Genomic DNA, 144179 nt, shown 5'->3' on the forward strand with positions numbered 1-144179 from the left:
CCTCAGTTTGGGGCGTGATGTAAAGTCACGTTTAGAAGAGAAAGTCAAGTAAGTGAAAATGAAATATCTGCGTGCATCCGTCAATGGCCCACGACGTGGGAGCTTTGAATGAACAGAAAAAGTGCGTATCAGTTATCTTTGTACCTGCATCTCCCAAATGACTGAGAATGGAGATACTAAAAGCAGTAAGTTACAAGGAGGAAATATTATATTTGTGTGAATTCGACTGGATCTTCTAAGGATCGACACTATATATCTCTCTGTAATGAAATAGAATTTGGAGAGGATCTCAGGGAAAATCAGTTCCCTTATCTTATGATCCATCAATGGGTGCACTATTCCAAGATTCGTAGGAGAATCAGCGACCACAAATAATCTCACGTGATGGAATCAGAAATGCAGAAGAAATGCAGGTACGCAGCGAGGACAGTTGACAACACAGCATTTTTAATCTGTATCTATAGAAAACATTTATAGAAGCTCTCTAATAGAGGGATTATAGAAATACATTTCATATATAATAGTGTACTTTAGTGTACTTACTGTGAAAATAGCACATTTATTTAGAAGTGGACTTTTTTGCCCAAAGTTCTTGTCGATGTTTGGAAATATGTCCATTTCCTTCTCCTGCAGTTGTTGTGACCAAGAAAAGAAAAAGTACCAACAGTTTTCCACAATTCCTCATCAAAAGTCTGCTCCTTCCGGTCGATATTTCCCAGAGGCATCCAGAACGTTCAGGTAGATCGGGAAAGGATCCTAGAGAACATCTGTGGTCCGTGCGGCCAGCCCTACATCTGCCGGCACTCGTGCCTGGTGCACATGGCCTGCCTCTCAATCCTCCAGGTGCCCTCCTCGTAGGTGCAGTGGCAGACGGTGCACTCGTCCGTCTTCACTTCCCTCCCAGCGGGGATGACAGCGGTCTCGGCAAAGCAGTTTGGGCCTGGAAAGAAGAAACAGGTTGCACTTAATTAGGAGAGTTAGCTTTACCCTGCATGTTTTATCCACTCCTTTCAGGAAGGACAGTGAAAAAGTTACCATTTCAGGACTATGAAGTGTTCCCAGTTTTTTCCTGAAATGAAAGCCATGTTATTTAAAATGATACAAATGAACTTATTTACAAATCAGAAACAGACTCACAGACTTAGAGAATGAACTTAGGTTAGCAGAGGGGGAAGGGATATTCAGGGGGTTTGGAATCAGTGGACATGTACACACTGCTCTATTTAAAATGGATAACCAACAAGGACCTACTGTATAGCACAGGGAACTCTGCTCAATGTTATGTGGCAGCCTGGATGGGAGGGGAGTTTGGAGAATGGATACATGCATATGTATGGCTGAGTCACTTTGCTGTGCACCTGAAACTATCACAACATTGATTTTTATTTGTTTTATTTTTTTTAATCACAACATTGTTAACTGGCTATACTCAAACATAAAATTAAAAGTTTAAAAAAATTTTTAAAATAAGATTTTTATGAATGACAATCCTGTGTTTTCCACCGACTGTGATTTTCAATTTGGGGGCCTTCTACATGGGCTGGATCTGCAATCGTTTGATTCAATTAATTCCAAGTAATCATAGAAAAACGATTAACGGGGACTTTCACAGAACCAGGCTTATCAGGAGAGAGAGCGGAAACAAGCAAATTGCTTGAAGTGACATAAATCCAGTGTTACCACCACACCTTTTAGAGCAGGTTTCAAAGGTCAGCTTACAGAACAACCACCTGGACGGCTCTAGAAACACCAGTTAGTGGTCCCACCTCCTAGCACTTCTGACTCAGGTTTGGGCTGTGAGCAGGGAATCTGCTTGGATAACAAGTGTCCCGGTGATGCTGGTGCTGGCCTGGGGCCACGCTTTGAGAGGCACTGTCTCAGCATGAACCAGGGGTACATGGTCCACAGTCTTCCTTGAGAACTGAAGACCCCTCGATTCTTGATCAACATCACCTACCAGCTTCTCCACCAACAAAGGTGCCATGTGTGCATCTTACTCCATGTAAAATCCAGGACACGAAGCAATGGTTATCAGGGAGATTTCCAGTGTGAGTTGTTTCGGTTGAAACAAATGGTTTCTGTGCTACAGTTCATACCACTCAGTCATATGGGAACAACTGCTCAGCCTCCAAACCTTTCTCTGAAACGGAGACATCGGTCCTTACCTCAGCCTTGAACACAGGCTCTCAGGCTCATCCTCCCTTCCTGTGCTTCTGCAGCCTTTGATAATGTGCTCACACCAAAGCACGCCCAATGACACTGTGTCAAGTCATCAAAGACATGAAAAATGTTCATCTGCAGAATTTTAAAAAATGAATGAATCCGCCAAAACTCTAGGATAACAACTGGCTTTTTTGTAATTCTAGTCAGAATAACTCTAAGCAGAGTAACTCATGCTTCAGTGGCTTTGTCTTCCGTCAGCCAAGCGGCAAGGATCAGGGCTCCAGAAGGTGGCCCTGGAGACCTCACCCCCGGGCACCGCCCCTTCTCCCGCCAGGAGCTCCGCTTTCCTTGGGCCCCTCCACTCAGACCCGCCCTAGGTTCCCCTCCTGACCCCGCTTGTCTCCCCAAGACCTCGAAGCATTAACAGTCACCCAGCTGAGGAGGAGCCCAAACACACATCAACCCGGTTTTCTCCGTTGAGCACTGCTCCTGGTTTTCCAGAGGGCAGCGGTCTCTGCAGTTGCTGATACTTCACGCTCGCACGCCTGGAACCACTGCCTCTTCGGTCCCAAAGTCACTCCTGCATCAGCTTTGGTGAATCAGGATACTTGAACTCCAGACCCTCCCCACCTGTAGGCCAACAGGAGGTCCCTGATCTCCAAACCCCCCACCCAGCCCACCTCCCGTTCCTCGGCCTTGGACTGTGTCCTCGGCTCTGTGAGGTCAGAGGCCAAAGGGCCACAGCAGCAGCTCCAGGTGGGACCCACCCTGTGAGCACTGGTCCCACTCGGCTCCTGGGATGCCCTGACTTTGACATTTGACACCAGGTCTCTTTGGTGTGCTTTTTTCTTTTTGTCTCTTTTTCAGAGTTTGATTTGCGGGTCCAATCGCCTTCTAATTTGCCCTAATATCTGTCAGTGTGCTTTGCACATAGAGGGTACTCCATAATTGCCCAGAAAACCTGTACCTTTAGATACAGATATTCACGCAGAGTTACCTGTCTCCTCTTCAGAAAACTCTGGATTCAAAGTCTGGTACCACTACTTACTAGTTATGAGATCTTGGACTAAGGGATTTCGTTGTTCTGAGCCTTCATGGCCTCATCTGCAGAATGGGAATGCCATACATCACTGGGGTCCTGAGGATTAAACTAGAATAGATAGTACACTTCTGCCCTCAGGTTATTCAACAGTTCCTATCCCTCTTGCCTGAATTAATCTATGTCATTGTCGCAGTCACTTCTAATGAGTTTTTATTAGTATTAACTTATGTCTATTTTCTATATCACTGTAGGACTTTGGATCTTTCTTTTTCAATGATGTGCAACCACTGCAGTCTTTGTTCTTTTTTATATTCAAATTGTCCCAATTCGGCTTTGAGTGGCCCCAGCTTTAGGCCACTCCCGTGTCCTTCAGACGCACTCCCTCAGCTGCTACCAGCCTCCGCCCCATCTGTGCCAGCAACGCATTTTCAGCTCACTTTGCCCATATCTGAAAGCAGCCTTTTCTCCGAGGGGCCCAGATTCCTTTGGTGGAGAGCAATACTGAGGATCCAAGGCCTGACTATTGCAAGTGCTCATTATTACTGGGGAGTCCCTGCATCCAGCCCCTCTCAGTGGGCACAGGTGGGGACACACACACACACACAGGTTTTAAATTGTGAGTTGACATTATTAGGATTCATAACTCTTTCTTCTTAGATTTTATATGTGTACCTCTTTTCTCTTACAATGAAACTCTTCAAATTGAACATATTTATTTATGTAATTGATCCTATTAACTTTGCTTAACTTTACTTAGATTTTAAATTATGTCCCTCGTCTTCCACTGAGACTCTTGTTTATTCAAATCACTAGCATACTCACCTATTTTCTCTCTCTCAGTTATGTAAAAGAGTTTAAAATGACACCGTAAGTGCTATTCCTAACTAACAGTAAGATGTTCTTAGTTCTCAGAGCCGGTGCCCTTTGTTCAGAAGTCACCCAGCCCTTCTCTCCACGTGGCCACGAACAGCGGTGTACAGCGTGAGCCTCGTTTGCGTCACTGCGCTCTCCCACCCAGCCACTGCGACGACCAGCTTCACTAGCTCTACTGTATCCCCTAGCGTAACTTTCTTTAAAAGAAGAAGCAAATTATATTGATTCGTCTTTCTTTCATAAAAGGTAGCATACTCCTAACTCTACGTACTTGGCTGTTTTCACTTAAAAATATGTCCCAGGGGGTCACTCCACATCCGTACACAGGGCTCGTGTGAGGCAGCGCCCCTGTGTCCCCGTCACAAGCAAGGTCAGTGGGCATTTGGAAACCGGCCTCCCAAACCCCCCCCCCCCACCGTGTATACGAAATGCTTAAATGCTGAGAGCATTTACTATCATTTGCTTCAGGCTAGGAAGAGATATGGTAAAGTGAGGCTCACAAGAAAGTGCTGGTAGTGTATTAGTAAAATGTGTATTCACGAAGAAGAGCAAAATCCAACAAAAACACCAAGTGTTCAAAAAGGTAATTTAAACACCTAATCCTAGAGGTAGAAAGCGACAATGTACACTTCGTCTCATATGAGAAAGTGTGTGTTTCATAAGCTTTCAAAATACTTATATATAAAGTCATCTCCTTATTACTGCTTAATGAATAGTGAGAAGAAACCCTGATTCTGGATCTTCACTGAGTCTCAACTTTGGATTAAACTCAGGTCGAAGGTTCTACAAGCATCTGGACTGTCAGGTATTTGTCTCCCAGGCCTGTGATTTAAAAAGAGCAATTATTCCTGGTAAAAGATTTTACTATGACATAATTTGTAAATTCTTGACCATTGTTGCATCTGGATTATGTTATAACCCCTTTCCTAACCCCTCATAGGTTTGGACACCACGTGGGGACACTTTTGTCTGACGTGGCAAGACTGACAGGAGGGGAGAGGGAACTGTGTTCCAAATTCGTGCGTTTTGTTCAAAAGTCACTTAACTCTTTTCTCTGTGTGGTCGTATCAGTAACACAGAGTTAGGTGGTACAAGTGTCGACCCTTGAAGAATTTATAAAATAAGCTTTCTTCATAGGTATATAACTGAATCACTGTGCTGTACACCTGAAACTAACACAACACTGTAAATCAACTATACTGCAATTTAAAAAAAGAAAAATAAGCTTTCTTCATGTAAAATGATTTTAGTCTGAGTACAGGGTTATTCACATGACTTTTAGAATTATATGCACTGTTGCTGTTTCTTCCTGCTTCAAATATTTACTTATGATATAGTTCAACAGAGTTACTGCTCCTGTACTTTGTAAATTCTTTTTGAATCAAAACTACATAAAAGTGTTTGGTAAATTATGAACATTTCACTAAAATATAATTTCTACAACCTATTGATATTTCTATAACAGATTCCAATTACTGAAAATTTCTAAATCTTCCATCTTAAAAGCAATGTTCCTATAAATTAACCAAATTATGAGACTCTTGTACCCAACTCCCTCTGACTATGTGTGTGTACACACACACACACACATTATTTTCCTATGAACCATATTACTTTAAAAATTTTTTATTTTGAAGTTATAGATTCCAGTCAAACCAGGAAGTTGGTACTACAGGGAGAACCCATGTGCTTTTCACTCAGTTTTCCCAAGTTACATCTTACATCTTATAACTATAGCACAAAACCAGTGGGAGGAGCTGACAGGTACAGTGGGTACAGTGGGTGTGTGCACACCTGTGTCATTTTATCATATGTGTAGTTTTGTGTGACCATCAACAGACCAAGATCCAGAACCGCTCCCTCACCACCAAGATCACCCTCATGCCTCCGTTTAGAGTCACTGTTATCACCCTCCCCACCCGCTCAACCTTAACTCTGGAAATCACTATCCTTTTCATATCTATAGCTTTGTCATTAAAAGAATGTTATAAATGTGGAATGGAACAGTAAGTGACTTCTGAGGTTGGCTTTTTAAACTCAGCATAATACCCTTGAGACCTTGCCACGTTGTCGAAAGTACCAACGGCTCATTCCTTTTACCGAGAAGATGTTTCCATGCTATGGATGGACCCCACTTTATCCATGCAGCTACTGATGAACATTTTGGATTTTCTCCCAGTTTTTTGGCTATCAAGGATAAAGCTGCTATAAAAATTCATGTATGTGTTTTGTGTGAACATAATCTTCATTCTTCTGAGATGAGAGCCCAGGAGTGCAATCGTTGGAGCCTACGGCAGTTGTAGGTTCAGTTTTATGAGAAACTACCAAACTGTTTACCAGAGTAACTATGAAATTTACATTCCAATCAGCAATCAGTTTATTTGCATTCTCAATCATAATTATTTTAAAATTCTGGTTTGATAATTCCAACATGTCCTATCTGACTCTGGTTCTGGTCTCTTCAAACTGTTTGTTTGTTTGTTTTTTGCCTCCTAGTGTACCTCGTTAATTTTGTTTTGAATGGTCACCCATGATGCACTGGGGAAGAGGAACTACTCTAAAAAGAACTTTAGTAACCCTGACAGCAAGGTGGAGGGAGGGTTCTCAGTCCCATAATTAGGTCTTAACCTTTTCGTATTTGTGGGATCTGTAATGACATCTCCTGTTTTATTCTTAATATTATTAATTTGCATCTTCTCTATTTTTTTTTCCTGTGTTGTATTAAGGGTTTATCAGTTTTGTTGATCTTAAAAAAAAAACAGCTTTTTATTTCATTAATTTTCACAACTGACTTTCTGTTTGCAGTTTTATTGACTTGTTTTGTTTTTATCATTACTATTTTATTCTATTACTTTCAGTTTGTTTGCTTTTCTTTTTCTTTTTTTAATAAATTTATTTATTTATTTATTTAATTTTGGCTGCCTTGGTCTTTGTTGCTGCGCACGGGCTTTCTCTAGTTGCGGCGAGCGGGGGCTACTCTTGGTTGCAGTTCACGTGCTTCTCATTGCAGTGGTTTCTCTTGTTGTGGAGCACGGGCTCTAGGTGCGTGGGCTTCAGTAGCTGCAGCGTGTGGTCTCAGTAGTTGTGGCATGCGTGCTCTAGAGCACAGGCTCGGTAGCTGTGGCACACAGGCTTAGTTGCTCCGCGGCATGTGGGATCTTCCCGGACCAGGGCTTGAACCCCTGTCCCCTGCACTGGTAGGCGGATTCTTAACCACTGTGCCACCAGGGAAGTCCCTGATGTTCTTTTTCTAGTTTCTTGAGTTGGTGATATACATTATTGATTTGAGAATTTTCCTCTTTTCTAATGTAAGCATTTAGTTCCATAAATTGCTCTTTCAGTTCTACTTTAGCTGTGGTCTCATAAGTTTTGATGTGTGGTAGTTGTATTTTCATTTTCATGGAACACTTACTTTAAATTTATAGACCTGGGGGCTTCCCTGGTGGTGCAGTGGTTGAGAATCTGCTTGCTAATGCAGGGGACACGGGTTCGAGCCCTGGTCTGGAAGGATCCCACATGCCACAGAGCAACTAGGACTGTGAAGCACAACTACTGAGCCTGCGCATCTGGAGCCTGTGCTCCGCAACAAGAGAGGCCACGATAGTGAGAGGCCCGTACACTGCGATGAAGAGTGGCCCCCGCTTGCCACAACTAGAGAAAGCCCTCGCACAGAAACGAAGACCCAACACAGCAAAAATAAATTCATTAATTAATAAAACTCCTACCCCCAACATCTTAAAAAAAAAATTATAGACTTGAAGTCCAAGAACCACTAAGAAACTTGAAAAAAAAACACATATGATAACTTGATGAGCTAAAATATAAATTACTGAAGAGAATCCTGATGTACAAAAGCAGTCTGGTCACTATAATTATTCAGTGGCAAATAAAGCAATATTTATATATATGACTTCATTAGTAAGTAGGGGAACAGAGAGAAGCAGTTTTTAATCTTAATTAATCTAATTATAATATCTGATATTTATATGGTACTTTAAAAAATATGATGCATGCAGAAGAATTTTATAAATGGAAATGAGATTTAGAAGGAATAAACATTAGTCCAAGTCACACGGCTCATAACTAATTATTGATACCTTAAATTCTATTGCTGGCCTGGCTGTTACTCAAGGACGCTCAGGCTAAAAATGGCTAATTTCAAAACGAACACAGCATAGAATGCCTTTTGGCCTGAGGAACAGTTGTTCAAGCAGGCAGTGGATGGGCGTTGGCTACCCTGAACTTTTCTGTGCTGCTCTGACTTCAGAGCAAGGAGTCCCTACCTGTCGTTCACATCACCTGCACAGTGACTGACTCGCAGTGTCAGAATAGCTTGTATCAGGCCCAGCCCAGGACCCGAGGTGCTGGCGGGGGACTAAACACCAAGGAGGTCTCTCATCCCCTTAGAAGCCCCACATCCAGTCTCCCGAAATGCAGAGTCTGTGTCAAGCCCCCAGTTTTGTCCTAGTTACCAGTGTGAGTGAAGAAATGTCGCTGCCGTATCAGTACACAAAGGATATTGCAGCCATCAAGCCATCACGTTACAGCGGCCCTGACGGTGAGCCCTGAGGGAACTCAGGATGGAAACAGGATGCCCTCAATCCAGCCGTCAGCCACTGCAGCCCACCCCAGCGGTGCACCCTGAGGGGACTCAGGATGAGAAAACACAGGACACTGGCCCCAGATGGCTGAGGTGCAGAACAAAGGGATGATGTCAGTGAGCCCAGACTCTTGCATCTTCCCATGCATAGAAAATTTCTAAATTCCTTAACTTGAGATGCCTGGTTTTCTTTAATTAACAGTAATCTTTTGATGTTCCCACTACCCGGTCTTTGTTGCAAAAACCCCTATATATCCTGACTCCCCCTTACCTCTTTGGAGCAGTCCCTCAGAGCAACCCGAGAGGCTGCGTCCCGGGCTTCAGTTCTCAGTGCTGTCCTCCAAATAAAACATAACTCTCAACTTTTAGGTTGTGCTTTTCTTCAGTTGACACCAGCACAATCCAGCCCATGATGTCATGTGTCCACTGACCTGACAATAACTTGGGCTGAGGCGCACAAATTCCAAACCAAGCCTGAACCTGCGGGGAGGTCTGTAATTAAGTGTCCCTCCTGGGTGCTCCTGTGTCTCCGGCAGAGCTGCCTGTCACAGTGCCACCCTCAGGGGCCCTCAGGGTCTCCCCGCCAGGGAGGAGGGAGGCTCATCACAGCGTCTAGCGCTGCACGCAGCACAGAGCTGGAACTCAGGGCATGTGCCACTGAGTTACAGTTTTAGAATTAAATAATGAATTGACACAATGAAAATAAAACTGCCACGGCTACACAGAAGGGTAAATTGCCAACACGCTTTAGATTTTTACACGGAATGGTGAGCCACAAGAAGACAGGGCATTAATGAAGAAAGGCCTAAGTGGGTGCCTGGGGGCACCTCCTCCTCCCCCATCAGGGGCTAAGCACTGAGGAAGAGCCCAGCACAGCAGGACGGCAGGGCAGCGAGGGAGACCCAGGCAGCCAGGAGCCCAGCATTCGTCTTCTAGATCAGTGATACCCACTTCTGCTCTGCCTCGTCTTTTTAGCAAACCGTCTACTGAATTCTTAATTTGTTATTGCATTTTTCAGTTTCAACTTTTTTGGTATAACCCAGTTCTCAGTGACATTCTCCAACTTTTCTTCTGTCTTCTTGTGCATGTTAATCTGTTACTTTAAAAACCTTCTGAAATAGTCACCATATCTTGATAACCTGTGAGCCTCTCATTTCCTAGTTTGCTTTTCTCTTGGTTTGGGGTCATTTGGTATTTCTTGGCTTGCCTGGAAATTTTGAATTAAACAACAGATACTGTGAAAGCGACATCGTACAGGCCCTGGATAGAGCCTTTTGGCTGACAGAGTACAGGAGGGCTACAGTGATCTGGCCGCGAATGGATTTGAGGCTTTGTTCGGGTTGGTCTTTTCCAGCCCCCCCTCACTCCTAGGGCACAGCCTTTCTTGAAGTCTTGGTTGCAAACTCCTGCTGTTTGCTGGGGCCCCTCCACACGCTCTCTTGAGCACTGTGGTCCTGGCAGGTCTCTGCAAGCTCCAGCCACCCAGCTGCTGCCTTCTGCTCGGGTTCTGCTTCTCTTACCTGGCACATTGCAGCTTTGCAGTCTGCAAATGCCTTGAAGGAAAATTACATGAAGAATTTTGGCCTCACTTCTTTGTGGTTCCCTCCTCTTCTCAAATGCAGCCTCCCTCTCAGTTCCCAGCCTCCCTGGCGGCCCAAACACCACCTTCCACCTCCCAGCTCAGCCAGAAGCTGCCACCTGGGCTACGGCTTTCCGCAGGACATCTGTCTCTGCTCTAGATCCTGCAAATGCCCTGAGCAAACACTGAGGAGCTGAGTATGGAGCTTAGCTCAGTGAGCCTGCCTTTCCTCTGACAGCTAGACCTCCAAGTCCTTTGCACTCTGATATCTTCAAACCATTTTTTTAAAAAAAAACTGCATGTATATTTTATCCAAACCTTAGAGTTGATCTCACTGGGAGAGTTTTTCCACACACTCTATCATGGTGTGAATGAAAAATGTCACTGTGACATCAGTACACAAAGGATGTTGCAGCCATCAAGCCATCACGTTACAGCGGCCCTGACGGTGAGCCCTGAGGGAACTCAGGATGGAAGCAGGATGCCCTCAATCCAGCCGTCAGCCACTGCAGCCCACCCCAGCAGTGCACCCTGAGGGGACTCAGGATGAGAAAGCACAGGACACTGGCCCCAGATGGCTGAGGTGCAGAACAAAGGGATGATGTCAGTGAGCCCAGACTCTTGCATCTTCCCATACATAGAAAAGCGCTAAATTCCTTAACTTGAGATGTCTGGTTTTCTTTAACTAACTAACAGTAATCTTTCGATGTTCCCACTACCTGGTCTTTGTTGCAAAAACTCCTCTATATCCTGGCCCACCCTTACCTCTTCACAGCAGTCCCTCAGAGCTATCTGAGAGCCTGTCTGGGCTTAAGTCCTCAGGTTTTTTTGCCAAATAAAGCAGAATTCTCAATTTTTAGGCTGTGCATTATTTTTTCAGTTGACACTAACAGTTCCCAAGTGAGAAAGGAGAAGATGCTAAGTAGCCCTGTAAGATAGGATGTTAACCTGTAAAAACCGATCCGACGTTTTCACTGCTTAGGCAAGTGGGGATGGTGACTCGAAGATGCTATGGATTTATTGATCTGTAAAAAGTCAGACAGCAGGTTATGGAATTTAGCATCTCCTAGATGCATTCCTTTCCTGGGTGATTCTGTGCCTCCCTGTATTTGAACAGGCTCTTTTGTCTTCCTGCTGGTTCTATCCTCAGCAAATTAAACACAATTTTGCATGTGTTGTCTATCCATTTATGTAAAAATATGATTTATATCAGGATTCAGTTTCACAGTTTATAGCAAGTACATCTGACTAACAATTATTAGGATAATTATACGTACAGCGTAAATGTATGTGGTTCCTTATTGCTAGGAACTCAGAGTCTTGCTTTACTTTGCTTACCCTCCCTTTGTTCCTACAGGAGATGCGGGGTGGGAACATTGAGGTGGAGAATATTCGCACCACAGATTTTAGACCTTGGAGATCTTTTATTCAGACTCCCTCAACACAGAGATGGGAAAGCTGAAACCTAGAAATATCAAGAGATTAGAATTGAGATTGTACATTAGACTTCCTTTTGCAAAGCATGGATTTGTCTCTCAAGCGTTTCTGGTACAATCTAACAGGCCAGCTGGCCCACCTGTTTCAAAATTGCAAGTGTGAATGACGACCACAGGGCACCCATTTGCTGTTGCCAACGGCCTACTAAGCCTTCTTGAATTCAAATGGAATATTTTTAAAACATGTAAATCAAGTTTTTCATTTATTTCCAATTTAGACCATTTCTCCCAATACAGTTTTAGTGGTCACTGTGGAAAGCCGGTGTGGGAGCCTTGGAGCTCCTGGGACACACTGTTCGTTCTCAGGGTACAAGCAGTGTCCACAGGGATGCCCGTGTGTGTCCCCATATTCCATCCAGGCTACCACCCTGCAGCTGCCTCCTGGTTTCCTCCCCTTTGATGGCTCTAGGTCTCAGCTCCTGGGACCTCCTCCTTCAAGGGTCAGTGTAATGCCCGAGCTCCCAGATCCTGCCAGCATCTTCCACCTTCTTCTGCAGTCTGTGCTTCCCTCTGATCCCCGCACACAAGGCACAAACAGTCACCTATGGGGGGAAACACTGGTGCTGTTGCCAGACTGTTTAAATGATTCATCACCTTACTCTGGTAGTTAGACCTAGCTTTATTCAATACCACAGCACGTCATCAAATTTAACCTTCAAAATAGAAGCCTAGGACTTCCCTGGTGGCGCACTGGTTGAGAGTCCGCCTGCCGATGCAGGGGGCGCGGGTTCGTGTCCCGGTCCGGGAGGATCCCACGTGCCGCGGAGCGGCTCGGCCCGTAAGCCATGGCCGCTGGGCCTGCATGTCCGGAGCCTGTGCTCCACAACGGGAGAGGCCGCAGCAGTGAGAGACCCGCATACCACAAAAAAAAAATAGAAGCCTAAGTGCATCCTGAAAAAATGGAAGAAATGGCAGCTCCAGGAAATAGTCTTTTTCCAAATGCCATTAATATATCTGTGGACCAAAAAATGTCACCTGCCCTTCCAGTAAACAATGAATGTTGGGGCCACCAAGCCATCAGCCGATGTGGCCACCCCAGACTATGGGCCCTGAGGGGAATTCAGGATGGAGAAAAACAGGATACTGGCCCTAGGTAGTCAAGGTGTGTATCAAAGGAATGATTTCAGTGAGCCCAGACTCTTGCATCTTCCCATACATAGAAAAACACTAAATTCCTTAACCTGAGACAGCTGGTTTTCTTTACGTAGTCGTCTTTTGATGTTCCAACCGCCTGGCCTTTGTTGCAAAGATCCCTATTTTTGGCGGCCCCCTTACCTCTCCAGAGCCATCCTTCAGAGCTATCTGAGATGCTACTACCTTCCAGGCTTGAAGTCCTGGGAAAGTCTGCCAAATAAAGCATAATTTGAACTTTTAGGTTGTGCATTTTTCTCAGTTGACATATCTAAAAAGTCACCTGAAACATACACAGGGTCAGCAGTGAATGTGAAGTGAACGTTGTGAGATCAGAAGTGAGGGAACAGCCCACCACAATGCAGCAGCAGCAACAAAAGGTACATGGGCCGTGGACATCTGGTCTCCCTTGCAATTCCGTGTGTGGACAGTGACATAGCCGGCCTGTCCGCACATCCCGGCCATCCAGGCACTAGGATGAGCTTCTGAGTCACCCCCGAGACAGCTCCTGGATTGGTTGGACCCCCCTCATATCGGGCTTGTACAAAGGCCGAGAGGGTCTCATCAATTCTGAATGGTAAGCTTTGCCATCAGTAATAATGTTATGAATTAGAACAGACTCTATACTCATAATAGAATAAAATGTATTGAAACCACAGTTTTCCTAGCCTTCTTCAACACATAAATTGATATCTGAACAAGAGCTGGATTTGGAAAATCAGTGAGTGTCTAGACCACAGCTGCAGAGCTGACAGCATGGATCAACCCTAAGTTATTGTGAACAAATAAGGAAAAGTAAACCAAGCATGGCCTGTTATGTCACATGAGCCAGGATTCAACCTAAGGAGGAAAGAGGGGAAAGGAGATCTAGTGGTGGTCTGGAAGGCATTTAACAGCTGGCTCTCGGATAGAAAAAGGAAAAGGAAAGAAGACCCAGGAAGAAGAACTGCCAGTTATACTTTCATCAAGTCCACCCTGGAGCTGCAACACGTGACTTTGGAAGGAGCCGCAGACTTGGGAACAGAAGTGACCTCCTGGGCATGAAACCCAGGCTGCTCAAGTAAGAGAAACTTGCCCTTAGCAGGAAGGTTGTTCGATGATTTTATCTAATTCGATTCTATGGGAAGACAAAACCTACGGCACACAGGACAGAAAATTATGAGACATTTTCAGTAGACCCAGAAATAGTCTGCTTCGTTGAGAGTTTCCTCTTTTATTAATAAAAGTTCCAATTGCACAAAGTGTTCTCCTATACCTTTAAATCCAGCTCCACAGCTAGTATCTTCTCTTTATTTTCCCTAGTTTTATAAAATCAGTGCTTTTCATCTTTTTCTTTATTTGACTTGTTAACAGTCATAATTTTATTGATTTGGTCGAAGATAGTTTTTGGTTTTATCAATTATTTTTTAAAATTTTCTAACTCATTATTTTTCTATGTTTTACTAGCTACTAACTTCTGTATTATTTGTGGACTGTTTGTTTTTCTCTCCTTTGGAATCTTTGCTTGATTTATGTTTACCCTTGTTTAGAAATGGAAATATTTAAGACAATGATTTTCTTGAAGGATAGTACACATTCACAGCTGACTAGGTCGGTGGTTTGTTGTGTAGAATCCCTTCCTTCATTCTGCTCTCTGTGTCCCTTTAGTTCGAACTGGCCATGTTCCTGCTGGTATAACCCCGTCTCCATTCCCGGCTTCTGCTGAGACAGCTGATTAAGTCCACAGCTCACCAGGATCACTTTATCAAACAGTTTTTCAGCCGCAACCCTAGTTTTCTCTTTAGAACAAGCTTTCTAATTTTCTGAAACAGTGGATAGGCTGAGAATGTTCCAAACCTCCCAGTTCTGATTCCCTTTTGCTTAACAATTCTGTCTGCAGTTCACCTCTCTCCTGAGAGCTGGCTGTCCTAACCCCTACAGCATCAAAGTGCTTTTCTCACCATCAGCCTCCGGGGGATTGCTGGCCACTGCTCTCTCCTCTGCACAGGACAGATCCAAGGCCAGTAAGACTTCTCTTCTTTGTTGGACTCTTTCTTTCTTTCCTCCAGAAATTCAAACATGAACTACTTTATGTCTACATACTGGACTCTTTTCACTGATGCTTGGTGAGGCATTTCTATTAACAGACTCAAAAGTCTCTAAGAACATTCTTGTTGTTGTTAATTTGTGTTCAATCTGTTCACTGTTCTGACGTCTCGTTTAGGAAGTGAGATTTCATGCTCTTCCCGACTTCTCTGTCAACGTTTTCCTTTCCATCTTTACACCATTTGCCATGTCCACACCTCTGAGTTAACTCACTTCACTTCTCCACTGCAATTTTTAAACACGGGAAAATAAAATTTTAGTTTTCTCATTAGCTTTCCTAATCTCCCTGAATTACTTTAAATCTAATTTCACAGATAGGTCATTCTTTCCAACGTTTATTTTGAGAACCTAAATTACCTTTTATTCCAAATTTGTTTCCCCTTTCTTCTAGTATATTTCTTTCAGTACATTTATTTTTGCACACGAGTTTCTCTTTTTGGGTCCCTAGGGCACTGGTCACGCATCCATCAGCCTGATCTGCTTCTCCACGGCAGGGCCTTGCTTTGATGTCCGGCCTCTGATCTGGGAGGAGTCTCCCTGGACCAGGTTTCTGCTTGAGGGTACGGATCACCTGACTTACCATTCTTCCCTCTCTCCTCAAGGTCAGACACCTCCCTGGCCTCCCTCTTCATTTCCTCAAAGATGTTTCTTTTTGAAAATCTCTTGCCTGTCTAATCCTGTCTCGGCATCTCTGACTCAGAGGGCCCAGACTAGCACAATGAGGGAGACAAAGTCCAGGTTGCAAGGTCAGTGGGGGCAGGGAGGGGGTGACATAAAACACTTGAAGGTGTGTTGAGAGGACTGAGCCTTGGGATGGCTTGCTGTTTCTGATCAGGTGAGGGGGAGGAAAACTCAGACAGGAAGGAGATGTAGATGAAGCTTATAAATTGCCTTAATTCCCTTTTAGGAATGAAAGTAGAGAATCAGATTCCTTTTAATAATTTTTTGCCTGTGCTTCTGGAATGAGACAATTCTGATCTCATGGCTTTAGGGTTCCACATTAATCTCTTCAACTGCAGGCTGGGGGTGCGGAAGCTACAAGCATGCCAGGAGTCGACACAATGCTGTGTTCCAACACCTGTTCCGTCTCTCCCTCCCTCCCTCCCTCCCCTGTCCCTCTCCACTCCTTTCCCTGCACAGCTTGCAGAGTTGTATCCAAACTATTATAATGACACTCTAAATTGCAGGATGTATGGGGAAAGAGACTAGAAGAGAACACAAAAATGAAGACAGTGGATGGTTTATTGATAGGAAATAGTAGCATGTTGTTCTCTTGTTTTCTAATTTATTTTTTATTGCCGTAATATACGTGTAAATGTTTTAAGGCAGGGCGGCAGGGGGTGGGGAATGAAGCCAGGCTCTACAGAACAAATGGAACATTCCAGAAATCTACCCTACTTCTATTTGCCAACTTTGGACAACTTCCCTGTAAGGGTGGGTCACTTCCCTTAGTTTTGTTTTCTGTTCAATCAATCAAAGAATAGAACAAATATTGACTGCATCACCAGTTTGTTCTCCAGTTTTATGGCATATGTAAATCCACTCTTAAATATTTATATACACTCATTCTCCATGTTAAATAATTTCTAAAACAGAAGAATAATCTGTGAGTAGCAGTTAAGCAGGCAGATGGTGCTGGGATGCTTACCTAGGGGCTGTTTTCCTTTTCTCTCAGGCACATAAAATGATGCAAAAATACAATTTAGTTTTAAGACAAGTTTCAACAAAGAACAGAAAAACTTAATCAGTTGCAGATTATACCAAATAATAAAAACTTTTTAGTATTTGTTCATCCTTTCTAAATATATCTGTAAATTCAACTCCAGATATATATCTCTTTAATAATACAAAAATAAATTACTAATTATTTCAGTTAACATTATTATTATATAAAAACAATTTCAGTCATTATTAAAAAAGGAGAAATTTCCCTTCAAAAGCTTAATTCGGCTATGCAAATAGAAATCTAACCAAAGACATTTAGGGAAACTTGATACGTCCTAGAACAATATCATGGTGGTATGTTTCAAGGACACAGGCAAAGCATGATAGATGCAGAATGTCTCAAAGAAACTGTAGAGCAGAACAATCTGCACAGGCACCACCCCCAAATATGTCTCTTTGGCATGAGGATTCATTTAGGCTGATTATTTTGAAGACACAGAACGTCTTACATTTTTTCTTATTAGTTAATTAATTAATTAATTTAATTTTGACTGCGTTGGTCTTTTTTGCTGCACGTGGGCTTTCTCTAGTTGCAGCGAACGGGGGCTACTCTTTCTTGTGGTGCGCGGGCTTCTCATTGTCATGGCTTCTCTTGTTGTGGAGCATAGGCTCTAGGCACGTGGGCTTCAGTAGTTGTGGCTCGTGGGCTCTAGAGTGCAGGCTCAGTAGTTGTGGCACACAGGCTCAGTAGTTGTGGCACACGAGCTTAGTTGTTCCGCGGCATGTGGGATCTTCCCAGACTAGGGCTCGAACCCATGTCCCCTGCATTGGCAGGCAGATTCTCAACCACTGTGCCACCAGGGAAGCCCAGAAGGTCTTTCTTTTTACCTCCCCCTTAGCTGCCTAAAGATCTGAGATAAAGGGACTGTCCTTGGAACAGAGTTATCAGCAGGGAGGGATGTCTGCAAAGAATTGGGGTGAGGGGTGGGGGTGGGGGGGAGCTGGCACAGCCCAGAGGCCAAAGCCCACTCTGTGTCCCACTGTCCCAGCAAATATTTGTTTACCAACATTTGCTTTTCTGTCTCCATGTGAATTGCCTTCACCCCCTTTGAATTTCCAAGCCACTACTCCCAACAACCTCTTTCATCTTTAGCTGAAGACGGTATTTAAGATGAAGGCTTTGACCATTTTAGCAAGTTACTCAGTTTTCCTGGGTCTCTCCCATGTATACATATTATTAAATTTTGTTTATTTTCTCCTGTTAATCTGTCTCATGTCCATTTTACTCTTAGACCAGCCAGAAGAACTTAAGAGGACATTTTCTTCCTCCCCAATAGAACTATGGGACACATTTTGTGGGTCTCATCACACATATCTTGTAATTATATAACTAATTAGTTTCCTAATTATTTCCCAGGACAACCCACACAACTAAAGCCATAACAGAAGAAGACAAAGAGGTACGATAGGGGTGGGGACAAATGAGCTCTTTATTTTTTAAACATTCTAATAATTCACTGTTATTCCAGATTTCCTGTTACCCCAAACATAATTCCTGCCCTGGTCTTGTGAATGTCTCAAGCAGGACAAGCTGTATTGTCGGATGGGAGTTGCTATGTAGGCAGGCAACACTCCAAAGATGTGAACTAGTAAAAACAAAAAGAGAAAAAGACTTGGAGAGCTGGGGCCAAACTGGACTCTCCTCTCCTCGAGCTCATGTACCTTCACCTCCTGGGCCAGTTGCTCCTAAGGCCCCAGGACAACTGCACTCATGTGAAACACAAAACTGGGTCCCGGGGCCCAAAAGAACCAGAACCAGGAATGGGTACTTCCGAGCAAGGCCTCAGCCCGCAAGGAATGGAAAAGGAGCCAAGAAAGGGTGAGACATTTGAATGGATCAATTCCCATAGGAAAGCTGGATAAAAAGTCCACTATTCACAAAAGATGCCAATGCCAGGTAAACTGACGGTTGATTTTAATGTAACCTTTAACCCTAGAGCTATTTAAACTATTCTGTCATAGGATAAAATAAAGCCAGAAAAACTTAAATTCCAAAGTCTAATAAAGATGGTAATGATGCACTGAGAAATGCAAGTATGGTTCAACATTAGAAAACATCAACATGCTTTATACTAATGCCTATAACAGCAAATCCTTTATCATATGAAGTCATTTTATAACATATAGCAGATACTCTTAGTAAAACACTGCAAAGGCAGAAAACTCTTAAGAGGAAAGCTGTTCAACAAAATCTAATGAGAGTTGTCCTCTTAAATGATGAGGCACTAGAATCATTTCAGTTAAAATCAAGGACTAGGGGGGCGGAGTCAAGATTGCGTATGAAGAGGATGTGGAATTCGCGTCTCTGCACAACTAGGGCACCTACCAGGCACCCGTGGGGGACCATGGACACCTAAGGGGAAGGAAGGAACCCCAAGAGACCGGGTAGGATGTGGAGCGTGGGGGGAGTGAAGGGGAAGGAGAAGTGGAGGTGGGACAACACTGGCACCCCTGAGGGGCAGCTGGGGGAGGGGAAGGGATCCCACCCCCGAAGGGGGAAACTGGGGGACCATTGGGAGGGCGGAGGATCAAAAGGGAGCGTGGCCAGGTTTCCCCTGCCCAGGTGGACCCCCAGGAACCTGCTGAGATCCCAGGCTTGATCCTCTGCCCACCGAGGGCCCCTCCAGCCACGCGGGTCCTGAAGGAGAGGGAGGGAGGGAAGGGGGAGCAAAAGTAAAAGCCGGACCTCTGGGACCGGCACCCCTGAAGGGTGGCTGGGGGAGGGGATGAGTTCATACACCCAGCGGGGCCCACCCACGGTTAGGGGTCCAGCAGTGATGGGGGAGACCCTGGGGGAGACGGTGGGGGAGGGGAGCGAAGGAATGGAAGGGAACGGGGCTAGCGCTTTCCCTGTCCACTTAGGCACCGGGGAACCTATTGGGCTCCCGGGCTTAATCTTCTGCCCTAGGAGCTTCCCTCCTGCCAGGCAGAGCCCAAGCCCCGCCCCTACCCCCCCACCCAGGGCCCCACCTCTACACTCGGAGACCCCCTCTGAGACCCCCTCCAACACGCTGGGCCTAAACCCCACCCACACGCCCTCACTCAGGGCCCCACCTGCACACTCCACACTCCAGAGGCCCTCCTTCCATGTCCCGCCGCTCCCCTTCCACACAGGTCCTAAGTAGAGGCCCCGCCCCACACTTGAAGGATGCCCCGCTTAGGCCCCGCTCCCAGGGCCTTTTCCGGCTGCAGCTGCATGGGTTCTGAGACTAGGCCTCACCCCATGCTCAAATGTCGCACCACCACCCGCCTAGGTCCTGCCCCACCCAAAACCCCAACCCCTGCCTAAGTTCCACCCCCGCCTAAACTCTGCCCCCAAAGCCAAGGCTTTATTATATTTTTTCCTCTTTTAGATTGGGCTTCTGTTTTACCTAGTGGATTCATTGTTGTTGATTCATTTACATTTTTATTTTTTCTAATCTTTTATTTTTCTAATTTTATTTTATTCTTTATACTTTGTTATTGCTCTCTCCTTTTGGCTTGTTCCCCCCCCCGCCCCGGTTTTTTTTTTTCCCTCTGGTGTGGTGTTATTTTACCATGTTGCTGTCGGGAGCCACATAGGAAGTGCCTTTGAGTTACAGCACAGACGAGACCCGTAGTGTCAAGCAAAGTTGATGCTATCGGGTACAAATATGGAGAGGCAAAGTTCTCCTCTGCAAAGCTGATGCTGTCAGACATATATATGGAAAAGCAAAGCTTCCTGAACATAGGGTTTTTTACACTCCCCCTACCCTGTTGAGGCCTCCTGGTGGCTGGTGCCTTGCAATCGGTCTCTCTTGCCCAGTGTTGTAAGCTGGGCCCTCCCTGGAGGAGAAACCTGGGTTCCCGAAGACATGTGACCAGAGCCGGGGCCCCGCCAGTTGGCGAGGGAATCCCAGGGCAGGTGCTGGGCGTGGAGGCCACGGGGGCATAGGCTACCAAGGTGACAGAGAACTGACCTTCTCTGGGGGCACTGCACCTCGCACACCTCACATCTCCCTGCTTGGCCCCGGAGGATGGCTGGTTAGCCAGAGACGGGTAAGATTCCTCAGGGAAGGAACAACCTAAGACAGGCACAGTCGCAGAGGGGCCATCAGGAGAGAACTTGGGGGCCAACAGAGGTGGGGCATAGACCCTCACCCCCCAACTTTGCAGGAGCCTGAACCCTGTCCCCATGGCTGCTTCGCTTCCCACGCCCAGCTCAGATGGGAACCCAGGTAGCAGACAAGAGACCTGGCCAATGGCAACTGCTCTCCCGCCGCAGCAGGGCTTTGTTTCCCATTTCCTCCGTGGACCACAGCTTTCCTCTGTGTGGTAGCAAGGCTTTGCTCTGTGTGGTTCCCCTTGTCTCCCCCTGCCTTTGCCTAAAGTGATTTTGTAGGATTGCTATTGGGGTTGGGAAATATTCCCAGTTCCGATGGAGGGTTTAAGGAAAGATCCCAACTAAGGAAAAAACCAAAAAAGATTGTAATCACTCCGGCTCCCTTAATGACTACACCTGAGATCCCCACTCCCAGGCCAGGGCATTGGGCTCGGGGAAATACGACAGGAATGTTTTTGTGGCAAGAACCTACTTTACAAAGTAAATTGGATGAGTTATGGCCTCCCTGGGGAGTTAAAGATATACTAGGAAATTCTTGGGTTTGGTGGCGGGGAAGGTTTTTATTACAATGGGTATATGCGAAATTAGATAGGGTAAGCTTTAAGGCAAATATATATAAGCTTTACTGCTCTTTTTATAAGAATAGATATAAGGGACAAATTATATTTTGTAAATATTTTGCAAAGGACCTTGGTGACAGATTTAAGGTACAATGCCCTCCACAAAGACCCCCTAGGGTTAGTACGTTTATAGCACCTTGTTTTGATGTTAAAGGTAAAATGTTACGGCCTGAATGCATTTATAGATTGTAAAAGAGTAATGTGTTTGAGTTTGTGTTTTGTGTAACCAGCTAACTAAACAGAACATACAGGTATAAGAACATTTACTTCTGGGAAGAATAATGGAACCGCAGATAAAGTTCCTGACCTAGATGTGACCAAGATGTACCTAACCACAGGGGATGAAAGAGACTATAGAGATCAGAAGACTACTTGACCATAAAAACCTGTTTAACCTGTTGATGTAATCTGCTGACGAAAACGACCTTTGTTTTATGGCTTTGTACCTTTGTTTTTGATCTTTGTTTTATGGCTTGTAAGGGGTTTTTGGCGAGGGAACTAAATTGTTAAGATTGAAAATGAGATTGCCTCACAGTATAAAAGCTTCGGAATTATAAAAATAAATTTGGCAGATCCTTGCATCCTCTGAGGTGTCTTGTGTTCTGTCCACGCCGACTCCGTCTCCCCTTTCGGTGAAACCTGTTCAGCTGGGGCTGGTCCCCGGCATGTTGCAGTTGTTTCAATTGTATTTTTATTTTTCCTAATATATTTTTTATCTTTCTAATTTTATTTTGTGTATTATTCTTTGTTATTGTACCACTCCTTTTTTCTTTTTCTTTCTCTTTTTTTTCTTTTTTTTTTTCCACACCACACAGCTTGTGGCATCTTGGTTCCCAGGCCAGAGGTCTGGCCCGAGCTCATGTGGTGGGAGCTCCAAGTCCAAACCGCTAGATTAACAGAGAACTTCAAACCCCAGGGAATATTAATCGGAGTGAGGCCTCCTGGAGGTCCTCATCTCAGCACCAAGACCTGGCTCTCTCCAACTGCCTGCAAACTCCAGTGCTGGACACCTCAGGCCAAACAACCAGTAAGAGAGGAATAGAGCCCCACCCATCAAAAAAAAAATGAAACGATAAAAAAATACATTACAGATAAAGGAGCAAGGTAAAAGCAAGACCATATAAATGAAGACACAATAGGCAACCTACCTGAAAAAGAATTCAGAGTAATGATAATAAAGATGATCCAAAATCTCAGAAACAGAATGGAGAAAATACAAAAAACATGTAACAAGGAACTAGAAGAACTAAAGAGCAAACAAACAGTGATGAACAACACAATAACTGAAATTTAAAACACTCTAGAAAGAATCAATAGCAGAATAACTGAGGCAGAAGAATGGATAAGTGACCTGGAAGATAGAATGGTGGAAGTAACCGCTGGAAATGGTAGAAGTAAATGCTGGAGCGCAGAATAAAGAAAAAAGAATGAAAACAATTGAGGAGAGTCTCAGAGACTTCTGGGGCAACATTAAATGCACCAACATTCGAATTATAGGGGTCCCAGAAGAAGAGCAAAAGAAAGGGACTGAGAAAGTATTTGAAGAGATTATAGTCGAAAACTTCCCTAACATGGGAAAGGAAATAGTCAATCAAGTCTACAAAGCCAGAGAGTCCCATACAGGATAAATCCAAAGAGAAACATGCCAAGACACATATAAATCAAACTATCAAACATTAAATACGAAGAAAAAATATTAAAAGCAGCAAGGGGAAAGCAACAAATAACACACAAGGGAATTCCCATAAGGTTAACAGCTGATCTTTCAGCAGAAACTCTGCAAGCCAGGAGGGACTGGCAGGGCATATTTAAAGTGATGAAAGGAAAAAACCTACAAGGAAGAGTACTCTACCTAGCAAGGATCTCATTCAGATTCGATGGAAAAATCAAAAGCTTTACAGACAAGCAAAAGCTACGGGAACTCAGCACCACCAAACCAGCTCCACAACAAATGCTAAAGGAACTTCTCTAAGCAAGAAACACAAAAGGAGAAGAAAAAGACCCACAAAAACAAACCCAAATCAATTAATAAAATGGTAATAGGAACATATATATTGATAATCACCTTGAATGTAAGTAAATGGATTAAGTGCTCCAACAAAAAGACAGAGACTGGCTGAATGGATACAAAAACAAGACCCTTATATACGCTGTCTACAAGAAACCCATTTCAGACCTAGGGACACATACAGACTGAAAGTGAGGGGATGGAAAAAGATATTCCATGCAAATGGAAATCACAAGGAAGATGGAGTAGCAATACTCATATCAGATAAAATAGACTTTAAAATAAAGACTGTTATAAGAGATAGGAAAGGACAGAACATAATGATCAAGGGATCAATCCAAGAAGAAAACATAACAATTATAAATATTTATGCACCCAATATAGGAGCACCTCAATACATAAGGCAAATGCTAACAGCCATAAAAGGAGAAATTGACAGTAACACAATAATAGTGGGGGACTTTAACACGCCACTTACACCAATAGACAGATCATTCAGACAGAAAGTAAATAAGGAAACACAAGCTTTTTTAAATGACCCAATAGACCAGATAGAGTTAATTGGTACTTTTAGGACATTCCACCCAAAAGCAGAAGAATATACTTTCTTCTCAAGTGCACATGGAATGTTCTCCAGAGTAGATCACATTTTGGGTCACAAATCAAACCTTGGAAGATTTAAGAAAATTGAAATCATATCAAGCACCTTTGCCACCCACAACGCTATGAGGTTAGAAATCACTTTACAGGAGAGAAACAGTACAAAATATAAATACATGGAGGCTAAACAGTGCACTGCTAGATAACAAAGAGATCACTGAAGAAATCAAAGAGGAAATCAAAAATTACCTAGAAACAAATGACAATGAAAACATGATGAGCCAAAACCTATGGGATGCAGCAAAAGCAGTTCTAAGAGGGAAGCTCATAACAATTCAAGCTCACCTCAAGAAACAAGAAAAATCTCAAATAAATAATCTAATCTTACATCTAAAGCAACTAGGAAAATAAGAACAAAGAAAAGCCAAAATTAGTAGAAGGAAAGAAATCATAAAGATCAGAGCAGAAATGAATGAAATAAAAACAAAGAAAACAAAGATCAATAAAACTAAAAGCTGGTTCTTTGAGAAGGTAAAGAAAATTGATAAACCTTTATCCAGACCCATCAAGGAACAAAGGGAGAGGACTCAAAACAATTATACTGGAAATGAAAAAGGAGAGATTATAACTGACACCGCAGAAATACAAAAGATCATAAGATATCATACAAGCAATGATATGCTAATAAAATGGACAACCTGGAAGAAAAGGACAAATTCTTGGAAAAGTACAACCTTCCAAGATTGAACCAGGAAGAATTAGAAAATATAAACAGACTAACTACAGGTAATGAAATTGAAAATGTAATTTAAAATCTTCCAGCAAACAAAAGTCCAGGACCAGATGGCTTCATGGGCGAATTCTATCAAACATTTAGAGAAGAGTTAACACATACCCTTCTCAAACTCTTCCAAAAAATTGTAGGGGGAGAAACATCCCCAAACTCGTTCTACAAGGCCACAATCACCCTGATACCAAAACCAGACAAAGATATTGCAAAAAAAGAAAACTATACACCAATATCACTGAAGAACATAGATATAAAAAGCCTTAACAAAATACTAGCAAAGAGCATCCAACAACACATTAAAAGGATCAAGTGGGATTTATCCCAGGGATGCAAGGTTTCTTCAATATATGCAAGACAACCAATGTGATACACCATATTAACAAATTAAAACCAAATGATCATCTCAATAGATGCAGAAAAAGCTTTTGGCAAAATTCAGCACCCAGTTGTGATAAAAAGCTCCGCAGAAAGCGTGCACAGAGGGAACCTACCTCAACATAATAAAAGCCGTGTATGACAAACCTACAGCAAATATTCTCAATGGTGAAAAACTGAAAGTGTTTCCTCTAAGGTCAGGAAAAAGACAAGGATGTGCACTCTTGCCACTATTATTCAACATAGTATTGTAAGTCCTAGCCCAGCAATCAGAGAAGAAAAAGAAATAAAAGCAATACAAATTGGAAAAGAAGTAAAACTGTCACTGTTTGCAGACGACATGATACTATACATAGAAAATCTTAAAGATGCCACTAGAAAACTACTAGAACTAATCAATGAATTTGGTAAGGTTGCAGGATACAAAATTAATGCACAGAAATCCCATGCATTCCTATACACTAACAACAGAAGATCAGAAAGAGAAATTAAGGAAACAATCCCATATACCATCACAACAAAAAGAATAAAATACCTAGGAATAAACCTACCTAAGGAGGCAAAAGACCTGTACTCAGAAAACCATAAAACACTGATGTAAGGAATCAAAGAAAACAAAAACAGATGGAGAGATATACCATGCCCCTGGATTGGAAGAATCAATATTGTGAAAATGACTATAAAACCCAAAGCAATCTATAGGTTCAATGCAATCTCTATCAAATTTCCAGTGGCATTTTTCACAGAACTAGAAAAAGAAATTTTACAATTTGTGTGGAAACACAAAGGACCCCGAATAGCCAAAGCAATCTTGAGAAAGAAAAACAGAGCTGGAGGAATCAGGCTCCCTGACTTCAGACTATACTACAAAGCTACAGAAATCAAGACACTATGGTACTGGCACAAAAACAGAAATACAGGTCAATGGAACAGGATAGAAAGACCAGAGATAAATCCATGCACATATGGTCACCTTATCGTTGACAAAGGATGCAAGAATATACAATGGAGAAAAGACAGCCTCTTCAATAAGTGGTGCTGCGAAAATGGACAGCTACATGTAAAAGAATGAAATTAGAACACACCCTAACACTACACACAAAAATAAACTCAAAATGGATTAAAGACCTAAATGTAAGGCCAGACACTATAAAACTCTTAAAGGAAAACACAGGCAGAACACTGTATGACATAAATCACAGCCAGATCCTTTCAGATCCACCTCCTAGAGAAATGGAAATAAAAACAAAAATGGGACCTAATGAAACTTAAAAGTTTTCACAGCAAAGGAATCCATAAAGAAGATGAAAAAACAGCTCTCAGAATGGGAGAAAATATTTGCAAATGAAGCAACTGACAAAGGATTAACCTCCAAAATATACAAGCAGCTCATGCAGCTCAATATCAAAAAAACAAACAACCAAATCAAAAAGTGGGCAGAAGACCTAAATAGACATTTCTCCAAAGAAGACATACAGATGGCCAACAAATGCATGAAAAGATGCTCAACATCACTAATCATTAGAGAAATGCAAATCAAAACCACAATGAGGTATCACCTCACAGTGGTCAGAATGGCCATTATGAAAAAATCTATAAAAAATAAATGCTGGAGAGGGTGTGGAGAAAAGGGAAGCCTCTTGCACTATTGGTGAGAATGTAAATTGATACAGCCACCATGTAGAACAGTATAGAGCTTCCTTAAAAAACTAAAAATAGAACTACCATATGACCCAGCAATCCCACTACTTGGCATATACCCCGAGAAATCCATAATTCAAAAAGATACACGTACCACAATGTTCATTGCTGCACTATTTACAATAGCCAAGACATGGAAGCAACCTAAGTGTCCATCAACAGATGATTGGATAAAGAAGATGTGGCACATATATACAATGGAATATTACTCAGCCATAAAAAGGAACAAGATTGAGGTGATTTCACTACTATTTGTAGTGAGGTGGATGGATCTAGAATCTTTCATACCGAGTGAAGTAAGTCGGAAACAGAAAAACAAATACTGTATGCTAACGCATATATATGGAATTTTAAAAAGGAATACTGATGAACCTAGTGGCAGGGCAGTAATAAAGACACAAACGTAGAGAATGGACTTGAGGGCACAGGGGGAAAGGGGAAGCTGGGTTGAAGTGAGAGAGTAGCACTGATGTATATACACTACCAAATGTAAAATGGATGTCTAGTGGGAAACTACTGCATAGCACAGGGAGATCAGCTCTGTGCTTTGTGATGACCTAGAGGGATGGGATAGGGAGTGTGGAAGGGAGGCTCAAGAGGGAGGAGAAATGGGGATATATGTACACATATAGTTGATTCATTTTGTTGTACAGCAGAAACTAACAAAACATTGTAAAGCATTTATACTCCAATAAAGATGTGATAAAAAAAAAGTCAAGGACTAGAAGAGAAAGCCCCCTCTCATCATTGTTTTATTTACACTTGAACACTGTAGAAAATGAAAAGGGACAAAGAATGAAATCACTCAGTAAACACTGGGAAACTACTGAGGAGTCTATCCATCCTGCTGCTGGTTAAGTGGAGACACACAGAAAACCAAATAACTGTCCTTTCTGAAAAGGAAATTAGATAAGAATTCCATTTTCAATAGTGAGCACACCTAAAAATTCTAAGAATAAAATTAACAAAGTTAGCAAAGGGCTAACTTAAAAATTTAACTATGTTAAGAAATGACACAAGAACTAAAGAGAAGGATGTACTATATACCAGGAAGGGGACATTATACATCACAAATACTGTGTCTCAGGGCCTTCCCATTGGGATGGGGCAGAGCAGTTTGTGAAGGCCACCAGCTTTGGGTCAGGACCCTACATTGCTACCCCTGGAAGTCAGAATGAAATATGAGCAGACAGGCCCTCATGGGACAGAAGCTCTCCTTGGTCAGCTCCATTGCAGTATATACAAGCTGGAATGTGCAAAGAGAAACCCTCCATGGGTAAGATAACATCATCTTTAGTCTCAAATCATTCCTACAAAGTTTTGCCAAGAGAGTATCCAGCAAATAATAAAAATGAATAAACACATTAGGAGACCAGTCAACAGGAATAAAATCTATGGATTAGAAACATAATTGCTCCAGATATTGGAATTATCTGACATGAAATTTTTTTTGATCTTTTTTTATACTCTGTTACAAGATGATATCAAGTAAAAATAAGGTTATTACCATTAGATTTTATACAAGACTGAAGTTTGGATCTATATGGAGACAGCAAATTCCCCTCTACTTTTCTATCTCTAGTCCTAGACCGTGTTAGGGTGTTTATGGAACATAATCGGCTATAGTTAGGTAACTGTACGTCCATCTCTCCATGTCTTGAGATAGAAATTCTCCAAGACCAGAAAGAAATGAATGTAAACTCAATACATTAGTATAGCCCAAGAAAAAAAATGTCAGTCATAAACGGGACTGATCAGCCATATCAGCACAGAAACAAAACAGTCACAAAGATAAATATCCAAGGGTGTCACAGTAATTTGAATTTTATAGATAATTCCCCTGTTCTAAGTCCATGCTCACCATGCAGACTTTTTTGCTTAATGATAAACTATTCAATTGTTTATGCATCATAAAAGTGTCACAGAATTTAAATGAAATTTGCTCACTATATTAAAGAATGTAAAAGATAGAAATTGAGAATTTTGGCAGAGAACTAGAAACTATAAAGAAAGAATCAAGTGGAAGTCCTAAAACTGGAGATAGTAATACTCAATATTAAGGTGTCAATGGGGGGAAAAAAGAAGGCAATGGGAAGAAGTAACACAGAGTAGACACATCTGAAGATGGAGTGAATGAGCTGAAGACAGTTCAGAAGAAAATACGCAGAATGAATCACAAAGAGACAAAACATTAAAAACTATGGAGAGTATATGACAGACGCAAAGGAGCTCACAAGAAGATTAAACCAGGGGTCTACAGACTCTGCAAAGTGCCAAAGAGTGGACGTTCTGGGCTTTCTGAACTAGACCATCTCCAGCAAACTCACCTCTGCCACTGTAGCATGAAAACAGCCATGCACAACACATGAATAAGTGTGGCTGTCTTCCAATACAACTTTATTTATAGAAACAGGCAGAGGGTCGAATTTGGCCAGTCAGCCACATAGTTGAGTCCTGATCTAACATATAAGAAATTAAAATGCCAGCAGTCAAGGAGAAAATAATTCATGAGCAGTTTTTAAAAAGGTTATGGCACAGAACTTTCAAAACTTATGAAAGACATCGTGCCACAGATAAAAGAAGCCCTTTAAAAACAAAAGAGGAAAGAAACTCTCCAGAAAGTAGGCATAGAGGGAACTTACCTCAACATAATAAAGGCTATATATGACAAACCCACAGCCAACATCGTTCTCAATGGTGAAAAACTGAAACCATTTCCACTAAGATCAGGAACAAGATAAAGTTGCCCACTCTCACCACTATTATTCAACATAGTTTTGGAAGTTTTAGCCACAGCAATCAGAGAAGAAAAAGAAATAAAAGGAATCCAAATCGGAAAAGAAGAAGTAAAACTGCCACTGTTTGCAGATGACATGATACGATACATAGAGCATCCTAAAGGTACTACCAGAAAACTACTAGAGCTAATCAATGAATTTGGTAAAGTAGCAGGATACAAAATTAATGCACAGAAATCTCTTGAATTCCTATACACTAATGATGAAAAATATGAAAGAGAGATTAAGGAAACACTCCCAATTACCACTGCAACAAAAAAAATAAAATACCTAGGAATAAACCTACCTAAGGGGACAAAAGACCTGTATGCAGAAAACTATAAGACACTGATGAAAGAAATTAAAGATGATACAAACAGATGGAGAGATATATCATGTTCTTGGATTGGAATAATCAACATTGTGAAAATGACTATCATACCCAAAGAAATCTACAGATTTAATGCAATCCCTATCAAACTACCAATGACATTTTTCACAGAACTAGAACAAAAAGTTTCACAGTTGTATGGAAACACAGAAGACCCTGAATAGCCAAAGCAATCTTGAGAAAGAAAAATGGAGCTGAAGGAATCAGGCTCCCTGAATTCAGACTATACTACAAACCTACAGTAATCAAGACAGTATGGTACTGGCACAAAAACAGAAATATAGATTAATGGAACAGGACAGAAAGCCCAGAGATAAACCCATGCACATATGGTCACCTTATATTTGATAAAGGAGGCAAGAATATACAATGGAGAAAAGACAGCCTCTTCAATAAGTGGTGCTGGTGAAACTGGACAGTTACACATAAAAGAATGAAATTAGAATACTCCCTAACATCATACACAAAAATAAACTCAAGATGGATAAAAGACCTAAATGTATGGCCAGTCACTATAAAACTCATAGAGGAAAACATAGGCAGAACACTCTATGACATAAATCACAGCAATATCCTTTTTGACCCACCTCCTAGAGAAATGGAAATAAAAACAAAAATAAACAAATGGGACCTAATGAAACTTAAAAGCTTTTGCGCAGCAAAGGAAACCATAAACAAGATGAAAAGACAACCCATAGAATGGGAGAAAATATTTGCAAATGAAGCAACTGACAAAGGATTAATCTCCAAAATATACAAGCAGCTCATGCAGCTCAATATCAAAACAACAAACAACCCAATCCAAAAATGGGCACAAGACCTAAATAGACATTTCTCCAAAGAAGACATACAGATTGCCAACAAACGCATGAAAGGATGCTCAACATCACTAATCATTAGAGAAATGCAAATCAAAACTACAATGAGGTATCATCTCACAGAGGTCAGAATGGCCATCATCAAAAAATCTACAAACAATAAATGCTGGAGAGGGTGTGGAGAAAAGGGAACCTTCTTGCACTGTTGGTGGGAATGTAAATTGGTACAGTGACTGTGGAGAACAGTATGGAGGTTCCTTAAAAAATGAAAAATAGAACTACCATACCACCCAGCAATCCCACTACTGGGCATATACCCTGAAAATAGCATAATTCAAAAAGAATCATGTACCACAATGTTCACTGCAGCACTATTTACAATAGCCAGGACATGGAAGCAACCTAAGTGTCCATCAACAGAGGAATGAATAAAGAAGATGTGGCACATATATACAATGGAATATTACTCAGCCATAAAAAGAAATGAAATTGAGTTTTTTGTAGTGAGGTGGACGGACATAGAGTCTGTCATACAGAGTGAAGTAAGTCAGAAAGAGAAAAACAAATACCGTATGCTAACACATATATATGGCATCTAAAATAAAAAAAAAGTTCTGAAGAACCTAGGGGCAGGACAGGAATAAAGACGCAGACATAGAGGATGGACTTGAGGACACGGGGAGGGGGAAGGGGAAGCTGGGACCAAGGGAGAGAGTGGCATGGACATATATACACTACCAAATGTAAAATAGATAGCTAGTGGGAAGCAGCTGCATAGCATAGGGAGATCAGCTTGGTGCTTTGTGACCACCTAGAGGGGTGGGATAGGGAGGGTGGAAGGGAGACGCAAGAGGGAGGGGATATGGGGATATAGGTATATGTATAGCTGATTCACTTTGTTATACAGCAGAAACTAACACAACAATGTAAATCAATTATACTCCAATAAAGATGGTAAAAACATTAGTAAACAGCTTGGAATATCATTATAAAACCGCCGAGAAACAAACAAACAAATGAAAAAATAATGAAATACAAAATCTTTATATAAAGCAGAGAAAAATAGAGCAAAAAGCAGCCTGAGTGTAAAGTTGAACACTGGAAATCAAAAACAATGAAAAAAAATCTTCAGAGTTTTGAAAGAAAATGACAGTTAAAATAGAGGATACACTGAGGAACCATGATTTTAAAATTCTTTACGTAAATTCAAGAAGACTTTTTGAGGTTTCACATATATGTGAGATCATGCAGTATTTGTGAAAGACCATTTCAAATGAGCATGTAGTGTGGAAATTCATTACCACCAGGCCCTTACTTACAGGCAATCTTCAAGCAGAAAAATTAGTTTCCCAGAAGGAGCTCAGATTGGCAGACATTCAAAAGAACAGGAAAATCATAAATATGTGAGTTAATGTAAATGATCATTGTCTGAAGAAAATGACAATATTAATGTATTGCTGTACATGCAACAAAGTTGGAGGCATCATGTTTCCTGATTTCAAACTTTATTACAAAGTTATAGTAATCAAAACATACTGGTATTGGCATAAAGAGTGACATATGTACCAATGGAACAGATTGAAGAGCCCAGAAATAAACCCACACACATATGCTTAACTTATCTTCCACAAAGGCATGAGAATATGCAATGAAGAAAGGATAATCTCTCCAATAAATGGTGTTGGAAAAACTGGAATTACACATGCAAATGGATAAAACTTGACCAATGCCTTAAGGTAAAACCTGACTTGAAGGTAAAACCTGAAACCGTAAAACTCCTATAAGAAAACTTAGGTAAAAAGTTCCTTGACAGTGATCTTGGCAATGAGTTGTTGGATGTAACACCAAAAGCACCGGGGGAAAAAAAGCAAGAATAAACACTGAGACTATATCAAATTGAAAAACTTCTACACAATAAAGGAAACAACAAAATGAAAACACAACCTACAGGATGGAAGAAAATGCTTGCAAACCATATTTCCAATAGGGGCTTAATATCTAAAATATGTAAGGAACTTATAGAACTCTGCAGCAAAAACAGATGACCCAATTTTAAAAACTGGCAGGGGACCTGAACACTTTATTAAAGAAGGAATACAAATGGCCAAGAAGTACATGAAAAGATGCTCAACATCACTAATCATCATCAAATCCATGATGAGATATCATGTCACATCTGATAGGATAGCTATTCTTAAAAAAAAAAAAAAAGTTAAGTGTTGACAAAGGTGTGGAAAAATAAAGGGAACCCTTGTGCACTGTTGGTGGGAATGTAAATTGATACAGCTGCTAGGGAGAACAGTATAGAGGTTCCTCAAAAAATTTAAAATAGTACTGTCATATAATCCAGTAATCCCACTTCTGGGTACATATCCAAAGGAAATAAAATCACTATCTCAAGAAATACCTGCACTCTCATGTTCACTGTATCATTATTCACAATATCCAACATAAGTATCAACCTAAGTGGTTACTGATGGATGAGTGGATAAAGAAAATGTGGTATATATACAATGGAATACTACTTAGCCTTAAAATTAAATAAAAGGAAATCCTGCCATTTACAACAGCATGGGTATAAGTAGATGATACTATGCTAAGTCAAATAAGCCAGACACAGACAAATACAGCACCATCTCATATGTGAAATTTCAATAAGTAGAACTCGTCGAAGCAAAGAGCAGAACTTTGGTTCTGCTGGAGGGGATGGGAAATGGGGAAGTGTTGGTCAAAGGGTACAAACTCCCAGTTATAAGATATATAAGTTCTGGAGATCTAATGTAGAGCATGATGACTATAGTTAAAGCACTGCATATTTGTGATGTATCTTAAGTGTTCTCACACACACGCAAAAAACAACAAGGTGACCGTGTGAGGTGATGGAAAACTTGAGCTAATGGAGGGGGAAGACAATAAAAGACCCTCAGACAGCCAAAAGAAATCAAGAAAGGAGAAGAAAATCTACTCCAAATGATATAGGATACAGGATGCTGACCCCCGTGACATAGGAATACACATTCTTTAACCACACCCACAAAACTCAGAGCACATTCCAGGGGAGGGGAAGCAGATGGGGCAGGCACAAGTGCCCACCAGTGGTGGCGGGAAATGTTGGAGGCGCCTTTGGAGACCAGCACCTGTTTCAAAATAATACTAATAAAGGCTTCCATAAAAGCAGCCGATACCTGAAAGTGACGGTGACTCTCCAGGGTATAAGTTAGGACCAGATATGAGGTTCTCTCTGTTCTCCCTCCCTGATGGATAAGTCACAGCAACTACAGACCAGAATTGGTCCATCCATGAGTCTGGATTTTGTTCATGGTAAGGCCTAACAGAGGAAGGCAAAGGATGAGTGGATGAACACGTGACTCGGGGAATATCTCTTAGCACCAACTGTGTGCCAGGAAAGCGCCATGTCCTTCTTCCCAATGTATTTTCTCATTGGATTTTCACACCACAGTGAGGGATGCTGGCAGCAACATCTTTCCTCCCGCTTCCTTCTGGCATCATCTCTCATTCTGGCAGTCTGACATTCAAATAGAAAGTTCTTCAACTCCAGGGTGTCCTAAGGAATAAATGTGGTTAAATGCATTTGAACCCGCCAAACCTGTCAGAAGGAATTGGGCAAAACCACCGTGAAATGGGCACATCAAAAGCATCTCACTGATAAATTCAGACTTTGTGTTTTAAGTTGACTTGGCAGGTTGTGTCATATTCCTTAGACATGAAGGCTGAGCAAATAACGGAACTCTACCACTGTAATTAAGAGAATCGTTTTCAAGATGATTAAGCCATATTTACGCATACCAATGAAGCCGTGTTGACAGGTAATGATTGAATACAGAAACACGCTGTGAGAAAGGGAGGAAGAAGGGGGATCTGAAAGTGGGATAAAATGTCAAGGCTTCTGAAAAGGAAATTCTTATCCTGACCCCGCCCTGAAGCTGCTCTTTGTTAATGCTCATATACTTTCTCCAAATAGGTTATTTAGTTGAAGTTCTAAGTTAAATATGAATTAGGTAAAAAGCACATCCCTGAATACACCTTGAGAATTACTTTATATATAGATATGTTTGTGGTCTTAGAAGAGCTTTTACACACGTTTGATTATTTTTAGAACTCTGTGAAGCAGGTGCCATGGTCCCATTTTACAGATGTGGAAACTGAGGCTCATGGCTCTTAAGTGACTCGTCAGGTGTCAACCACAGGTGGCAAGGAGAAAAATCAAAATCTGCACTTTTAAGTGAAAATCATATGTAATTTCCATTGCATCAACCATAACTGCTCCCCATATGGAAAAGTGCTTCTCCCCCCATATTTTCTAATTTTCTTGGACAGTGCCTCTTAGTGTCCTTCCACATAGACACGACTTAGTCAACCACTGACCCTGGAGTCCAGGTCCTCACCGATTACTCACACTCCTGAGACAGCTTCCATGTAAATCGTGGCCTACAAAGTGGATTACTTCCTTAGAATGAACTTCTAGAAGTAGAATCCAGATCACACATTCTAAACGTATCTAATGCTTTACGTACATTGTCAAGTGGTGCATGATTTCACATTCTCGGTGCAGAGGATGAGGCCTGAGCTCACACAACGCTGGTGCCTCTGCTCCTTCTTGCAGCTGTTTGTTAGCTGTTGTAGAAAATGCCAAGCTGAAAACTCTGGGCGTGGTTCCTGTCCTGGTGGGTTAGGGTTAGGGTTAGGGTGACACACACTATGGACACCGACGAAAGCAAGAACTACAGTCTGGGTGTTCTGACCTGGGCCGGGCAGGGGTCCAGGCACTAAATACATATAAGTGATGCCACCCTCATCCTGTCCCGTCAGATGCACACGACTCCCTCACTGTGCAGAAGAGGAGGTGGGTACAGGGGTAACGTGGTGACCCTGGGCCCCAGAGCTAAGAAGGAAGGGGGCGTGTTCCCTGCATTCGGAGTCTCCTTCGATTAATGGAATAATCGCTCAGACGGATGTCCCACCCCAGGGCACTCCCCAGGGACACGGCTTTCCTAGACTGTCTCTAGCTCAGCGCAGGGGCCCCACGTGGTGAGTGGGTTGGATCCAAACACTTGTATTGTACCTTTCCCTGTTATTTAAGTTCATCAAAAACTTTCCTTGTGCTTCCCTGGTATCGCAGTGGTTGAGAATCTGCCTGCTAATGCAGGGGACACGGGTTCGAGCCCTGGTCTGGGAGGATCCCACATGCCGCAGAGCAACTAGGCTCGTGAGCCACAACTACTGAGCCTGCGTGTCTGGAGCCTGCGCTCCGCAACGGGAAAGGCTGCGATAGTGAGAGGCCCGCGCACCGCGCTGAAGAGTGTCCCCTGCTTACCACAACTAGAGAAAGCCCTCACACAGAAACGAAGACCCAATACAGCAAAAATTAATTAATTAATTAATAAACTTCTACCCCCAACATCTTCTTTAAAAAAAAAAAAAAACCCTTCTCTTTTCATAGAAACAATATCATAGTTTCTAGCCTTGTCTCCAAAACTTCTTTTACCCATCTGAAATGACATTAGAATAATAAAACCATTTCAACCACATCTTTGCACAATTTAAAGCTCATTTCCATAGGAAATGGGAATTCCAGGAATCTGACTCCCTCCTACAAAGAGGGGCGGGTGCAGGGCAGGAATCCTCAGCAGAGGTCAGGCTGGAAAAGGATGGCTCGGTCTCATCATCCCATGTCGCTTAGAAGGAAGGCGGCCTGGCCCAGGGCTGTCAGTGGGGTCGCTGCATGTGTACAGTGAATTTATAAATCCCAGAAAAGAGACAGAAGACCATAAATGCCCTCAATCCTCCCACCCAGACCTAGCAACTCTATCAGCTTCTGATTGTTTTACGTGTATGTGTGGCTGTGTGCAGTTATTTGATTTTGCTCTTTCCAAACTTCGGCTACAACACCCAGGGTGAGGGTCTCTTCTGCCCATGAACTCCAATCCCATTCATTGCCCTTCCCCAGAGAAAACCTGTATCAAGCTATGCTGTGTGCTCTGGCTCTATCAACAAAACTACACACACACACACACACACACACACTCCAATCACAATAGTGCATTGATTTTAATCTGTTGGATTTTTACATTTAAACAAGCATATTGTAATATATACTACTATCAGAACTTGCTTTTTAAATTTTTACATGGTTATATGTTTGACATTTCTCCATGTTGACATCAATTCGAATTCTGTAACGTGGTACATTATATGAAAGAATGGACCATAATGAACTTATCCATTCCTCTACTGATGGCCACTATGTAGACTGTTTCCATTTTCTGTGTTGTTCAAAACAATGATGTAACAAATATGCTTGTTCATGTCTCCTTGTAAAAAATCCATGAGGGCCTCTCTCCATGTACCCAGAATCAGAAACGCAGGATCATTGCACATTGCCTTGCTATACACATTTACAATTTTAAAATATTCTGCCAAACGTTTTCCCAAAGCAGCTCTTCCGCTGCACGCTCGCCCCAGCTGTCTGCAGCATCATTCCCCCACCCTGAGCCAAGTGGTTACTCTCATTCTTCGAAATAATGGGTGAGAATTAGCTTTCATCTGTATTGTTTTGCAGTTCCCAAAAAACTACTCAGGTTGAACACTGTTCCATATAATTCCGGTCTCAATATCTCCTTTCTGCTCCTGCCCTTTTCCCAAATATTTCTTCTTACTAATTTAGGGTTTAATTCATTTTGGGTACCAAATCCTTATCTTCATGGAATTTTTGTATTTTATTACAGAAAAATATTACATATATTTTTTATCTTGATTAAATTCCACCACCCCTTATGCTACAGATTCTCATAGACTGAATGACTATTTTTCACATGTGGAGTCCTAAACCACCTGGGATTGGTGTTTTCATACAGGATGAGACTCTCTGAGCACCAGGGATCAGATCGCTGCCGGCAGCAGCCCTTATGGGCCTTTCTTTCTCTGGGTTCCAGCGGGGACCCCGGGTTGAGATGGGCTGAGCTAGGAAGTCTCTATACTGCAATATCCCCACTCCTGGCTCTTAAAAATCACCATTTTGTAAATCTTTTTCTTTTGGGATGTTCCTGCGAATCTTTCCTTCCTGCAGATGCTTTTCTGGCTGAGGTACCTCTTCTCTACATCTTTCAGCCGTAATCTGAGGGGATCACACGGTCTTGGTTCTTTTAAATGTAAAAATGCCTTCACTTCGGCCTTATTCTCAAAAGAGAGTTTTAATCACTAACGAATTTTAGTTCACAATTCTTTCCTCACCGCACTTTCAAAAATTTAAAATATGTGTTGCCTGTTCACGTCCATTATTGTTGAGGGCAAGATGATGTCACTCGGTTGTTGGTGTTTTATAGGGACCTGCACTTTCTCTCTGGGGCTTTTCAGGAATTTCTTCTGCTGCAGCATCGCTGGGATGCAGCTGGGTGTCCTAACCGGACACGTGGTGGACCCTGTGAAGTGAAGACCTCGCATCTGTAAGCACTTCTCAAAACTCCTTCATCAGTTGCCCCTCTGCCTCAACCCACCCCTCCCCCTTCACTAAGGGAGGCACTTGTCACTAGGCAATTGGAGTTTTACTTTCAATGACCATATATTTCACTTGTAGCCTTTTTTTTTTTTACTTCTTTCTATATCTTAACTACCTTTTCTGTTTCATAGTCTGCTGTTCTTTAGACATGTGTTATTCTTTCATTAGTTTTAGTTTTGTTTAATTAATTTCTCCTACACATTGTCTTATTCTTTGTCTCCTTCTTTCCTCCCTCCTTTTCCCCCTCTCTCTCTGTCTCTGTCTATGTATATATGTACATATATGTGTGTTTGGGGGTGTAATTTCCCTTAAGCCTGATTATAAAATGGATTCTACTTTCTGTGGTCTGTACTTTTTTTGAAGAAACCATTGATTTGTTTCCATTTTTCCCCCTTACCTAATCTAAATCCCCTGCCTCGCATTTGCAGAAACCAACTTATCACCCTAATGTGTTTCCTTCCATAACCGTCCATTCTCACATCATATAGGAACAAAATGAATAAAAACATATAGAGGGTTATTTTTGGTGTGGTTTGGTTTTGTCCATGCCGCACGGCATGGAGGACCTCATTTCTCCTACCAGAGATCAAACCTGTGCCCCCTGCAGTGGAAGCACTAACCACTGGAACACCAGGGAAGTCCCTAGAGGTTTCAGTTTTGTTTTGTGCAATGCCTCTCTTAGGAAAAACAACTTTTCTCTCTCTCATTTATCTACCTAAAATCACATCATGGAAACTCCACCAAGTAACTCATCTATCACTGTCATCTCTTTCAATCACTCTATGTTAGCTCATGAAGGTATGCACCATATTTCTTTCCGTCTTTCCATTACAGGTGAGCATTCACCATAATTCCTTATTTTCTCTGATTACAAGCAATGCCATAATAATAATAAACCCATGGCAAAGACCTCCACATGCTGGAGTTTTCACTGCATGGTGGTCCCAGGGGTTGAACTGTTGGGTTGAAAGGTACGAAGTTTCAGTCCTAGGCAACCACACTCTCCTATTTACCCTGAAGGCAGTAAGAAGTCTCATTAAAGTACCAGCAATAGATACCACCACTCACTTTTATTTTTACTACTCTTTTATTTATGTATTTGGTTGTGCCAGGCCTTAGTTGCAGCAGGCGGGCTCCTTAGTTGCGGCATGTGAACTCTTGGTTGCAACATGCATGCGGGATCTAGTTCCCTGACCAGGAATCAAACCCAGGCCCCCTGCATTGGGAGTGCAGAGCCTTAACCATTGCGCCACCAGAGAAGTCCTACTACTCAAATCTTGCTATAAATCAATATTGTATTTCTTGATCACTTTATTTTAAAAATACTTTTTTCATGTCCATTTTGGAATGTTCCATTCTCTCGACATCCTTAGGGGCAAATCTCCAATTTGTTGGTTCTGTAGTTTATTTTTCACAGCTTTGTATTTTTTTAGTAGGTTTTATCATTTTTGATAAAAATTCATATTAAAAAGGAGTTTTCTTCTAAAAAAGCCCAACTTATATCTTGGAGCAGTTTCATGGTCACTTTGCCCTCACACTAGGGAGTTCACCTGTTATTAATCAGTTTTTTGATAGTTTCTTGATTAAGTTTCCCCCATAAAGGTCATTATGAAAAGAAGTTGTTCTAACTTCCTGCCTTAAGGGTGACTCTTACCCAATCATGACTTACTATGCATAATGCATTTTCACCAGTCTACATTGATGGGGGGAAATCTGTTATTTACTCATAGTACTGTCATGGTTTCCCAGCTCTTGTTTTGAAAGGGGAAGCTACTCTGACCTTCTAGATGCACATGGGAGCTGCAGCCTCAGCTCACCTGTGCAGGTGTGAAAATCTCAACCCTTAAGACACGCCCTATCCTTTAGTACTTAAGTAACTGTCACCACTATCATTTACTCATCTTTTACAATTTTTAGTTTTCTATATAGTAGAATATACAAATGTTACAGGTTCATGAATATTTGCACATGTACATACTTGTGAAGCTACCACCCTGGTCATCATATGCAAGGTTTTCTATGTCCCCCTAAAGTTCCCTAATGCCCCTCACTGCTATGGCACTATCCTCTATTCTCTCACCATCCATTAGTTATCTTGTTCTTGAACTTCAAATAAATAGAATCATAGATTATGTACTCTTTTGTTAAGGCTCCTTTTATTCAGCATACTATTTTTGAGACTCAACCCCTGTCTTGCGTATAAGAAGTAGTTGATTCCTTTCGATAGCTGAGTGGTTCTCTACTGTGTGAATGTGCCAGTGTTTAACCCATTCTCCTCTTGATGGGCGCTGAGGCTCTTTCCAGTTGGGGGCTATTCTGACTAAAGCAGACGCGTACACTTTTATAAACATTTTTGGTGACACGTGCACTGTTTCTCTTGGGTGTGTATCTAGGAGGAGAACTGTGTGCATGGGGAGGCATGGGGTTAAGTTTGCCACGTCAGGTTAGGAGAGCGCCAGCTGCTTTTCTACAGTAATCAAAACAGTACGGTATTGGCACAAAAATGGACACATGGATCAGTGGAACAGAACAGAGAGCCCAGATATAAACCCACATACCTACGGTCAACTAATCTTTGACAAAGGAGGCAAGAATATACAGTAGAGAAAAGACAGTCTCTACAGCAAGTGGTGTTGGGAAAAATGGACAGCTACATGTAAATCAATGAAATTAGAACATTTCCTCACACCATACACAAAAATAAACTCAAAATACATTAAAAACTTAAACAGGAGACATGACACCATAAAACTCCTAGAAAAGAACATAGGCCAAACATTCTCTGACATAAATCATACCATTGTTTTCTTAGTCAGTCTCCAAAGGCAATAGAAATAAAAGCAAAAATAAACAAATGGGACCTAGGCAAACTTACAAGCTTTTGCACAGCAAAGGAAACCATAAACAAAACGAAAACACGACCTACCGACTGGGAGAAAATATTTGCAAATGATACAACTGACAAGGTCTTAATCTCCAATAAATACAAACAGCTCATACAGCTTATCAACAGCAACAAAAAAGAACCCAATCAAAATATGTGTCTAAATAGACATTTCTCGAAAGTAGACGTACATATGGCCAACAGGCACATGAAAAGATGCTCAAATCACTAATTACTAGAGAAATGCAATCCAAAACGTCAATGAAGTACCACATCACACCAGTCAGAATGGCCATCATTGAAGAGTCTACAAATAAATGCTGGAGAGGGTGTGCAGAAAAGGCAACCCTCCCACATTCTTTGTGGGAATGTAAACTGGTGCAGCCACTACAGAAAACAGTACGGAGGTTCCTCAAAAAGCTAAAATAAAGCTTCCATATGATCCAGCAATCCCACTCCTGGGCATATATCCAGACGAAACTCTAATCCAAAAAGATACACGCACCCCAATGTTCACTGCAGTACTATTTACAATAGCCGAGACGTGGAAGCAACCTAAATGTCCATTGACAGATGAATGGATAAAGAAGTGGTATGTATATATACAATGGAATATTACTCAGCCATTAAAAAGAATAAAATGCCATTTGCAGCAACATGGATGGACCTAGAGATTATCTTGCTAAGTGAAGTAAGTCAGACAGAAAGAGAAATATCATATGATATCACTCATATGTGGAATCTAAAATATGACACAAATGAACCGGAAACAGACTCACAGACACAGAGATCAAACTCGTGGTTGCCAAAGGGGAGGGGACGGGAGGAAGGGAAGGATTGGGAGTTTGGGATTAGCAGATGCAAACTATTATATAGAGAATGGATAAAAACAAGGTCCTACTGTATAGCATAGGGACCTATATTCAATATCCTATGATAAACCATTATGGAAAAGAATATGAAAAAGAATAGATATACATATGTATAACTGAATCACTTTGCTATACAGTAGAAATTAACATAACAATGTAAATCAACTATATTTAAATTTAAAAAATTTTTAAAAAGTAGAGAGAGAGCACTCCAGCCGCTTTACATCCTTGCTATCACTTTCTATCAGCAGGCTTCTTAATTTTAACCATTGTGGGGAAGAACATATCCTTTTTAAAGACTATCTTTTATTTTAACTCCTTTGACCAAAAGATATCAAAATAAGGATTTAAAATTTTGCAAAAGGATCGATATAAAAATCTAAGCTATTTAAAACTTAGAAATAACCACAACACAGAGATTGTAGCACCTAATTTATAGTATCTGAGACCATTCTCTTTTCCTATCTGGAATTTTCCTACCCTAGTGTAGGCCTTAATTTTCAAAATCTTTCACCTATCTGGAATACTTTCTCCCGCCTTCTCTACGTGGACAGGTGAACATAGCCTTTCAGACCCCTCGACCATGCCTCCCTGAGGCCCTTGGTGGCATAAGTCCTCCATCCACTGTGTTATTCACAAATGCTTAATTTACAGCGATTATAACGTGGAATTATGGTCAATGTCGCCTCTTTTCCTAAACTTCTAGATTACACCCACAACTTACTGCAGCATTTCAGCACCTAGCATTCCATGAATATTCACAGAAAAAATATGAATGAAAGAGTAAAGGATCCCTCACTTGTAGGGTTTTCAAAAATTCCTTGTCATTCAGAAAGATAAACAACTGACATTTTCCTAATTTGTAGCTTATTCTTCTGGAAATTATATTCCTGAAAACCCTACATAAATTCGAGACAAGAAAACTTCCTTCCATATAACGCCTTTCTCTACCTCCCTACGTGAGATTATTTAAATGATGCATGTAAACGCTTAGAAAAATTGCTCATAGGTGTACGGTCATCCACGTGTGGCAACGTGTGTAGGCATTTTCTCTACTAGGTGATTCTGATGTTTTATAAAATATAAACATAAGCTACTTATAAACACAAGTAGACACAGTGGCCCTGAATTAGAGGCACGTCATCTCACAAACACTAAGAAAGTGTTGGCATCAGCTGATTTGTGATCAAGGAAATAAACCACCAACGGACATTTTGAAATGTATACAAAATTAATTTGGCAAAAGAGGATCAAACCTGGTGTTCGCTTTAAAACAGAGAGTACATGTCTCCTACTAATTAAACCTAATCGTTCCCTAAGCTCTAGAGAATCCACGAACGTTACCTCAGAAGATAAGGACACAGTTATTGTAAGGGAAATGGATTATTACCTGAGTCCTTCTCCCCTTTGATGGAATTTTCCTGAAATAAAATCCATGCTGGTGTAGGCAGTAGGCATGTGAATCCACTTGGGCAGGTCTTCTGATCTTCCTGTTTCTGTACACGGGGCTTGGGAGCATGCCCATGGCCTCAAGTTCATGGTTGATTGATAGGTGTACCTTAGGACCAGTCTCCTATGTCCTCAGCCCAGAGCTCAGAGGAGCCAGAGCTCAGAGCAGCGAGTGCCTCAGGCTATCTGTCCCTCGGGCACAGCCCAGGCCTCTGTGAGCCTTTAGCTGTCCATCCATTCATTTATTTTTTTTAAATTTAGTTTATTGAAGTAGAGTGGATTTTCAATGTTGTGTTACTCTCTGCTGTACAGCAAAGTGATTCAGTTATACATATATGTATGTTCTTTTTCATATTCTTTTCCATGATGGTTTATCACAGAACATTGAATAGAGTTCCCCATGCTTTACATTCATTTATTTTTAACAAACGAATAGTAAGTGTCAGTGCGTGGGGCGTGCTTTATTTAGTGTGGTGCATCTTTTCCTGACACTTTTCTTAAACCAGGCTGTGCTCCCCCAACCCCTCCTGTCTGTGCTGAGCAGCAAATTTTGACAGAAAAAAAGTTAATGAGAACTCAGCCTGTCTCATTTTCTCCTAATTCTTCCTTCCCAGCGATCTCCAGGAGTGAAAATTCTTTAAATATGTATTTCAGTGATATCTTGGTCAATATAATTTCCCTGTGGAATTGTTAAAGGATGTGGGACAAATAAGGCTCAATCTCTTCACAGGAAGTTGCTAAAATGAAAAAGCTTTCTTCCCACGCTCTTCTGTATCCATTGGACCCTAGAGAGATGGCTCCAGGATATTTGCGGGACCACTGCGTATTGCCATTTAAATTTCATGAGCTATCTGTCTCCCCTGTGTTATAAGGATAATGACGTCTCCGTTCTGGATGATCCTTGCTCTGGGCTAAAGGCTCACTCGGGGTCTCTTACCAAGAGGAGGATTTCTGGATTTCTCTGTCCTCAGGGGGAAGGGGCTATGCCTCCCTGGCCCCTGTCCACTGGAACCACCCAAGGCTTGTTCCTGCCTCAGGATGTCCAAGTTGAAAGGAAGCAAATGCAGATCCAATCCAGCAACAGAGGGGCCAGCAGGTCCTAAGGCAGAGCTGCACTTGGCACAGAACCCCAGCTGCCAAGGTGGTGTTTACGACCAGCCCGTGAAGTAGCCACTCATATTTTATCCCCTCCTGCTAACGAATGAGGAAATACTAGCACCCCTGACATTGGCAGTGCCTCGGAGAAAAAATGCACCTCTTCCTCCTTGGTCCCCCTGACAGGAAAGAGGTGAGCCAAAGAAGGAACTATTTGGCTTACAAGAAGAATTTAGAGCAAAAATGGGGAAGCCAGAACCTTCTGGACTTGAAAAATAAAAGTTTCACGTGTCTAATACCCCCAACTGGTAGAAAAGTCTCAAAGGAAGAAATGGCCTTGGAAAAAAAAAAAAAAAAATCAAGGAATGACTGTAAGGTCTTTTTTTTTTTTTTTTTTTTGTGGTATGCGGGCCTCTCACTGTTGTGGCCTCTCCCGTTGCGGAGCACAGGCTCCGGACGCGCAGGCTCAGTGGCCATGGCTCACGGGCCCAGCCACTCCGCGGCATGTGGGATCTTTCTGGACCGGGGCACGAACCCGTGTTCCCTGCATTGACAGGCGGACTCTCAACCACTGCGCCACCAGGGAAGCCCTGTAAGGTCTTTTATGAAGACCTAAGAAGGACTTCAGGCAGTGCCTCGTAGGGTCTCTGCTGGACAGAAGGCACTGACGGTCACAAGGACATTGTGTCCCAGCACACAATGAGATGCTGCCCACAGTAGGGGATTCCTGGGCACTGAGACCAGTGTGGTCCTGGATGAGAATTGCGAGGAGCTGGGAGGAGCTTGTTGCTTGAGTGTTGGAGGAGGGTGAGTCACTGGTGCTGAGGCTGGACGGGGCTGGACCACTGCCGGGACTGCCTGCTCTGCCGACGTCTCAGGGTCTCCACCAATCTGGTTCTCAGCTCACCCTGTGCCTTGCTTTGGACAATGAGACAGTAGGAAGTGACGCACAGGCAGGTTGAAGGCTGTCTTCTCCTGCTGCTTTGCAGAGCCCGGAGCCCCTCATGTGAAGAAGCCTGGGCTACCTGCCTCCCCGATGGGGAGGGGCCAACATTCTTTTGTTTTGGCCACACCACGGGGCTTGCGTGATCCACTGGGATCTTAGTTTTGAGACCAGGGATTGAACCCGGACCCTCCGCAGTGAAAGCGCAGAATCCTAACCACTGGACCACCAGGGAATTCCCGAGAGACCACCATTCTTAGAGGTCCTGTTTTTTGTTTTAAACAATTGTTAAAGGTACATGCTTTCGGTCATGTTTTCTAACTGAAACTTCTTTGTGTGTAGAAATATAATTGATGTTGTACACTGATTTTGTAAGAATATGAAGTTCAGGAAGAGGGGACTATTTCTACTGTGGACCACGAGGTAAGGAGAGACCTTTAAGAACACGCGGAGAGAAGCCCCACTGCCATCGCCACCCACAGAGTCATGAGCTACAGAAAAGAAGTCTTACCTGAGCCACTGAACTTGGTGGTGGTCGGTTACGCAGCAAAAGCTAATTGCTCAGTACTCAAGTTATTCCCATTTTTCAGCGGAGAAAACTGTGGGCTGAAAATTTTAAGTAACTTATCAAAGATTACAAAATGGATGGGAGAGAATCCATGATCTAATCCAAGGTAATCTGATTTCAGAGTCCAGCTCTTGAATCACCACCCATGGTCCCCTCTTCCTGAACTTCACAGTCTTACAAAATCAATTACATTTCTACACACAAAAGATATTCAGGTAGAAAACATCACATAAAACATGTCCCACTTATAATAGTTTAAAACAAAAAATAAGACCTTTAAGAATAAATAGAGAGTGGTGTCAGCAAGATGGCAGACCGGGCAGCTCCACACTCCGTTCCTCCACAGAAACACTGGAAAACAAGCAGGAACCGTCAAAACCAATTTTGCTGGAACTGTGGACAACTTTCAAAGGTTTACAGCAACCAATGAATACTGAAGCCAGAAAGAGGCAATGTACAAATGGAAGAAAAGCCCTGTGGCGTTTTAACTTGCCCTCCCCACCTCAGCTGCAGTGCGGAAGACTGCAGCTCAGCTTCCCTGGGTGGGAACTCAGCCCCTGGTTCCCGGGGCAGCAGAGCTGACTGTATTTGCACGTTACTGTGTGTGTCTGTTTGAAGTTGCCTGGGCCTACCTGAAGGAGACACACAAGGTCCCTGCTTCTGCTAGCTCAGAACCCACGAGGGCAGAAAAGCAGCAGACACCATAAAGGACAATCAACCTGCAGCCACCGGGGTCAACAGATGACCCCTTTGCTGGATCAAAACATGACAGGCAACAGGCCACTTAGATCAAGGGAGTAGGAACCTGGGAAGAGTTTATGTGGCATGTTAAGGTAATCAAAAGTGTGCATGCTCAAGGGGGTTCTAGAAAACCACACACATGCCCAGGGCAAGATACATGCTCAGAAAATTCCTGAAAGGACCCTAAGCTTTCATTGCAGGCTGACCCCTATGCTCAGCAGAAGCCCAGCTATGGACTGAAGTAGGGCCCCAGCACAGACTGAGCCAGTCTGCAGAGACTGGGTTTTTTTTTTTTTTTTTTTTTTCCTATCTCTGTTCTCAGATAACATAGGAAATCCTGAAGAATCCACAAGAACGCTACTAGAGCTAATAATTGAACTCAGCAAAGTTGCAAGTTACGAGATCAGCACAAAATTCAGTTGTATTTCTAAACACCAGCAAACAATCTGAACAAGAAAAAAATGTAAGTTAGCAATTCCATTTATCTAAAAGGATAAAATATCTAGGAATAAATTTAACCAAGGATATGAAAAACTTGTTCACTGAAAACTATAAAACATTGCTGAAAGAAATTCAAGAGAATACAAATCAATAGAGAAAAATCCCATGTTCATGGCTTAGAAGACTTAATATTGCTAAGATGGCAACATTCTCCAAAAGAACCTACAACCTACAGATTCAACACAATCTCTATGAAAATTCCAACAGCTTTAAAAAAAAAAAAAAGAAATAGAGAGACAAACCTTAAATTACTATGGAATTGCAAGGGGCCCCAGCTTGCCTAAATAATCTTCAAAAACAAAAAAAAGTCAGAAACACACACTTCCCAATTTCAGAACTTAATACAAAGCTATAGTAGTCAAAACAGTGTGGACTACAAAAAACAATGGAACAGAATTGAGAGTCCAAAAATAAACCCATGGACTTCCCTGGTGGCACAGTGGTTAAGTATCTGCCTGCCAATGCAGGGGACATGGGTTTGAGCCCTGGTCCAAGAAGATCCCACATGCCGTGAAGCAACAAAGCCAGTGCACCACAACTACTGAGCCTGTGCTCTAGAGCCCGCAAGCCACAACTGCTGAACCCATGTGCCACAACTACTGAAGCCTGCGCAACTAGAGTCCATGCTCCACAACAAGAGAAGCCACCACAATGAGAAGCCTGCACACTGCAACAAAGAGTAGCACCCACTTGCCGCAACTAGAGAAAGCCTGTGTGCAGCAATGAAAACCCAATGCAGCCAAAAAAACAAAAACAAACCCAGACATCTATGGCTAATTGATTTTTTTTTTTTTTTTTTTGGCCGTACGCAGGCCTCTCACTGTTGTGGCCTCTCCCGTTGTGGAGCACAGGCTCCGGACGCGCAGGCTCAGTGGCCATGGCTCACGGGCCTAGTCGCTCCGTGGCATGTGGGATCTTCCCAGACCGGGGCACGGATCCGTGTCCCCTGCATCGGCAGGCGGACTCTCAACCACTGCGCCACCAGGGAAGCCCTGGCTAACTGATTTTTGACAAGGATGTCAAATCCATTCAATAGCAAAGAATAGTCTCTTCAACAAATGGCATTGGAACAAGTAGACAACCACATGCAAAACAATGAAGTTGGACCCTTACCTCACACAGTATACATAAATTTGTCAGTGGACTCTTAGATATAACACAAAAACATAAGCAACGGAAGAAAGAACCAGAGAAGCTGGATTTCGTCAAAATTAAAAACTTTTGTGCATCAAAGGACATTTTATCAAGACAGCGAAAAGACAGCTCACAGAATGGGAGAAAATATTTGCAAATCGTCTATCAGATAATGGCTTAATATCCAGAATCTATAGTACTCCTATAATTCAACTATAAAAGACAAACAACCTGATTTTTTAAAATGGGCAAAGGACTTGAATAATTTCATTGTTACTTAGTTACTTGTTTATTAATCTCCCATCTCCTTTCTGCCTTTCCCATACTGGTAAATACCCTTCTCTGAATATAAGATCCAGGAGAGCAGCGAACTCATCTGCATCCTATATCCATCTATCCCCTGTGTCTAGAGTGGGAGGCTTGCAATAAATATTTGTTGAATGAACTGCATGAATGAATGAATAAACTCTCCTTTTGTTCCTAAAAAGAACAAGAACAACAACAACAACAAAAACTGCAACTCAAAAAAACTGCAAGTCACAGTATGCGGGCCAGATAGCGTTACTGCTGGGCCGGGGCGGGCTGGTGGGAGATGTCTGTTCATAATCAGTTTGTCTCTCACCAAAGAAATCAAGACCATGGACAGCAGCCGTGCCAGGCGGGGACCGACCTGAGATGACAGGGGTGCTCCCCCCCCACCCCAGCGGCCTCGGGAGGAAGATCTAGAAGGTTCTGAGAAGGGGCGTTTGTGGGCACAGAAGGGGCACCAGCCCCAAAAGGCAGCCTTATACATCTGCACACATCAGAGGCCAGGTTAAACCTCAGGGCTTAGTTCCTCCACTGACTTGAGAAAACCATCAGCCTCCTCTTGCCGCAGGTCTGGCACTTTCACCAGATCCCTGGGCACCAGCCGGGAGCCGGCCTGCCCGGAGGCCAAGGACTGAGCTGGCCCCAGGGGACTAGTTTTGGCTGACTCACTGCTCACCATCTGCTACCACAAGGCCCCCAGAAATGGTTTGGGAGAACTGCCCTTTTCTCCTCCAGCTCCGAGCGTGAATCCTGTCCTGATGTAAAGGAACAGGATCTCCCCAAAGCCCACAGGCCCCCTTCTCTCCCCTCCTGACTGGCCTTCCATCCTCACCTCCCCCCCTGGACTCCCATCATTTTTCACTCCTGGACCAGTCAAGCCGGCATCCTCCCTCGGAACCCATCCTGGGAAAGGTGAACTCTTGTTCAGAAACACTGGCCGGGTCCCTGTCAAGTCAATGTACCCAACCACTGGCGATGCAGCATCTAATTAATCTAAGCTGTCAGGGGTGATGAGAAGGATCCTGAAATATCACTAAGAAAGAAACTGGACTGTCAGGAAACTGTGACCCAAGGTCTTCTTCAACCACCGACTGTGAAACGTCCCAATTTCAAAGACAATAACATGCAAAAGAGAAAGCGGTGTCTTTTAGGGACCATGAGGGATGCTCATTGCTCTAGTAAGAACTTGATGCGAGCAAGCTCTTCACAACACAATCTCACAGCTTTACTGAGGTATACAGACATTTCTATTTTAAAATGCAGAAGCTGAGAATTCCTCCTCTCTCCCAAACAGACACGACACGGTACCTGGCCTCGCATCTCTTAGGAAAATAACTAATACTTCCTCCCTCGACCCTGGGCCAGGCAGTCACTAGTGCCACTCGCTGGACAAATAACCTAACCTTTCTGAGCTTCAGCTTTCTCACCTGCACTCAAGTGTGGACGACAACAGCTCTCTCACTCAGTGCTGTGACAAATGTGACCTACTTAGAGCATTTAGCACAATGCTTGTCGCATGTTAGAAATATAAGTGATAAGTAGAAAAAAATAAATGTACATGAAAGTCCTGTAGAGGGACGTCCCCGGCAGTTCAGTGGTTAAGACTCCGCACTTCCACTGCAGGGGGTGCGGGTGCGATCCCTGGTCAGGGAAGTAAGATCCTGCATGCTGCACACGTGGCAACCCCCGTCCCCCAGAAAAACATCCCCCAAAACCCTGCATATAAATTCTCTCATTTAGCCTCATTATAGGGTTCAGGTGCTACCGTGATCAGGAAATGTTAGCACCTGGTTTACCCACTGCATCCTTGCAACCGCGGACACCGGAGGGATAACTGAGTTCTGGTGCCGCAATGTTCTCCCAACAGGCAGAGCGCAGACCAGCCCCGGGCATCTACCCAGGCCAAACAAGGTCGGTTCAAGCGCATCCCCACGGGCCCTGGGGAGGACGAGGTGGGCGTCCCCACGCGGGTGCTGGCGACCAGCCGCCCACCCAGCCGTCACCTCCTGGCGGGAGGTGTGCTCCACCGCCTCGCCCCCCGGCAGAGGGGTCCCGCCTCCCTGGGCTTGCTCCCTGATTCTGCAGGGATCCAGGGCACAAGCACGGCCTTCCCGGTGACTGTCCCCACTCAGAGACGCCACGCCTGCCCCTCCGCCTTGTGACCCCGTGGGGGCTGCAGCGCCGTTTGGGCCACGCTGCGTTCCTGTGGCTTTTGCTTCTGTCCTTTGTTACTGCTGTTGTTTTCAATGTGGGTTGGAAGTGGGAAGGGTGTTGGATCAGAAGAGATGTGTAGTAATACGGGATTTTATGGAAGCCGAATGACGCCCCAGCGCCCACCTTCTTCATCACTGTCTCGGGAGTCACCGGCGGGTCACCCTCAGCAGGCTGTTGTCTGCGCTTGTAGTTCAAGGATTCCGCCACCAGATGGCGCCGCCGTCCAGGTCGCCCCCAAACACGCGTTCCATTTGGGGGTTTGCCGGACAAAGGAGGGTCCTTCAGGGCAAGTGGGATACAAGCCCAGGTCCCCAAGGCCTGTGCCGGCCCAGGCTCTGCAGGAAGTTAATTAAGACAGAGACACCCCCGCACTCTAGACGTAGGTCTAGAGGAACAAGGCCCAAACCCGCAGTGACTTCAGGTGACCAGGCTCTTCGCCCTCAAACACCCGCATCATCTCCAAAATTAGATGAAAAGCAAAAAGCCACAGAAACAGGAACAACCACTAAATACCGTTCTCCCCGGGGATGGACTTGAGCCCTTCCGCCCCCAAGTTTAAAATAAAAACAAATGTTTGGTTTAACATGGAATGAAATCATCTCCCTGACGTGCTGGGCAGAGCCAAGCCCTTCAAGTCCATCAGCAGCACGTGACCCACAGCCACTGGGTACCGGAGGTCCGCAGAGGGGGCGACCTGCGATGGCCAACCCGTCCCGGGACCCGTCCGGGTCCTACAGAGCACACCCAGGTGCGGGATCCCTGGACCAGGGATGCAGGGGCGGTGCCGGGAGAAGGGGGCCTGCGGGGAGTGGGGAGGGCCCGAGGGGGGCGCGGCCTCCGGTGACTCTTAAGGGCGGGTCCCGGTCGTGGATGGGAGGCTAGTTGGTGCCAGCCGCATCCCCAGGACGCTCGCGCCGCAGGTCTGATGAGTACGTAAGATGCACAACTGCAGGCCCGGTCCCACTTTCCAGCCCCTCCAGCCCCCACGTGTGAGGCAGGGCATCCAGCACACCAAACGGACGCCTGTGGGATTTCTCCCCAGGGGCTGGTCCAGGCTGGTACCCAGGTCCCGGAAGAGGCCCATAGGAGGGACCGGCTCCACCCGCCTGTCTTTATCTCCTGTGTTCTGAGGTTTGACCCCGGAGGGACAGCCCCTCCCAGGCTTGGCTAATTCCTAAACATAGTAAACAACTCCCCTGAGAGTGCTCTCCATATATAAACTAACCAATCCAGAGATCACCCCGCTACCCCCATCTCCTCTGTGGGGCCACTGTCCCCCTGCCCTAATCCCCCCGGCGCCAGGTTCCAGACAACTAGGGGCAGCCCTGTGCCCCCAGCCCTGAAATGATTCAAAGTGCCAGTCCCACGCCTGTTCCTCCCCGGGGAGCCGGAATCAAGCCTGTTGCCCACAGCTCCTCATTCCTCGGCCCCCTGACTGACCCTGGTGCCTCCGCCCATGGCGTGAGTGCCCCCTTCCTGGGAATGATGTTTCCAGCTCTCTTGTGAACGGCAGTCGTCTGCTGATCTGTTGGCCTCATCATGACTAATAATCATGAAACCGGCATTGTGAAGCGTGTGCTCTTCACGCAGGTCACAGGGAGAGCACAGGGCCGGCGTTCACGGACCACCGCCCAGGTCTGTGCTCAGACGTGCACTCACCGTGCGAGCCTCACAACAACACAGGTAACATCATGATGCCAAGTTCAGTAGGAAGAACCGGGGCTGACAGATAATACACAACCTGTCAGAGCTCACGTAGCTGATAACTAATCAGAAATGGAACTTAGAGCCTCCTCAGTCATTAGGTTAGAAAATGCTCTAACTTTTAGTTTCTTAATATTGTGTCCCACAGAAGATTCTTATCCCCTGGCAGTGACCCTTCTAAAATTCATCTATTCTTATAGAAAGGCCATCTCTACGGCTTGTTGTTCTTTTGAAACACTTGGCAAATAATAAGCCAACATTTTCAAAGACATCCAAGATTTGTAACACAGACCTTCTGCTCCCTGCAAGCTAGAGAGTTAAATTCTGCGTGTAGGAAATTCACAGCCTCACGCTGAATTATTCACATATGCAATCTGTCAAAATGCTAATTATTCCTTCGGAGAAAAACAATCAGATATTTGTTTCATAATATTTTTACCTCATCCAGGCAAAACTGCCAAGGTGTCAGCGTGATTAAGAAACCTACTTTTCCGCCTGTCAAATGCTGCTTGGGAAATTTACATATGCATCCATACACAAGACGGGGAAATGTGCACCTTCCTATGTTGTGAAATTATGAGTTAATTCGACAGAGATGCAGTGGGGGGGACTTCTGTGTCAGCACCTCTGGGCACCCTGGATACAAGACAAAAGTCTGTCTGGAGCTCACAGCTCAGTGCAGGAAGTAAGTCAGTAATAGTAACACAGCGTGATTAGGGGCCAAGGATCGAGTCGCCTGTCCCAGACTCCCAGGCTTTCTAGGAGACAGTGCTTCATCTGCATTCTGCAGGGCCACGGCCACATGAGGAAGGCAGGGAGAGGCACTCCAAGCCCAGGGAAGGGCAGGTGCAAAGACAGAGGTGAGGGAGAACCCAGCTGCTCTGCAGGCGTCAGAATGCCCCCTGGGGAAGAACAAGGTGGAGGCCAGAGCACAGAAGGGCGTTAGCGAGAAGCCCCCACGTGAGACCATCCATCCGAGATTTCCCGGCATGCACTGGGCAGGGATGTGGTCATGTCTCATCTTAGGTGATGGCTCAGCAGTCCTGTGGCTGGTGAATGGCAAAAGGAGATGGAGGACAAAGTAATAAGGGCCTGACAGGTGGAGAAGAAAGGGGAGAGCAGAGACATGGAGCAGACAGAAAAGGCGAGGCGTGGGACTAACTGGACGGAGGGAAAAGTCCATGAAGATTTCTGGGTTTGGGCCAGAGGAAGAGATGCCTCCTGGGGCTCAGAGTGGAGGGTGCAGGGCGTCCTGGCACTCAGGCTGGGAGTGCAAGGCGTCTCTACATCACTGTGGATGATGAAGTAAGGGCCCTCTGAGGGCGGTCATTCTAACCTCTCCACCTTTCAAGCAATTCAGAACCCTGCAGTGTTACATCTGGGAAGTCTTGCTAAATTACTAGGGCGCCGTTCTCACCGCTCCAGGTAAGAAGCCCATGGGCATGGTGGGCTTTGCTCCGGTGGAGTCAGCTGACTCCAGATGTGCTTCTAAAACCTTCCTGTAAATTGTTCCCTGGGCCACCTCTCTTCCACGTTACTCAATCAGTTGTACGTCCATTAAGGAATATAAATCTATACTTGTTAATAGCCCATGAAATAGCAGCAAATACAAGTCCCTGAATGGAGAGAGAGAGTGGAAGAGGGGAGAGAAGTCTGGCCTTGTCAGTTTGGGGTCAAAGAACCTGGAGTCCAGAGGCCACCTCACCTGGCAAGTCCATCCTCTCCCATGTCTGTGCCTTGGTTTCCTCCTTTACAAAAGTTGGTGATGCAGAGCGTGAATTCTAGCCCTCTACCCAGCTTTTAGAGTCTATAGTTTCTATGTAGACTTTTACATCTCCATATACCATCAATAACTTCCATAATAAGACTTGTGATTATAACCATCAATACACTAGTAAGATAACAGACCCCTGACATTTAATGGTCTACCTACAAAGGAATGAGGTGTAGAATGGTGAGTGCATACATCTGAGAGAGGTGACCGCTGCATCTGTGTGAAACTGGTCAGATGCTAACGCAACACAGGATCTTTGGGGCCAAGAGGAATTCCCATGAAACACAAGTCAGTCTTCAAAAACAGAAATTCCAAACCTCAAGACACCAACCTTCCAAGATACTTTAGAGCCAAATTACAATTCCTGATAAAAGGTCTTGACATTTAAACAAAACGAAACCCAAGAGCACCTCCCAGTACAAAAGTGACATCAAAATGACAGGGTCCATTTCCTCCTTTGCTATGGAAGAATTTTTGGGGCCACAGATGCAGAACCTTGTCACTAGGAGAGGTACAGGGCAGCATCCAGGCAGGAAGGAGAGGGAGATAGTGTGTGCGTGTGTGTGTGTGTGTACACATGTACACAATTTCTCTCGGGCATGGATCAATGAAGATATTTCACTCATGAGTCCCTGAAATGAGCCCAGGGTGTATTTGGATCTCCAGGCATCCTTGACACAGTCCTGAAAGACGGATGCACCCCAGGGAGTTTACCTGCCATTGCTCTTCCCCAAAATACTTGAGGCGGCTTCTAAAATAAGCACTCCTTTGTTTGCTAACATCATGTTGCTCCTTAGCGATACCCGTCCTGAGGATCTAGGCGAGCCCCGGAGCTCACCAGGAGACCGTCCCGGGGACACAGCTGCCACGTTTCCAAGACCTTTCCTCCTCTGAGCATTGCACAAGCCTCACCCACCACTCAGGCTCAGGACCCCCTGCTGCTTCTCTGGGGGTTGTGGAACAAATGATGGCAACCAAAGCAGCTGAAGTGCAAGCATCATGGATAAAAACCTTTCCTGCACTTGTTGAAATAATTCATTGAAGGCTGATCCTTAGATTTTTGGGTTTTTGGTGGTTGGTGGGTTTTTTTTTAGTAAAATAGGAAAACTCTTCTGGGTTAGGGGTTTGTGCTGGGCCACTGCCGACTAAGCTCCTTCATCACAGGCCCCTTTATCTCCTGAATAAGAACTGGCTCCGGAATGGAACCTTCACAAATGTGTGCTCAATAATTGCAAGACCTGTGTCTCTCCTTCACTCAGTGGAGCCTGGGGTCTGATGTTTCTGATCTGCAGCCTGATGGCTTCCTGTGCCCGGAGTTATGAGGCCCTAAGAAACGCAGCTCATCCATAAGAGAGAGAGGTTTAGGCCATAATCTGAATCTGGATTTACATGACTAGGCATGTTATTGGAATTCCCATATTCGCCACTTCTTATGGTTATAGTAAGAAAATTTAAAGGAAGAGGCAATGGATAGCCTTATGGGATATCTATTAGTAAGTTGTGGAAGAAGGGGAAACATGACTCTTTTCTGTGAGGTCACACTGGCCTTCATGTTAGCCAAGCTCTAGGGAAACAGTCTTAAGGCTACATGGACAAATTCACACTCCAACATTTTCCTTTATTTCAACATCTCTATGGGAATCACTGACAGTGGATTTGCACAATTTATTACATCATGCCCCATATTTATCCCCCATAACATTAATGACAATTAGATACAAGTGTACAGACTCTTCCTGACAAGAACCTTCTAACACCCACTATTGAAACCAAGCAGGACCGTGTGGGGCTCCTGGGCATGCAACCCTTTCTGTGTCCTCTGTTTCTCATTTGTAGGGAATAGACCATAGCCTCCATGACCTTCCCTGAGTTCCAACGGGCAGGTTCAAACAGTTGCTAATCAGGGAAGGGAGGGGATGCAGAGACAAGGGAGGAGCAGTCAGGAAACAATAGTGCAGCCTGGGGGCAGGGTCCTGGTTCCGCCTCAAGGGACACACATACCAATATCTTTAAGCTCTTCTGCAGAACTAAAACCCCCATAAATGGAAGATGTTAGCATTCTTCATTCCAGAGAAGATCACAGTTTGATAACACCCCCCCCCCAGAATCTCAACAGGATATCTCCTGAGTCCAGACGAAAGGAATGCAGGCCCTGCACACACTCTGATCCTTGTCAGCAGCCCTGCCCTTGAACCATTGCTATAAAACTCCTCACCAAATCCCCTCAGGCTGGGACACACAGTTTGTGAGGCATTAGACCACAGTGTCCCCTTTTGCCTGGCAAAGCAATAAAGGTATTCTTTTCTAATTCACCCAAAACTGTCTTTGAGGTTTGATTCAGCATGAGTGCACAGAGGCCGAGTTTTACGCATCAGTACCACGTGATTACAGGGTGATCTATTTCAGGAAGGATCCTACAAAGGAGATTCGCTGTCACTGGGGGACAGGATCACTGGGTGGCCCTCCCCAGCATTAATATCCTAATCCCTATTTTGTTCTCACATGATCTCTAAGTTTTTAGAGTTTTTAGGGTTTTCCCTATTGTGTTTATAGTTTAAATGGTCACGCCTAGCAGGCATGCACTTAAAAATACAGTTATAGCAAATTTATTTTATTTTTTATTCTAAGTGAGTTAAAGTGGATGGGTCATATATTTTTAGATTTCTTTCTATTTTCTGAATGATCTATTCTCATATAAACTATGATGTTGCCACATTTTTTTTTGCTCATGCCTGTTACACTAAAATTTAGCATATATTTACTGAGTATGAATATAATGCTAAGGACATCACTTAAAAGAGTTTAAAGGTTCTCCTCATGAGAGTTGCACATTTTCTATGAAGCATGTGAAATAAAAGTCATGTTTTATGGCAAGACAAGAAAAATTTAAACATAAAATTTTTTTCTGTCCTTTGACCTCCTCTCTCCCCCCACCGTGCACTGTGTATCTGCATTATGTGTGGACCAAATCTCCCCCATCGGCAGAAATACCTGCTCAACCATAAAGATCAACATTCTCCCAGCATCAGTGAGACAACTCCTTCTTGATAAGATAACATTCCTTCCTGATAAGGGGTCACATGACCTTTAGACCTGGATTGTGTAAACTGACAATAATACGTCATTTAACGAATAGCCCTCTGTCTTAAGAAAACTTATATAATTGTGCCTTGCCTTCTAATGGGCAGAACAGTTCTCGGAGTTTCTGAGATGTTGTTCCCAGGTTATAATCCTAAAATTTGGCTTGAACACAGTTTTCCATGTCTTAGGTTGACTGATTAATTTTTTTTTGTTAACAAGCAGAATGTTTAATTTGTTTGGTCATCACTGAGGAATGTGAGAAAAGAGCCCTCACAGACAGGCTCTCCACACTCAGAACCTTCGAGAAGCGAACACTGATTTCTCACAAAAACAGGCTATACGAAATATGTCTCCATAAACGGACACATCTTCAGACTTGTGGGCAAGGACATCATATAGGATGAAGGATTCGAAGAAAAGCAGGCCTTTCTCAAACGGTCTCCACCACAACCCCAGCTGCACCCCACAACCCATCTCTCCTACTAGAAGGTCTGAGGGAAAGAGCTCCACATCCAAACCATTTCTGGAAGTTTGTGACCCGTTCTAAGATCTGCAATCACGCTGCCACACTAGAGCTTGGGTGTGAGCTTCCAAGGAAAACACACCCTGCCGCTGTGTTCAAGGGAGGACTTTACATCCACATTTACACAGAGAACCCTTCCTGAAATTCACCAACGTGTTTAATTTCTTCTCCCCACTCTGGAATCTTTTATTCTTGCTCTCCTACAGTACTTTGAGCTCACAGTTCTGCTTATTACTTTTGGCTGATCCTCTTACTCAAAAAAAGAAAATTGATGTAGGGAATTCCCTGGAGGTCCAGTGATTACTACTCAGTGCTTTCACTGCTGGGGGCCAGGGTTTGATCCCTGGTTGCGGGACTAAGGTCCCGCAAGCCATGAGGCACGGCCAATAAAAAAAAAAAAATGATGTGTAAACATCTTAGGCTATTTCAGCAAATGCTAGTTTTCACAACAAGGCCACACTGCATTCTCAGTTGTGTTCACATGTGCCTGAAACAGGAGGGAAGGGGGCAGGGCACAACCTTTAAGAGAATGACATAGCCATTGAGGACACAACATAAACTGGTTAGAACCAACTAGGTCCAAGGTGGCAGAAGATTCGACTTCCACTAGACTTTAAGCCTCATTATATGCTCACTATAATACATCAGCATCTAAATGACACACCCACAGGTGCCATGACAGTTCCAGGGCCAACCAGAAAAGGTTAAAAAGGGGGCAGTGGCCCAATTCCTGGAAATCTCTGCCCCTTCTCCAAGATAGTTGGAATAATCCTCCCACTCATGGGGCTATGAAACTACCTAGCCCATAAAAACTAATCACTCCATATTTTGGGGCCTCTCACCTTCTGAGATGGCCCACACTCTGTCTGTGAAGTGTGTTTCTCTCTAAATAAATCTACTTCTTACCTATCACTTTGTCTCTCACTAAATTCTTTTTGCAATGAGACATCAAGAACCTGAGCTTCATTAAGTCCTGAGACCAGGTGTGTGATCTCAGTTAAAAGATGGTGGGTTCAGGTCCCACCCTGGACTGTGCGGTTTCAATCTCAGGATGTTTCCGGCTACTACAGGGGCTCCAAGCTGCACTGTTGGACTCCCAGTGCCCAACATACGGAGTCCTGGACCTTCCAGGCCCAGGCACCGCACAGGGACTTTGGCCTCAGGAACGGAAACCAGGCCGAGTTTCCACATCCCAGCCCTGCGCTTACTGAAAGCAGCCATCCTTCCCAGGTCTCCTCCGGGGTAAGTCCCAGGCTTCTCTCCACCCCAGTCACAAGAATGTGAAACACAACTCAGTGCAAACAAGAAGTTGGGTGGGGACTCCAGACGTTTAGGAAGAAGAAAAGCCTGTATGCCCCTCAGTGCCAATGGCATGAGAGCATGGGGGACAGAGCCCTGCAGGTGACAGGATGTTGCCAATGGTAAGTTAGCAGCATCACCCAGAGGGATCCTGGCAGGAATGAAAGACCTCAGGGGACACACAGACCGAATCCACATTCGGCCTTTGCATCTTGTCTCACTCAGCTCAAGCTGCCGTAACAATACATCACAGACTGGGTGGTTTAAACAAAAGAAATTTATTCCTCAGAGTTCTGAGAGATAGGAAGTCAAGGTGCTGGTGATTCCATTACTGAGGGAGCCCTAGGCTGCAGATGCCACCTCCTCCCCGTGTCCATACATGGTGCAAAGAGGGTGCTGGTGTCTCTTCGTTTTCTGATAAGGACCCCTATTGGATTAGGGCCCCCGTACGACCTATTTAAGCCTTATCTCCAAACGCAGTTATACCAAGGGTTAGGGCTTCAACATAAGCATTTCAAAGGGAAGTATTCAGTCCATAGCAACCCGTACTAGTGTGCGACACTGGGCACCTCATATACTACCTCTAAGCCTTGTTTTTTGATTTGTGAAATGTACATTATATTTATTTCATAGAGTCACTAAAAGGTTTAAAGGCTATAATATAGGTTAAAAGCTCACAGAAAATCCTGGAAACTTTTGGGTCTTGAAAGATGCATGATAGTTAATATCATGACCATCCTAACGTTACGAGGATGTTGATTATGTTGGCTAATCTCTCCCTCAGGACTCTGCTCACACACACCCTGCTGCCCCCTGCTCCAAGAGGGGCAATTTCCAGGAGGAGGGCCTGGAACCCATGCTCCCCACTCCAATGGTGAGGGTCCCTCCTCTCTCAGCCCCTGGAAGGATGCCAGCTGTGAACATCTGCTTCCCGACGGACAAGACCTGGAGAGACAGGAATCTGCTCAAATCCTGCCCTGGCTCCCCCACTTCTGCTAAGGGCCAGACCCCCTGAAAAGTCCAACCAGTTCCTAGGAAGTGAAACCAAGGACTCACCTGCCAAAAATACATTATTTAAAGAAGAGACTATAGGTAAATCTGATTATAAGTCTTTGACACAAGATCCTTCAGGAGTCCTGCATGGAAGAGCACCTTTAGGACATCCAGCTCATCCCACAGATGCTGTAAAGTAATGCCTGGACTAACCCAGCCATCTGAGACTTGCTTATCCACCCTGGGGAGCCCGCTTCTCTGGGAACTGCTTTCACTGAGCTGCGCCTGGCACTATCCCATCATGGACGTGGAAGGTGATAAGCAGATATTCAAACCTTTTGGTTGCATTTCCTGTAAGGATTTCAAAGATGTTTTTTATTATGATATATCATAAAAACTCATAGGAAAATTGCTCTCGGGACTCAAAAGAAGAAATAAATATGCTCCTCTTCCAGCAATGTTTTATTTGTATTATTAACACCACGGATCATGGAAGGGGGTAGATTTCTCCCCCTTGGCTACTAGAAATGCAAAGCAAAATGTGTATTCTATCTCCAGTAAGTGTATATCACCTTCAGAAAGCATTTGGGGTGCTGACTTTGCTATTAGAGTTATGTTTTTTCTTCCTTTTCAAATTGCATCATTTTAGATGATCAAGATGGAAAACAAAGGGCAAAATTCATTCCTGAGCATGTCTTTATTGTCCCTTTTCTCACCTTGACAGAATCATCTGAATAATGATAATCACCCCAGGATTTTTTTTTTCTTGTATTGCTATTCCTGTGTAATTATTAGGGCTGCTGATAACCATTCGGTGACAATGAATAATATCAAACATTCCCCATACATTTGTGTATAGGTAACAGCTTACAATGTCAAGGTTAAATGAAAGGAGACGTGCCAGTATCCATCTTAAGAGCTGATATTATAGTGTTTCACAGCTCCAGTCAACATGACACAAGTGCACTCCGAGAGCCTTTTCAGGGACTGCACAAGGGAAATAAGACCAAGTAATGTGGGAAAAAAAAATTGCATCCGTTTATAATTTTTAAACCTCTTCATATTCTGTATCTTGCATAAGCCTTGCCAAGAACATTTTCAAATGAAGTGCAGTGTAGCAGATAAAACTCCTTCTTCACGTAAGCTTCCCAACTTTGACCAAAGAACAGACACAAAGCCAATGATTCCCCCAAGGTTGGGCCAGGCCAGGTACCCTATTCTGAGGGTGGCCTGGATCCACACCCAGAACTCTCTCCACTCCCGCACCCAGCCTTCAGGATTCCAAGGCAACACCTCAAGTGAAGGATCACTCTGCATTTTTAGCCAGTAAGAGGGGACCCTAAAGGTCCTTCCTGTGTCCTGGGGACACCCATGCTCCCACACGGCAAGCTCATATCTGAGGTTAGTTGTCGTTACTGGTGTCCTTGCATTTAACACCGGTTTCTTTGTAGCTATCTTTTTGATAGAGACAATTTTCAGCAATTACTCTAAGAATGTGTATATTTAATTAAGTTTGATTACACAAGGCAGTATGAGAAATACTTGCATGGTCCATTGAGTTTCACAGAGTTCTGGTTATTTAAATATTCCCTCACTGAATATCAGAGTTGCAATTCTTAATTTAAAGTCCTCACATCTCTATGGAATACATTTAAAAAATATTTGCAAAGAACTTGATCATTTTTGTTAAGGTTCTCAACTCACTTCAGTAGCTGCCACATATTTTCATCTGTAAAGCCAATTTTTAATGTCACACACCAAACAACTGAGACTTCAAAGACTAAAGTTTCAAGTCATTAGTGACTATATTCTTTAGCAATTGATTGCCCACTCATTCTTACGTCTTTTGAAATTTTGTTCACAGGCAGAACAAAGGTAGTGTGAACTTCTGACCTGGCTTCTCTCTGAGAAGGGTATACAGTATACGTATATCTGTAACTAAACAGTGGTTTGGTTTCTTTTTCAGAATATATATACATCTATAAATATAATTTTTATTTTCTTGGCATATCGAGATTCTGAAACATTTTGCCTGACCCCAAGAAAAAATTTCATAAATTCTGGGCATGCCTAAGTATAGATTTTAAATATAGTTGGAAATAAAGCCATAGACAAGACATTACTTTAAGTGTAAAAATTTTCATGAATGCCAACAACCTACACATGTATCTCTTAATTTATTTTAATTCAAAAATTTTTACCAGTTTGTTTTTCAGATATAAATATACTCCTTGAGTTACCTGGCTAAAATATTCTATCTAAATTAAATCTGATGGCTTAATGCCATATTGGATTAATCTGGGAACAGCATCCCAGACTTTGGTTAAACCCAGAATGAAAACAAAATGCCTACCAAGTCCCTTCCTCTGGCTTCTGTTCATGATCATATTCAAGTTATCCTTGAATGTCTGGGAATGGATAACCAAAGAGCTGCATTTTCTCCCAAAGCAATTTAATTTACCTTCAATTGTCTTGTATAAGGAACTTAGTCATGATGTTATTTTAGAGGCTTTTTTTTGTAAAAAATTAATAAACAGAAACCCCAATTAAATAGAGCTGGGAGGCCAGCAGGAGGAGCTCTTATACCCAGAGACCACAGCCCAGCCCGACAGGAAGAAGACAGACCCCTCCTCTTTCCAGGCAGGGACTCAGCCAATGAGAGGCTGGGACTCTGTTTACTAAGCCCACCCACCTTCCTTTTCTTCTGTAAAAGCATCCTTCTCCCCATGGGAGAACTTGCACTTGGCTCACCAGGGTTGCAGACCCTGACTTGCAATTCTCTACTGATCCCAAATAAACCCAAGTCTATTTATTTCAGGTTAATAATTTCTTCTGATTCAAAAAATGGTCATTATAACACACTGGAAGAAATATGTTAATAAAAAAAAGTATTAATAACTTTCTAAGACAGATAGCCAATACCATTAACTAATGTCTTTCAGTGATAATCAACCAATCAATAGCCTATTTTATTACATTTTCTGATTAGTTGTTCCAGGTGTATAGGAATATAATGATTTTTTGTATCAACAATTTAGTGAACTCCTTTATTATCTGTAATGGCTTATCGATAGATTCTTTGGAGTTTCTACATTCTGTGTTCTGCGAATAAAACCTTCTTCCTTACCCTTGAAATTCTTACTCCCTTTATGATTACTACTTGTCTCATTATATTTATTAGAATCCTCAGTAAGGTGTTGAATTTTTTTTTTAATGGTGAGAATGGGGCTTCCCTGGTGGTGCAGTGGTTGAGAGTCCGCCTGCCGATGCAGGGGACACGGGTTCGTGCCCCGGTCCGGGAAGATCCCACATGCCGCGGAGCGGCTAGGCCCGTGAGCCATGGCCGCTGAGCCTGCGCGTCCGCAGCCTGTGCTCTGCAACGGGAGAGGCCACGGCAGTGAGAGGCCCGCGTACCGGAAAAAAAAAAAATGGTGAGAATGGTTATTCTCTTCTTTTTCTTGAAGAGAATACTTATGTTTCAGCATTAATTACAGGTGTTTTTTTTCATACTACATTCAGGTCTTTAAACTTTGCTTTTGTTCTTATTTAACATGATTTTTATTTTTTAGTCATGAGTGGGGGCAGAATTTTGTCATTTTTTCTATTGAATCTTTAGAAACAATCACATTTTCTCATCTAATGCGTTAATGTGATCGATACCTCATTGATTTTCTTATTTTGACCATTTCTAGACCAGGGAATAAAAGCTACCTGATCATAATGTGGTTATTGTTTCATATTGATGGATTTGGTAGGATAGTATTTTATGTAGTATTTGTTTTATTTATGTTTTTAAGTGAGATTGAGTTACAGATACTGTCTTTTTTTAAGGGTTTTTGGCCTCATAAAGAATTGGGAGAATTTCCTATCCTTTATTCAAAGAAATGCAAGGTCCACCTCTTTGTGCAAAGTTCGATGAAACCTACCTGTAAAACAAATGGGACCTGTTTTTTGTGAACAGATTTTTAAAAACTAAATCACCAATTCTATTTCTTTAATGTTTACATTGCTATTTAGGGCTTTCCCCCCGCCCCACCCCTTGGGTCAATTTTGGAAATATATATTTCTCAAAAAATGCTTATTTTACATAAGTTTTCCATATTTTTGCATAAATTATTTACTGTATTCTTTTTCTAAATTTTTATAACTTCAATTATAGTTGTAACCAGGTCTCAGATCTTTTCTCCTTCTAAATATTGCTTGTCTTTTCTCTGTTTTATGCTCAATCTTGTAAGTTTATTATTATTTTAAATCGCGATCCCAACCTCAGTGCAGTTTTATAGTTTCTGGGATTCCTTTATTCTGACTTGTGAAAATGCCATCGCGGGGTCTGAGCTTCCTTCTGCCAGAATTCCACACATCTAAGTGTTCGTCTGTGATCTGAGAACCCCCCAGGCAGCACACGGGACCACCCGCCGCAGTGCTGAGACCTGACCCTCGGTAGCCTGGCTGCCACCTGCACCGCTGTCCCTAAGGCCACCCCAGGCCCTTAGCCTTTGCTGAGTCTTTTGCTCAGGAAAGTGCAAAGCTGCTAAATGGCCCTGTCCGGCTCCAGAGCCGAGCCACAGGCAGTAACTCTCCCCCACCCCTTTTCTGTCAAATTCCATTTCTCCAGAACCCCCATCCCCTTTCTGCTCTCCTGTCAGCGGGAGCTGAGTTCATCTACACTGGTCTCTCCCCCACTGCTGTGGTCTGAAAAGGATTAGTCTTGCTGCTTTTAATCAGTGCCTAGTATCCTGCTCCAGGACAGTCTCCAACCCTGTTTTATCCACTCCGCGCCCCTTGCACACAGGAACATTTGCACCCCTGGCCGACGTGTGTGAAGGGGAGCAGAATAGGCCTCTTGGGAATAGGATTATTGGGGGCTGATTATTTTGAGTGGCTGCCAACACCGGAGAATCTCAGAAAACAGAAGTTGCCCCTTTGTGAAGGAAATTTACATTTATAAGGGAAATCTCTATTTGGGAGGGTGTCTCCTTCTCCGTACCAGGAAAAGAAGGATGACTAAGAAACTCTCCTCCAAGGAGAAGGCTCCCAACTTAAATCTGCATGTCAGCCTTACCCCTATTTACTGTGCTTTTCCTTTCACCTCATAACCGGCCCCTCCCAACATCATGGGTCTTTTTAGTTAATAAACTTCTGTTTGTGTTTCTCTTGCTAATCTGTCTGTTGTTATAGGGGGTCTCAGGCAAGAACTACGGAAGATAGAGGAAAAATTATTTTTCCTTCCTTACATGTGTCATCTGTTTAAATATCTCTGCCCTCACCCAACATCACACACAGTCTAGTTAGAAAACTTTAATCAAAGGGTATGTTCTCGGCCTCCTGACTCACAGTGGCTACAGCCAAATTTCCTGTTGGGATCAGAAGTCAATCCCTAGGGCGGCCAGCCAGTCTCAAACTCCCAGGGTCACTGTGGCATTGACTGTCTGATATTCCTCTGGTTTTTTACATCTCTCTTCATTTCTAGCACCTGATGATTTTACTTACTTTTTCTTCTTTTAAACAGAGTTATATTTTTCAAAAACAACAACAACAAAAATAAATAAATATATATTTGCCCAGCATTTTGTATTTCCAGTAGGAGGGGTTTCATGAACCTCAGTTCCATCTGCCATGTTGTCAGAAACCTTTGTATTTTCTATTGATTCTTCAGGATATTTTATAGACACTTAGTAGGACTAACAAATCTGCTGAATCATCAACTTACTCATTAACTTGTTACAGGCGTATGTATTTACGTAATTGGAATCCGACTCTGATAAGCTTTGATTCTTGTTTCCTGCCTGGGCTTCTTAAGGTGTGAAGAAAGCTCTGTGCCCAGATTCATCCTCCATATAATTGAACTATTTGATTCCCACAGAGTCCCTCATGGAAATGAATTCGCCTCTGGGGATAATGAATAGAGGACAGAAGAACAGACAAATGAACTACATCAAGTCAACCCTGAAGTTTGCCCCAAGGCCTACGTAACCCATAAAATGTTATTCAGCAGCTCAGAACAGCCCTGCTCAAGGAGGAGAGAAGATTGTTTGGGAAAATGCAAGCCAACCTCACTCCCAAATCCTACCCATCAACATAGGACTACTGCTGGTCTCACTCCACCAATAAACCAGCCCCCCATACAGGCCAGCCTTTTAGACCCCTGGATGTGATGATCCAAAGGCCATGTGCACAGCCACCTCTCTGGCCTAAAGCCCCCCTCTGAGTTCCAGAATCTAACTCCCTCCTTGATAAAACCACTTGGATTTCTAATAGGCTTATCCAACTTAACTCATCCAAAACTGAACTCCAAACCAACCCCACCCACCACCTTGTTGTGCCCACAGCCCTCTTAGAATCAGCAAATATCAATCCCATTCATCTCACTGATCAGGATGAACTACCTGCAGTTCACCTCCGTTGACCCCTCTCTGCCTTGAATGCCCCAGTCCAACCCGTCAGCAGACACTCCTGGTCTTATCTTCTTTGATCTCCAGCCCTCTCTGCTCAGCCTGGCCTCCTGGATTTTTTTGCACATCTCCAACTCAAGACATACATGGTCTGTAGTTGCAATTCGGGAGAAGTCCTTCCTGGGACACTTGTAGAGCATGATCTCCTCGGCGTCTGCAATTTTAACCCTGGGGCCTGGTGGAGTGCCTGGCAGGCAGTTGCAAATCACTGGAGAGAAGTGAAATGACCCCTGGGAACATCTCGTTGTCGAGAAGCAATGGAACTTGACAAGGTTGAGTTTCATCTGAAGGTCAAGAAATCTTCCCACCCTCCTGTGTTCTAGTAAACAGCAGATTGCAAAGCAGCTCTTCCCCATGTGACTTCCCCATGAGTTTCATCTGTGAGATGAACCTCACAGATGCCTGCTTGTTTACCCAGGAAAAGGCCAGACCCAGACCCTCCCATTCATGCCTCATAAACGATTAGCTGAACCGTTTTATCCCCAGGGATCAAGCAGAACAAAATGCATGTTAACCTCTCTCCCAGCCCCTGACATCATATTACATCTTCTAATTTGATTTTCAGATGGTGAGAAAATGACCCAGAAATAAATAATATATAAAATGATAATTTTTGTATTAACTAAAAATTCTAAGAATAGAGCCACAGAGAATCTAGGTGCATACGCTGAACTAACCATTTATATTTTATTGTGAGGACACCATGATCAATTAAAAATCATGGTTATGTGATCTTTGGTCAAATTATTAAAACACACACATTCATACAAATGAAGGATAATAAAATCCAAAAAGAAGCCTTTCCATGAAATCTCTTGAAAATATTTTCTTACTCCCGAACCATCTCTCAATTCCTGATGGAAGAGCTGAATATCAACGATTGATAATTTTTTACCTTTCAGCCTGAGCAGCAGATAGCCCACCCTGCCACCCCTAGGAGAGGCTGGCCTCAGGTAGAATGTTCTCTGACCTTCTATCCATCATCCCCCTTTCACCTCCCCCCCCCACCCCGACACACACACACACTCAGCTCTCTCCACCTTGATCTCTCCTCTCTATCACAGCAAACCTACTTGGCCAGGCTGGAGACACATGCAGGTGTTATGGGCACAGTGTTCTTGCCTGTGGCAATGGTTCCTTTCCCCCCTTGCAATAATCCTTCAGAGTAAACGTCTCTCCTTACTAAGTTGGGAATTTTTTGATAGTCTGTTGCCTTGTTGAAGAATAGGATGGTATTTGTCCTTGCCCTACTCAGGACTTCCTCACTGTCACAAAGGCATAGCCACCCAGTTATCACCCGCCCCCCTCCAGTGCGCGAGGTCACAGCCTCTGCGGCATCCCCCTCAGTGGGGAGCAGCCCCCATTATGAGAAGCTTCTCTTTACACTGAGACAAAATCTGCCACCTGTTTATTCTGCACACGCAGGCCCTCAGAAGCTAAGCAAAATAAATCTGGTCCCTTTCCCAGGAAATAAGTACTCAGTTATTACATTTCTCCCATGAAACCTCAACATCTTCTTTTCTCCAGGTTAAATAATTACACTAAAGACATACAACGTTTGTCGTATTGGCCCTAAATCCTGCTGTCTACAGCATGGAATGATCGTCTTCATGGCTGCCACTGAAAAAAAAAAATTAAAAATTAAGCTATCAACAATCTAAAGCACAGGATGTGATTTCACAAAAAGAACATCCACATCAAAATAAATGAGAATGACCCCAAAGACCGACAAGAAATTAAAAAATCAAAACCACCCACGACAAACAGGTCTGATGGGACAACAGAAGAAGAGAGGGCAGCAGGGGACAGGGACCCTCCACTCAGGAGCCAGAGCAGCTTCTCGAAGCAAAAGAATGGTGAGTCCCTGGAAAAAGCAGACAAGCATATGCTATTGCACCGGGCCTGCTAAAGCAGTGAATTCCAGGGGACTCGGGGATTAATAAACTTTCTATGAGGTGAAAAATACTGAAGAGGGAGAAATAATGAAAGCGTGATGTCAGATAAACACCAGCTCAGGAAAACTATCAACAGACATGAATCACAGTAATAACGAGGTGAACTCACACTTTTGAAATCGCATCCAGGAAACCCCACCTGGGATGAAATCAAGACACCAGAGAAATCAGAGCATCCTCACAGCACAGAGCCCCCGGCACCCCGTGGAGGAGAGACTCGGAAGGAAACTGCTTCTCTTCTGTTCCAGGACTCCTACTTGCGAGGATATTTTTTAAACTTTAAAGAAAAAAATGAAGATCCTACAACGTGCCAGGACGAAAAGGAGGAGAAAGCCTCAGGTTTCTTCCTCGAGACCTTGAAAAAGGGGAAAGCTTCAGAAGAAAGGGGGGCCCCCCGAAAATATGCATCCCATGATGCTGACTGTTCCTTTGAAGGAAGGAGAAAAATGTCTCAGTCGCTGGAGGACACGAGAATAATCTGTAAACACACTCCCAAGATTGTAAAAAAATCATTACAAGCAGCAACAGAGACCTGAGAGCAGCTTAACTAGAGAGAATAACACTAACCCAATGGACAGTGGGTGAGATTCACAGGAGCCACTAGGGCGCTCTGCTTTCAGTTCGGGTATACAAAGTCTCAAGACGTGACCGTCTCCACCCTAGGGAGAAGCAGCTGGGGAAACTATGAAACCTAGTTTGCTGTGGTTGTCGTTTGTCTAACATGCTAATCCTTAGAGAGCTGAGGACCCAGAAGGACCCAAGTGGACCAAATCCAGAAAGGGGTGAGCCTGCTTCTAGACAAGAGGTGCCTTATGGCAGCAGAACGACTGGCGAGGAGAAGGCAGTGAACATGGTCACCAACTTGAATGACTGTGAGTGGACCGGCTGATGCTTAGACCCCAGGAGAACACCGGCCTTGGAGGCCAGCAGAGCAGAGAAACTCCCAAAGCCAGGGAGCCAGGACCACAGCTGGGAGCAACCCCCAGAGCGACTCAACATTTCAGAAAGCTGGCCACTGAAGTTTAAGACTCAACAAAAAGGGCTTCCCTGGTGGCGCAGTGGTTGAGAGTCCGCCTGCCGATGCAGGGGACACGGGTTCGTGCCCCAGTCCGGGAGGATCCCACATGCTGTGGAGCAGCTGGGCCTGTGAGCCATGGCTGCTGAGCCTGAGCGTCCGGAGCCTGTGCTCCGCAACGGCAGAGGCCACAACAGTGAGAGGCCCGCGTACCACAAAAAAAAAAAAAAAAAAAAAAGGACTCAACAAAAAAATATCAAGTCAAACTGTGTTCAAATCCCAAGCCCTGCTAGCGGGAAAGTCCGTATCCCACTCTGAAAAATTCCGAAGCCGGTTGGGAACTCAACCCACCTGGGTGACAGCAGGGTCAGGACACACTAGGAGGGACCACCACCTGCCCACCAGATGGGCTACATTTAGAAAGTCACAAGATCAAGTACTGGTGTAGGGGTTAGCCCCCGAGGCTCTCTTAAATTGTTGAGAGAAGTGAAAAATGGCACAATCTCTTCTTATAACTTTAAACACAAACCTAACCCATGACCCTCTTGTTATTTACCTAAGAGTCATGTTGGAGGTGCATGTCCATGACAAGACTGGCATGGAAATATCCATGGCACTGTGCTCAGTACAGCCCAAATGGGAGGAACCCAGATGTCCATCAGATTGTAGGATATTTGTACAACAGATACTACTCTGCAAGAAAAGGGAGTCGAAATACAAATAAGCACAGCACCATGAATGAATCTAAAAATATTATGTTGAGTGGAAGAAACTAGACACAAAATTTCTCTTCACTTATGTGAAGTCTAGAAACACACAGAAATCATCTATAGAGATAGAAACCAGAAAATATATTTCTCTGGTGTGTGGATGGGGGGAAATAAAAGGTAATAGACATGAAGGAATTTTCCAGGCTGATGGTTAGGTGGATGGACATAATTATCAAAACTTAGACTGGATGATTAAGATCTGTGCATTGCATTGTACCTAAATTATGCCTCACTAAAAGAACATAGAAGCAAACAAAGTTCATTCTGGACACATATTCGCAGAAAATTCTGGGGAAAGTGTTGCATTTCTTGATGGAAAACTGAAGGACTAAGATGTGGGGAGCTGCCCAGAGGGCCTGTCCCCACCACAGAAGTCTCCTGGGAGGATGGTGGGGTACCTGGGCCGTTACGTGCAGAGACCACGGATAGTTCCTTGTACAAAGCGGACCTCCTAAATGTGGTTAGTCTTAAAAATAGGATGTGATGGTAACAATGGCAGAAAATAACGAATGCAACTTCTTTGAACACCATAAATCTTAGCAAATACATTTAGTCACATACAATTGCCTCTTGTCTCATACAAAGAAAAGAGGGTACTGTTCCAATGAGTAATAAATACAGAAACAAAAAGAGACTACAAAGGCCAGCAACAATGCTGAACATATGGGAAAATGGGTTCAGTATTAATAAAACACTCAAATGGGCTAGACTACTCCACAAAAAAGAAGATACTCCTGCATTTAAGGTGAACAAAACAAATTAAAGCTGGTTAAAACAACTTAGCTGAGTATATAAAAAAAACAAAATCAAAATACATATTTTAAGGTTCTAGAATGGACAAAGCTTCATTCTATTTGCATAAGTATAAAAGCTTCGGCGTTGACTACCAAAACCCAAGAATATTAAAAGCGCCATAAAATCTAAACAAAGAAAAATGCAAGCCCTCCTCAAAAATACAATTGCAAGCCGAGATATCTGATTGTGTTATCAGAGTGTGAAAACACCAGGCTAAGCAAAAAATAATAAGAATATCTGAAAATTTAATAAACATATGAAAACCTGTGAAGGTAATAAGGACAAGATGCCACTGATGTGTAAGTAAATACAAGACAAACACAAAATAATTGTGGATAAACTAGTTTTTTCTGAGTGGCTGAAGACGAAGATTTTACCTAAGAAAATATACTGAATTCACGTAATAACAGACTTACTGTAAGGCCAATAGTACATAGTACTTGCTGAAGAAAACCACACATGTATATTTATAGAACTGCCAGACTCCGTTAAAGAACCTAAGCCAGCTTTTGTGATAATGTTTTTCAAACTTTCAATTAAATACTTCAGTCTGTCGATCCAGATGCCTAAGAAATCTACTAAAGACCTTTTAAGTGTAACTACTGAAAATTTCCCACCAGTCTCACAGTGTATAAAAACTTTAATAATAAAAAATATCACGGGTTTTGACATGTAATATTTATTTCCACTCATCTCTAAACAGTGTATAATTTCAGTATGATTTCTTCTTCAAGCTAAAAATAACTGAAAGGAGGATTTTTCTCTGTTTCATTGGAATTTCCTAGGCCATACGTGCGTGTACTCCCAGACACAGACTGCGGCTTGTTGATCCGCATATCCTACCCTTAGAAGCACACCTGGTTTAGTCCTCAACTGAAAATCACTGACTATAAATTTTACCTTTTTAAGTCCATCAATAATTCATTTGGGGCCTAGTATATGATCAATTTTTTAAATGTTCTAAGATGTTTAGCAATTTATTTTCATTTTTGACTCTCAGATTTTGTGAGAATACAGAGTAGAGCTTGTTAAAGAATTCTCATACCTTCATCCTGAAAACTAAAAGCAGAAGATTTTGGTCATGGTGGTGGTACAGTTGAAAAATCCTCTACAGATGAAAATGATGAAAACTAGAAGAAAAGAATAACAATTAGAAGGCACTGGAAAGTCACCAAGAGCAGACAAAAGCCTGAGAGACTTTGCTCTGAACAGACACTGAGAACAAAGGGTAAGAATCATGAGTTTGTGTCTTTTTGCCGATGGTGATCCCAACACCCACTTGCTACTCCAGTCACAGAAAAATCAGTGTTACTGCCTCCAGGACAGAGTCAGGGAGAGCTGGAAATTGAGGGGGGAAGTCCTTGCAGTGAAAGAGCCTCACAAAGGTGAGATGCAAAAGCTGAGCACAAAGTCTCCTTGTCTCCTGGCCGACCAGTAAGCGAGCATCTGCGGCGGAGAGTCCGACAGGCCGGCCAGAAGGAGGTGTGTGAGAGGGGAGTGCATCCCAAAGGACAGAGCCCTGCGCAATGTCTGTGAATACGCTGCACGCATCTCCCAACACGCGTGCGGCTTGTGCAGAAGTAGGCTGAAGCCTTCCTGGCTGGAGGCGTCCGAAGACACAGGTGTGATGGGCAGAGAAGTGGGGAGTGGGGAGAGAAACCTGAAGCAGGGAACAGACAGGCTGGGCCTGAGCACCAGCAGGGACAGAACAAGTGCGGGGCCTCCAGATGGCACAGGGAGACCCCAGGACATCAGGCTTGGGGACGAGCAGCCAAGGCACGAAGGCCTGGGGCAGAGCCCCTGCCCTGGCAGGAGAGATCCACAGGTACAGTGTGAGTCCAGGAAAGCCAGTGCCCACGGGGGCAGGGCACCAGTGATCCTCAGACAAACAACAGGTCCAGAGGAGCCGCAGCATCCTATCTACACCATACAGTTGTTTTTTTTTTGTTTTTTTTTTGTTTTTTTTTGCGGTACGCGGGCCTCTCACTGCCGTGGCTTCTCCCGTTGCGGAGCACAGGCTCCGGACGCGCGGGCTCAGCGGCCATGGTTCACGGGCCCAGGCGGTCCATGGCATGTGGGATCTTCCCGGACCGGGGCACAAACCTGTGTCCCCTGCACCGGCAGGTGGACTCTCAACCACTGCGCCACTGGGGAAGCCCCAGTTCTTTTTTTTTTAATTTAAGTATAGTTGATTTACAATGTGTTAATTTCTGCTGTACAGCAAAGTGACTCAGTTATACATATATATACATTCTTTTTCATATTCTTTTCCATTATGGTTTATCACATGATATTGAATGTAGTTCTCCTTGCTCTCCAGTGGGACCTTGTTGTTTATCCATTCTCTCTCTATATATAGTTTTTAAACCAAAATGAGAAGCTATAAAAAGAAACAACCGCAAATATGTCTACCCCAAGTTGAAGGAAAAAGGCTGCAGAAACTGACTCTGACAGGGTCTAGATGCCGGATTTGCAGACAAAGACATCAAAGCAGGTATTAAAATATGCAGAAAGAATTTTTTTAAATGTGGTCTTGAGTCAATGGGTGAACATATAGAGTCAAAACTGAGCAATGAGAACTGTAAAAGTACTTCTGTAACATTTCTGGAGCTGAAAGCACAATAACTGAAATGAAAAAAAAAAACTCGCCAGATGAGCTCAACAGCAAATTGGAGAAGGCAGAAGAAAGAGTCGGTGAACCTGCAGGTGTATCAATAGGAATTATCTAAGTGAAAAACAGAAAGGAAAAAGGTGAAGGAAAAATGAACAGACCCTCAAAGCCTGTGGGACAATTTAAGAAGTTTTCACTTGTGTACTTGGAGTCCAGGAAGGATAGAAGAGAGAAAAAGAAGCACAAAAAATAACTGAAGAAATAAAGGTTGAAAATCTCACAAAGTTGCTGAATTTAGCAAGGTGGTAAGACAATGATTAATAAACAAAAATAAAATGTATTTATATATGGAAGCAGCAAGCAACTGGAAAATAAACTGTAATAACATTGCTATTTAATATTAGGAAAAACAATATGAAGAATTGAATTAACAAAAGTAGTACAAGACCTATACAATAAAAACTATAAAACATCACTGAGAGAAATTAAAGAAGACCTAACAAAATGGAGAGAGATGCTATGTTCATGGACTGGAAGACTTAATCTAGTTAAGATGTCTATTCTCCAATGTTGATCTATAAACTCAATGCAATCCCAATCGAAATCCAGTCTTTTTGTAGAAACTGAAAGCTGATTTAAAATTTTTATGACAATGCAAAGTCCAAAGCAATCTATAAAAAAAGATTTAAATAATTCTACAGTAATCCAGAGTCCGACACTGGCATAAGGATAAGTGTGCAGATCAATGGAACAAAATAGATGGTCCAGAAATAGGCCAAACTTATATATATATAAGTATATATCTTTTTGACAAAAATGTCACAATAATTCAATGGAGAAAAGATAATCTTTTCAACAAATGGTGCCGGGACAACTTGATATCAATTTTTTTTGCCTCTCACCATCTACCCAACGTATGTATTACAGACAATGAGTCTGAGACCTGAAATCACAAAACTTCTTAAAAGCAATACAAGAGAAACTTTTGTAACCTGAGTTAGTCAAATGTGCCATTGATAGAATACAAAAAAATATAACCCACAAAAGGAAGATTGATAGAGTAGCCGCCACTAAAACGAAATACTCTGCTGTTTGAAAGATGCCATTAAGAGAATGAAATTGTAATCCACAGACTGAGGGAAAATAGTCACTATATATCAAAAAATTTGTATTAACCTCTTCAAGTCAATAATAAGGATCAAATAACTCAACAAAAATTGAGCCAAAGATTTGAAAAGGCACTTCACGAAATAAGCTGTGCAAATGGTCATCGGCCACATGCAAAGATGTTCAGTGGTCATAAGGTAAAAGCAAATTTACGTCTACTAGAACTAGCAGAATTTCTAAAAGTAAACACTGTCAAACCAAGTGTCTTCAAGGATATGGAGTAACTGTGTCACCAGTGCTGTGCTGATCCTGTTTTGAAATCAGGGCTGAAATCTCTCAAGTCCACTCCATGGGCAGTTACTAAGCTCCCATCCCAACTTCTTCCTTTCTCAGGCTCTGACACTCCTGAGTTAGAAAACACACACCCCACCTACAGAGGTCCCGACACCTCCCACGTAGGAATGGCCTCCTTTTACTAGAGACCATGGACTTATTCAAAATACCCCAAATCCCCAGAAAGCTCAAGTAGCCCCACCTGCCAACTGCAGGCCACCCCCACGTACAAGGTGCCCTGGAGGGTTCCAGGTTGCTGTCATCCTGACCCTGGAGGTATCCCCTTTGGAGCTGGAAGTAACAGAGTTCTGCCTTTCATCACCCAAATGCCTTCTGTTCAAAGAACTCAGTATCATTTAATTATGAGACAAACTGGAGCACCCATCCTAAAGAGAATGCAAAATGGAACAGTCACTTTGGGAAACGGCTGGGCAGTTTCTGGCAAAGTTAAACATACACACACGCTCACACTTAGCAGTTTCCATTCCTAGGAATCTACCCAAGATATCTCATTTCTGCACAAGAGCTTATATGTGAATGCTCAGAGCAGTGCTATCGATATTTGTCAGAAACTAAAAACAACTCAGATGTCCATCAAGCAGTAAACGGATTACTTGTGGTATACTCATAAATGGAATGCAATAAAAATGTGGTTTATCCATACAATGGAATAGAATAAGATGTGATGTATCCCTACAAAGGAATATAATAAGATGTGGTGAAACCCTCCAATGGGATATAGTACGATGTGGCATATCCATACAATGGAATATAATAGAATGTGGTGTGTCCACACAATGGAATGCTACCCAACAAGGAAAGGATGTGACTGATACATGCAACAACAGTGTTGAATCTCAAAAACACAGCAGATGGAAGAAGCCAGACGCAGGCTCATCTCTCTGATTCCAGGTGTATGAAATTCCATACAAAGCAAGTTACAAACACTATCATGACAGAAAACATGTCAGCAGTTGCTTGGGAACAGGGTGTATGGGTTGGGGATTTGGGGAGGGATAACTGAGAATTGTACCACACAGTCAAAAGGGGGCTTTTTGTTATATGTAACTTAAAAATGCTAAAAAAAAACCTAAAAAACACTAAAACTAAAGTAAAAACACTACATAATTTATACATGATAAAACAAAACTGATTGAACGATGAAGAAAAATCTGTACAAACAAACTTGTTAAACTCGCCCTTATCTTCCTAGTCACTCCATCATTTACCTATCCTTCGTCCCAAACTCCTTGTCAACGCTTCACTAATTTATGGTTTATTTGCCTAAAGGTAGAAACGACTCCTGCTCTGATCGATTCTTCAGATCTTCATTCTCTTGTGAAGGCTCCCACATACATGTAAAATTTTAATAAAGTCTGTATGCTTTTCTCCTGTTAATCTATCTTTGTCAGTTTTCTTTTCAGACCCAGCCACGGACCCTAAGAGGGTCAAGAAAACTTTTTCCTTTTGGTATATTTCATAAAATCCATTCCGTTTCTTAACTATATAATCGCATTTTTGAGAGCTATTTTATTTTCCCCAATAGTCTTGTCCTTTTAAATGTTTCATTAAATCATCTGCATTTTTTTCAGGTCACACTTTATGGTTTTATACATCTGGAATTATTGGCACATTAAACTGACTCCTCTGAAGAGTATATTTTTAATGAAGAAAATGCTCTCTCTCTACAGATGCTGAGATGCTGGGTAAACTTAGCGAAAATCTGTTAAATGGAAAACATCCTCCTTTTTAATCACTTACTTTCACGGATATGCCAAATATTTTCACAGGTACTATCTTTATAGCACCGTATAGGAACTTTCCTTAATAAATAGGTTTGAAGACAAAAGCACCAAATAATTCATCTCTGATTTTTTTGAGTGGTCACTGAGTTCAAATGTTGGAAAAATCAAGGGCCTTCTCAGCACAAAATATCTAGAGATCCAATTAAACATATAAGCTCAATCAAAACATTCTACCTACAAGCTGATACAGCCCAAAACACAGTAAGAAAATTTGAAAATTAAACCTTAAATACACATGGAGGTCCCACTGTGTCATCCCCTCAGGTGTTCTGGAGATACCTCCGCACTGTCTGGTTCACGGGTTTTGTTGCAACAGTGGTAACCTTCTCAAACTTCAAAAGCAGAAGATTTTTTTATCTATTTGTTGAATACTGATTAAGGATCTCCAGTTGATTTTGAAAGAAACATGCAGCCAAAATACAGAGAATTCATCTACAGAAATAAGTCAAAAAATGTTGCAAAGCACTTAGACTGACTTCACTGTAGTTCTTCCAAGGTTCAACCATTTCTAAAGAAAAAATCTAACTGGCAAAAGAGGCACTAGCCAAGCTGAGATTTTTTTTTTTTTTTTTACTCACAAAAAGACATGCTTAGAAAACTATTTAATACTTTTGAAAATTATAGCTTCTACAGTTATTTCTAGGCTATCAATTTGTTTGGACACAATTATGAATAATATGTGTACCCCAGTCAACTTCAAATGCATTTCTACCCTACTGGCTCCTTAAGTTAGGTAGGTCATGTTTTTATAATGACGCTTTGCTCTGCTAAAAATGTATTCACAGTAGCAGTCAAAAATAATTTTACTTTCAACATCGAATTTTGAAAATGCACCTAAAACAGAATTAGCAATAGCATTAGATGTTTTGCATTTGATTTTAATTGATTTCAATTTCCAAAGGCTTTGCTTTGATTCCAGAAACTGAATTTAAAAACAAAGACAACTGACTTTGTTTGTGAAAGTAGCTGAATTGATTTTCTATCTAAAGCACACGGAAAACTGATGCAATACTGACATTAAGTTTTTACTATGTTTTTCTACTGCTATTGGAGCCAACATATTAACAGCTATGTTTTACTTTCTGTACAAATACAAAAAACCCACAGATACAAAAAACCCTGCAACTGAAAAGGAGCAAAGTTAATCTAGAGTAAGTGGCTCTCAGTGAGACTCCATGGCTCAGATGGTGACAGGTAAGTCACGCTTTCTGCTGTCGTGCCTGTTAAATCATTGTCTTTATTTTTTTTTTTAACTAAATTTATTTATTTATGGCTGCGTTTGGGTCTTCGTTGCTGTGCGCGGGCTTTCTCTAGTTGTGGCAAGTGGGGCTACTCTTCTCTGCAGTGCGCAGGCTTCTCATTGCGGTGGCTTCTCTTGTTGCGGAGCACGGGCTGTAGGTGTGTGGGCTTCAACCGTTGTGGCTCGCAGGCTCTAGAGCGCAGGCTCAGTAGTCGTGGTGCATGGGCTTAGTTGCTCCGCGGCATGTGGGATCTTCCCGAACCAGGGCTCAAACCTGTGTCCCCTGCATAGGCAGGCGGACTCTTAACCCATTGCAGCAGCAGGGAAGTCCCTAAATCATTGTCTTTAGACTGTCTTCTTAAAATGACTACCAACTTATGAACTACGAGCTGATACTTCTTAAACAGATGGATGTTTTCTAGTTTATTCCTAACTGCTTAGTGAATTCACTACAGCTCTCTAAAATGACTAGACAAAGTTTGTGCAAATTACTGGCTCATCTTCAATAGCTTTGAGAAACAGAAAATCAATATTAAAGGTCTGTTAAATGTTCACTTTCTTCCTAATTTCATTCCTTTAAAAAAAATTTTTTTTTGAGCTCGTTGCTAGGGAAATCATTATTTGCCAAACAGTAAAGCATTATTCAGACTTCCATGTGGGGTGGGGGAATGGGGGGCACACAGCTCAGCTTCTCATCCCTGTCCAATCACCTTTTCAGGGACTCCTGTCCCGCCTGAGTGCTGCTTCCTTGGGGTAGGATTGTCCATTTTCACCTTTTTGGTAATTTCACAAAGGATTTTGACATTTTGGGGTTTTGCCTGTTGAGTGAGGTGCTGTAAATCACTGTAAGTTTAATGACAGGGAAGAACAGCCAGTTTCAGCTTTCCTCTGGATTCCCGGTATAGGCACTTAAACAGATTAACATGCCATCAGAACACAGAACAAAAATCAGATTCTTGTCTGTTTGATTCGAATTTGTGAACAAAACGTTACTAGTGAAGCATCTTACCGGCAGGTGAAAGACTTTTTGCAGGCGCTGGATTTCATTTTTATTGTTTTTTAAAAATAAATTTACATTCTCTCCAAATGTCCTCTAAAATAAGACCAGACTGGATGAAAATAGCTTTCTTTAAAACAAATATCCTTTTATTCCCCCCCTGCTTATAAAATCTTAATGAATGAGCCCTTCCTGGAGGCTTTTCATTACTCACAGGGCCAGAGGGAACAGTCTCACATCTTCATTATTCCGATGCTGTATTTTACATAATGAACAGCAGGCTGCCTTGGTGATCATTGTTTCTTGAAGCCTGGGGTTTGAAGTGGTTGATGTGAGATGTTCCTGGCACTCAGAAATGGGTCAGAGCCCGAAGAGGCAGTGGGGTCAAGGGTCAGGAAGGTATTTACAAGAGCTGAAACGACAAAATTTGCTTCCAGGGTTTGGGGGGAGCTTGGTATGGTCAGTCTCTCAAAGTAAAGGCAGGAAGCCCGGTCTTTTTAGAAGGGATTAAGACCTTGGAAACATGTAAAGAAACAATATAGTTGACAGTTTATTCTAAACAGCCAAGAATGGAGGATGAAATGAGCAAGTCCCGTGCCCTGGCCTTGGGGGCCGTCCACGGCTGCACAGGAAAAAGCTGGCCAACACGGAATCACTCCCGGGGGTGGCGAACACAAAGGTCCGGGGGCCGCAGTGTTTCCTGTGATAGGAAGGTGAGGAACACGTGTAACGTGGGACACAGACATCAGCACTGGCCCTTGGAAACAGGTAGAGTTGTTGGTTCCAGAGGCTTCTGATGCCTTCCAGGTGGAGGGAGCAACTGCAGAGAAGCAGGTTAAGTGTGGCCACAGCTCTGGGCAGGTTCAGCCCAGGAAGGCTCGTGGCGGGGAGGCGGGGGCCCTGTGGGCAAGCTGGGCGGCTATGTGTGTGTTGGGCCTGTCCAAGGGGCGGCAAGGGGGGCTTCAAAAATCTAATTATTAGGAGATAAATGAATTTGGGGCTTTTAGGGGGGAATGTTTGGGGCTTTTCGTAAATATTAATCACATGTATTTTGTTCGCTAAGGCATATCCCTCCTTCAAATGACAGATATATAACTGGTTTTAATTTGCAAAGGCAAGTTCATATATATTCTCCCCTATCTATTCCCTTTTACAGATAAGGAAAGTGAGGTCCAGATGTGGCAGCAGCAGAGGGTGGGTGGAACCAGAGCCAGCAACCCTGTCGCCAGCTCCAGGCCCCTTGGGGAGGCTCAGATCGCCCTGCCCGGTTTTTATGTTTCTCTCCATGTGCTTTAGAGGAAGGTGATACGGGGTCTTCTCTCTTTTGTTCTTCAAAGAATAAGTGTTTATCTTGTTTTAACTGTTTATCTTGTTAATTTACAGAATGACTTAGTGACATAACAGAAGATGAGAAAAAAAAGAAGATAACGTCCGAATGAACCAAAGAAAGGAACCTTGTTCTTTCTGTGCCACCAGAGTGGATTGCTGAGTCAGGATGCCTGGGACATCCTGACTAATGTATGCATTAGTGTCAAAGAATAATCAATTTTAGCACTGAAGTGCTCTTTCAGTCATCTGGTCCAAGTTGGAAAGTACTTATCTCTGAACTGGGCTCCCCAGCCTCTGAACACTGCTGACGAAGAGTTCTAATGGTCAGAAAAGTCTGCCTTGTTTCAAAGTCCACCCATTTTTAGCCTGTCTCTCCAGAGGTGACCTAGATTCAGATGTACCAGCATCTGGTGCTCTCAGGAGGTAAAGTTTAAAGTGTACCTTGGTACCCACCATGACCTCACCGCCTCAGGTGACCAAAGGTTGCCCAAACAACCGCATTTTTATCCAGGGTTATGAGAGTCAGGTTATAACACAGGTTAAAACACAGACACTCTATTCAGAGGCCTATCATTCTTATTATCTAATGTGAGCGCTCTTAAGTAAAGAGTGGTGATGTTTTTCTCTCCTATAATAATGCTTTACTCAGTGACGGCTGACGTGCTTTCCATAGACACTCAGGGACTGTGTGATTAAAGATAAACTCAGTTCACAGCTGTCAGGATTACCAAATTGTAACTACTCTTAAGCGAAGGCATTTGTTTGAGAAAAGATGAGATGCAATTTTCAGAACCGGTGGTTTAGGGGGACCTCCTGGGGTAATGGGCTCTTTTATACCTGGAGCTTATCTTCCCGAAATACAAATAAGAGGTTGGGTTTTGCTGTTAGTGTAAGAGCAGAATGCATCTTCTGATCAACAAAGAAGGTATTTTACATCCGGCTGAGAATATTCATCGCCTTGTTCTCCTGGAGATTGGGCGAGCTGTCCACAGGGCCATGTGTCTCATGCTGTCAGCCACTGACAGCTCATTTCTACCAGAACGCATCCCATGGAAGGGTTCTGGATGCAATTCCAAGTTACCTCTGGTAACGGCACCATTGATCAAGCGGTGGATGGGGTACAGGTATCTGCCTGCCTTGGATGAATGGCTTTATTGTATCTCGTGAAAACTGATTTCCCTTTTGCTGAGGACACAGTCTGGAGGTATCTGAGACCACTGGATTAATGACCAAGTGGCTTTTAACAGACGAATGATGGCGAAGGAGTATGAATGGATAATCTTCTAGAGGACAAAGGGCCTTGCCTGTGAAATACAGCTGGAAATGTATCCTTGTGCCCCTGCCTGGCAGGCCCCAGCTCTGCTTCCGCCTCCAGGCCTGCAGGGCTATCCCAGCCCACAAACAGGGGGACCTTCACCCCTCCACTGCCCAGCCACCTCTGGGGCCACAATCCTCCCTGGCCCCCTCAGAGCCTCCTCCCCACTGGGGAAATCACCCCTTCCCCTCCCATGGTCTTTCCCACTGCCATCTTATCTCCTGGCATACAGCAGATATCTGCTGATTGAATGAATGAAACTCTTCTAAATCCATCATGTTAGTTAATTGTCACAAAACATCCACAGATGTAGCTACACTTAATATGTCCATTTTCCAGAAAGGATACAGAGAAATCAGGTTACTTGATCAGATTCTTACTCTGAAGCCCTCATTGTATAATGGGGCAGTCCAATCACTGGTTTTCACATCAGTGACTTTCAGTAATCAAGAACCATGAAAGTTCTCTTTAAAGTTATTTTGTTAAGAAGGTAGAGAAGTAGAACACATTGTAGGAAAGATAGCATCGAAATACTGTAGAGTTTTCAGTCTTAATATTCAAACAATGGGCACAATGTTCTATAAATTAAATTAATGAAAGGTTAGCAATTTTATCATAGAACCAGAGATTTTACCCTGTGCACGACCTCCTGTAAAACAACATGGCAATATGTACCAGGGTGATAAAAATGTTCCAAGCCTTTGACCTAATCATCTCACTCCCGTGACATTATTCTAATGAAATAATTCAAAAGCAAACGGAGGCCACACACATGGTGACGTTTTACTGCAGTATTACTCAGTTTTTTTCCTCTGCTTCCCTCACCACTTTCCTCATCATTCAACAAAAGCAGCAGACAGGTTATTTACAGACCACTTCCCCATCTAGATGGTGAGCTCATAAGGGCAGGAACCAGAACCTGACTCATCTTTGTATTTGATGTAAAATATATAATAAGTGCCTCTAACTTTCATAAAAGCAATACATAAGCACACACCCACACACATGCATACACACAGACTCCTCTAAATCTAAGAAAAGAACCCAGCATTCAACAAAAGAGCCAAAAGTTCAACAAAAGAACATGCTTAATTACATCAGAAGACATGTGATTTGGGTTCTGGGTTGTGAGAAGGACACACAGGGGAATTAACCTCCTGTAGGAAACAGGACGGAGAAGGTTTTCCAGGTGAGGACATTTGAGTGCCAGTCTTTATAAAAAGGGGGAGACTGGGAAGGGACTCCAGGCGGGTCCTCAGCAAGTTCAAAGGGCACAATGCAGACTGGAAGTGGCCAAGCCTCGTGGAGGCTGGTCTGTGGCCTGAGCCCCAGACTGGTCTAAAATCCACAGCCAAATGCACCCAGACTCTAGGAAACATGCAGATAAAGCCACGGCCATACACTTTCTGCCTAGGTTCATGTGAGCACCTAACTCACGAAAGCACTTCATCGTGATAACTGGGTAGCAACGACTTCAGGGCAGTCTGTGTCTAACTTGATTTATTTATCTTAAAAATTAAGGTTTTGCCCCAATGTTTGCAAACAAAAGTGTCATTTTACGCTATTCACAAATTTGCAAAGAGGAGCTGCTAATTCAAAGGTCTCCGGAGGAAATGAAAACAAATTAAGTTCCTGAAATCAAGAGATCAGCCCCGACCCAACCCTTCTCTGTGTCTAACTTGTCAGAAGTGAGCAGACCTGAGAGCCGTCTGCACTCAGGACACCCAGCATCTTCACCTGGCTTAGACCTCTGCAAACCCAGAGCTGATCTTAGTTCACAGTTCACGAAGGAGGAGGAACACCATGGGGCACGCAAGTGCTTCTCTAAATCATAAGTATCGATGCTTACTGGGCTCTGTGAGGATTCATGGAATACGATCTGAATCTTTACTCCCACTAAACCAAAATGTAAGTAAACACACGGATAAGAAATCCGCTAGCACTTCGGAGTTAAGTTCTTGGTCTACATTGGGAAACACTAACAAGAAGGTGAATAAAGCTTTGACATTAAAAACATCTATTTAGCATGCCATTTGCATCAACATGGATGGACCTAGAGATTATTATACTAAGTGAACTAAGTCAGAAAGAGAAAGACAGCATATGATATCACTTACATGTGGAATCTAAACTACGATACAAATCAACATATCTATGAAACAAAAACAGACTCAGAGACATAAAGAACAGACATGTGGTTGCCAAGGGGGAGGGGGGAGGGAGAAGGAAGGAGTGAGAGCTTTGGATTAGCAGATGTAATCTATATACAGGATGGATAAACAACAAGGTCCTACTGTACAGCACAGGGAACTATATTCAATATCCTGTAACAAACAATAATGGAAAAGAATATAAAAAAGAATATATATATAAAACTGAGTTACTTTGGTGTACAGAAGAAATTAACACAACAGTGTAAATCAACTGTACTTCAATAAAATTGAAAAAAAGATAAGCACACTGAACCAGGAAAAAATATACCATATGGCTTATATCAGCAAGTTACAAAATCACTGTGATCAGATTTAAATTCTCTTCATTTTAGTGTTTTTTTAACATAAAAAATAAGGCCAATAATAAACACTTCTATACCTCCAGAGACTGTAAATTGGAATGAGAAAAAAACTTTATTTAGGTATTATTTTTTAGGAAAATTGCTTATTAGGAAGTCATTTCCTCTGGGGTGTTTCTCTGTGTAGGTGATATTTATTAAGTTTCTCTTTTCTGCTTCGGCTGCTAGAAAACTTATTGTCAACTCTGCAGACCGTCTTTAACAACGAGTTGTTATGAAACACAGGGTGATGGGGAGCATGTGTCTATACTAACTTTTTCTCACTTGCCATTCAACAGTCATTTTTTCTCTGTCCTGAGATTTCAATTTTTAAAATATTACATACTACATATTTCTATAAACTCTAAAATCTCTAGAAAAACAACAAAAATGCATCAAAATCTCAAAAAGATCTCATTCATGCCTAAAGCTGCACAGCTCCACTGTGTACTTCTCTTATTAAACTTGACTGGGAGGAAAAATTTTTAAAAAGTGAGAAAATGAGCACCTCAAAGCAGTGGTTCTCCAAGGTGGTCCCAAGACCAGCAGCACCAAAAATACCAAGGGAGGCACATATTAAAAATGCAAATTCTCAGGCTCCAGGCCAGACCAGCTGGATCAGGAACTCTGGGGAGGGGGTGCGTCAGTGAATCTGTGTTATAACAAGTCCTGGAGGTGATGCTCACCAGGGTTGAGCTGGGTGAACCCTGCCTCCTGGGCTCTGGGATCCCAGAAGAGCACAATACCTGCATGAGATCTGGATGTACCCAGCGACCTCCATTCTCCCTGCATTTGCAGCCCCGTGTCCTGGGAAGTTGGGTCATTGTGAGGGAGAGTCTAGAATGACACGGGGGAGTGCAGCACTGAAGGGGGCAGAAAGGTGTCCACACCGCGAGTGAAGAATACAGAAGAGGGGTTTGTGTGGGCTGTACGTCTGTGTCATGCACGGGGCTCCAGAGCACAGGAAGTCTAGAAAACCCCATGGGCCTCTATGGGTTTGTGTGTCTGCAACCCTTTATGGCCTCCTAGCTCTTCAAGCTACATAACGGTATATACTTAGAAGGGCCTCAGCTTCTACAGGCTTAATGAAAAGATTTCATAGTTATCAAAGGCACCAGTACAGGGTTTGAAAAGGCACTTTCTCAGGGAAGATGAAAAGATGTGTAATCAAGGCTGGCCTTAGAATTCAATCAAAGGAAATTACAAAAATTTCACCTGTCTATCTTTTAAAGAGACTATCCATATTTTTAGCAGCTTTATCGAGGTATATTTTAAACACCATAAAACTCACCCCTTCTAAGTGTACAATTTAATGATCTTAGTAATCAACCCAGTTAATAAACATTCTCTCACCTCAGTAAATTCCCTCCTGCCCATCTGTGATTAATTCCCCTCTTTGATCCTAGATCTAGGCCACCACTGAGGGGCCTTCTCCCTGTGTAAATTTGCCTTCTCTAGACATTCCAAATAAGTAGAATCATACAATATGTGGTCTTTGCAACTAGCTTCTTTCATTTAGGATGTTTTTGAGGTTCATGCATTTTGTAGCATATACTTATCATTTGCTGATCTCTTTTTATTGGTGGATCTCCATTGCATGGATATAATCACGTTGTTTATCCATTCACCAGCTGATGGACATTTGGGTTATTTCTATTTTGGGGGAGCTACAAAGGATAATATTGCTATGAATATTTACCTACACACCTTTGCATAGACATGTGTTCAGTTTCCTGGGATTGAATTCCAGGATGCAATTGCTAGGATAGATAAAAGTTTTTGTTTCACTTTTTAAGAAAATGCCAAACTGTTTTCCAAAGCACATGGACCATTCCCACCAGAAATGCTTGAGGGTTCCAGTTTCTCCACATCTGTGCCAACACCTGATGTTGTCTATCTTTTTTATTAGAACCATTCTAGAGGTGGTATACTGGTATCCCACTGTGCCTTTAATTTTTATTTCCCTGAGGACCAAGGAGGTTGAGCATATTTTTATGTGCTTATTTACCATTTGTTTACCTTCTTCACTGAATTGTCTGTTCAAATCCTCTGTCCATTTTTTATTGGGTTGTTCATCTTCTTATTGAGTTGTATGAGTTCTTTATATACACTGGATACAAGACTTTTATCAGGTATATAATTTGTAAACATTTTCTCACTGTCTGTAGCTTATATTTTCATTTTTGTAATGAGGTGTTTGAAATGTGAAAGCTTTTAATTTATATGGTATTCAATTTATCAGTTTTTTTCCCTTTCATGAGTTGTGATTTTGGTGTTGAATCTAAGAACTCTTTGCCCAACCTAAGGTCATGAAGATATTCTATTTTTAATAATATAAAAATTATATAGTTTAAACTCTTACATTTAGGTCTGTGATTCATTTTGAGTTAGTGTTTGTATATGGGGTGATCTAAGTAAGGATGTAAGTTAATTTTTTTCTTTTTTTCACAAGGGTGTCTAATAACCCCAGCACCATTTGTTGAAAAGGATGTTCTTTCATTCTTTCCCTGTTGAAATGCCTTAGTATCTTGGTGAAAAATAAATAGGTAAGGATTTACATTCTGGGTTTCTTTCTAGACTTTCAATTCTGTTCCATTATTGCATGTCTATCCTTACACCAATACCACCGTATATTGATTATTAAGACTTTATAATGTGTTATGAAATTGGATAGTGCAAATTCTCCAGTTTTGTTCATTTTCAAATTGCTTTGTCTATCCTTTATGACCCATAGGAATTTGAAGATCAGCTTGTCAATTTCTACCCAAAAAGTGTGTTGGGATTTGTATAGAATTTCATTGAATTTATAGATCAATTTGGCGACAACTGCAATCTTGATGATATTAAGACTTCTACTCATAAAATGTCTCTCCATTTATTTATATCTCTTTTCAGTAATAATGTGTAGCTTTCAGTGTATAAATCTTGCACATCTGTTGGTAATTTATTCCTTAGTATTCTATTCTTTTTGATGCTATTACAAGTGGAGCTATTTTCTCAATTTCTTTTTTATTGTCCATTGCTAGTGGTTCACTGCTTGCTACAAAAAATGACTTTGTATACATTAATCTGGTGTTATTCTTCATTAGTTCTAATAGTTGCGTGTGTGTGTGTGTGTGTGTGTGTGTGTGTGTGTGTAATCCTTGGAATTTTTCAAATATTTTTCATGACATCTCTGAGTAAAGGCAATTTTACCTCTTAATTTGCTTTATTGTATTTTTTTTCTTTCTTTCTTCCTCTTTTTAACCCCACCATGTAGAACCTCCACTATAGTAGTGGATAAAAGTGGCAAAAGTGGATATTCTTGCCTTCTCTCTGATCTTATTGGTGAAACATCCAGTCTTTCACCATTAAGTATGATGTTAGCTATAGATATAGATTATTCATAGTTGCCCTTTATCAGGATAGAAATTTCACTTTTGCTATTTTGTTGAGAGCTTTAATCATGAATGAGTGTTGAACACTGTCAAATACCTCTTCTCCATTTTTGAGGTAATTTTTCTTATTCTTTATCTTTTTGATAATATGCATATTACACTAATTGATTTTTCAGATCATAAACCAACCTTGCATTCCCAGGATAAATTTCACTTGGTTACAGTGTATTATCCCTTTTATGGTGCTGGATTCAGATTGTTAATATTTTGTTAAGGAGTTTTCCATATATAATCATGAAAGAAATTGATCTGTAGTTGTATTTTTGTGTGTGATACCTTTGCTTTGCTTTAGTACCAGGACCATAAAAAACACACATAATAAATTGAGAAATGTTCCTTCATCTTTATTTCCTGAATGAGTTTGTGAAGGATTGGTGTTATTCTTTTCTTTAAATATTTGACAATATATTTAAAGTGAATCCATGTAGGTTTAGACTTTTATTTGTGGGAAGCTTTTGATTACAAATTTGAATTTTTATTTCTTTTAGGGCAATTCAGAAATGAACTGAGTTAGTCTTAGTAATTTGTGTTCTCTTAGAAATTTGTCCATTTCTTCCAACTCGTCCAATTTGTTGGTATAAAGTTGTTAATAATAGCGCCTTATATTCCTTTTCATTTTCGTAGTGTCGGTAATAATGTCCCCTCTTTCCATCTTGATTTGTCTCCCTGATTTTTTCTTAGTTTAGTAAAAGTTTTGTCAATTTTACTGATGTTTTCAAAGTCCCAAGTTTCAAAGAGCTAACTTAACTGAACTAACTTTCTCCTAAGCTTTTCCTATTTTCTATCCTATTTATTTCTGCTCACGTTTTTGTTACCTTCTCTCTTTCACTGTGTGCTATGTTTTTAGAATACTTTGCTCTTCTTCCACTCATTCCTTAAGGTGGAAGCTTATATATTTATTGGAGAGCTTTCTTCTTTTCTGATACAGGTGCTTAAAGCTGTAAATTTCCCTCTAATCACTGCCTTAGCGTCATCCCATACATTTTAGTATGGTCTGTTGCCATTTGTACTAGTTCAAAATATTTTCTAATTTCTCTGTGATTTCTTCATTGACACATGGGTTATTCAGAAGTGTGCTATATAATTTGTAAATATTTGCAAATTTCCCAGATTTCTTCTGTTATCGATTCTGCTGAACTCGGTTATGTTCAAAGAATAAAGTTTGTATGAGTAAGTTCTTTACATTTATTAAGATTTGTTTTATGTCCCGACATATGGTCTACCCTGGAGAATGTCCACCAACTTGAAAAGCATTCTTCAGTGGCTGGGTGCCATGTTCCACATATATGTCAGTTAGGTCAAGTTAGTTGACAGTGTCATTCAAGTCTTCCATATCCTTGCTAATTTTCTGTATAGATTTTCTGTGAATTATTGAATAGCTTGTTGAAATTTCCAACTATGATTAAGTTTCTATTTCTCCTTTCAATTCTATCAATTTTTATTTTCTGTATTTTGAGGTTCTATTATTAAGTGCATATACATTTTTTATTTGTTGTCTACAAGTTTTCTGGCTTTATATTCCTCTGATCCTCCCTGACTGCCTTTTTTAAGTTAAATAAATATTTTTTAGTGTGCTATGTTTAATTCCTTTGTTCATTTTCTTAGTGATTGCTCTAAGAATTAAAATATGCATCTTAATTTATCACAATCTACTTCAGATTAATACTAGATTATTTTCACTAAAATAGGAAATCCAATTTATTGTTCTCTCGTGACTCTACCCCAAGAGCAGGTCCTATCACAGAACTACAATGTTACAAAAGCAGTGGTGAGTGGCAGCATCCCAGTACATACAACTCAGTGAGAAAACTTGTGTGTATGATTAGCGGAACTAGAAGAAAGACACAGAGGTCCACAGACAGTTGGAATCCCTTTACATTTTTCTTTCTACTTTTCATCTCTACTTTTTCATCTCTCTAGTTTGTTTTTCTGTGTTAGAATGGTTTATTCATTTGTCAGATATATGCATTGCATATATTTTTCCCAACATGTGAGCTGCTTTGCATTGGTTTAGTAATGTTGTTTGATGAACAGAGGGTTTTAGTTTTAATAAAGTCCAATGTATCAATTCTTTCCATATGGTTAGTGCTTTTAGTATCTTTTAAAATTAACCTTTGCCTAATCAAAATCATAAAGGTGTTCTATGTTTTCCTCTGAAAGCATTATTTTAACTCTCATATTTAAATCTGTAATCTATTTGGAACTGTTTTTTTTTTGTACAGTGTGAGGAAGAAATCAACATTTATCTTCATATTGCTCCCAACTGACCTAGTAACATTTATTGGAAAGATCACCCCCTCCCCACTATACTGCAGGATCAGCTCCATAGTGTATCTAGAGGTCTTTCATTCCTAAGTCTTTTCTGACTCTATTCTGCTCTGGTTTGTCAGTCTTTTGATCTTTGAGACAGTACCACAGTGTGTTAATCACTTTTACAGTATACATTTTACAGCTTTGTTGTTCTTCTTCTGTATTTCACTGGCCAGTTTTTAACTTGTCTTTCCATGTAGATTTTAAAATCAATTTGGTAATTTGCACAAAAAGTCATTGTATTTTTTTTTTACTGGAATTATGCTGAATACATAGATTTTATTTCTTTAATAGAGTAATTTGAGGCTGCTGACATCTTTACATTAGTGAGTTTTCCAATCATGAATATTGTCTATCCTTCCATTTACTGAGGATTTCTTTAATTTCTCTCAATAAAGCTTTAAGATTTTTAAGTGTGGCACTCTTGTCCAATTTTGTTACATTTACTTCTAATTATTTGGTATGTATGATGTTATTTGAAAGAGTAGTTTTTAATTCATTTCTATTTGTTTGTTGCTGGTATCTAGACATACAGCTGACTTTTACATATTGATTTTGTAAAACAAACTTGGTATAATCAAGTATTAATTCTGATATTTGTAGTTTCCTTTATTTTTTTTTATGGTTAAGATCATGTCATCTTAAATAATGATCAAGTGTTTCCACAAGATTGGTATTATCACTTTGGTAAAAATTTTGGAAAAATGTAATGTTGAAGCCATACGACGGGAGTAGGCTTTTCCTTGTGAGAAGGATCTTGATATAAATCACACTCACACATATCATTCAGTTCTGTCCAACTCACTACATGTGGTTTAATTATGATCTTATCTTACTGTCTGAAATACACAAGAGAAACACAAAAACAACCATGTCCAATTCTTAGCGCTTCTCACATGTTTTCCATGAAAGTGCTTCTAATAATTTGAAGTCTCCATATTTATCTTAAAAATTTCATAAAAGTTTTCATTTTCCTCCAAAAATAGCCATATTCATTTTCTGGTGGAAATAAAGTTCTAAACAACTATCGTCAAGTAGTACTGAATACTTCAGGGAGATATACAATCTATACTCAGTGCCTTTGTGCTTTTGGTGTACATATTCCCTCTTGGGTATAATATTCCACGTTGGAGAATCAGCGCTAATCCCAACAAGGTCCTCGTATGTCAACATCAATGTCTTACATCCGTCAGTTTCCTTCCTTTGAATGTTTAAAGTAAGGTAAGGTGCACACAAGCAGGACGGAAGTCTTCTGATCTCCGGCTTGAAGGGAATGTGTGCTGTGAACGTAAGCCTCATCTGAGGTACACCAGCACCAGAGAAAACCTGAAATCCCGAAAGTCAATAGAACACTCACTGTTTGTATCAGTAGGAAAAATCCAAAAACCAGTCCCAAAGAAAAGAAAATCCTTGGGAGATTGATCTATACAAATCAACAAAGTGATTATTTTAAGTTGTATGTTACTTGTGATCATTTATTTATATTCCAGGCATTCTTGATTTCAAACTTTTGTTCCTTTGATGCAAGTGACTTTGGCAGCTTGCAACTGAATCGTGATTTTCCTTTCCATCCAAGCTAAGTCTATCCAAACATTTAATTTTACAAGGCATCACTTTTGATGTCCTGTAATCTGTGATCTATCAGATGTATAACTTTTTCTTACTGAAAACATTGATTTTTTTGCACAGCAGTAGGGATGGACTACTGTCACTTATTCACTAATCTCAACCAATTATTACAGGACGTTCATTTCTGATAGAAACTGTTCTCACTTTTCAAGCAAATTTTTCAGTAAGAATTCCGAACACCATCTGCCCTGTCAAGGTCAGAATACCCTACAGCTAGAGACAGATGAAAGACAGATTATATCTAGTGAATACGTTATAACAAAATTTAAGAGTACTTACATGATTAGACATTTACATTTATTTCTGGGTGTATTCCTGAAAATAAAAAGTTGTTGCTGTTTCGATATAATTGGATCAAACCTTTGAATACAAATCCTTTTGTATCCTGTAATCTTTCTTAATCTAGTTTTACAAAACATATTCATCCTCCTTCTAAGAATCTTTAATACAATACCCCCAATCCTGCCTTATTTCATTCTATGCTGTCTCTCAAAGTGTAAAGGCAATGGCAGAGCATTTAGAAGTTTGCTATCAGGGCAACAACCATCTCTCTCCCCAAACCATCAGTGCAACATTAAAACATTCTGTGAATCTCTGACTATACCGTATTTATACAGGTTTTACTTTTGAACATTGTTTGCTTATTCAAACAATAAAATTATATCTTAACGTTAAAAATTGAATCATCCAGAAATAAGTGACTTTAAATCTTTATAAAATTTTAACATATCCACACATGATAAAGAATTAATTCAAATAATTTCTAAGTTCTCCAACTCTATACCCTAAGTGGGATATATCTTAAGGGCAAAAAGAACTGCAAAAAAATCTTGAACTTTAACCAGTAGGTTTCATGCTGGTTGTGGTATAAATAGAAGGTATCCTGTGTGTATTATGAAAAAGAACAAATAAGCAAATGTATTGACAGTGTTGGGTGATATACAGAGATAGGGAGAGACGGGGACAGAGACAGAGCTCAAAAGAGATAAAGCAAATAAAACGGCAAAATATGAATAATAGGTAAATACAGTGAAGGGTATACCTCTGTTCTTTGTGCTATTTATCAACTTTTCTGTAGGTCTGAAACCTTTCTAAAGTTTCGGGGATTGAAAATATCCTCAAGGATGGAAATCATGTCTTTCCATCTTTTGTAAACATCGAAATGAGGATTCCCTGTCTAAGGCCAAAACTTTGTGTTTATTTTTTTGTCATAACTGACAAGAGCGACACAATATCTTACATGCTTAAGATGCCAACTATTTGAGCCACTTATATTCAAGCCATTCACTAAGTATCACTGACTCGGGAAGGCTCAGTCATGCCGCCTCGTGCAGTGTGCTGCAGCCTGGACCTCAGTCGTTGTGGTCTCCTCACCAACCCCAGGCACCAGCGCCCCCTCCCCACGCTTACTTCACTCCACACCGCCGGTGGAGAGGCTGCCACCGTCCTGCTTCCACAGAAGCTTCACATCCTCTTCTATTGATTCCTTTCAAGAGTTTTAAAATTTCTCGTGGTGAAATCTGGGTATCTGTGTGCACTTGGTGAAAGGCATCCGTGGAACCTCACAGCCCACACAGTGGGCATGACTGCAGAATCTCAGAATTGCCGCAGACACTGATAGCAGCCCCATGTAACCGTCAGCCGCTGACAAAGCCCACAGCACACGGCCTGATGTCCAGCAACCCCACAGATGATGAGCTGACAACATCACAGGTGAGCCCCTCCCGTCTCTGAAATGCTCAGGCCATGGAGTTGCCTTCTTTTTGAGACACTCTGCCCTGGCTTCGTCCTAGCACTGTGGCCTTGGGGCCACAGAGAGACGGCCCAACCCTCTCCCAAGGCAGTACCCGCATGTACTTGAAGATGTGGTCTTATGTCCAGAGGCTGCTCTCTTCCAAGCTGCGCTCAACTGCTTCATCCAACCACCATCCTGAGCCACGGGTCTTCATCCCATCCTCCCTGGGAACCCACTCTTCTCAACACCCTCTTAAAGTGAAGCCTGGATGCACGCCGCATCTCAGGTACAAAGTACTTATCCTTTAGGATGAGGAAACACTCTCCCTTGCTAACCAAAGCCATGCTGCCATTTTTCTTTCATAAAGCAGACAAGGCTTTTGATCTCCCCCAGGCTCTCACTGGGAGTAAGAGGCGGTTCTCTTCCTGCCAATGTTGCTTATGAAAAATAGTCAACGATGTTTCACGTTTAATCCACTTAGTAATGAAAAGTAAATAAGCCCAACTGGCATGTTTGATTTGTCTCAGAAAGAGAGAAACTGCTTTGCAAGAACAAACAAAGTTAAATTAAAATAAGCAACTCTCCTCAAGAGTGGAAATTGAATTTTCCCCCAAAGAACTAAACGTGTATAAAACACTGTGCTGACACCGATAAGAGAGAGCAGGCCTTACTGGAGCCCAGCTCCCGCGGGTCCCCGGTGCATCCCGTCGTTCATCGGCGGGAAGCGCGCAGGGACCCCTGCGTGGTCGCGGGCCGGACGCGCATCCACCTACCGTTTTTGCAGATTGGGCAGCACTGGTCGGGCTCGTACACGGGGTCCACGCACTCGGTCTGTGGACACGCGGACACCGCGCACAGCACTTCCCCGCTGGCCTCGCAGCGACACCGCTCGCACGGCGACACCTGCAACACAGGCCACGGTCAGGGCAGTGTCTCCATCCTCGGCCCTGAACGTCACGCACTCACCAGCCCCGGGGTCCCAGAGCGTGAGGACGGGGCTGGGGCTGAGCAGGCTCCCCTGGGGGGAAGGAGGGGCACGCTGGTGGGGCCTGGGATGCTCGATCCCTCCCAGCTCCACACCGGAGCCTCTGTATTTTTATCAACCCACATAGTGAGCTTCTTTATGAGCTTTCTGTTGAAGAAAGGGTTTTGTTTCTTAAAAAATTAAATAACACGTCATATTGAATTCTTGCCCAGCCACACATCCTGCAGGTGAACCGTTTTCCCACAGCTCTGCCCAGGGCCACCCAGCCAGCCCGGCCCGCCCCCAGCATCTCAGCTGTGAGAAGACAGCAGAGCAGAGCAGGAAGGGCGGGGTAAAGGAAGGAGAAACGGGGGGCTTCTCAGGGCCAGGGACCCGGCGGGGAGCCGTCCCAACGTGATCTCATGTCAGTCTCATGGCAATACTAAACACCCCTACTAACATGATCGCCCTAGTTTCTGGCGAGGAAACTGAGACCCAGAGGCATCAGGCCACCGGCTGTGGGCAGACCTTTCATCTGAGACAGGGCTCCGGCTCGAGTCCAAGGCCTCTCAGGGGTCATCACCCAGCGTCACCATGGCCTTCATCTCCAGGCTCCAACTGGCCTTGCTGCACTTTCCAGCCACTGGCCCCAATTCTACCTTTCTGGGTGGCTCCAATCAAGCGTAATGGCCATTCCTGGCAACGCTGGACACTGCCAACAAATCCTCCTGTAGTGACTCAGGCTGGCCGTGATGGGGATGATTCCTTTTTTCCTGGAAACCACCCACAGAGTGATTTTTCATCTGGGGTGACCCATGCCAAAGCAGAAACAGCACATGTGGACCCAGCAATCGGGAGTTGTGATGTGGAAATACGTGCTTTAAAGGACAGTGCGGATGGGACGGGGGGTACCAAACAGTTTTCTGGGCAGGGAGGCCCCACTTGACTTTTGCGTACAACACGAGTGGCACGACCAGCACTGCACAAACAGCACTCGCGGGTGCTCCCTTGGTCTATACCGTGCAAAACCCCCAAACTGCAAACTCCACCAAGTGGCCTGGTTACTGCACGAAGCAAAAGCTCAATTTGTACTTAAAGGCACTAGACCACTGTCTGGCTGGGAGTCACGACTTAGGGGTGTGTGTGTATGTGTGTGTTCACGCTTAGAAAGTAACAAAAGAAAGAAAACACTGAGAAGAAAACTTTAGAGTGGCCCGGGACAAAATCTTGACCCGGTCTGCATTATAGCCTTAGAAGTTAAAAATCAATCTTACAACAACGTAAAGGCACGTTTCTGAGAAGCGGTGCTGGCACAAGAAGGCTCTCTCGCTACCATAACAAGCATCTCTCTGCCTCCGCTCTCCTCCTGTCCTTGTCTCCTACCAGTTCTCTTTTCAGCCTGTAGCATCCTTGTGTCCAGGGTGGGTTTACTCAGCAAGCAGGATAAGAAAAGGATTCGGAGTTTTAAAAGCAGAGACCCTGAGTTGCACAGGATGTAACCGAGCAGGACCCTATGGGTCCTTCCCAGAATAGACCCTCACCCATGTCCTCAGCCTGTCTTTTGTCTGTAGAAAAACTTTAGCCAAAGAGTAAATTTAATCAGAGAAGTGAGAAAATGCAGAAAGAAAGGGAAACAGTCAAGCAAGACAAAATAATACTTTAGCCATTAAACAAAGTCAAGGACCTTTAACTTAGTTCCTCCTCAAGCCCTGTAGACAATATTCTGAGCCGTGTCCTTTGACCTGTTTTGCAGATACTGACATCCCCACCGGGCGGGAGAAGTTAGCTGCAAGCTGCTCACCAGCACGGAGACCCCAGACCAGCTGGAGCCAGCAGGTTGCTGATGCCGACTCCCGATGACCTCACCAGCAGCCAATCAGAAGAATGTCCAGGAGCTGACCACGCCCTCTGCTTCTGGAACACTGTAAGACTCCTCACTGCCCCCTCCAGGGCGGGACACACAGTCTGGAGGGCACTCGCCGGCTGGGTCAGACGGTGGGGAGGCAGCCCCTGCCCCGGGTGAGGTGAGGACGGTTCCATCTGGAGGGCTGGATAGTCAGGAAGGAGCAAAGAGGGCCGGGGATGACTGGGGTCTGTCCTCAAGAAAGGGGCACGGCCCTTCCTGTTCTGGAAGGCTGTGGGCAGACCTTTCATCAGAGACAGGGCTCCGGCTCGAGTTCAAGGCCCTTCCCACCCCCTTCTTGTTCTGCAGGGAGCAGGAAAAAGCCCCATTTCGGTTTGGAATTTGAAAGGAGAGAAGGGCCCTTCTGTCCTGTCCCCAGGACAGGGCTTCAGGAGAACAACAAAGGTGCAACTTCAAATCAGAAAGGCATCATCACAGGCCCCGAGGAGCCCCTCCTGGCCGCTTCCTGGACAGGCCTGCAAACTAAACCCTCCTTCCTGCTCTGGGCCTGAAACATCGCCCTCTCCCACCACAGAGCCATGCTCAAACCACACACGCAGCCGGGACTGCTAAATTCTGAAAGGTCTGCAACGTGATCAAAAATTGAACTGTGGGTTTTACTATCGCTACACATTTGGAAATCCTGGTTCAACTATGTGGAGATTTGCTTACTTCTCAGAAATCACAGTTGAGGCTTACAGTGAGGGTCACGAGTGTGTGTGTGTCCCTCCCCGGCCTCAGCTCCCAGCCCTGCTCTGTCTGCCCCAGCCCACTCGTGTGGCTGGGATCCACCCCACACCCCATGGTAGCAGGTGGGGCAGCCAGCTCCGGTGTCTGGGACCCTGGTGGGACGTCAGCCTGCCCAGACCGTGACTGGATTCCACATGCTGCTCTGATTCCAGGCACCAGGTCTGAGCGTCACCCCAGCCGAAGAGCCCTCAGATACCAGCTCAAGCACCAGAAGGCCTCCTGTCGACCCATGTTCTCTGTCCTTCTGTGCAAACGGAAGGTAAGAATGCCCAGTGCATTGCTGGATCTGCGAGCAGGAACATGAGCTTCTAGGGTGTGTTTCTGCAATCCCGCCGGCTAGCAATAGCCACCTACACCTTGTATAACACGCCTAATGACAGAAATGCCATCCTCTGCAATCTTCCGGTTACAAATCAAGTTTTGTACAGAACTTAGATGGAGCACCTAGAGGAACACCCGGGCATTTGGGGAAGAGGAGCCATTCTCAAGGTACCCACTATGGGCTGGAGTAGTCAACCGCTGTGCTGGAGGAAAAGAGCACAGTCTTGCAGAATTGGGAGTGAGAGTAAAGAGAAGCTCTGTGCTCTTCATTCATTCATCCCAATCCTGAGCCCAGACCGATGAGACCCACTTGTGCTAGTTCCAGGAAGGTGGGAACATGGGTGATGGCTGGGGGGGGGGGGGGGGGTTAGGAAGGCTGGCAAAGGGCCAGCGCCTGGACCAGCCTCGGATCGAGGTACTGATGCTGAGGGCTCTGCTGAGGGCTCTCACTGGCCCCCTCTGCTCTCAGAGTCACCCCAGTGACTGTGGCTTAGGAACGACAGTGCTGCAACGTGGGTCTAACCTGAAGCAAAACCATGCAGAACAGACACGTCTGAGCATGCTTTCCACGAAGCAGCCGTGAATACAAAGTGCACAGCAGAGGCGAAAGAAAGATCTTAACTTGATGGCAGCTAAAGTATTTTCACAATGAGTTAGACCCTCAGAATGCGCAGTAATGATATACATGTCTGTATCACATGTACATAGGCAGTTAAGGCCTGTAAAATACATACCGAGCCTGTTTCTAGACAGCTAAGTAGGAACAAGCAATCTAATTTACGTGGGAAACACTTCTCAGATGTAGAATGAGGCCTTCCTAATGGAAACTGCTTACATTCAGGGCCTCGTACCTAAAAGGATCTACACGAAGTAAGTGGTCGTTTGGGAGGAGCGTCTATGCTAGTTGCTTGTTAGCAGCTGTATTTTATCTCATATATTTCACATTTATGGACTCTGGTGCAGTTAGATAGCTATCTACAAGGAGCTTTGCCTTGTGTCATTTCATAACCATGAGAAGGACCAGGCTCTGAAATACAGCAGAAGGCAGGTTGAATTTGAATCTCACTCTTGTCTGTGTCCCAAATGTCTTTGCATTCTGGAAGGCAGAAACTTATTTCATACATGTACTCTTTCTTGCCTGGTTTCTTTCACTCAGCATAGTTATTTTGAGATGTGTCTGTGCTGCTTCCTGTCATTCCTTTTTGACAATATTCCATTGTATAGACATGCTACAGTTTGTTTATCCATTTACTTGTTTATGGACATTTGGGTTGTTTCTAGTTTGGGGCTGTTACCCATCAAGCTGCTATGAAAATTCATGCACAAAAAAAAGAAACTAATTTCCAGACACTTCCTCCTGCTCTATCCTGCCTACACAGCTGCACCTTCCACACCCAGCAGAATGCCCACCTACTTGGAAAGGCCAACATACTTTTCTTAAATCCAGCTTCAACACATCTTTCTGTCCTGTGCTGCCAGAAAAGGCCAGTGGCCTGGGTGAGAACTCGAAGATGCCTTGTGTCACCAGAATCCTGCTCTCTGACGAGCAACCACCATTATATTTCCTATCTGGAACTTCGCCCTGTGGTTGCTGGCGTGGGTGCCACGAAACCCCACTAATTCCAGGCTGAATGCAGATGCCTCCTCAGGAACAGACAAATGAGAGGCATGAAAATCCCAGCATAGCTTCCCAAGGAATTGTAATGTTTTCATAGATGGGATTAATTTGTGAGCTAAGAGGTGTCAGCCCAGACCTTTCTCAGTTAAAACCATTCCACCTAAAATAAAGTCTTCTCTCCATTTCTCTATTTTGTCCATCACCAGAGAGGTTCCGTTTATGTTTCTAACCCCCATAGTGTTGGATTCTAAAATGACACAAACTAAGATTAACATGAAAACAAAGAGAAACCCTGAAATCCGGGCTTCCCTCTCCCTTCCTCTTTCCCAGTTCCTCGACCCTCCCCCCCCTCCTTTGAATCTCCATAAGCCCAGGACCCCTTGAATTCCTCCGGACGTGTTGGCCAAGAGCACCGTGTCCTGTCACTGAGAGCCCGACTCCCAGCCTGCAGTCAGCTGCCAGCTAGATTCAGTGCAACTCAAGGGCCAGGGCGTGTCATGTCTCTGTCACATCCAGGATGATTACAGCAACTGAGCTGATGCAAAACGCCGCACAGGCTCAATAAATATTGACTGAGTCAAGGAAGAAACCATTGAAAGACACAGGAGCTGAAATTAACTTGCACAGCACATGAGGAGAAACATAAAAAATGAAATCTACAGCTTTGCTTCAGGAAGGGCTGCTCACCACCTGGTAAGGAGCTGCTGGAGGATTAGATACCCACACAGGAGGCAAAGGGAAGAAAGAGGAATCTTTCCATTATGAGGGATCAAGATGTGGATTACACATTTAATCCACAAGTGGAAGAGAAGATACAGATGCTAGGATGATATACACACGAAAGCAGAGGCTTCACAGAAGGGATCTGACAAGTGCATAAAGGGCATGGCTAGAAACAGGGTCCCTAAGTGCACAGCCTGAGATCAGGAAGCAAAACCTCGAGATTCTGGAGCAATCTAGTCCTGCACGTGGGGAACAGGTGTCACACCACCCTCTGCCTATTACATCTTTCCTAACTATTCTACTCTGTGTGTCAGTGTTTCCTATATATCGCTAACATTTATAAGGAGTAGCTGAGGACTCATACTCTCTTACTTACCCAGTGGACAAACTTCAAATCCAAAAGTGGAAGATATACGACGTGGACACACACACCCTGCAGGCTGGATTAGGCACACGTGGTTCCGGGGCAACGATACAAGAGCAGGCTTCTCAGCCCCACCACCAGGCCCTCCACCCTCCACTGACCAATCCCATAGGCTCAGGACCCGAACAGAATCCTGTATCCTCACAGAGAGATACAAAGACACACCCAAGTCGCTCACCTCTGTGCCCAGTCTGGCTGGGGAGCTGACACATAAAAAGAGAAACTAACAGAAAAGCAGGCAATGGCAGATGGCAGCTGAGCTGTGTGCATGTTATGGCTTTTAAAGGCAGAGCTGTTTCTTGGAGTGGGAGGGAGAGGAAAGGGATCAGACTGGAATGTGGATAAGTCAGCTGGGGAGGATAGAGCAGGTGGAGAGGGGCGCCATGGAGACAAGGAGGGGCCTCGCCGGCTCCACGGTTCCCTCCTGGGGCTGAGAACCTACCCCAAAGAGACTTAGAAATCTAAACTGGAAAGCACAACGTTTCCCACCATCAGCAGAACTAGAAGAATTGTTCTAAAGCTAAAGAACAAGATCTCAGTGTTTGTGCATTTGAGTTTTGTTTACGTGTTATGACCCTGTTGTATAATTATTCTGATAACTTCCAATTAAGAAACAAGTTGCCGTGTACAGAGAGAAATACAAATTTTAACCTTTTTTTCCTGGAGTAATTTTTCAATAGTTCTCAAAATAAAAATCTAAAGTAAGTGTTTTAGAGTTTGGATACTATATCGTTTTATCATTTCATTTTTTTCTTTACCTCCAAAACAACAATCTAAGTTAAAGTTTTGCAATCAGATAATCTTCTTAAAAAAAAAAGAATTCCTCTGTTCAAGCATATCTTCTCTCCCCAAAAAGGATGGTAACTTCTTTAATAACCTCTCTCTATTTTTCTGACGTTACATTTTAATAGGATAATGTTCATTTTATTTTAACAAAAATTGAATGTGATAAAATCAAATGATATCTGAAACTAATAAAAACAAAGAAAGGAAAAAAAAGCAAAAGAAGAAACAAGAGGCAGGAGCTAAAATCGCCCTTCGCTGAAAGCAGTCCTTGGCGTGGCCCTGAATGACAAGCATCCTCCCAAAGCCACTGTCACACTTTTGTCACCAGATGGCGAAAGTGTCCTTCCAGCTGCTTAGTGTCTTCCCAAAAGTGCCGAGGGTCACACTCGTGAGTGCGCTGCACTTAAGGGGAATCCCCTTCTACTTAAACCACAGGTCTCATTAGCTTCTGATAACCCGGAGCTGTGATATTTTGGAGCTGGAAGAAAACGCAAGAGCAATGCTTTTCAACTCTGCATTTTTATGGGGTGAACACACACCCAGGGGTCGGGTGAATTGTCCAGAAACCCACACAGCAAGGCAAGGCAGCGGCTGGAACGCAGGGTCTGGTCAGGCCACCGGGCTCTGCTCACGTACCATCTTCATGAGTATGTGCTGGGCCACCCTGCCTGCTCTGACCACCCTCCCCTGACTCCCTGCAAGATGCCTGGAAGATGCTATGCAGGTCCCAGCTTTCTTTTCAACAGTCACCTCAAACTAAGTCCTTTCCCAACCTTACTCAAGTTTCCTCGACCCGAAATATCTTAAACTAGAGCAAGGCTCTGTCTCCACCCTGGGAAGCAGCAGGGTCCGGGCCAGACACAGAGGTGCCCACCCAGCAGCCCATGCCTCCCTGGCTCCGCCCGCTGTCTGGGCCAGCAGGGAGGGCTCCAGCCCCTCTGTCCCCACCCCCCATCTTCCCTCCCATGGGAATAGCAGCCCCTGATGAACCTGGTCCACGGCCACCTTCCAGCCTCCAGCACAAGCCAATGGCCACGGAGCTAACGCAAGCTGCTGCTTCCTGCGTCTTCAGAGAAGATTCTGGTTTTGTTTTGTTCTTTTTGTCTTTCTACTGGCTGTCAGAGAACGGATTTGCACACAAAGGGACTTAATTAAGACTGTCCCCAGGAGCTGTCAGCTTCCAGTCTCAGGAAGAATAGGACTCCACCACACACACACACACACACACACACACACACACACACACACACACACACACACACACACACACACAGCAGATGAACAGAACAACAGTCTGACAACCCGACAAGGCACCGCTTTCTTCTCAGGCACCAAAGACTGACTTTTATAGTTTAGCTTGAGGCAGGACCCCTTAATGTCTTTCAAATCCTCCTGTGAATAGTTCCCTCAGATAAATACGGATCATGCAGGAACTCACTTACAGGGGAAAGATGCAGGCAGTGTTTACATGGTGTATTTCACTTGGTGGCAAACAGATGAAAATGAAGCAGGGTGCTTCTTCTGGGCTGAAGACCTGGGGAATGTCCTGGAAGGGTGCTGACCTAACAGATCACACAGTCCGATCACATGTAGCAAAAACCTGCTGGCTTCCTGGTACAAACTGAATGCCTCCCCCTAAATTCATATGGTGAAGCCCTCACCCCCAGTGCAATGGTCTCTGGAGGCGGAGCCTTTGGGAGGTCATAAGCGTTAGATGAGGCCAAGGTCACGAGGGTGAGGCCCTGGCGGGTGGGATTAGTGTCCTTGTAAGGAGAGGAGGAGGGCCCTCTCCCCACCCAGTGAGGACATGATGAGTAGGCGGCGGTGTACAAGCCAGGAGGCGGGTCCTCAGCAGAACCAGACCCTGCAGACACCTTGATCTTGGACTTCGAGCCTCCAGAACCAGGAGAAGTAAATTTCTGTTGTTTCAGGCACCCAGTCTCATGCATTTTGCTCTGGCAGCCTGAGCTAAGACAGCACGTGCACCCCCATTTCTGTGGTGGTGGCAGGTGTGTGCCCACGGTGGACCCGCCCCTGGCGCCCAGTCCTGGCCTGCTGCAAACAGAGCCATGCAGAGAGGAGGAGAAGGGGCCAGCAAGGCTCGGAGTAACCCCAGGGCCACAGGCAGATAGGCTTGGAGTGCTACCCTGGACCCTGCAGCCTCTCTCCTCCCAATTGGGAGCATGGGTGATGGTGAGATTTTGATGGAGTAGCTCTAATAGATACTTTGCCTATTCACAGATGTCTAAATTAAGACCTTAATAGAATGGATGTGATGCCAACTGGGCGTGACCACCTACAGACTGGGGCTGGGGGCAGTTTTGTTAAAGCCAAACTCCTCTTAAAACATGGGAAGCACTAAATCCTTTTTTTAGAATTAGTATAAAAGATTAAGGATAAGTTATCCTTAGCAGAAAGAAGCAATGAAAAGGAAATGGTTTTCCTTTAACATATAAATGACTAAAACTAACTGTTTTCCAAGAGTAGGCTTTTAAAAGATGGGTGTGAGGTGTGATGTGGGGATTGGTTCTCTCAGGGATCACAAATTCAGATTCTTTCAGGGATTCGTCATGTAAGAAAACGAGGCAGTGAACTAGGTGCATAATAGGGAGTGGTGGAGACTGCAGCAAACGGGGAAAACACTTAATGCATTGAAACCCATGTGCGTATCTCTTCCTAATATAGACACACACACACACACACACACACACACACATACACACACACACGCGCGCGCGCACACACACGAAGAAAACAAAACCATGCTGCTTCCTTTCATCATTCTTCATTTGAGATGGCAGTAATATCGTTTAAACGCTAAGCAGGGAGCAGTGAAGGTGACCAGAGTGTAACTGAGCAGGACCCAATGGGTCTGTCTGTCCCCAGGACAGACCCCTCCCCATGTCTTCTGCCATTGGGCCTCTCCGAAGTACTCAGATAACAGTATCTGATGCACATTTCCTGAATTGTTTTGCAGATGCTAAAACCCTCACCAAATGGAAGATGTTAACTACTTGATGACCATGAGCCCATGGCCCCAGGCCTCCTGGAGCCTAAGGACTGATAATGTTAAACCCAGTGACCCTGCCCTGTTCCCTCACCATCAGCTAATCTGAGAATTGTGCAGGAGCTGATCACATACCCTACTACCTGCCCCACTCCCTCACCTGGCTTTTGCCGAAACCCTTCGGGGAGCTTGGGGCTTTTTACAGCACGAGCCACCAGTCTCCTTTGCATGGCCCTGCAATAAACCTTTCTCTGCTCCAAACTCCGACGTTTCAGTGCGTGGCCTCACTGTGCGTCAGGCACACAAAACTGTGCTAACCAGAGGACAGCTGACCCAGCTCCAGGAACAAGGCTCACCATCGCCAACTAGGACGTGGCCACCCGGACACATCTGAGGTCGGAGCCTGGCTCCCATCAGCCTGCCTCAGCTGCCAATCACCCAGCAAGTGCCGGACCAGGGCGGGAGAACGGGGCACAGGCATCCTCAGCTCACACCTTTGGCCCCTGCACTTCCCCTTGAAGCTGAGCCTCTTCCAAAGCATCCTGATATTACAACAGGCCAGCCCAGCAGTTTCTCCCGTTAATGAGGTCCCTTTCCACGGGGGTTTGAGAGACTGTGGGGCTCACTCACAAGAAAGGGATCCATCTCTGAGCTCAGAGGCACCCCTGAGAGCCGAGCACTCAGTTGTGTCAGCTGCTGCATCCTGTCACCCTAGAGCAAGATGATCTTATTTCTCTGACTCCCTGGAGGGCACAGGAGGCCAGAGGGGACTCTGCTGCAGGAGGTGACCTGAGCTGAGGGGTTGACATCACAGCACAGTTTATCCCTCAGGCCACCAGCGTCCCTTGTTCCTCACAGGCCCAGGGAAAGGCAGCAGCCTTGTCAGAATTCTTTCTTTTCCTACCCCACACTCCCTGACATTTCTGCCAAGTGTGACATGGCTGAACTACCAGCCGATTGAGGCAAAGGTACTCAGGGGGGCCCTGTTCCACGAGGGAAGGGACTGCCAGCCTCCTGGCCAGCTGGGGACTCCCTGTACTGCGGCCCCAGGGGAGAAAGGTGCCACAGTGACAGCCGTCCACTGGCCAAGGGCCCTGTGCCCCCAGAACATAACTGTCAACAATGAGAGAGCGTGACCGGGGACAGAGCTACGGCTCCTGACACCTTAACAGGAATGAATAAATATGAGTCCTGGCTTGCTTGAAACTAATTGCGTATTTTGTTTCAAGCCTTCTGAAATGAAAATATTGAGATACTTTTTCAAAAAATGCATGAAATTTAAAAGTAAAATGTAAGTAAGAAACTGTTTTTAAAGTTGGACCAGGGAGATAGATATAAACGAGTGTAGCATGTCAACCTCTGACAAAAGCAAAGACGTGATACAGAAGGGCCGACCTGTCTGGTACGGTGTATGTTAGTATTTATTTCTGAGGCGCTTCGGGAGCAGGGGGCATATCACTTAGAAGTGGTCTGAATTTTCTTCCAGGAAGGGCAGAGTTGGCCATGGCCTACTGCAGCTTGGTGCCACCTGTGACCTGTAGCCCTGGACGACAGAAGGAGCCTTTGAAAATGTTCACCTATTTCAGAATTTGGCCTCAAGCTGCACCAGCTCCCCAGCGATCATCTTTTTCCAAGAACATTTAAAAGTTGTATTTAATGGCATCTCCTGTTTAAGGATAAATTTTAAAGCTCAAAATTCAGTACAGGACACACCAACCCCTGCAAGGCACGGGAACATCAGCCCCACCACCAGCTCAGCTGTCACCACCCTGGAGGCCCCTGCTTTTGTAATAGGCAGTCGGGGTTCTCAGCCCCAGCACCCTTGATATTGGTTGTTGGGCTGTTCTGGACCCTGTAGGATTCCAGCAGCCTGTCTGGCCTCCGCCCACCAGATGTCAGTAACGTCTGCCCACCCCAGTTATGACAACCACAAACGCCTCCACATGTGGCCAAGGCTCCCTCGTAGGGACAACGTGGACCCCAGTTGAGAACTACTGATCTGCAATTTAGTGAAGGAGGGGTTTTGATCCCTTCTTTCTGAACTCTGTGCCTCTGCTTCTGGGATCCTGTTTTGCTTCCTGGATTTCAGCCTTTAGATTGCATCTGGAACTTCTTTTAGTAAAGGTTTCTTGGTAGTACGCACTCTATTTTTGTTGAAAAATATTTTTGTTCAGGCTCATTCCTGAAAGATAGTTTTGCCAGGTACATCAATTGAATTCAGGCTTATTTTCTCTTTGTTCTTTAACAGCTTTGGGTTTTCTATTCCTTTTTTCTAGGCTGTGCCAGGTGGTTTGCAGCATCTTAGTTCCCTGACCAGGGATTGAACCCATGGCCCCTGCAGTGGGAGCATGGACTCTTAACCACTGGACCGCCAGGGAAATCCTGGCGGAAATTTTCTATTCTTGACGAGATGTCAGGGGTCAGCCTAGTTACTGTTATTTTGCAGATAAAGTCTTGACTCTGTGGTCCCTCTTAAAATGTTTCCTTTCTCTCTGGTGTTCTGCACTCTCACTAGGTGTGGTTTTATACATATACATACATATATATATATACACATATATGTATATGTATACATAAATATTTTATATATACTTAATATATGTGTGTGTGATATATATACACACACATACATATATCTTTTTTTAGATTCACTGGGATTCCTGCATCAGGAAATAGGGGTCTTTCAACTAGAAAGTCTCTGGCACTATCACTTCATCTTCTCCACATTCTCTGCTACTTCTTTCAAAATTCTAACTGGATGTATGTTAGACCTTCTTTCTCTATCCTCCATATACCAAAACATTTCCTTCCTATGTTCCATCCGTGCACCTGTGTTTCATTCTGGGCAACTTCTTCAAATCTACCCCCAGATTCACTAACTTATCTCACAACCTGCACCTATCATCCTGTCAGATCCTCCCCTTGAAGATTAGTTCCAATTACTGTAGCATTCCTTTATACAGGCTCTATGCAATTCCTTTCCAAAGCTGGCAAGTACTTGGTATATACTGATGTGGTTTACCCATCCACTTGATTCCCGCATTTATTTCTCTGTGCATAAAAAAATATTCTCGTTTGTATCCCAACATCTGGGTCTGATCTGACTGCGTCTGTCTCAGCTGACTCTGGTTTCTGACGCTCTTCCCTCTTGTGTGGAATTGTTATTTTGACATCACATTCCTTGGAACCTTATTTGGGGGGATTCTCTGCAGCTGGAGAGTGTTTGCCTTTGTCAGATACCTGTGGGCCCTGCCAGCCTGGGACCACTTTAAATAAAAATATTCCACATGGATTATCCAGAGCACTCAGGGAAGCATGATTAAGGGGCTCCACATCCACAGCAGGGCATGTGCAACTGCTGAGAGGGAAGCCTCCAGCCCTGCCCAGTGCTGAGGCCATCCAGGGGGTGTGTCTACACTGACCTCTTGCAGGACAGGCTCTTCCGGGGAGTCTGCTTTTATGAGAGGTACCCTGATCTGACTCTCCCTACCTGGGGCCCTGGACTTGTGACGTGGCCCAGCCTGGCCTCGAGTACCAAGGGTCCAGGCCCCGGGCATCAGTGGACACCCTAGGACGGCCTCCCCTGAACGACTGACTTTCCTCTCTGGTTTCATGCATCCACCTCTATGGACTAATTTCTCTTATTTTTTTTGCCATTCCTGCTGTGCTTTTGAGAAGATGTGTTTTATTGTACGAGATCCAGGATTTCATTAGTTTTCTAAACAGTGGGTTTTCAGCCTATGAGTCTTCCATATTCCCAGGTAAAATCATTTCTGCCATGAGGGGAAATGCACAGGCCACACGGCATCTTAGTTTTCCATTGCTATGCATTTCCACAGGCCTAGGGCTTCCCAGAGAGCTCGCAGGGCCACGGGCAGATGCCTGACATCATCCTTTTCTGCATCCATTCGAAAGGCACCCTCTGTCCTGGACGCACCCCAGTGCCCGACAGAAATAGAAGGAGAAGTGAGATCCAGCTGGCAGGATCTCAGCCTTGGAACAGATAAGCAGCAAGAAGGATTTCCGGCTACATAATCAGAACCGTGCCATGAAGGACGGCTACAGGGAGTGCAGACTTGAGCGGAAGACCGTATCCTTTACTCAATCTCACAACTACGCTATCGGAAACAGGCTCTGGTCTTTTCCCTAGAAAGCTGCCCCAGGATCCTTCTTCCTCTGTCATTTCAACACAAAGCATTAACAGCACTGAGATCTAGGTGAGGGGCCTCCACCTGCCTACCCTGCAGACCGCGACCCCACCTGACCAACCTCTGGGCACATCACTCTCTATAGGGTCACTGCCCCTTGATCGGAGGGACCTGACGGTTTGTCACTGTATATCCAGGATGTAGCCCAATGCCTGCAAATATTTATTCAAAAAAGTATTTTTTAATAAATAAATGTAAGCATGAGCTTTCTGTTGGGACTTATCAGATCTGAGAAGGAAACACTTCTGGGCACACACAGTGCCCTAGAGTCACTCTCTGATGGTGAGGAAATTCACAGGCCATCTTGCTGGTGACCAAGCGCCATGCTGGGGCAGGACCGCCCCTGAGATGCACAACTCCCCAGGCCACAAGTGCAGCAGGCTTTTGTTCTGCTGTTTGTGCAGAGCTCTGCAGGTTCTCATATCTCTCATTTCCTTCTTATAATGTGAGAGACAGCATCCTCTCCACGTTTTCCCGCCAGCTAATAAGGAGGTTCTGAGTATTGCCCATGGGCACAGGGATGAACCAGAACACAAGCTCACGTCTTCAGAGGGTAAGGACTCTGTGCAGTCCCAGCCACACACAAAATGCCCCTCCATCCCCACGGGATCAGGAAGGTAAAGAGGCAGAGTTGGAAGGAAGTGTCCAACAGACCAGGACTCAAATCCTGGCTCCCCCATCACGAGCTTGATGACTTCAGTCAAGTTACTTAACTGTTTTGAACCTTAGTTTTCTCTCCTTTAAAAAAAAAAATACCACCAGCTCATCAGTCTATTGTGTAAACCCTGCCCCCACCCAACATATAAAACATATAAGCAATGGATGAATGTTGGTTTCCTTCTTCCCAACATAAAAGACTAAATATTTAGGTTAGCAGATATTTGTCCTGTCTAAAACTTCCATAAGACATTTGGTCCACACCCAAAGGTCCTTGAAATTCGGTCCTATCCAAAGAGTCCATGCCAAATGGCTTTGGACAAGACCAAATATCAAGGACCTTTCTTCTTTTTTTATTACGTATAGTTGACTTACAATGCTGTGTTAGTTTCTGGTGTACGGCAAAGTGTTTCAGTATTATATTATATTAGTATATATAATTTTTCAGATTCTTTTCCATTACAGTTTTTACAAGATATGAATAGAGTTCCCTGTGCTACACAGTAGGTGGTTGTTGATTATCTATTTTATATATAGTGGTGTGTGTGTGTTAATCTCAAACTCTTAATTTATCTCTCCCCCTGCTTTCCCCTTTGGTAAGCATAAATTTGTTTTCTATGTCTGTGAGTCTATTTCTCATTTGCAAAAAGTTCATTTGTATCTCTTTTTGGATTCCACATATAAGCAATATAATATGACGTTTGTCTTTCTCCGCCTTTTTTACCTCACTTAGTATGATCATCTCTAGATCCATCCATGTTGCTACAAAGACCTTCTGCTATGGACCAAATATCTTATGTAAGTTTTGGACCGGACAAAATGGTCTTGCAAATATCACGGACCTTTTGGCAGAGATGGAATATCTTATGGACCAGAGGCTTTATGGAAGTTTTGGATAGGACCAAATGTCCTGTGGGAACTTCTATAGCATTTGTCTCATACACACAAATAAAGTACTGCACGGAGCACGTAAAAGCGCAGTCATTCACGTTAGGTTTCCCCTACCTGAGTTAGGGACACATCTGAAAGGTCTAGGGAAACCATATGTACTCTCCTTTCTTTAAAAAAAAAAAAAAAGTTAACATTTAAATGGCATTGCACAGAAGGGCAGAAACTAAGAAGCCCAGAATTTGCCAAATCTTCCTAGAAGCCAAAACAAATTCAGTCGTAGCAATAGCGCGCACATGAAACTGACTTACAGGAAAGAACGTCGACTTTACACAACTTCGTTCATGTTCCTCGGCAAAGGAAAATAATAATGGTGTTGTTTTGGTCTAAGTAACATCAGTCAAAAGAATATAAATACGATTAGACTGAAAAATATGGAGAATCGTGTCTTTCTCTTTATTGGCACTTGCTCATAATTGCAGTAGAGATCTATTGAGATGGAGCTTTTGATTCCAAATTTCATGTAAGTTGTTTTTCATTAATAAACTCCGAGAAAGGAGATTTTGCAACAAGTCGGCTGCTGAGGCCCCGGGAGAGGCTTGTGACTCAGTGGTCCCGGGTCATCTCACCTGTGACTACCTCGTTCACTGATCTTCTGTCCAACGGTCCCCATGCTTTGCAAGACAGCCCAGCAAGCAACACGTATCAATAATTCATTTTCTCTTTTTCTTCTAAGACTTAATACAATTGCCAGTCAGACCTCCTGATCGGCTACGGTAACCAGCGTGGACACACAGAACTGATATCATCCCAACCGAAAGCAAAGTGAAATTTCAGTTCTCCTGTATCTCGGGGAGTCGCATGCATTCTGTTAGGTTCTACAAAACACGGAAACAAGCTTGCAGACCCTGTTTCTGTCTTCACAGTTCCCCTGAAATCAGGATTCCCAGGAGGGGAAAAAGTTCTTTTGTTGCTCAAAATGGAATCGTGTTTTAACTAATGAATTTCAAATTTGACTTGCTGCTGGCATGTATGGTAGCTCTCAGGGGCAAATTTAAAAGTGAGGCCCTCATACGTATGATACAAGGACCCACTGACATAAGTACGTAGCACAGTCATTCCTGAAGTGGAGCTCAGAATGGAATAGACACTAAATCACCAAAATCTGGGTGGGTGGCTTAATTATGTTTATAAGGAATCCCATGTATTACCCATCACTCTGTGCCTTCTCTACTAATTCTTTCTTCCAGTCATACTTGCTGATGCATCCTTGCCCCACTGCATTCCCTACGCCTCCTTGGACCCAGGCCTACGAGGTCAACTCTGGTCACTGACCCTATGTTACAGGCTGCATTGTGTCCCCTCTCAAACTCAGATGTTGCAGTCCTAAACCCAATACCTCAGAACGTGACTGTATTTAGAGACAAGGTCTTTACAGAGGTAATTAAGGTAAAATAAGGTCATATGTGTTGGCCCTAATCCAATATGAGTGGTGTCCTTATAGGAAGAGGAGATCAGGACACAGACATGCACAGAGGGCCGACCATGTGAGGACACAGGGAGAAGGCGGTCCTCTACAAGCCAAGGAGAGAGGCCTCAGGAGGAATCAGCCCTGCCCACCCCTTGATCTCAGACTTCCAGCCTCCAGGGCTGTGAAGCTGTAAGTTTCTATTGTTTAAGCCACCGGGTCTGTGGTACTTTGTTATACAAATGGCATGCCCCAGGAAGCAAGAGAGCACGTGAAATAGCATTCGTGTATAAAAATTATAAACGAATAGACCAGCTTCCTTACTCAAAGTTGGAGGCCTGCTGATGTAAGAACAGGACGCTTGGTATAATTTCAGAGGCAGTGGAGGACATTCTACTGGTAACTATGTTTTTATTTGAATATACAAACTAAACTGCAAACATCCCTGGAGGGATGAGGATATTACTCTAATTGTTATTAGCAGCTTAACGGTATTTCACTGAAGGTCTTCTGCTGACATCTGCCTGAGATCAACCAGGCTGTAAGGAATGGGAATTTGAATGGGGTAAAGAGCCTCGGTGAGAAGGGGAAAGACAGGACTGAAGTACAGAGAAAACTGGGCAGAGAGTGAAACCCAGCAGGACCCTGTGGGGCCCTCCCAAGTACAAAAGCCTTTCTGTGCTTTCTATTTCTTGTTTGTAGGAAAAAGGTTTCTGCCTCCAAGACCTTCCCTGAGTTCCAAAGGGCAGATTCAAGTAGTCACTAATTAGGGGAGTGAGGAAATGCAGAAGGAAACAGGGGCAGGATGTGGGAGGGTCCCAGTTCCTCCTGAGGGGTGGGCACAGATATCTGATCCATATCCCTGAGCTCTTCTGCAGGAACTAAGGCCCCCATCCCGATGGAGGATGGTGACTTCAGGCTGAGCACAGATCCCTGGAGCACTGCCCTGTGACCTCACCACCAACCAATCAGAGTAGGGTTACACACCCTGAATCCCACCCCCCAGGTTTTGCCTATAAAACCTTCTTCCCTGAAACCCACTGGGTCTTTGGAGCATGAGTCAGCCATTCTCCTGGCGTGGCCCCGTGATAAATAAACCTTTCTCGGCTCCGAACTCTTGACGTTTCGGTTTGTTTGGCCTCACTGTGCACCGGGCACAGGGACTGCAGACACATACCCAGGACAGAGGAGCAAGAGAGGGCAGGGAAGAGACACGCTCTGTCCGGAACATGTGCGCAATAGCATCACAGGCACAAGGATCCGGAGTTCCACCTTCTCAGGCACCCACCACGAGCTCCCAGCCTCCCTCAGTAACCGACTCTCTCTCGGAAAGCAGAGAACAGAAAGCGCCTGCGTGCCTCCCAAGGAAAGAGGCCCAGAACCGGCCTGCCTTTCACCCCACCCCCACCCCCCACCCCCGACCTGGCCGTGATCGGGAGCGCCCCAGACATGACCCTCTGGCACCTCAACCGCCACTGAATTACATTGTTTTCAGAGAAGCGCAAAGCGCTTCAGATGTAAAATGCGTTCCTTTCCTGTCGTCCATGTACTGTGTGCTGTGCAAACTGCAGGCCTTGATGGGTCTCCTGGAAGCCTGGAGGACCCAGAGCAGCTACAAGAGCAGTTGTGCCCCACAAACCCCTGGACTCACAGCTGACCCTATACCCCTCTATGCTTATCCTCCCAACACTCCCAGAAAGCACCGCACCCTCTTTTGTTCATGGAATGAAACTTGCACAAAGCCACACTAAGTTAGGGAAAGCCTTACGAGTGTTCCTGATACTAACAGAATGAACAAGCATGATATATACAACGCAATCGTTATGCAGTTGTACCTATCATAGGAGCAGGAATATAATGAAAATTTTATAGCAGCTGTGCACAGTGTCATCCTAGCATCTGGTAATGACTGGATGAAAGTTAAGAACAAAGGATCACTTGAAGATGAAAGATGCGCTTAATACTCTAAAAATAGCTTTATTGGTATTTTAATTCTTACTGAGATTATAATCTTTCCAATCTACCTTTAGTTGCTATCATCTCCCATCTCAGAGTGGGAAACACATTCTACTTATGCACCAATTTTTGAAAACAGGAATACAATACAAGGCATGTACGTATATACACTACCAAATGTAAAACTGATAGCTAGTGGGAAGCAGCCGCATAGCATAGGGAGATCAGCTCTGTGCTTTGTGACCACCTAGAGGGGTGGGATAGGGAGGGAGGGAGGGAGGGAGACGCAAGAGGGAGGAGACATGGGGATATATGTATACGTATAGCTGATTCACTTTGTTATAAAGCAGAAACTAACACACCATTGTAAAGCAATTATACTCCAATAAAGATGTTAAAAAAACAAAACAAACAAAAAACGATCTCCCACCCGCATACACACAGGCAGCTTCATGGCATCCAGCACTTAGCAATGAATAACAGAACAGAAGTTCGAATTCTTCCTTCTACCTGTGACGGCTGCTCTGGGATGCGTTTGGGCTTTTGAGATCAAAACGCTAGTAGTTCCTCATCCTACCTCATGGACACCTATAAGAAATGACTATGGAACTACACACAGTGCAAACAATAAATGGTATCAATTAAAAACTAATCCCTCATCTTTGATCTTGTAACACTTAGATTTTCCTATGAATCTAAAACTCCAGAGAATCGTTCGGCTACAGCCCCGTCCCAGGCCAACACGGAAGGCCCCTCCTCTGGGCTCCACCAGCTCCCATGGCCAGCATTACTTATGCACTTCCGGGCTGCACCCCAGAACATCTGGGGAAGCATCTGCCCAGCTCCCCAGTCCTCCAGGAGCATTCTGAGGGCAGGGTTCCAGACTTACTTCTGTAGTATGGCCAGGGCCTGGTTCCTAGCAGGTTCTCATCAAGGTTGTCTGTCTCTCCAAAGGGCTGAAGCCAAGAACTGTCTTAAACAGGTTTGCCTGGAGATAAGGTTGTCAGGTTGTTAGAACTCCAAGGAGCCTTAAGGAATTTCGGGCCCTTACCTTACAGATGAGGAAAAAGAAAGCCAGAGGGGAGATGTGCTTTGTTCCCATCATGCAGCCCATTAGTGGCAAAACCAGAATGGAAACTCATCTTTTCTGACCAAATCCCAGCATCTCCACACTTTGTACATTACCTATAGATCTGTCCTTCTCGGCTTTATATTAATATTTCTACAACACTCAGGAATTCATTCCTAAAACTCACTACACGCTGTCACATCCTGGGCACATTCTCAACTTGCAGATCTCAGAGGCTATGGTCTGGGCACCCTGAAGGATTCCTTCGCACCTGCCTCCTTGTTCAGCTTTGGGGGCTGGAGGTCCCAGGATGCCCTCTGCTGCCCGGGAAACCTCTGGCATGCCAAGTCAACTGGCCAAGTCCAGTTGGACTGAGCCGACCATGGGGGACTGGAATGACTGAGCAGCCGTGCAGTTGTCTCCCAGGCTCGGTACTGAAGAAGCAGGGCTTTCGGGGGCAGTTCACCCCCCCGGCCAGCACAAGCCCTGGATGGCATCTCCATCCACACCAGTGCCCCTGTGGGGCTGGGCTTTTGGTTCAAATAAGAGTGTAGGGGGTAAAAGCGTGCTTGACACATGAATCTGCTTCTTAACAGCTGTGTTGCCTTCGACACCTTTTAAAAATATTCTGTGTCTCAGTTTCCTCTTCTTTATCAGCTGGAGATAGTAGATAATAATCTACTTTATTGCGTGGTTTGAGGTTTAACTAAGTTAATACAGGTGAGAAATGCAGCCTGGAGCCTAACATACACTAGGCATTCAGGAAATAGCACTACTAATATTATTACCAGTACTCACCTAAAATAAAACCATTTTTAACCGTAACCTGGACTTGTTTTTGCTGTCGACTTTGTTTTAGCATCTATTGAGCAAGCATTTTTTTCTTTTAATTTCTAGAACATCTGCCTGATACCCAGCACATAATCTAGGGAAACGGCTTATTTATATGTACAGTCTCCCTTAATGAGCTATTAGCTCAAGAACACATCCCAAACAGCAGGGTAAATTACCCTGTGTTTGAAAACAGGGCGAGCATTTCGGCAGCAACACTTTTAACTCAGGAGCAGCCAATTAAGGTTAAAAGTACAGCCAGTGATCTTGCTCGGGCTGTTCGCCTTAGGGCCACGGGCTTCACTCTAAGGAAACCCTTTTATCGTGAAGACCGAGCGAATGCACGTGGACTGGGCACACGGCTTTCAAAAATTACTTCAGCACTGAAAAAGAGGGGTCGTGCTGAGGGGACGCGGGCACAGCGCCGCCCACCTCTGAAAACCACAGAGCGCCTCTTCTCCAAAGTGGGGACTCAGAGCCGGTTCACCCTCTCCTGGGACAGGCAAAGTCGCCCGGGCGCTCGCCTCTTACCACGAATTCCTCCAGGGTCTGGTAGGTCTTGCCCCGGAACTCGCAGTAATTCTTCCTCTCCTTGCACTGCGGACAGCACTGGCTCGTGTCGACGTGGATGCAGCGTGGGTGCAGCCGCGGGCACTCGGGCTGCGCGCACAGCGGCCCCTCCTCGGTGCACAGGCATGGGCAGGCCGAGGGGCCCGGCGCGAACTTCTCCCCGATCGCGTACACGAAGCCGCTCTCGTCCACGCAGCCCTTCCCCCGGTAGTCCGGGTACGCGTACTCCTCCGGCAGCTCGGGCGTGGGCTCTGGGTCTGGGCCCGCCGCGTCCTGGGCGGTGGCGGCGGCCGGGGGCTCTTCGTGCGGGGTGTCCCCGCGGGGCCGCCCCTGCAGGGCCCCGGCCCCGGCGCCCCCGCCCTGGGCGGCCCAGGCCTGTTTCTGCCTGCTCCACGCCTCCCGGCCGGCCAGCCCGCGGCCGCCCTTGCCCTTCCAGTCCCGGCCGCCGCCGCCCTCGTCCCTCGCCGGGCGCCCGAGCTCGCTCACCCGGCCCGGGCCGTCCCGAGACGCGTGCTCGCGCTTCTCCTGGCCCGGCCGCTCGGGCGCCTGGGCCAGCTTCTCCAGCGGGATGCTCGGGCTGCACAGAGCCACCATCAGGCAGCAGGTGAGCAGGAGGGAACTGGACAGCGCGCCAACTGCCATCGCAGTGGAGCTGGGCAACCCCTACCGCGTCCCGGCGGCCGGGCGGGCGGGGAGCGAGGTCGAGGGGCGAGTCGCATTCACAGCCCGGGGGCGCGCCGCCGCCAGTCTGGAGCCGCCGTCCCTGCGGAGAGAAAGCAGCACAGCTGAGCCCCGAGGCCCGCGCGCGCCCGGCCCGGCGGCTCCCGAAATGGACGCGCCGGACCCCGAGGGCAGAGGCGGCATGCCCGGCGCCGGGGCACGGCCCGGGGTCCTACACATCCCAGACTGTGGACACGGACACGGAAGCGAGTCCCAGAAAAACACCGGCCCGCAGTGTTCCCCGTGTCTTCTTGATTAGCGGGTGGCGGAGCAGCGGGGATGCAGCTAGCGGGGCCCGCGCCCCATGCAAGGCTCGGATGGAGCCACAGAACTCCGGAGCCCGGCGCCCCCTTCGGGTCCCGGCCACACTTCCCTAAAGGCGACTCAGTGGAGAATTCCGCAGTGGAGCGGGCGCTGACGGCCGTGCAGGAAAATAAGAGGGAAACCCTTCCTCGCTTGCCCGAAGGTGTTTGGGGAAGAAGGGCGCGAGGGGGGTAAGAAAGCTCCCAGGACCCGGTGACTCATCCTAACAACTTTGCAAACGCCACCAGTGCGGGGCGCAGACGCCCCTTCCCCGCCCTCCGCCCGAGGCCCGGTTGCCCAGAAGAAGGTCCGTGACTGTCCCCCAGCCCAACCCCCGTTCCCGGTTGCGGGTCGGGGCTTTGGGAGGCTGTGGCTCCTCCACCAGCACCCCGGCAGCCGCTCAGCGACTCGGGGCGCAGACCAGAGACCCCTGCGTGGGCCGCAACGCGCAGTCGCCTAATTTCTTTGACCCGGGAGGGGTCGTGGCGGTGGAGCAGGGGGGCCCGGCAGCACTAGGGTGTGCGGTGGAGGAGGCCGGGGATGGCGGGCGCCGGGCGGGGCGAGCCCTCTTCACTCTGCCTGTCTCCGAAAGCCTCTCTGGTTCCCAAACTTTATGCCGCCCCAAGGGGCCGATGGAACCCTAGACGCCGCAGGATGCTGGCCATCCAGTCCCTCTCCACCAAGCCCTCCAACTCCCCTCGCCCCCCCGTTCAGCGCGCCTCCGGGTGGCTTCCTCCCCCTCATCCCCACCCCCCTCAAGCAGGCTCGGGTCGTCCGTGCCCTCTGCCCACCCCCATCCCCGGCCCGGCGGACTTCAGCCCGGGCGATCACCCATATGTACAAACTTGGGCTTGGGTTAGGGGGGGCTGCTCCCGAGCAGCAGGGAGGCGGAAGGGCGCCCCGGGCGCGGACACCCAACATGGACCCTCACCCCCCGGAGACGGGCGCCCAGCCTACGTACATGAGCACAGGGCGCCGGCCGGACGCGGGGCTCGCGGCGGGCGCTGGGGCAGCAGCGGCGGGCGCGGCCCCGGGGCGCCGGCGCCCATCCTCCGGCCGGCGGGGGCCCGGCGCGGGGCGCACCGCGGAGAGCGCAGCCCCACCTGCGCGCTTCGCCCGGCGCGTGCACCCGGCTAGGGCGTCTCCGCTGGCAGGCTCATCGCACCGCCGGCGGCCGGGAGCCGTGGCCCCAACTCGCGTCAGTGCCCGGGCCGCCCTCCGCCGCTCATCCTCAGGTCTGGTCCCCGCGTCTCCGCGACGAATCGTGCCCCGGGGCCGCCCTGGCTCGGCCTCGCTCCTCTTCTCCAGCAGGCGCGGGGAGCTCCCCGTACCAGGCGCCGGAGGCTGGGGTATCCGCGGCGCGTCGGAGGCAGAAGGGACGCCCGGAGCGCGGCGGGCGAGTGGCGCCGAGGCCGGAGTGGGAGCCCGCGCGCCCGCCTCCCGCCTCCCGCCCCGCGCGCTCCCCGCCCCTCCTCTGCGGCCCGGGTTCGGGAGGCGTCGCCGCGGCGGCCGGCGCTGCCCAGGGGTTGGAGGGCCTCCCGCCCACCCGCCCCCTTCCAGGCCCGAGACCCACCTGTCAGCTTGCAGCGCAGCCGCCTCCCCACCTCCGCCGCCGGCTGCCATCCTCCGGCCTTGTCACTCACTCTCCGCTGGACCTTTCATCTGGGCTTTTTCCTTTGCTTTATTCCTCCCTTTAATTTCTTCCTTCCTAATTGGCCCCCTCTGGCTTTCCTCCCCGTGGACGGCTTGGTCTTGCGACTGTTGAAAAACCGGAACCAAAGTGTGTTCAATTTGGAATTCGAAGGCCGTGTTAGCTTAGCAGCCTGTGGGAGGGTTTTTTTTTTTCCTCTTTACATTCCGAAACCCGGAGGTATAGGCGCAAGAGTCAGAAACTCATAAAAACCCGTTCAGCGTGCTTTCCGGCTCTCTGCCCATCTCTCCCCGGTCGATGCCTATGTCCCCTCTTTCCTGCCCACACTCTCATGTCACCGAAGAGAAACATTTCGGGTTAACTTCGCTGGGATGCTAAGCTGTCAAGCAGAGGCCTGTGTGGTTCAGACTTGGTCTTACGCTTTGATCTTGCGCAATGGACCTGCTACTTTTCTTGGATAAAGGAAACTTCACATTAACCCCTAAAATGGGATGTTTATTATAGAGATGTGCATTCCCAAGGCAATGGTTCCTACCCTGTCATCTTAGAATCACTGGAAATGCTCAGATGTATAAACACACAACCTTTCCCCGACAAGGTCAGGCCCTGGGCTGTGGGGGGGGAGCTTTGAGACTAATTCCTCTTCTCTCCCACCTCTTGATAGTGGACAGACCAGATTTAAATGAACTGCAGAAAGGCCCTCTCCCAGCCACAGGAAGACTGGGCGAGAAGCAGCTTCTCCTTATCTACCAAAACAAAAACAAAAAACCAAAAAAATGAAAAAAAGCTTTGGGTGGAGGGTTTCAATGTCCAGAAAGATTTAAGCACTTCTGCCTTTGCAGTCCCTACCCCCCTTTTCTTGCTGTCACCTCGAGGCAAGAGACGGTTGCACTTGCCTGTGGGACAGAGCAACCTGGCCCCCCAGTCATTACATATCATGTTTGTTTTTGTTTTGACAAGAAGGACTCTCAGAAGGTTACACTGACATAGCCCCAAGTAGATGCGACACATCAGAATAAAACGCTAATCGTACGTGCAGAAGATTCTACTTCTGGCTGACAAGTTGGTTGGGGTCCGATGGAGGGAATCATGAAGTCTCTTCCGGTCCCACCTCCATCACGGGGCCCTTGAATCAGAAAACCTCTGTGCCAGCGCGCGTGGGTGCGGTGGAGAGCCCTGAGGATGAGACCATAGGGCCCCCCGGGAAGGGGCCTGACAGAATGAGGGGCTAATCATGTTGCCCAGTGTCCCAACCTCTTCATTTGGGCAGCGACTCTAAGAGGCAGTGTGGTAGGTCAGACGAGATGAGGGGAGAAGTAATTTTAGAAGGATTTCTGTCCTTAGTGGCAAACAACACTCAAGCCGCCTTGATTAGTTGAGAGATTCAAGGAAGTATCAGGGACTTTGCAGGTATCGAGGGAATCTGATCCACTCCCCCACCCCCCAATCCCTCCCTCCCTCTCTCTCTCTCTTTCTTCTTTCCTTCCTACTTTCTTTCCTTCCTTCCTTCCTTCCTTTCTTTTATCTACATTCTTCTCAGGCTGCAGAGTAAGAGGTGGCAGCAGAAAGATCTCTGGTCATGGAGTAAGATGACATGGGTCTCACTGGGCTCCACTAGGGGCCAGTTTTGTGACCTCGGACAAGTCAACTGCTGTCTCAGGGTCCCCATTTTCTCATCTTTAAAAGGAAGAAGAAAAGAATCTCTGAGTGGGTAGGAGCCCCACAGTGCTCTGGGACTATGGCGTGTTTCTGCCCCCGGCCCTGTTTTCTTCTGCTTTATTAGCCTTAAACCAACAGCAGAAGCCCTGAGTCTGCAAGTCTGTGCTCAGCCCCAGGCCCAGCAGGCAGCGCAGGTGGGTTCCAGGCCAAGTTCAGAGTTGCCTCCTCGTCACCTTTTCGGTGCCCTGAGGCATAACTCATTTACCCTCCTCTTCACCAAGGCTTGTTTCTGTCTCTGTTTCAGGTCTTGTAGCCTCGGACCGTGTCTTAGCTCCATGGAGTCTGCACCCACCTCTGAAACAGTGGCTTATTAAACAAGGGGCTGGAGCTGTGCTTGATTCCTCTTCCTGTGTTTACAGCCCAGGAGGCAAATGAGAAGGGAGGGAGGGAAGAAAAAGGGAAGGAAGGGAGGATGGGATGGGGGAGGGAGGGAAAACTGGGAGAACAGTGCTTATGCCTCGCACAGTCCTGGGCCCATTCATAGCATCTCATTTATTTCACACAGCACACCTGGTCTTGGGGACACCATTATTGTTTGCCATTTTGCCAGTGGGGAACCACACCTCAAGGAAGTTGTGAGTTGGCTGAGGTCCCAGCTCACAGGGCAGGAGCCAGGTGACCCTGGAACCTCACTCTAACTCCAGGGCTTCTGGTCCAGTGCCACAGCTCCCTGCCTCGGTGGCGCTCTGTCCCTGACTTACTGTACGTGACATGAGGTTCTCCCAGCTTCCCAATCCAGCTGATTCCACGTGACTTCACATTCCGGGCCCTGCTCTCCTGAGAGCACAGAGAGGCAGAGGGGATGGGAATGACCAGAGCTGTCAGTTCCGGGGACGTCCTTGTGGTCACATGTTTAGACCAGACCAACCTACTCTGGGGCTCAGTCTCTGTCCGCCGAGGAATCGGGGACAGAGTGATACCTGCAATACTCAGGGAAGGTAACTCCTTGGAGGAAAAAGTCAGACCAGGTGCCCTGGGAAGGGAGGCACATCAGAGGGTAAAGTGGGAGGAGATGTCAGGAAACTTGGGTCTGCCCCCTGCCCCCGGGGGGATGAGACAGGGTTGTCTGTGGGAATCGAAGGGGCAGAGGTGGTGTTTGTGGCTTGAGAGTAGAAAAGAGACTGTGGGATAAAATATGGGATGAGGTTAGGAGGATGAAAAAAAACAACAGCTGCGAAACAGAGGGCCTGGTGGAGACTGGAAAGCAGATGCTAGGGGCCAAGCGCCCTGTGCATTTTCTCCGCGAGTAAAGAGCTGCTTGTTGCTGCAGGAAGAACTTCTCCAGGGCTGGCCGTGGACGGGGAGGGTGCTGCCAGCACTGCCAGCCTTACAGGGAGGGGATGCAGAGTGGCTTCTGTGGGAAGGAGAGCCTTCTGGAAACTCCTGTTCCAGGTAAAGACTGGGCAGAAAATGCAAAGCCTCGAGCCTCTCACGAAATCCTGCTGTTCCCTGATTGCCTGGGCCCAATGCCTAAGGGTTGCTTTTATTTAGTTCACACCTTTGCAAAGCCGCATTTACCTTGAATTCTGGACTTGGGCCAGAGAAAAGGAAAAGCTGTAAAGTCTTCATCTTTCCGGGTTAGAGGGAATAAAAGCCACTCGCACCTGAAATCAGGGTCAGCAGGATTTTTGTGGTCGGGCAGAAGGCGGACCACTAACTCAACGTGATGAGTGAGAGAAGCCACCTGGGGCGCTCAGGTGGCCTTTTGTGATGTGCACAGAGCAAGCTGGCGACTAAAGCTCAGCTCTGGACCGGGCTACTGGTCAGCAGAGGCAACAGCTCCATCCTGATCAGCCTTTGATCCACGGCTCGGGTGGAGAGTTACTGTTCCCGTGCTGGCCCTCTGCACGGGCTGCCTGATTACACCACGCCTCGGGGACTCATCCCTCCTGCTGTGCTGCCCAGAGTCAGCAGCATCTGTTCAGATAATCGAAAGGATGACTCACAGATAAGTCTTCTAAAATCAGTGGCAAACGCATGTTTCTTGAAAGGAGGTGGCCAGGGATCCATTTGGAATGTACTATAACGGCCTGCACTGCATTAACATCCCAGACCCCCAGATCACATACACGTGGACCAATACAGAAGTTTCCAAAACAGTCCTAATGGAGCCCGGGCCCCTCAGCATGGACTGGCCTAAGGAGGACAGCACAAGACTGTGGGCTTCTGCTGGCACACGCCGTGCCCTCGGAGGCGAGGTTCTGTGTGCATTGGGCGAGGCAGAAAAGCCTTGGGTGACACCATTTAGGTTGTTTTCCTCCTCCTTTTGGACAGCTCCAAAGGAGGCAGCCTGGCAGGTGCTGGGTGACATGCTGACCCCGGGCAGGGTTTTCCTTGGTTGATAAAGGGAGCCTGGGGTCCACTCTGGAGCACTTCTGAGAGGGGGTGTGTTTTCTAAGGACCGCATCTCTGGCTCCTGGTCTAACCAGGAGTCATGGACCAGACTGGGCAGTGGCACAACCAGAGACCTAGCTTTGTTTGTACTCTGCTCCCAGGTCCCCCAGAGTGGGCCGTGGCACCACCCAGCAGAAGGCCGCGTACGGGGCAGAGCATATTTCCAGGAGGACCCACAGCACACGTGGGTGGCACACATGTCTGCTGGAGAGTCAGGCAATGTATCTTCCTGGGATGGCTTCTCCCCCAGGCCCCAAACTGACTGGCCTCTTGACCCTTCCATGGTATGCCGAGGGCACTTTGAAGTTCTCTGGGGGATCTCAAGGCTCTCCAGATGTCACCAGCTCCTGGAGCAACGCCAGCACCAGAGGAAGGGGAACCTGGCCCGGGACACTGCTTGGGCTCAGGCCCTGGGCTTCCAACATTAAGCATGTGCCTCACAATGATCATAAGAAGTGCTTCCTTGCCGCAAACCACTTCTGCATAGACCCCAAACGTGGGACCATCCAGACATCCAGAGCTTAGGGGGACGGTGTCTGCGTCATAAATCTGAGATACAGCTGGAAGGAAATGGTCCGTGGTTTGCGCATAAACCAGGAGGACTCGAGGACCAAGGGAGAGTGTGGGAAGCGTGTGATGGACAGGATGTCAGTCAATGTCATTCATCACGTATCTCAGGTTAACCATTCCTCCCGTTCCTGCTGCACACAGAGCCTTCCGTGGAGTCCATGTCTATGGTCGTCCCTGGGTGGGGGTGGTGATTTGGACCTGCGAAGCAGAACAAGGCTGACACCATCAAACTGCCCACACAGCCAACAGCCTTTTATTTTCAAATCCACACTACTGAGCATCTGTAAGACAGTGCTGCATATACTTGCTTAATGAGCCCTCTCACCTTCCGTGCCCCAACCCCCTTACCATAAGTCACTCCTGTATGCCTAGCTCCTGTGGCCTGTGCAGTATGTAGCTGGGCCGTGACCAATGTTTATCAGATGAATTAGGGAGGAATGCAGACAGCGTGATCTTTGAGGATCTCACCTTGCTTGCATCTCCAGCTACTCCCCGACCTCCACACTGTGCTTGGTCACGCACTGGAGTCCTGCAGGCGCACTCGGGGGTCTCTCGACTTCCTTCTGCCCTCCGCCAGGCTCTCTTCACTCTTACCCTTCTTCTCCTCAATCAAAAATATGCAAGTTAGGTTTTAACTCTAGCTCTCGAGAGAAACTCCTTTCTTCCAGCACCAGGCAGAAGGAAGCGTGGAGCTTCTCTGTAGTCTTGAGCCAAGAAGAAGTCTCGTCCACGGCGCTGTCCGTACCCTCTTCATCCTGTTATCCCTCACCTTCTTGCAAGATTCAAGAAAACATCCTTTGAGGAATTGAGTGAGGGTTGAGGGATTCAAAACCCGTCACCACCACTGGTCAGTGAAGAGTTACTTGGGTCTCCACGGGCAAGTTTTCTCCATCGGCAAGGTTTCTCCATCATATACTTGTGGAGTTGGTCCTCCGTACACAATCATCAGTCTTCATTTTATTCTTTACATCAAGTTATTCAATTTGGTCCATTATTCTCGTGATCCTCGTTCTATCTTCCCATAAATTAACTCAACAGCCGAAGTTTATTTTGTCCGGAGATGTGATGAGCACAGCTTCGTGTTTCTGTCGCCAAGGGTGGGTCTTCTCAGGGTACCACAGCTGTTTTGCTTCCAGATGGAAACCAATTCACTAATTAGTATTCTTGGAATAAATTTTTTCAGACAGTTCCAAACCCACCTTCTACACTGCGTTCAAATCATATTTCTTCCTTGTGCCCCAAATATATTGTTACTATTTCATTCATTAGAGGTTTACTTATTTATGCTCACACTGATTTTACCGGATGTTTGCCATCCAATATCCGTTCTCTTTCTTCTGATAACAAACATTGACCGTTTTCCTCTAGAGAACCAAGCCCATCTCCATCCTCAACCACCTGCTCCTCAGGCAGAGCTGTCAGATGGGGCAAGGGACCAGGTCTGGCCGGGGTCACCGTCCCTCGGCCACGGTTGCATCAGGGATGGTCGCGTGGTCCTGCTGAGGCTGTGAGAGTCAGGTCTATCACTTTTGCTTGAATCATCTGAGAATTGAAGTTTTTTTCTCTTTCTCATTGACTTGAGTCTCGTAAAAATTAAGGCTGGACCTACCAGGGGCATCACTGGTTGTAGACTCTGCCTGAAATGGAGACAGCCCCGAAGAAAGTCGAAGCAAAAAAAGATGACAAATTTAGTCCTGAAAATATTATGTGAGATCCTCACAGCCTCAAAGGAGACGGGTGTCTTCAGTGGTCAAAGCCAGGGCATATCTTTTTCGCCCAAGTCTATTTGAATTGGAGTTTTCTATCCCTTGCAAACTCAAAAGCCCTGACAAATGTAATGGTTCATTGATGGAATTCAACGATATCATAATTCAAATAGTGGTGCCCAATATATCTGCAGACACCAAAATCCCACCATAATGGTTAGACTGTCAATGGTTTTAGTCCTTTTGTCAGCATTCGCAAAAGTGCCCTCTCACTTAGAAACGAAGCCACTGCTTTTTCTACACAAGAATTCCTTTCATGCCATCCCAGCAAATCCGCCTCTGTGTGCTCAGAGGCAGAGCTGTTTCTGAATTGTACAAAGAGTCACCATTGCCAGGGCTGCTACATTTTTTTTTCTGGCAGCCCCAGCATTCAATCAAGTTTTCTGGGTCTCTTCCAATTATAACACCATTTAGAAATACTCAGCAGCTCCCAGCCTTGAATAATGTATTGATCCCTTTAAAAGGAGAAATATTCTCACAGACCCCCGATGTTTACTTCAATTCTTTTTATTGTAATTTTACTTAAACGTATGTGAATATTAAGCACTACAAACTCTTAGGCCTTTAGTTTTTAAGCACCTATAAGAGTAAATTTACAGATCAGTTAAAAAATAAACTACGAAACCAATAGAACTGCAATGAACCATATTAGTTTGAGGAGACAGAGGAGGACCACCCCTGAAGATCTGTGGGCAGTGTCGGCGGCTGTGACCTCATTTACGTAGGTTCTGAGCTCAGCATGGTGAGTGGGTTCATGCCTGGTGGGATCTGGATCCTCCAGCATTTTCCTGTATTCAAATTACTTCAATGAGCGTGGCTTCCTCTAAGGTCATTGGCCTCTACTTATCACAACTACAGCATTTATTTATGAAGTCCCACTGCCAATTCTTTCTTTTCAATAACCATTTTTTTAATTGAAGTATAGTTAATTTACAATGTTGTGTTAGCTTCAGGCGTACAGCAAAGTGATTCAGTTTCATATATGTATGTATATATACAGAATATTGAGTATAGTTCCCTGTGCTATTCAGTAGGTCCTTGTGCTTATCTATTTTATATATAGTAGAATGTGTACGTTAATCCCAATCTCCTAATTTAACCCTTCCTCCCCACTTTCCCCTCTGGTAACCATAAGGTTTTTTTCCTATGTCTGTGAGTCTATTTCTGTTTTGATAATAAGTTCATTCACGCTATTTCTTATTGAGTCTGTGAGTATTAAAATTGTACCAAGCGTGGTGTCAGCGTACTCATGATCGTAACTGGGTTGTGGGAATTGAATCATGTCACCGTCTTCCGTGAGGCGGTCACCTGGGGGTCTAGATCAGGATTATTACATTTCTCACCAACTTTATTGAGGAAGAACTTACAAACAGTAACTTGCATAGACTTTGTATACTGTGCTGCATTTTGACCAATGTGTATACCTGAGTCACCCCACACCAATCAAGATGCACATGGTTACACCTCAGAAAGTGCCCTACTAACACCTTCAGTCAATCCCTTATCTGACTACCAACTCCACCCCTCACTCCCCAGTCCCCAGAAGCTTCTTTCATTTTGCTGGTTAAGGACTTCCTTTACCTGGACTCATGCAGCCCCTTAGAGCCTTCTGTGCTTGGCTTCTTTCAACGTGTCTGTGATTCCTGTATATGTTATGGAGACCGGGAGGTTGCGCATTCTCATTGCTGACTCATGTTCCTTTGTATGGGTCTGCCATACAAAGCTTGTCTTTTCGCTTGCCTGCAAGCGGACATTTAGGCTGTTGCTGGCTTTTAGAATAAAAGCTGACATGAGCATTTTTATACAAGTCTTTTTGTGGATACACGTTTCCATTTTTTTCCAAGTAGAATTGCTGTGTCTGCGATAAGTGTGTACATAACTTTATAAGTAATTACCAGGGGACTTCCCTTGCAGTCCAGTGGTTAAGACTCCGCACTTCCATTGCAGGCGGCGCAGCTTCAATCCCCGGTCGGGGAACTAAGATCCCGCATGCTGCACAGAGTGGCCAAAAAACAAAAGAATAAAAAAGAAAAAGAAATTACCAAATTACTTTCCCAAATAGTTGTAAATATTATACATTTCTACCAGCAGTATGAGTGTTCCCACTGTCCCACATACTCATCAACAAGTTTGATCAAATTTTTAAAATTTTAGCCTCTCTAGTGGGTGAGGTGGAATCTCAGTGTGGTTTTCATTTGCATTTGCAATGTTAACTATTAACTATTAACTAAGTTGGATACTTTTTCATGTGCTTTTTTGGGCTTTGGTGTACCTTACGTTTTGAAAACTGTCTGAAATTGCCCTTTTTAAAATTGGTTGTCTATCTCTTATTGAATTTCTGGAGTTTATACATTTTCAATAGAATTCCTACAAGTATTATGAATGTTTTCTCCCATTTTCATTGTTTTAAAAAAACTTTTAAAAGGTTGCATTTTCAATTTTTAACAATGAAATGAAAATAAAGTTTTAAAAGTTCATAGTCTCATTTTTTGAACTGTCTCCTGAAGAGCAGTCATTTTTAATTTTCATAAATAGCCTATCAAAGTTGTGTTTTATTCATTAGTGCTCTTTTGTGTGTGTGTGTATGTGCTTTGTAAGATATCTTTGCCTACTCCGAGGCTGAGCACAGTTTCTTCCCTGTTTTCTTCTGGATACTTTATAGCTTTAGCTTTTATGTTCAGGTCAAGATAATTTTGTGGTTTATCCAAGGTTAGAGGTCAAGATTTATTTCTTTACTTTTCAATAGATATCTAGTTTTTCCAGCATCACTGTTAAGATAACTTTTCTTTCAGAATTATCAAAATTCTATCAACCACCATGTGTATTTTTTGGATCTCTTGTGTTACATGGATTTATACAAACATCATTATGGCAACAGCTATCCTGCCCTATTTAAATAGCTTTATAGTAAGCCTTGAAATCAATTAATGTAAGTCCTTCCAACCTTTTAAAACTTTTACTAGCTTTAATAAGTCTTTTGGGTTTCCATGTGAGTAGCTGAACCAGTATGTCAATTTCTACAGAAATGCTTGCTGGGATGGCGTTGAGTCTATAGATTCATTTGGGGAAAACTGACAACTTAGTAGCATTGAGTCTTCTAATCCATGAACATAGTATATCTCTGTATATGTTTAGCTCTATTTTCTCTGTGGAATTTTTAATGTAAATATCCTATGCATACTTTCTTAAATTTACTAGAAAGAATATTTTCTGTTTTTAGATGCTATTGTAAATGATACTTTAAAATTTTATTTTCCAATTGTTTATTGCTAGTATATAGTAATGTAATTGGTTTTTACATACTGATCTGGGTAAATTCACTTATTAATTCTAATAATTATTTTGTATATTTCTCAGAATTTTCTAAGCAAAAATTTATATGGGCTTCAAACAAAGACAGTTTTAGTTATTTTTCAATCTTTATTATGTTTTATTGTTTTAATGCTCCACTGTATTCTTTAGGGACCACCAACAAAATGTGGAAAAAAAGATTCAGAGCCTTGTCTCCTATCCCACATGGAAAGCATTCAAATTACCTGATTAAATATAGTGTTGGCTGTAGGTTTATTTATGTATTACCTTTATTAGATTGAAGAAATTTCTTCCTATTTTTTTCTTTGCTGATTGTTTTTATGAAAAGTGTTGAATTTTGTCTATTTTCTGCATCTGTTAACCTGATCATATGATCTTCTCTTAATGTGTGAATTATACTGCTTGATTTTTGAAGGTTGGACAAATATTGCATTTCTGGGAGAAACCCAACTAGGTCACAATGCTGGATTCAATTTTCTAATATTTAATGATGACTTTTATGTTCATGTTCAACAGAAATATTGGCCTATATATTTTTTTCTTGTAAGAGCTCTATCACATTTTGTTGTTAGTTAATGCTGGCTTCACAGAAGAAATTGGGAAGCATTTTCTCATCCTCTCTTTTCTGAAAGAGTTTAAGATTCATATTATTTCTTCATTAAATGTTTGCTAGAACTCACCAGTGAAGCCATCTGTACTTGGGGGCTTCCTTGTTTTGGGAGGTGGTCATCGAGAGGACCTGACTGCTGGTTGACCCTTGAGCTGGACCCAGGCAACTGGAGGCTCCTCAGCCCTCCCTATAATTGGAAGGTGAGACCTACTTGCCTTCCCCAGGATAAAAGCTGCCTGGGGAATAGAGTGTTGTTGAGACCACTTGGAGGGTAATGTGACTGAACCCAAGTAAGGCCTCCTGGGTTTAAAATCTTAAACTTTAAGATTCTGGCAGGCAGGTGCTGAGATCTACTCATCTTGAGGTGCCCAAGACAAACCTCAAGTAAGTTCCCTGCTTGTTAAACCTCCCACCTGCCCATCTGGAGACTGCCTTTTTCTTCATCCTCTCCCTGCCCCCTGAGTAGGGGGACCAGTTTCGGATCTCACCTGGGAAGCTCCTGAGGTTGCAAACCCAACACTTGTGAGTAGAATTTCAATTATAAATTCAATTTTTAAAATAAATATATCACAATTCAGATATTCTAGTTTGTGCCACTTTGGTGAGATATTTTCAAGAAATTTGGTCATTTTATTTAAGTTGTCAGATTTTGGCATAATGTTGTTCCTACTATGCCTTTGTTATCCTAATAACGCCTGAACAATTCAATCTGTAGTTGTCTTTCCAATCTCATCCTTACAGCTTGTGTATTCTTTCTATTTTTCTTGAAATTTCATTAATCTTTTTTTTAAAAATAATATTGGGCTCCATTGATGTGTTCTGTAGTTTATTTTCTGTTTCATTGGGTATTTCATGTTCCATTTTTTTCCTACTGTTTTTATATTGGAAGCTGAGATAATTAGTTGTATATTATTCTATTAAAATATAACCATTTAAAGCTACTAATTTTACTTTAAGGAACACTATATCTACATCCTATATATGTTTATATGTTGTTGTTTCACCATTATTTCAAAATATTTTCTAATTTTTTTGGAGATTATTTTTCCTTTGATCTATTTCTTGTTTAAACTCTGCCATAAATTTGCCAAATATTTGGAAAATTTCTAGATATTTTATTATTACTGAAATTGAATTTTAATATAATTTAAATAGAAGAGAAAGCATAATACTTAGGATTTCAGTCTTTTGAAATGTACTGGGACTTGTTTCATGACCCAGTATGTGATCTGTCTTGGTCAATATTCCTAGAGCTATGGAAAACATTGTGTATTCTGAAGTTATTAGGTGTAGTGTTCTACAAATGTCACTTATGTTAAGTTGGTTGATAATATTATTCATATCTTCCATATTCTTAGTGATTTTTTGTTTACATTTTCTATCATTTGCTGAGAGAGAGGTATTAAGATATTTATGGTGATGTGATGAATTGGGAGATTGGAATTGACATGTATACACTGATGTGTATAAAATGGATGACTAATAAGAACCTGCTGTATAAAAAAATAAATTAATTAAATAATAAATAAATTAAATTTTAAAAAAGGAAAAAGACACACACACACACCTCTATATATGCTTGTTTCTATTCAGTTATTATGAACTTATATTTTCTGTCATTATGAACTTAACATTAAAGGAAAAATATACCTTAAAAAATATTTATGACTGTGGATTTGCTTTGAATACCTTTAGTTCTGTCCATTTTTGCTTGCTATATGTTAAAATTATTATATATTTTCATACACACTTAGGATTGCTAAATTAAGAAATGATCCTCTTCCTATCTGGCTATGCTCCTGTCTGAAATTCTTTTTTGTTTGGTATTAACATAGTCACATCAATTTTTAAGCTCTTACCATTCGTATAGTGTGTCTTTTCCTGTTCTTTCAATCTTTCTACAGGCCTTCATATTTAACATTCATCTCTTGGAACCGGCATAAAGGTGAGCATCCCAAGGCATGAGCATCTGTGTCCCTTCTTTATGGCCTTTTAAATGAAAATCTCTGCCTTTTATGTAAAGAGTTTAGTTCATTTTCATTTATTGCAGTTATTCACACAATCAGGTTTATGTCTACCATCTATTTGTTTTCTATTTGTCCCTTATGTTTGTGACTCCTTTGTTCCTTTGTTGTCTTCTTGTGGGTTCATTAGGTGCTTTTCATTATTTCATTATATCTCTTTTACTGGCTATTAGCTACATATTTTTGTGTTACTATTGTCATGGTTGCTATAAGGGTTACAATGAGTATCCTTAACTTGCCAGTCCACCTTCATTAATGTTACAGTACTTTATGTGTAAGATAAGAACTTTACAACAATATAATTCCATTTACACCCTATCCTATTCTTCATGCTACCATTGTTAGACATTTACTTCTCCATATGTTATAAACCCCAATATAATTAATTAATATATAAAAACATGTATATATATTGCTTTGAAAAGTCACAAATTTTTTTCAATGAGAAAAAAAGCAAAATAACATTTCTATTTGCTCACATGCTTATTCTTTCTAATGCTCTTCATTTCTTTCTAAAGATAGAAGTTTCCATCTGGTATCTTTTTTTAGTTTCTTTCTAACTTGAAAAACTTCCTTTAGCTTGTCTTGTAGTACAGGTCTGCTGGCAATAAAATCCCTCAGCTTTCATTTATCTGAACATTTCTTCTTCATTTTAGAAATTTCTTATCACTGGATATTGAATTCTAGGCTGATAGATTTTCATTTTCCCTGGAACTTTAAAGATGTTGTTTCATTATTTTTGGTCTTCCATTGTTTTGAATACAAAGTCTAGTACTTTTTGAACATTGTTTCCATGTATCTAATATGGCATTTTTCTTTAGCTTCTTCCTTTTTTTAACTTTTTTATTTTATATTGGAGCATAGTTGATTAACAATGTTGTGTTAGTTTCAGATGTGCAACAAAGTGATTCAGTTATATATATACATGTACCTATTATTTTTCAAATTGTTTTCCCAGTTAGGTTATTACAGAATATTGAGCAGTGTTCCCTGTGCTGTACATTAGGTCCTTGTTAGTTATCCATTTTAAATATAGCAGTGTGTGCATGTCAATCCCAAACTCCCTAACTATCCCTCACCGCCACCCTTCCTCCCTAGTAACCACAAGTTCATTCTCTAGGTCTGTGAGTCTGTTTCTGTTTTGTAAATAAGTTCATTTGTATCCCTTTTTTTTTTTAGATTCCGCCTATAAGCAATACCATACAATATTTCTCTTTCTCTGCCTGACTTACTTCATTCAGTATGACAATCTCTAGGTCCATCCATGTTGCTGCAAATAGCATTATTTCATTCTTTTTAATGGCTAAGAGAAGAGTTAACGTCTATCTTTCTGAAACTGTTCCAAAAAATTGCAGAGGGAGGAAAACTCCCACACTCATTCTATGAAGCCACCATCACTCTGATACCAAAACCAGACAAAGACACCACAAAAAAGGAAAATTACAGGCCAATATCACTGATGAACATAGACACAAACATTCTCAACCAGATACTAGCAATCCAAGTCCAACAATACATTAAAAGGATCATACACCATGATCCAGTGGGCTTTATCCCAGGGATGCAAAGATTCTTCAATATATGCAAATCGATCAATGTGATACACCACATCAACAAATTGAAGAATAAAAACCATTTGATCATCTCAGTAGATGAAGAAAAACCTTTTGACAAAATTCACAACCCATTTATGGTAAAAACTCTCCAGGAAGTGGGCAGAGAGGGAACATATCTCAATATAGTAAAGGCCATATATGACAAACCTACAGCTAACATCAAACTCAACGGTGAAAAGCTGAAAGCGTTTCCTCTAAGACCAGGAACAAGACAGGGATGGCCACTCTCACCACTTTTATTCAAAATAGTTTTGGAAGTCTTCAGCCTCTCTCAAGATTTTCTATATGTGGCTTTAAGCCATTTAACTATGCTGTTCCTTGGTGTCATTTCATTTATACTTATCCTGGTTAAAGACTGCAGAGCTTTCTCTATCTCTGGATTGCTGTTTTTGATCAAGTTTGAAAAAAAATTTGGACAACATTAAAAAACAAATTACTTTCCTCTTTCTCTCCTCTTCTTTTCTCCTGCTGGGAAAGGATGCCCCAGCCCCTGATTGCTAGGACAGCCTAGAGCTTCTGGAGTCTCGTTCTTTTAGATTTCTTTGCGTCCGCAACTCCCCAATGCTTCATTAAAACACTTTCCTATGACTTTTTATTGGTATAATAGGAGTGATCTTTTCACATCCTTCTAAATATCAATTGAAGTGAAATTTGCTCATATGATTTTAAAAATTAGTTGATGAGTGAAACTTAACTGAAAATCAATGAAACAAATAGAAAAACCTCAAAGGCTATGTGCAAAAGTTTTCAGGATCCTCAGGTCTCACTTTAGAAAAAAAATCATTTTACTCAATCACAGCTCTCTGGGAGGCTAAGTTCATAAGGAACTTTTCCTTGTCCTGCAAGCTTTATATAGAATATTGGAACAGTCAATGGTGAGCCCTCTTATTTAACCCAGAAAACCGAGAGCAAGATCCTCAGAGCCAGGGCAAGAGTCTGAGCTAAAAAATAAGGCTCCTTAGCCTGGATTCTTTCCACTTGGGATTGTAGATAAATGCATAAAGTACCTTCTGAGACATACTTGTGTCAAAAATATTGTATGCTGTTTATCAGAAACTCAAATTTAACTGAGAATCCTCCATTTTTATTTGCTGAAGTGGACAACCCTATTTCCATTGATTGCATAATGCTGACTTTTTGTGTTAAGAGTTTCTATAAGAAGACATGATAATGACAGCTTCTCCTTTTTTTTCCAAGTCAAAAGGTAAAAATAAATGCCTATTTGAACATTCTACTCCTCTCTGTGCCCAGAGCTCTGTAGGTAGAGGTTTTTGGCATTTAGCGAAGTCCCTTTATGATCCTGACATCCAAGCAAATGTTTCGGGAACTACAGTTTCTTTTATTGTACTGTGACCTCCATGCGGGCAAGGGCACACTCTTCTTACTGATATTCGAATGGCATTTAATAAAAAATAATACATGCTCGTTTAAGGACATCTGGGGAATTACAGCAATGCCTCAGAAAGTAATAAACAATAATGTGACCGCTCAGGAAAAGCTTCTTCATGCTTTGACCCATTTCTTTCACTCTTTATAGACAGAAGAAGGGTGTGTATGTGTCGTATTTTTAGAATTGCTATGTCTCATACTCTAGCAGTCAGACTGTGACCATAGCTATACGTGAGTTTACAGAAACAGCTTTCTGTTAGCCTGCAAGATGACTTTTACATGCTGACTTCATACCTGTTTACACACACGTGTAATTCTGAAGCCCTAAGATGACTCTGCCTTTTGTGTCTTAGTAACTGTTTTTTAAATTTTCATTTGTTTTTAAATTTGGAGGTGGTTAGTTTTTGTGTATTTTTTATATTTATTTTTTATTGAAGTAGAGTTGATTTACAATGTTGTTTTACAATGTTGATTTACAATGTTTCAGGGGTACAGCAAAGTAATTCAGTTTTATATATATATATATATATAATTTCAAATTATAGATATATATATAAAATTTCAAATTCTTTTCCCATATAGGTTATTACAAAATATTGAATATAGTCCCCTATGCTCTACAGTAGGTCCTTGCTGGTTATCCATTTTATATACAGTAGTGTGTATCTGCTAATTCCAACCTCCTAATTTATCCCTCCCCCAGCCTTTTGGTAACCATAAGCTTGTTTTCTATGTTTCTGTTCTATGAGTCTGTTTCTGTTTTGTAAATAAGCTCATTTGTATCATTTTTTTGATTCCACATATATGTGACATCATATGATATTTGTCTTTCTCTGTTACTCTAGACCTCTTGCTTGCTTCTCCAAATGATACAGACAACCTCAGACCTCCCGGTTAGCATCTCTCCGATTTCCCCTTGCAGATACCCACCTGTTCCAGTCACAGCAGGTAATTGCTTGCTTTTTTGCAGTTTTGAGTCCGGCCAGCAGTTGGCTTTCCCATCCCCCTGAACTTGCTCTCGGTTGGAAGAGCTGTGTCCATCCTGTGCTAAAGAGGGCAAGAGTCATCTAGAGTGGAAGCCATCCATCGCTGAAGAAACCATACAACTGACCCAAAGGAGGAAGATGTTGGAATTCTTAGAGGTAGGACTAGGCCATCTCAATAGTTCAGAAACAGCATTTGATGTCCCTTTATTGGAGGATGAATGTTGTCCACAAAAATTTTACTGCAGTGACAAATAGGAACTTGGGGGGCCATATAGTAGTCTGCACAGTTAGTATCTGTGGCCTTAGGGTGCTTAAAATTAATAAATATCTTTATTTAACAGGTGGCCCTGGATATTCTTTGCTTTGGAAAATCTCATCCTGAGAAAAACTGGTCTCTCCACAGATCATGAACATTGGGGAACCATGGCACAGAAGTGAAAGGAAGCCCCTGCTTTCAAAAATTGGTGTTTCTACGGGCTGGAAATAGAGCTTAAATTTCAGGAGTCTTGATTACCAGGGAGTCCTGTTTGATATTCCCCCAATTTTTTCTTCAAATAAATTTTCAAGGAAGCTTCCAAGTCTCACAAATCCACCTGCTTCAGGGAACTGAGCAAAGTCATTTCCATACTTGGTCCCAAATTCACGGAATAAATATTTCTCCACCTGCCAAGTGTCTGGAACTGAGCCACTCTCCTCTCCTACTACAAATCTCTCCCAGCCTTCTAAAGTGACTCTTCCCTGCACACCCAGCTCTTTCAGAGAAGGGGGCTCACAGCAGAGCTTTTGGGGCTGTGGGTGACACGGATTTCAGCTTTGCGTTTTCCTTCCTAGAACAAAAAGATGCCATGGAAGGCAGCGAGGTCAGGCCAGGGATGGTCAGTACAGGCCTGTGTGCTCCCTGCTCAAGTGCTTGGGGTTCGGCTGCAGATTTTCCCCAGGTCCAGCTTCCTCGCATCGGTCTGCACTTATGTAAGTTATGGATGTGAGCAGGGTTCCCTTCTTTCCAGGGTATCCAGGCTTCCATGCACCCTGGAGACTCTGGGTCTCCCTCAGAAGTGTGGGCAACATACTGGGAAAAGAGGTTCTGCTGGTATTTTGTGGCTTGTAAGAGACCTTTTTTCCAGACAGTGTAGTTGAGAAGAAGAACCAATTAGTGGTGCAAGCCTGTCGGCCAGACTGAGTCCTCCTGCTTTCTTTTCTTCCTCTTTTCATCTTTTTCTTTGGATCCCCTCCTGGACTCCTCCATCAGCTCGGGCCTCCCTTTCATTGAAAGGCACATTTCAGGTGACTGCCTGCATTTAAATCACTTTCAGGGTGGCAATGATGGGACTGAAATAGTCTCTGAAAGCTAATGGACATGAATTTCCATGGGCTTCCATCACTTATTATCTATAGATTGGAGGACAAGTTTGATGCTTTTCAGTTTACAAAACTGAGTCAGTGATGTTCCCTCAAGCAGGTGGTGTACGGCTTTGCGATTTAAGGCACATCTTTTCCCGACACGGGGAAGTCATTCACAAAGGGCTTAAGTTCCTCCTCCTCTTCCATTCTGCCCAGTGAACCTGTCATAAGCAGTTGGGAGTTTTGTTTGTGGAACGTCTGATGAATTCACTGCCAGCTCTTATCTGGTGACTGTCTGCCCTACATGTCCACCCTGGGCCCCTCCTCCCCACTCAGCCTGGAGCTGGTGTGGCCCCTGGAGCCCCAGGCTCTGGTCTGTCTCTCCTGCCTTGCATTGTGCATAGGCTGTTCTTTCGTCACTGGGAACTTTTCTAGTCGACTTGGACCTGAGAGTCATCATTTTCAAGCACTCAATCAAATGCCATCTTTTCCAGAAAACCTTCCAGTCCCCCGATGGGACATAGCTAACGTCTCTGTATAATCATGACACATTTCTACACCCATCTCACGCACCCATAAAGGTCTCCTCACTTGTTTTGTGGCTTGTCAAATTAAAGTTTCTTGGAGGAACTTGTCTCTTTCCCCATTACATAGTAAACTCTGTGAGATCAGAATCCTGGTCTGTTTCATCTTTATTTCTTTCACAGAAGATTGCCATGTATTCAGAAGACTCACTGCAAATGGTTTTTAGTAAATTGATTCATTTATTAAAATATAAAGTCCTTGCCCACACAGTCTCCCAAGATCTTTTGCCATTTTATATCCTTAAAAGTCCATCTTTATTGATAAAACTTCTTCTCTAGCCTCGAGCTAGCCATTTTAAAATAAATTATGGGATCCTCAAACCAGTAGTTATTTAAAATGATAAAGCTATTTTATTTATTACATGGAAAGCCTTGCATTCGAAGAGAGAAAGTAGATTAGTAAAGGCAGAGAATTATTATACACGTATAAGCATATACGCCTGGAAGAATATAAACTAATACATGAATGGTGGTTCTTTCTAGAAAATGGAATTCTATGTTACTTTTTTTCCCCATGTCTGTTTACCTGCATTTCCTATTCTCTTACAATGACTATATTACTTTAATTTATTGAAAAAAATGAAAACAATGAAATACCACAGCTAAAGTAAAAAAAAAAAAATAGGAATGCCATAATTTGGGGGAATTATCTGTTTTTCAAGGTGTAAGGAGCTGCTGCCATGTGGTGCTCAGTGAGCCTCAGATACAGAGTGGCTGGACGTCCCTAACAGAAACCCTGCCAGACTTTTCTCAGTTGAAAGAATGCTCCGAAAGGAAGGGTAAAGTCTGCCTACATGCTGCAGCAACATATAAAGAAAAATACCAACACCAATCATAGCACATTTAACATTGTAAGCAAGGAAAACTCTGACCTTTGAAAATCTAGAGAAGCTGACAATTTATGAGCCAATGTGTTTTCAGTATAGAAGAAAGGTGGCAGAAGACATAAAGTAGGGTTACATTTTCCAAGCAGAAAATATGCAGGTAACTGCCGAAACGTTGCTCACCTGAAAGCCACTTTTGGGAATTCTTTTTCATTCTACTGCTGTCTCTGACTTTCCCTTTCTCCTTCTACGGGGACTTGGCGGATGGAGCTACCGTTGCCCTTTGTGCTCTGCGGGTCAGACACCAGAGACACTTTCACACAGTTTTTCTCCCCTGTTATTTAGAGTCGTGGGAGATCACGATTTAGCAGCCACATAGAAATACTTGGTTTTAATTAAAGGCTGTGTTCAGGATTCTCTTAGTTCTTACTTCTCCAAATGTAAGTAGGCGCTTTGGAATCCTCACCAGAAGGACCGCTGGGGGAGGCCAGTGCTCCCATTCATTGATTTCACTAGAAAAGGGTGAGTGTACAAACATCTTCCAGCCTTGAAATGTGTAAAATGCCTCACTGTTTGCTACGCCCTTTTAGGTTCTGAATTAGAAGATAAATGCTCATTTCTCCTGTAATCCTTTTTATTCCTATAATTCTTCTTCTTCAGCTTGATGATGGGGAACATTCGTGTAGCAGTGCCACTCTGTTCTAATGCCTGGCTCACAGATGAGGAAATTAGAGCAGGAGGTGGCGGTGTGGTACCCCATCACTCAGCTCTTTATCCATCAGGGAGATGCCAGTGGAGGCTTTTCACCTCACCTGACCTTTCATCTCCACACCCCAGCAACCCTGGCAGTAGGTCTCCCCTCAAATGACCTAAATTTCCAAATGACCTATTACTCTTGAAGAGTCACATTATTTTAAAAAATATATTATTTCATTTTATGGTGGTAAAAACACTTAACATAAGATATATGATGAATGACACTGACTGACTTTCGAATTTGAACCAGCTTGCATTCTAGGGATAAAACACACTTATTCATGATATATGACAATTTTTACATATTGTGGGATTTTATTTGTGAGGGCTTATTAAAGATGTATGCATTCATGTTTGTAAGCGATATTATTCTGTGGTTTTCTTTATTTGTACCATCTTTGCCTGGTTTTGGTATCAGAGTAAGGCTTGCATCACAAAATGTATTCTCCTTTTTGTATTCAGGATGAGTTTGTGTAGTTTCCGTATTATTTCTTTCTTAAGTGTTAAAGTTGAACAGTGAAGACATCATCTCCTGACGTTTTCTGTGCTGGAAGATTATTAACTGTCAATTTAATTTCTGTAATAGAGATAGGACAATTCGGATTATCATTTTGTAAACACAATACCCTCTAAGCCCATCCATGTTGTTGCAAATAGCGAGATTTTATTTTTTAAATTAAAATCTAATTTAATATTTCATCACCTATATATATATATATATATATATATATTTCTTTATCCATTCATCTACCCATCTAAGTGGATACCTATTTACTTCCACGTCTTGACTATTGTAAATAGTGCTGCAATGAACATAGGGGTGCGTATATCTTTTTGATTTAGTGTTTTTGTTTTCTTCGGAAAAATACCCAGAAGTAGAATTGCTGGATCATATGGTTGTTCTACTTTTAATTTTTTGAGGAATCTCCATACTGTTTTCCACAGTGGCTGAAGCAATCTACATTTCCATCAGCAGTGAATGAGTGTCCTTTTTCTCCACATCCTTGCCAACACTTGTTATTTCTTGTCTTTTCGATGATAGTCATTTTGACAGGTGTGAGGTGACATCTCATTGTGGTTTTGATTTGTATTTCCCTGATGATTAGTGATGTTGAGCATCTTTTCATATGTCTGTTGGCCATCTGTATGTCTTCTTTGGAAAAATGCCTATTTAGGTCCCCTGCCCACTTTCTAAATCAACGTTGTTTGTCCTCATTTTGCCAATCTCTCTGTGTTGTTTCTTCGTATTAGGTATTTCAGCTACATGTCCTGGTCTTGAAGAGGTGGCCTTATGTAGAAGGTGTCCTATTGGGTCCAGTGGCACAGTCCCCCTGTCTCCAGAGCCGGGTGCCCCAGGGTTATCCCCCAGGTGGGCTCCTGTCATGGTTGGGCTGTGACTGCTGTGAGCAACCTGGGGGGCGATTCTGGCCCCCCTGGTGGGAGGCACTTTAGTGGGGCACCTGCTCCAGTCGGGGGAGGGCAGTAGCTGCTTTGGAGGGGCAGGCTGGGGTGGGTGGGTTGGGCAGGGCAAGTCCTCATGGGAACAACAAGGCAGGGTGCACAGGGTGAGCTAGTTTTATGGAGAGCGACAGAAATGATACCCAACAGAGACAGGCCAGCAAGGTGGAAGGAGAATTAAAAAAAAACAGCAGACCTGCCAGTGCTTGCTTCCATCCCCAAGAAAGTTCCAAAGGTTCCGAGAGATCCCTGTCCCCCTGGCACACTCCTTAAAATTAGTCAATGTATCTCCTCCTCCTAAGACCCAGGTGCTTTTCAAGCTGCTGCCTCTGCTCTGGAACTCGGAAGGAGGGGGGTCATCTGGAAGCCCTTCAAGAGCGCGGTCGGCTTCCTGCAGCCCTTAGGCTCGCCTGGACGTAAGCCTGGCTGGTTTCCAAAGTCAGACTTATGGCGGGGCTCATTCTCCTGGTGTAGGTGCCCCAGCTAGGGAGCCTGAAGTGGGGCTTGGACCCCTGTTCCTCAGGGGGGCCTCTGTGGTGGTGATATTCCCCCGACTTGTGAGTCACTGCCCTGAGCGTGCTGGTTCCGACTGGACCGTATCTCTGCTCCTCTTCTCCATCTCCATGTGGCCTTTTCTTCATATCCTTAGTTGTAGAAAACCTGTCCTGCAGGTCTTCAGGTCATTCTCAGAGATAGTTACTGTATATGTAGTCATAGTTGTTGTTTTTTGTTTTTTTTTTTACATCTTTATTGGAGTATAATTGCTTTACAATGGTGTGTTAGTTTCTGCTTTATAACAAAATGAATCAGTTATACATATACATATGTCCCCATATCTCTTCCCTCTTGCGTCTCCCTCCTTCCCACCCTCCCTATCCCACCCCTCTAGGTGGTCACAAAGCACAGAGCTGATCTCCCTGTGCTATGCGGCTGCTTCCCACTAGCTATCTACCTTACGTTTGATAGTGTATATATGCCCATGCCACTCTCTCACTTTGTCACAGCTTACCCTTCCCCCTCCCCATATCCTTAAGTCCATTCTCTATTAGGTCTGTGTCTTTATTCCTGTCTTACCCCTAGGTTCTTCATGACATTTTTTTTTCTTAAATTCCATATATATGTGTTAGCATACGGTATTTGTCTTTCTCTTTCTGACTTACTTCACTCTGTATGACAGACTCTGGGTCCATCCACCTCACTACAAATAGCTCAATTTCGTTTCTTTTATGGCTGAGTAATAGTCCATTGTATATATGTGCCACATCTTCTTTATCCATTCATCTGATGATGGACACTTAGGTTGTTTCCATCTCTGGGTTATTGTAAATAGAGCTGCAATGAACATTTTGGTACATGACTCTTTTTGAATTATGGTTTTCTCAGGGTGTATGCCCAGTAGTGGGATTGCTGGGTCATATGGGAGGGGGTGAGCTCAGGGTCTTCTTTCTCTGCAGTCTTGATCAGACCCTACTTGGAGATTCTTCTGTTCAGTTTTATATTCGTACTATCATGTCTCAATTTTTATGAACACTTTACTCTTTGCTGAATGTAATACATACAACAGAAATGTATGCCATATATATGTCAAATACATACATATATTGGATTGCATACAGTTCTTATTTATTAACAATTAGCTATGATTATATGATTAATTATATACATTATGTATATAAGATAGATGTCATATATTTATCACATATATCTCTTAATTATATATAATTACTTACTTCATTTATGGGGTAGTTCTTTTCTTCCTCTGAGCATGTTAACTTTTGTTGTGTTTTAGTTTTCTCCACCCTGCATGGTCTTTATTGCCTCTAAGTTGGTTTTTTGTCTGTTCCTATTATTTCAGGAAGTCTCTCTTTTCCCTGATAGGAGCTTTCTTCAGATACGTGATAATACATGGCTGCTGTCTCATAATTAAGAGTCTGAGGGCTGAAAAGCTGATCAGAGGCTCTGAAATGTATGAGGCTTGTTAGTTTTGACCCCATCTGCAGGGGAGCTGTTGTGGGGTAACCACTAATATTTCATCTCTAGGTCCTTCCTGTTGGGTTCGCTGAATTAGCCAGAGAAGAGCCTTTCCACCGTGGGGTGAGAGCCATCCTTCCATCATCACTGGGGAGCTTGGTGTGGGGAGTGGGGGGTGGATGCTCTGTCCCCAGCAGGACCCTGCCCTGTCCCTGAACTCTCCTTTAATGGTGAGTATGTACCTGTACTCTCAGGTGAGCTTTGAATACCCTAAGGCATTTCCAGGCTTCTGGCTGCTGCCTAGCCATGTACAGTGGAAGTCATCTTAGGGCAGCATTGTTTCTCTTCTTGCTGTCACTCAATACTCTTTTTTAAAGAAATGTCCAAAGGTTACTTTTTATTCTAAATAAAACATCTTTTATAAAGTTTAAGGATACTCTCGAAGATGTAGATCTTTCCCTGGGTTAATTAAGAAATGGAAGGGAGGGCTTCCCTGGTGGCGCAGTGGTTGAGAGTCCGCCTGGCGATGCAGGGGACATACGTTCGTGCCCCGGTCCGGGAAGATCCAACATGCCGCGGGGCGGCTGGGCCCGTGAGCCATGGCCGCTGAGCCTGTGCTGAACCACATGCAGGCCTTGTGCTTCCACTTCCGAGTGCAATGAACAAATACACAAACATAGCAAAGCTGCACGCAAGGCTGGAGACTCACAGGAACAGATTTTTAAAAAAATTTATTTTGTTTCAAGTATAGTTGATTTACAATGTTTTGTTAATTTCTGCTGTACAGCAAAGTGACTTAGTAATACACACATATAAATTGTTTTTTATATTCTTTCCCATTATTGTTTATCACAGGATATTGAATATAGTTCCCTGTGCTACACAGTAGGACCTTGTTGTTTATCCATCCTATATATAACAGTTTGCACCTGCTAATCCCAGACTCTCAATCCTTGCCTCTCCTAAGCCTCCTCCCCCTTGGCAACTGCAAGTCTGTTCTCTATGTCTGCAAGTGGGTTTCTGTTCCATAGATACATTTGTGTCGTATTTTGGATTCCACATATAAGTGATATCATATGGTATTTGTCTTTCTCTGTCTGACTTACTTCATTTAGTGTGATAACCTCTAGTTCCATCCATGTTGCTGCAAATGGCATTATTCCATTCTTTTTTATGGCTGAGTAATACTCCATTGTATATATGTACTTCATCTTCTTTATCCATTCCTCTGTTGATGGACATTTATTTGCTTCCATCTCTTGGCTAATGTAAATAGAGCTTCTATGAACATTGGGGTGCATGTATCTTTTTGGATTATAGTTTTATCTGGATATATGCCCAGGAGTGGGATTGCTGTATCATATGGTAACTCTATTTTTAGTTTTTTGAGGAACCTCCATACTGTTCTCCATAGTGACTGCACCAAGTTACATTCCCACCAACAATGCAGGAGGCTTCCTCACAAGAAGGAATTTTTTTTTTTTTTACATCTTTATTAGAGTATAATTGCTTTACAATGGTATGTTATGGAAGTCATTTGGTTCCTTGAGTTGTTTGCCGAAGCTACTCTCCCTAAATATTCTCTCATTTGTTCATTTGTACATTACATGAATATTTCTGTGCTTTGCTTAGTGTATCCACCTTTAGGTCCATAAATGGAATGTTGTTTTGAATATTAAATTGATGAAAAATACTGAAGTTCTACATGACATTGCAGGGAGAAAAAAGGCTTAAAATGTGAATAGAAAGAATTTGTATGTTACAGAACACTAGCCAGTAACCAGTGACTCACTGTGTTTCTATAAATGCTGAAAATACTTTAAAATCTGAAATAAAATATTCATCTATGTTCAGTATTAGCAACCGTTATAAATCCTCTGTAACTCTCCTTAATTGTATGTTGGCACCAATCTTGACCAGAATCTCATAAAACACATGAGCTCACAAGTTTCACACATATTACATTATCTAATAGATTTTTGGCAAATACTTTAAAAATGCGGGTTAACTTGATTTTTGCTTCATGTTTTATAAGTAAGCTAATGAAGTGGACGTATGATATGAAAATGCTAAAAGCACTCCAAGATATATATTTATCCTAGTTTTTCCTGAGAAATACTGAAATACATACTTAGAAGTAAAAGACTATCTGGTCTCAAAAAAAATCCCTTTAAAAAAGAGCTCTGAATTGCATCTGCCAA

General features: G+C 43.7%; 1 protein-coding gene across 5 annotated transcripts; it reads right to left on the minus strand.

The window, feature by feature from the left end:
• Positions 1-425: 425 nt before the first annotated feature.
• On the minus strand, positions 426-118980 carry VWC2 (von Willebrand factor C domain containing 2). Of its 5 annotated transcripts, XM_033402256.2 has the most exons (5): positions 117969-118502; positions 115946-116747; positions 94615-94744; positions 72488-72572; positions 808-940 (listed from the first exon to the last, which is right to left on the minus strand). In XM_033402256.2, exons 2-4 carry the CDS (start codon positions 116624-116626, stop codon positions 72502-72504), a joined length of 882 nt encoding a protein of 293 aa, XP_033258147.1. In that variant the 5' UTR covers positions 116627-116747; positions 117969-118502; the 3' UTR covers positions 808-940; positions 72488-72501. The 5 variants fall into 5 exon arrangements, with proteins under 5 accessions (XP_049570658.1, XP_049570659.1, XP_004277993.1 ...); XM_049714701.1 differs by lacking the exons at positions 72488-72572; positions 117969-118502 and adding an exon at positions 118581-118980 and having other exon boundaries at positions 426-940; XM_049714702.1 differs by lacking the exon at positions 72488-72572 and having other exon boundaries at positions 426-940; positions 118111-118493.
• Positions 118981-144179: the final 25199 nt, after the last annotated feature.

The sequence above is a fragment of the Orcinus orca genome, chromosome 9 (assembly GCF_937001465.1).
Source record: "Orcinus orca chromosome 9, mOrcOrc1.1, whole genome shotgun sequence".
NCBI lineage: Eukaryota > Metazoa > Chordata > Mammalia > Artiodactyla > Delphinidae > Orcinus > Orcinus orca.

What these genes read in the sequence shown, in the direction of transcription:
- VWC2 (XM_049714701.1), bottom strand. Translation starts at nt 116,626, where the DNA reads ATGGCAGTTGGCGCGCTGTCCAGTTCCCTCCTGCTCACCTGCTGCCTG. An exon ending in AGACCCTGGAGGAATTCGTG is followed by an intron (nt 94,745 to 115,945) that starts GTAAGAGGCGAG and finishes CCTGTGTTGCAG; the next exon opens with GTGTCGCCGTGCGAGCGGTG. An exon ending in CTGCCCAATCTGCAAAAACG is followed by an intron (nt 941 to 94,614) that starts GTAGGTGGATGC and finishes TCTTCTTTCCAG; the next exon opens with GCCCAAACTGCTTTGCCGAG.